This window comes from Gadus chalcogrammus, chromosome 6, assembly GCF_026213295.1.
Source record: "Gadus chalcogrammus isolate NIFS_2021 chromosome 6, NIFS_Gcha_1.0, whole genome shotgun sequence".
In the NCBI taxonomy this organism is placed as follows: domain Eukaryota; kingdom Metazoa; phylum Chordata; class Actinopteri; order Gadiformes; family Gadidae; genus Gadus; species Gadus chalcogrammus.
The window spans coordinates 3,264,103-3,381,142 of NC_079417.1; the positions used below are offsets into that span (position 1 = coordinate 3,264,103).

The window sequence follows — 117,040 nt, forward strand, 5'->3', positions numbered from 1 at the left end:
ATTTTCATGTCTCTGGTTCAGTCCCCTTAACGGTTTTACTTAAGTTTTTCTTCTTCTAAACCACTTTGTAACTTGGATTTGAAAAGTGGTTTATAAATAAATAAAGAAAACAACAAAGAAACTACTTAGTAGTCTCTTATTATTGAAGTCAAGGGACTTGAACCGTTGGCATCCCAAGGTGCCTTGCTGGAGGGCCACATGCCAAGTTCTGTCCCCCATATCCTCTGCTCTGAGAACCATCGGCCCCCAGTCGGCTGGGGGGGGGGGGGGGGGGGGGGGGGGGGGGGGGGGGCAGTTGCCTGGCCTTCCCTAAAATAGCTACCTATATTATGTATGCACACCTGCTCATAAATCCTGAAATATACATGTTGTAATTTATAATCTTTTGATATCAAACATGCCTCCAGGAGTACGATCCTCTATCATACGATAGAGGATCGTATCCACGGCAACCCCAGCCAAGTATCGCTCCATGGGCCAACTTTCTGAAAAATGTAAGATCGGGCATTATACAAGGTATGGATTAAAACGCTGTTTGCCCTTCAAACCCTTGTCATTCTTTTCAATACTCTGATGTTCTCCGTTGTCTCAAAGGTTGAAGACCACTGAATGAGAATAATATCATAGAAACCATGGATTGTTTTTTTATAAGAGGTTAGCTAGATATTAAAGAAACAAATAGCCATTACTGTACAGATACATTATTTTATTGCAATTCTTTGTTGTAAAAACAGTTAGACAAAGGTTTATGAATAAACTATCCTAGCCGTGTATATTATTTAGAAAACCTATTTCTGATGTTGGCAAAGTCTTGAGATGTTTCACAGCACACAATTCAGTAACATATGTAAAGTATAAGTTAATCTTCATATCATGTATATTATTGTTCTATGTTTGAAAGTGTCCTCATTTTAAAAACAACATATTCAGCTTTTCTACTTCCATTGAAACCAATTGAAACATTAAAAAAAAAATGAAAGACACTTGTTTTTGCGCAAGTCTTGCTGCCCTCTAAAGGCAACTCTGGGAACTGCATGGCAAGGCAAGGCACATTTCTAAGCCTTTGTCTTATAAGGCCACTTATCCCCATGGCCAAAACAACAATTAGGACAGAGCAACACATCCTGTTCATATATTCTATCCACCAACTGCCCCCCAAAGTTGAGACCAACTTTGTGAAGCAGGGGTCTCAACTTTGGGGGGGGGGGGGGGGGGGGAGACGGACTACAGGGACCAGGACAGACCGGTAGAACGCCGATTAGTCTTCACTGTAGAACGCCACGCCCCCAAAACACACGTCTGACTGGACTGGAGGCATTTGCCTTTTTTGGACATGGCTGGTTGCTGAACTAAACTGTCGGTCTGGTGGGCGTTGGGATAATCAACAAATAAACACTGCTCAGGCGTAGTGCAGCTGGACGGGGGGGGTTGTTGAGTCACCGATAGTGACTCTCTGAGGTAGAACAAGGTTTTTCCGAGTCACCGGAGTCCGGCTTTGGCGTCTTGGGTTTTCAGGTTCCTCTTCCAGACTGGAGGGATCTGAGAAGGAGGGCCTTGCATTAATGGAAACTCTGCAAATGCTATTTGTGTTAAGAACATAAATACAGAAAAAAGAACCAAGTACTTTTTTTTGGGACAGGAAGTAACTAAACTTATCGGAACTTATAGGAACATCAATGTTCTTTTTTGGTGTGTGTTTGCGTGTCCATGTATGTTTTTCTGTGCTTTTGTGTCTGTGCGTATGTGTATCTGTGCCAGGGCTCCGAACCGGTTCAAGGAACTAAAACTAATACCGAAAAACGAACAGAATTTTACGAGGAACCTAAACGGAAACGAAAACCAAATGGTCTTCAACTGTTCCGGAACAGAAACGTTATTCTGAAACCCCCAAAACCGGTTGATAACGTTTTTTTTCCGTTCTCTATATAGCCTATAGTATACAATTTCACAAAAGCATAGACTATTTCATGAAAAAAATAAAATAAAATCTGTTTCTTGTTGGTGGGCGTGCCCTTAACCTGCGTCCGCGTCCAAGTTTGATTGACATGATCAAACAGCCCGCCCGCTCCCTGATGACAGCCCTCACTGCTGTCTACACACAGCTATTTGATAAATGCCCGATTATAAAACACGCATTTCAAAAATCGAGTCCGACTGTCAATAACAATGCGGGACAACGTCTCAATTTGCGGGACGGGAAGTAATGGAAATGCGTGACTGTCCCGCACAAAGCAGGAAATCTGGTCACCCTATATCGACCACACCAATAGACTAGGCCCAATAACACTGCCGGAACGTTAAGAACAAACGTTATTTTACGTTTACAAGCCCTGATCTGTGTGTCCCTGTGTGCGTCTGTGTCCGTGTATCCGTGTGTGCGTGTGCGTGAGTGCGTGTGCGGTAGTCTGTGTGTCTGTGATTTCCTCCCTGCGTCCCCGTGTGAGTGTGTGCTACCGGTGGGGGTGACGTCGGTTCCAGGTGTCGTCCCAGGAAGGACAGCAGTCGTCTCCAGATGAGGCCGCTGCCCAGGAACATGAAGCCCGTGACCAGCCAGAACACTCGGGGGTCCTGAGACAGGTCAACAACACACGAAGAAGAGGCGTCATACTACGCGTTAAGGCTGGTTTATGCTCGGTTACGTAAGCGTAAGCGCAAGCGCAAGAGGCCCTTGCGCGCCCTTGCGCCCCCCTTGCGCGACTTCTCACGTCTTGCGTGCGTCGGGCGATTTTTCTAGACTTGCGTCATTTTTTACGTAAGCTTTTACGCGAGCCGCCCAGCCTGCAAGGCTGTGATTGGTTTGCTGGTCTGGTTACTACTTCCTGTCTGGAGTATCACCCGGCAGGCTCATATACAAAAGCATTAACCTGAAGTGAAGTTAACTTTGCTGCCAACACATTATGTCGTTTTAAAATGTAGAGAGATATGCACATTTATACAACCCCAATGATCAACAACTTCATCACCCCTGTTCCTCTGTCTGTTGCCATCATTCACTGTGTATGGGGAGAACACGATCTGGCACATAAACAAACCAACGACTCCCACAGACAAAGACGTCATTCTCGAAATTCGTCTTCAACGAAAAACTTTCCTCCACATATTACTCCACCTACTGTTCTGGCGGTAAATTGCTTGGCAACACGCGCAACCTAAAAGGGAGCATGAATTGCTTTGAGTAAATTTTGCGCAACAACGTAACACCAACGCTGAAGCATGCAGCCGCCTTTAGACCTTTAAGGGCTGATTATGGTTCCACGTCGACGCAAACGCAAGGGGGGTTTACGGACACATTATGTCCTTGCGGACCCTCCTTGCGTCCACCGCGAGGACCTGACGTGCGCCTCCCAAAAATTGTAACCTTGCGTGGAGGCGACGCAGCAGCGAGGGCTGGGATTGGTTTCGCTAACGTAAACTCGACGTAAAACCCGACGCAGGACTTAAGGCGGCTGCATGCTTCAGCGTTGGTGTTACGTTGTTGCGCAAAATTTACTCAAAGCAATTCATGCTCCCTTTTAGGTTGCGCGTGTTGCCAAGCAATTTACCGCCAGAACAGTAGGTGGAGTAATATGTGGAGGAAAGTTTTTCGTTGAAGACGACCTCGAGAATGACGTCTTTGTCTATGGGAGTCGTTGGTTTGTTTATGTGCCAGATCGTGTTCTCCCCATACACAGTGAATGATGGCAACAGACAGAGGAACAGGGGTGATGAAGTTGTTGATCATTGGGGTTGTATAAATGTGCATATCTCTCTACATTTTAAAACGACAATGTGTTGGCAGCAAAGTTAACTTCACTTCAGGTTAATGCTTTTGTATATGAGCCTGCCGGGTGATACTCCAGACAGGAAGTAGTAACCAGACCAGCAAACCAATCACAGCCTTGCAGGCTGGGCTGCTCGCGTAAAAGCTTACGTAAAAAATGACGCAAGTCTAGAAAAATCACCCGACGCACGCTCATATACAAAAGCATTAACCTGAAGTGAAGTTAACTTTGCTGCCAACACATTATGTCGTTTTAAAATGTAGAGAGATATGCACATTTATACAACCCCAATGATCAACAACTTCATCACCCCTGTTCCTCTGTCTGTTGCCATCATTCACTGTGTATGGGGAGAACACGATCTGGCACATAAACAAACCAACGACTCCCACAGACAAAGACGTCATTCTCGAGGTCGTCTTCAACGAAAAACTTTCCTCCACATATTACTCCACCTACTGTTCTGGCGGTAAATTGCTTGGCAACACGCGCAACATAAAAGGGAGCATGAATTGCTTTGAGTAAATTTTGCGCAACAACGTAACACCAACGCTGAAGCATGCAGCCGCCTTAAAGCTGGTTCACGGTTGTGTCGAAGCGTCGGCGTGGTCGTTGCGTCGACGTGGAACCATAACTGAGCCTTTAGAGTCTAATACCCATGACATGTGACCCATGACATGACTGTCCCCCCACTGGGTCATTGGTGGGTATTAGACCGCCCAGGGTACACCAATGACCCAGTGGGGGGGCAGCAGTGAACACGTGGGCTGCGGGATGCAGTCATCAATGTTCTATTAAATACAGATAAAGATACAGCTGAGTCAGTTGATCCCGGAGGAATGTGACCGGGACAGTTGCTCGGCTCAGGCCAGAATACTCATAGGGAGTAGAACAGAATAAACACAGCTAGTATTATAGACACACACACACATCAGTGTAAATAGAACATTCTAATTAGAAATAAAATTTGAATCTATCCAACAGCAGAAGGTAATATATATAGGTGTATATAAAATCAAAGTTGATATGTGTTGGAGGCCAAGTGAAGTGAAGTTAAGTGAAGTGAAGTAAAGAGCCTCAGGGTTACAGTAGGGATATTGCAAAGGTCATCCAGATATGATAAATAATAAAAGGGCTGTGTTCAAAGTGGCCGTGTTTAATCAACAGTGCAGGGCTCAGTGAGTCCCTCTCTTCGGAGAGCGAGTCAGAGTTAACAAATTAGATGTCCATTGCAACACGCCTTGATTCATTTTTAGCGTTATTATTCTTGAAAGGGGAACCATGCAATTGGGAGGTGGTCTCCCCCATGACATTCAATATGTTTCAAAGTTACACAATAACTGAAATTAGAGGAACCATTTTCTTCTTTTAGAGGGACTATTCCTATAAGACTTTTTCAGCAGAATTTCAGCAGGAGCTGTTTCCTTTATTAAGTTATGACTTCCTAATGTCTTATCTGGCAATTTCCTTCAAATTAAAGCAAGGAAACTTCCTCTACGTTCCACATTTTGCTATTCGGCTAATAATCGAGGCCACAATGACAGCACTAGGATTCAATTGAGTGTCTCAGTTTTCCAAAAGGCCCAATCTAGCGATAGTGTATCTAGTGCAATTATTTCAATAAATGGAGTGGTCAGATGGGAGCCACACAGAGACAAAAAAATCAACCTCTTTGACATGATATATATATTCGAAACATTTGAAAACCATATCAAAGGATATGTTGTGAACTTGCAGAGGAGAGAACAGCAAGAAATACACCTTTAATCGATTTCTAGTCGTAATAGCAGTTCTAGAAGTATTTGTAGCAAAAGTCGTAAAAGTATCAGTAGTCGAGGTAGAATTAGTAGTAGTAGCAGAAGTGGTAGCACGCATGTTCAAACGGCCACGCTAACTGATATGTGACCCCTATGGCTGCCTACAACCCACGCCAACTTTGTAGTCGTTTTCCTTTTTTGGACCAGTATCGTAATAAACCTGATGAGCTACGTCGTCTATGAAGTGTGTCACACACTGTCGTTCTAATCTCCAGGTGTCAGAGAAGCTATCCCTCCCTTGGAGAAGGCCTACGAGTATACTAACTAACTGCATCTAAAGAATACTCATTGTGTTGTTAATGTCCATCGTAAGTCTCGTCCAAACTGAACTCATTAGCAGACACAAAGTGAGACTTGGCAGAGCAGCACTGTGGCTGCTTCGGGCTCAGAGAGATGAGCAGGAAACAACGGGAACCAGAGAGCCTGTCCTAGCTCCTCCTCCGGACCTAGGATAGAACGGGAACAATCCCAACAGGGTTCTACTCGTGCACACAAGGTCGTAGTCGGCCACGCAAATCAAAAGCAAGACGTAAATAAAGAAACATCATCACTTAGAAAAAGATGGATGGAGGAAGCATCTTTCACAGCGGATCTCGACTGAGTTCCTCCGCTGGCCGGCGGCGCCGACAGGAAGTCCCAGCTGACCTGAGTGAGCTACAAAGTGCGGACATTATCCCCTTGACGCGGTCACAGTGAAACAGCTCACATTCAGACGTCACCCATGTCGACCCGCTTTGGTATTTTATGAGCGATTTGCTTGAAGTAACGCAACAAACCACAAAATAAGGAGTGCAGATGTCAATTAACAGTGATGTCATGATGATGAGGTCTGAGCTCACCTCTTCGAAGGAGGACATAAGGTTCATCCCGAAGGCCACGCCCATCAGACCGAACAGGGAGAGGGAGAAGGTCCCCATGGTCAACTGGAGATTCAGGCGCATCATCACATTACGATGACTAATGAGAGAGAGAGAAATAGAAGAATGATGCAGAACCGAACAACAAATCATCATCTTGTAATGGCGCCAGATGGTTTGCAACAAATACAGACATTTGATTCATATGATGTTTAGATTGATACGTTTAAGTATTGAGAGTTTAAGGTGTATAATAATGCCTTATAAAATATTCCCCAAAGTCAGATTTTAGTTTTTACAAAAAATATTTCACCAAAGATGCGTTTTAAGGGCGTTTACAAACAATGAACAATGTGTTTCAAGAATTCCTAACCAAAGTTTTTATATTCCGCGGAGCTCTTGCAAGACATCCATCGCGATTGTAGTAGAGAGAGTTCATGCGTTTAATATAACCCTCTATAACCCCTTGTTGTTGGTAGGGCTACCTGACCTGCTAGCTACTTCCTTTTCTAAGTCAACCCCGTGTGGCCACGACCCTTCTCCCACGCTCACACCAGACCAACGGATGGATGTACATCTGCCGCTGCAAGAATACATGCTGACAATGTCAATTAAATTTGTGTGCGTGACTGTGTGAGTGTGTGACTGTCTGTGACTTCGAGTGACTATGTTTGTGTGTGACTATGCGCGTGACTGTGTGAGCGCATATATCTGTTTGTGCGTGACTGTGTGTGTGTGTGACTCTGTGTGTGTGTGTGTGACTGTGTGTGTGTGTGTGACTGTGTGTGTGTGTGTGTGTGTGTGACTGTGTGACTGTGTGTGTGACTGTGTGACTGTGTGTGTCTCTGTGTGACTGTGTGTGACTGTGTGTGACTGTGTGTGACTGTGTGTGTGTCTGTGTGTGTCTCTCTGTGTGTGTGTGTGTGTGTGTGTGTGTGTGTGTGTGTGTGTGTGTGTGTGTGTGTGTGTGTGTGTGTGTGTGTGTGTGTGTGTGTGTGTGTGTGTGACTGTGTGTGTGTGTCTCTGTGTGTGTGTGTGTGTGTGTGTGTCTCTGTGTGTGTGTGTGTGTGTGTGTGTGTGTGTGTGTGTGTGTGTGTGTGTGTGTGTGTGTGTGTGTGACTGTGTGTGTGCGTGTGTCTCTGTGTGTGACTGTGTGTGTGCGTGTGTGTGTGTGTGTGTCTCTGTGCGTGTGTGTGTGTGTGTGTCTCTGTGCGTGTGTGTGTGTGTGTGTGTGTGTGTGTGTGTGTGTGTGTGTGTGTGTGTGTGTGTGTGTGTGTCTCTGTGCGTGTGTGTGTGTGTGTGTGACTGTGTGTGTGTCTCTGTGTGTGACTGTGTGTGACTGTGTGTGACTGTGTGTGACTGTGTGTGTGTACCTGTCCAGATTGATGAAGATGACGCTCTCTGAGTCGTCTATCAGTCCTTTGAGCTCTCTGGTATCGTTGCCTAGCTCTTCGGCCTGGCACAGAGCAAATGGCATCACCACAGATAACAGGAGGTCACGTGATAGCATCACTTAAGGGTCATTATGGAGGGAATCGTCTCCTGGGTTCACCAATACCTGCATGTAGTAGTTCTCCAACAGCAGCTCCATCTCCTCTGCATGGTCAATACCCAGACTGCTCTCCTCCCTGAGAGAGACAGACAGACAGACAGACAGACAGACAGACAGGCAGGCAGACAGACAGACAGACAGACAGACAGACAGACAGACAGAGAGAGAGACAGAGAGAGATAAAGAGACAGAAAGAGACAGAGACAGACAGACAGAGAGAGACAGACAGACAGACAGACAGAGACACAGACAGACAGACAGAGACAGAGACAGAAAGAGAGAGACAGACAGAGATAGACAGACAGAGAAACAGACAGAGAAACAGACAGAGAAACAGACAGACAGACAGACAGACAGACAGACAGACAGACAGACAGACAGACAGACAGACAGACAGACAGACAGACAGACAGACAGACAGACAGACAGACAGACAGACAGACAGACAGACAGACAGACAGACAGACAGACAGACAGACAGACAGAGAAACAGACAGACAGAGAAACAGACAGACAGACGCTTTATTAATCCCTTGGGAAGGTTCCCTCAGGAAATTGCACCTCCAGCAGCAGCAAACACCACAATCTTATTCTATTGTTACAACTAGAATAAGATTAAAAAACAACATGCAAAAATGGGCAAAATGCGTAAAAACTAAACGCAAAATGCAAATAATATTAAGGCAGATTCCCTTTATTATTGGTGTGCGTGTGCGTGTGTGTGTGTGTGTGTGCGCACGCACGCGCGTGCGTGCACGAGGGACAGAGTGACGCACAACACACGGGGGTCCGTCCACTTGGTGAGGCAGAGCTCCTCGATGATCTCGTCCTCGTCCAGGATCTTCAACATGGAGTCCTTGAACACCCGGATGTCCGTCTCCAGCTCCGACAGGCTGCCGGCCGGCACAGGAAGACAAGAGGGGGGGAAGGTCATTGAAAAGAATCATCATCACGATTATTTTTGGTCAATGTTGAAAGCACGATTATTCAAACGATGGTTTTTTGAGTTTGAGACCATGATTCATTTGTTCCGCATTTCTCTCCGAAAACACACTGTGTGAAAGAGAACACGCGGAGTTCCCCAGCCCTATGTGACCTTTAAGCATCATCACCGACGGGGTTTCTGCAGCCACAGCGCCAGAAGCTCAGCAGCAACGGGGGCGGAGGAGACAAAACGGAGGTCCTGACTCACTGAGGTCATAAAGGATCCCAGGGGCACTGATCGCAAAGAGGAGGGGGTTTCCCCGGCGTCCTGGCTAAAACTGCCCCACCAGGCTCATTCAATCGGGCCCCCAAAATCATCCTCCTGTATAATCGTCTGCCTCGTTAAATCCCTCACTCTCCACCTCAAGCTGGTGTGTGGTGAGCGTCCTGGCGCCGATTGGCTGCCGTGCATCACCCAAGTGGGTGCTACACACTGGTGGGGGTGAGTGAGGTCCCCCCCTTCACTGTAAAGCGTCTTTGAGTGTCCAGAAAAGCGCTATACTGTATAAATTCAATCCATTGTTATTATTATTATTACTACCTCTTGCTGTTCTGCAGCAGGACGTGCAGCTTGGTACGATCGGCCGACAGCAGCTTGGGGTCCACCAGGGACTCCAGCGTGTCCAGGATGACCGGTTGGACCTCGTTCAACCGGGCCTGCAGCGCCGAGACCTGCACGCCGACACGGACCATCGACACGGGTACGTTCAATACACCACCACCGCCGGTTGCTGCTTCTGCCCCCCGTTTCGTTATGTTGCCAAAACCCTCTTGTTTGAGATGATCACAGCGTGAGATAGAGAGGAAGGTCTGGGAGGTAGAGAGGAGGACATGCAGGAAAGGACCACAGGAATCGAACCCGGGGCCATGGGCTCAGGACTGAGCCTGTATGGTACGCGCTCTACCCGTTGAGCCACTGGGTAGAGCGCGTACCATACAGGCCCAGTCCTGAGCCTGTATGTACGCGCTCTACCCCATGTTGCCCAACTTTAACGCGGTGGATTGATTCTGTGTTGCTGAAAGTTTGCTTTTAGTACAAAACAAATCGAATGTAATGTGTTGTCGGGGCTTGAGTGCAGGGATAATCGTCCAAGCATTTTGATACACAACGTGTAATCTTGCTGATCTTTCTACTGGCAAGAAAGCACAAACAAGCTAGCCCTGTACACTACAGAGAAATCTAAATGGCAATTCTACAATGATATCACCCACAATCAAATTGTGGAAACTATGCTCTCATATAATTCCCTAAAAGTATTTACGGCATAGCTATGATCACTCACACACACACACACACACACACACACACACACACACACACACACACACACACACACACACACACACACACACACACACACACACACACACACACACACACACACACACACACACACACACAGTTACCCTGTGCTGCAGAATGGCCTCCAGAGCTCTGAACTCGAAGGGCAGTGGGTTGGTGTGCGAGGCCAGCTGATGAGCCAGCTCCAGCACCAGCCAGCGCTCCAGGCCCAGACCCCGGAAGTCCAGCACCAGGAGGCACTGGGGGGTCACCACCGCCCTCAGAGTCTGGGGACGCGTTCACAAGAGGGGGGGGGGGGGGGGGGGGGGGGGGGGTGGGGGGAGAGGCGGAGACAATAAAGTGATTTAAGTAGTAAGAAAACCCAGAGGAGCCGTTTTTTTTGGGGGGTCTCACAAAATGTTGGGGAAAACGTCTTTGTTATTATGGATTAAACGTATACAGTTGTTCAACAAGGTAAACGATCTGTAAAAATACATGAATCCCGCTAAAAACGCTTTTTCCAGACAGGTCGTTTTCCACCGGCTGCACTCTGTAGTTGGGACAACGTTTTGACAACGCCCCTCAAACCATCACTTTACTCAAACCCTTAAGACTTAAGACTTTACTTTGTAACTCGTAGGCCAAAGCTGCTGGCCTTCTCTTAAGGAGGGATAGCTTATTTGACCCATGGAGATTAGCGTCACGGTGTGCGACAAACTTCATAAACAACATAGCCCATTGGGTTTATTTACGATACTGGTTTAAAAGAAGGAAAAAACTATCACAAAGTTTACGATACTGGTTTAAAAGAAGGAAAAAACAATCACAAAGTTGGTTTGGGTTGTATTCATGGGGGTCACACACCCTCCCTTCATCCTAGACCTCTCAAGCCTGAAAGGAAATCTAAACCTTAAATCTCATAACGTGTACACAATGGGGTCTGAAACGGGGGGGGTTCACTTTAATTTCAAGCCCCAAACTGACGCTGCTGCGTGCTAATGCTATGGCAACATAACCATATCACAGTCCCAGACCTCGGTCTACCGAACATGTCTATTAAACAACAGGCTAAAATGTGCACAGTGGGTGCCAGTCCAGAGGTTGAGTCAGTAAGATAAGGTGAATGCTTGTGTAATCAATCAATAGAATTTTGTTTCACTCACAAAACCAAAAGCCTCACATTGAACCATGCTCCTATAAATATTGGAACTGAACCAGACGGTCAGCTGTTTCCAGTGTATTCGAGAAAGGACTTGTACAGACATCATGGAGCTCAGGTAATGCATTCTGCTTTTTTATAGGATCTATTTTTCACAGTTAGTTTTTCTTCAACTCACTCAAACCTTTGAGTGAGATTTGATGGACGTTGGCCACCTTTGTTTGGCACCGATTTGTGTTTGCCACAACGCCACCGCACGCCTCGGACATTTATTTATTCAATTGTGTACTTTAAGTTAAGAAACACGACTATTTACAGCTAGTTCGCCCGTTTCAAATCTTCAAATCTCACCGCAACACTCAAAAGACGAACATAGAAAAACACGGGTTTTTTTGCTGCCAGAGGGATCATTGGCCAAAAAGCGTAACCTCAGTATTTTGAACAACGTGAAGAGGGTGGAGTCCGGGGTGTGACCGAGAGAGTCAGCAACACATAGCTTGATTAAACCTACAGTTGACCAGAACATTGTTCTGGTTGAAGAAGGTTAACGTTAGGTAGCCTCAGGGAGCATAGCCTTCCATCAATGGATAACCACTGCAAGCGTTTGGGAGCTTATCTTCCACAGAGGAATCGGGCAGTTGAACGACCGTTACCTACTCAAAACAACATCGTACAGCATGTACTGTAGCAATACTAAAAGTGTTAGAGTTAATACTCGCCACTCCCCAGAGTAATTTTCAGATTTTAAGTCAAGCACTAGTGGGTCTGTTTGAATTGTTTTATAACAGGCAGCAATGTTCACTGGTGAGAAATAGCATCCGTGTAGTAAGAGCACGTGGAGTAGTGTCATTTTGGTGATGCTCACGCTCAATGTGTGAGAGATGGTAGCTTTGATTTACTATTGCACACAAGGGAAAGGAGCACCCTCATAGTTTGTGACATGAAAAGCGATGCAGTGTTTTACTACTTTTGGCACTGCTCCTTGCTCGTCAGCATTTTTAGCCCAGTTCTGGCAATGAGAGGACGCTAGCAGGCAAAGTTACATTGTGATTAGCCATTACAAGCCTTTTGAAAAACTGACATTACCTGTGTTTTAGAGACATCCCCAGTGTGAGTGTCCACCTAGATGTATGATAGATAAGCAACATGCTACAGTCCACCGAGTAGGCCGGAAGACTGATCCATCCATCGTACCATCTAGGTGGACACTTGTGAGATCAACCACAGGAAAAGGCTGATTTTCAAACAGCGTGTGATGGCTAACCCCACTCACACCAGGTGAGCATAATATCAGCCCTTTAAGTACACGCCCATGTCTGCAGGTTGTCTGTGCTGCTCTCTGCGTGTCTGCTGCTGGCTCTCGTCGGCCCCGCCGGGGCCCGCAAGGGGAGGTGCCCTCGCAAACAGAGCTGTGACCAGTGCATCCGGGCGGGGCCGGAGTGCGCGTGGTGCAACCACCCGGACATCACGGGTCCCCGCTGCAACACCGAGGAGAGGCTGGTGCAGGCGGGCTGCGTCAGGGACCTCTACAACCCCAGAGGAGGCCTGCTGTCCGTCACCAACGAGAGCAGGTGGGAGGCCAGGTGGGGAAACACCGGCCAGGCGGGCCTGAGGGCTAGCATACCGAAAGCCTGGTGGTACCGGAGCGAAATGCTAGCTCGCGCAACGGCGGTTCATGCTGCTTAGGCTAGGCGTGTTTCTACTGCATTTAAAATAGTTGTAGCTCTTTTGTTTCTTGTCCCCTGTCCGGTCCATCGGGATTTCGACACTGATTTGAAAAAAGAGTAGCGTTTACGCGGAAGCTCTTGAATCATAAATCTAATCCGTTCACTAATCTCTAAAGGTTTTTATGTTGAAATCCGGTCACAGCCTAAAACCAAATCTCTGTTTTTCTGAGGTTTGCGATCACGTGATGATGAACGGACTAAATAACAAACCAATCCAAGATGCGCCCCCTAACCCAACCCCCCCTGCAGAACGCGGGCGGACCAGGCGGTCCAGGCCACGGTAGTGCGTCTGACCCTGAGGCCGGGCGTGGTCCAGTCCGCCCTCCTGACCCTGCCCAGAGACCGGCAGACGACCAGAGAGGTGACCCTGGAGAGCAGTCCCACACCGCAACACCTCAACATCACCTTCAACCACACGGGGAACCCCTGGGTCATACAGGTGAGGCATATAAGGTCCCATTAAAAGTCTGATACATAGATATTATATATCTATGTGGAAGAAGTCAGTCATGCACTGATTTGAGCTAATCCCTTTTTGACAAGTGGATTGGGGTAATCGCAAACAACAATTGCAATAATCGGTTAGGGTTAGGGTTAGTAGGGGGTGCTGTCGTTCCTATCTGATTCTCCGTGTTTGGGGAAACGCTTCAGGTGAACGTTGAGGCCACACACTGTCCCCCGGAGAACGGATCCTGGGCCGTCACCATCACACCCAAAGGCTTTGCACAGCTACTGGAGCTTCAGATAACATCCGAGTGTGAGTAAGCTTCTGTCTGGGTCTCGCCGAGTAAAAAGGGGAAACTGTGTCTGTAGATGACAGAGGGGGGGTTATTTCCGGGCAGAGCGGTAGTCTGCTAATGGCTCTGCACCCTTGCTCGAGTTAGTGCAACGTTTGTAACCTGTCTACGTTTTCAACAGGATACATACAATTTTTCCGCTACCTTATATTTTATTTGAAATGTTTTAATCTCCTGGGTGTAGGGAAGGTCTCAGGCTAAAAAAGGAAAAGGAGGGCCATCTTCCACCTCTAAACCTTCCACCTCTCAACCTTCCCGTTCTCCTCCCCCCCATCCTCCCTGTTCTCCTCCCCGTCCCCCCTCCTTCTCCTGTTCTCAACCCCGTTCTCCTCCCCCCCCTCCTCCTCCCTGTTCTCTTCCCCGTCCCCCCTCCTCCTCCCTGTTCTCTTCCCCCCCTGTTTTCCTTCCCCGCCCCCTTCCCCATTCTCCCCCCCCCCTCCCCACCCCCCTTCCCCGTTCTCCCCCCCTCCTCCCCACCCCTCCTTCCCGTTCTCCCCCCCCCTCCTCCCTGTTCTCCCCCCCTCCCCACCCCTCCTCCCTGTTCTCCCCCCCTCCCCACCCCTCCTTCCCGTTCTCCCCCCCCTCCTCCCTGTTCTCCCCTCCTCCCCACCCCTCCTCCCTGTTCTCCCCCCCTCCCCACCACTCCTTCCCGTTCTCCACCCCCCCTCCTCCTCCCCGTTTCCCCCCCCTCCTTCCCGTTCTCTCTTCCCCTCCTCCCCCCCCCCCCCAGGTGCGTGCCAGTGCACTCAGCGTCCCCCGGCCCCCAGCCCGTCGTGCGGGGGGCGGGGCTCCCTGGAGTGCGGCCGCTGCGCGTGCGACGCTCCGTACGCCGGGGGCCGCTGCCAGAGGCGGCGCTGGGCCCCGGGGCCGACGACCCACCGGGGGGACGGGCGGTGCCGGCAGAGCCCCGACGCCCTGGAGGAGTGCTCGGGCCGGGGGACATGCGAGGAGGGGTTCTGTATCTGCCGGGAGCGGACGGACCCCTCCCAGAGGTACACGGGGCACTACTGCGAGTGCAGCAACTTCAACTGTCCGCACGCCGACGGCAGGTAAGGACCCCAGCGCTGGGAGGGGCGGGGGGGGGGGGGGGTTCATAGAGGGATTACGACTTCAAAAAGAGGTGGTTTCTGCTCCGCAAACTCCTCATCTGGCTCTGTTGTCATCTAGCAAGGAGTCACTTTAATATGTTTAATGTGGGATATTGCGATGCTAGATGATTGGGTTCGGGGTTGTCCGGGATAGCTCAGGAGGTAGAGCGGTTGTCTCGTGACCGAAAGGTTGCTAGTTCGATCCCCAGCTCCTCCTAGCTGAGACACTTCCCTGAGTGAGACACTTAAACATAACTGCTCCTGACGAGCTGGCTGTCGCCTTGCATGGTTGGCTCTGCACGCGGTGTGTCAATGTGTGTATTATTAACCGATGTGAGTCGCTGTGGATAAAAGCGTGTGCTTTGAGTGTAATTGTAATGAGCGTTACCAAAATAATGTGATTAAGCAAAGATGTCCCTTTCTGGTCACATGCTGCCCCTTTCCTAGATTTGCAATCACGCGTACGTGATAAAATCCTCTGATTGTAGTCTAGCCTCATCGCTAGAGTACCGCAAATAACGCAGGGCCTGTCCTGCCGTCGTTTACACGTGTTCTATTGTTGCTCCGCAAAGTATTACTACTTATTTGCACAGAACAGCTGATGCTAAAAGCGAAAAAATAAATAAAATAAAAAGAAGCACATTATAAAAGACGTGTTAGAGGGACACTTCCTCGCCTCACTGCCTGACCGTTGTCGCTCACATCTCACATCGGACAGGATGTGCGGAGGCCAGGGCCGCTGCGCCTGTGGCCGCTGTGTGTGTGACGAGGGCTGGACCCACGAGGCCTGCGACTGCTCCACGGACGCCGGGCCGTGCACGGGCCCCGACCGCAACATCTGTAGCAACCGAGGCACCTGCCGGTGTGGCAGGTGTGTCTGCGAGGAGCCCTTCCAAGGGGTCCGGTGTGAGAATAGCCCCTTCACCGGCTAACCCTTCGCCACCGGCAGAACATGTCCGAGTGGCCGACTCTGGAACTGACGTTCGGAGACGCGATGTAGGGGCAGGTGCACCGTTGGCATCAGGCCCGTGGCTTCCCCGTGCCCTGGGAGCTGTGGCTGGAAACCAGCATCACAGCACCTCCTTAGGCCCAATCCCATTTCTACCCCTTCCCCCTTCCCCTTACCCCTCCCCCTTGTTTTGGACGGGTAAGGGGAAGGGGTAAGGGGTAGAAATGGGATTGGGCCTTAGTCCTTACCCCTTACCCTCACCCCTCCCTCCCTCCTTGTTCTGAAGGGGGAAGGGGTAAGGGGAAGGGGTAAGGGTAAGGGGTAGAAATGTGATTGGGCCATAATAAAGATCGCAACTGTAGCTTATATATGTTGTTCAAAACACAAAGTTTTAGTCATGCGTGTATAAGTTGTGTGGTAAATACATACAGGCAAGGAAACAACCTCTGATAAACCTTAAGTCGCCTGAACAGCTTAAACTATTGTTCAAGATACTGATTGTATACCAGCCAGTATTTCGACCTAGCATGTGTTCTTAAGTGTTTGATGACTTATCATTGTCATTTTATGATTTAGAACAATACAAATGTTACATATTGTTCCTTTAACTAATTGCAGATGATTTCAATAAAAACATTATGGCACATTAAAGTAGAATGTGGAATGATGGATCATGGGTAATAAAATGATATTCATGCATGATGGAAGAGTTACCATTATTATTATTTGTAACAAATGCATCATTTAGCTTGTTAATGTTTGCTCGTTCATAAAGTAGTTGGATTTCTGGTGGCTTACGCCAACATTAAATACGGAAATATTCCATCAGTACCCAATAAGCTTTGAGGAACAAAGAAAAAAAATCATCCACTGTAAAGTGTGTTCGTTCTAACCAACAAGAGCATCCATCATTATCTAAAAAACTATAATCACAAAATAATCATTTTACTTAACTAATGATTGGTTATGTTAGAAGACTAGAGGCTTTTCAATGTGTGGCATCATAACTCGCTGTGAGTGGGCCCCTGGGATCAGAGAGCCGGTGCGTGGGGGGGGGGGGGTGCGGGCTACCTCCATGCGGATGATGATGCAGTTGTTCCGGGCTGTGAGGCTGGTGTGGTGCTGGAAGCGCAGGTCTCTGGTCTGCAGACTCAGCTCTTGGCACAGCTCCGTTTTCTTCTTCTCTACCAAGCCAAGCGACGACGACGACGACGACAACAATAAGAGACACATGAAGAGATAAGCAGGAGGAGAAAAGACTTCACCGTCGATCTATACCTGCCATTAAGTAACATGCTGTAAGGTTGTATCGTGTCCCAACTACGTGCACCACGGTGTGTTAAAGTAATATTGTACATTGCATTGTTCACCAATTCCTTACCAAAATACAGGATAAGTCCGATTACAAACAGTAACACAAAGTACAAGTTATACATTCGATTCCAGAATTCACAGAAAGGACAAAGACCAAGTCATACATACGATCCACATTTCTTTACAGTACATTGCAACACTTACCAAAGGATGTGACGTTTCCTTCTTTGTCAAATTTCATCTGTGAAATACAAACAAAAGATACCATTATGATAAGCCCTCATTACACCATACGTAAGCCTACAATCTAAACATCTGATTACATTATCATTTGATACAGTTATATAAAAGACGATGAGGCTAGATATCTATTTCTTGAGTAAGTGTATTTATTGAGGTTTGTTGTATATTTGCCCCTTTCCCTCCGACATTCGTGGGATGCATGCTTAGATACTCGTATCATCGCAGGTCCTGTCTTCTAACACACATACCACAACAAAGGTAGGAGCCACGATCGAGAGCGGTGGAGCGTCTGTGGCTCTGTGGCGAACAGAGGAGGCTGAAAAAACAAACAAGATTTATGAGCATCAGGAGAGACAGAAAGGGAAAATAGAAAATGGCATTTCAGTAACGTGGGCTTTACTCTTGTTAATGCGGCCGTGACATAAAAAAGAGAAAGCACTTTGTATTGCAATATTGCATGAAAGGCGCTATATAAATAAAGTTTAATCTGCCTTACCATTCCAAACTGGGTTTCCTCTGGGCGGCGTTTCTTTTCCGAAAGCGACTGGTCTGTGACTTGTAAGTTGATGACTTAACGCCGGCATTGCTGGCCTGCCTGGTACGTTTGGGGGCAATAACCATGTCCTGCCGCTTGCTGCTCTAACACAGTTGTGGATCTCTGACCTTCTGTTTCTCTGTTTTTGGTTACCTATTCTAGCAGTGCAACTCATGCTGGCAAAACATGCAGTTAAAGAGTTAATAACACCCCCAGCTCCTGGAAGATATGTTCTGTAGCAGTTTCTGGTGCTGGTGAGCATCTCTCGGTTCAGCCATAGCACGGCCTCTGCTCGCCTCCCCAGACCAGCACAATAAACGGCCCTTCCACATAGCGCCATGCCAGTTGCAGATGTAAGGTCAGCAGCACTCTGACATCAATGTCAGATCAGGATAAACGTATGGCAAGGAAATAGTGCAACGGATAAGGAAAGCCGATAATCGACACCCATCATATGTCTCGGTGAAACAGCTGATTTAAAGAGAATGCATGGACAAAAGACATGTATTATTATAAGATGAAAAGTCAACTCCAGAAAGGTTTACGTGCCGTTGTGTGTGCAGCCAACAGGTTAAAAAGAGCAGTCAAGCTCTACACCTACGTCAACAACAAGGTGCATAGGTCCGCGTGAGAGTAAATGCAACGGTAACCTCTCCTTATCGCATCCTAACCATGATGTGCACAACATACACAAGACCTTACCACCATGATAACATACATAACCCTGACTTCTGCAACATGTTTAGGAGCTAGCCCCCAAGCTAAACGCTGCCAGCCACAGTTTCCAGATAACTTTGCAAACAAACTTTTATTTGCAGAGTTACGGCTGATGTTGACGCACGCATGTTGACTCCGGCTGGGTAATCATTTAATCGGAAATAGTTTAAAGTTTCACGTGAAGTCCGACCATGGACCTGTTAGTCCGACGGGTGGGAATGTCGCGACAGCAGAGCACGAGACCCACAATGCATCGCGGTGCAACCCTGCGTTTGTTATTGTATGACGTAAACGTTCAAGTGGCAGTTCTGATATTAACCTAAAAATTGAACTAAATACATAAATAAAATAAATGAATGAATTTATTAATAAATACCATTGTTAAATGTATGGCTTGTTGAATGGATTTTTTCTGCCTTTCTGTATATTTAAATAGCTACCGTATGCTGTGTAGTTGAAGCCTATGGTTGGAGCACGCTGCTGATGCTGGTCCTGATGCAGGATTCCGGTTCGCGGTTTCCTGGTGATGCTACGTCGAGACGCCTGCGACCGGAAGGATGCTGGCAGTGCAGGAAGACTCACGGGGCTAAATGTTAACCTTTATGATGACTTTTATTTTTGAATCTGTACTTTTATAACGCGTTTTTTCTGGTGTTTTCTGTATTTACATTCCACTTTATTTGATCTATTTCGATTTGCTTATATTTTGCTGGTTTAAAATAATGTTTCCCTCGTGTTATTCCAAACCTGGAGACAGTGGGAGTAAAAGGATGTCTTTCACAAGGATCTTTCTTGGGGTGTTTGTGGTCTACATGTGTCACACCGCCTGGGTGCTGTACGGCTTCCTGAACACGAAACCTTGCGACAAGGGAAAGGGAGAACAGTGTATCACTTCCTACCTGGCAGATCGACCAAAACTACAGGTTCGTTGCAACGTGTTTGGTAGTTTACAATACAGACTCTCTCGCTCGTATTGATTAACTAATTTACTAAATAAGAAATCGAATCTATCTAAATCAATCTAAATAAAATCAATTGGGACAGCGTTTTTTGCTTTCTGTTTGAGAGAGACACATTCACAGAGAACACAAGAAAAAGCTTAGATCAGACTCTTATGGATGTCTTTTAACGAAAAACATTTCGGACAATAGGCTACAGAAAGTTATGCCTATCATATAGGCCTACCTAAAAAGTCATTTAAGTCTACGGTAATTTCTACATGTCATGTGTAACACTGAAATATATCAATATTCCTGACCTCCAGGCTACGTTCATTTTGCGAGCTAATTTCTTTATTATAAAACACAGTTCGTAAAATATCACCCATGAATCAAACCCAGGCCCCCATGGGTCTGCTCCAGAAACCTGGTTTCTGCAGACCGTTATTCATGCGCTGCTCGTCTTCACCAGCTGAGCGTGTTCACCTGCCTGGTCCCGGAGGAGAGTCCGCTAAACCTCATCCTCACAGTGGACCCCTTCGACCCGCACTCTGCGTTTGAAAAGTAGGTTAAGAGAGAAGTTTCTACATTTAATTACAAAAGGGTTGTTTAGAAAAAGACCCCGTTTCTTGTGCAAAGTTGTGCAAAAAATGTTTATTATTATAATTATTTTTATTTTGTATTTTTGGCATCAACTATTTTCTGCATATAACAGAAGTCTGAGAAATATTCACTTTTCCATTAAATAGGAGCAATCCCACGTATTTATTTAATTGTATTACTTCAATGTTACTATCACAATATCACCCAACACCCCCTGAGAGCACAGCCTTCTCACAGGCTGTTTCCCCCGCCCTCTCTGCAGGCAGGTGAACGTCTCTCTGCCGGAGGAGACCCGGGCCAACGGGAGTCTCCACGCGGTCGTGTACCTCCACAAGGCCGGCGTCTCCCCCTTGGAGGACCACAGGGGGGTGCACCACGCGGCCCCCCTGACCACCTACACCACGCCCAGACACACAGCTGCACCGAGGGGCGCCCTGCGCCAGGTAACACGGGATATGATGTGGTGTGGATTGATTGATTTTATTTTGATTTGATCGTTTTGATATAGAATATGAACAGCGCACTGTGTCGTACGCAGTGTGTAGTCGAGGGACGACACGATGACGCCCAAAGGCTTGTTTCCATAGTGGTCCCTGTGGGGGCAAGTCAAGAGGGCGGGTAGCAGCAAATCACACCTCAATTTACACAATGACATACAAGTCACACACATAACAAGGGTCATAATTAAGACATTCCGAAGATTGGTGTCTAAGTCCCAAACTGTTCACAATAGGTGTCAAATGTCAGATCTAGCAACTTTACGGTTTTGCATATCGAACCTTGCCGATTTACCCACGAGTCCTACAGTTTGTGTGTGTCCCTCTTTGTTTGTGTTTGTCTCCTTTAAGCAGGGGTCTTACAGATTAGAGGCTCTTGTTTCCCATTGGAAGCCACACCTTTCAATCACGGTGCTGTCCACGGACTTCCCCTTCAACAAGGCGGGGCTCCCAAGTGACCTGAGACGCCACATGCGCGTGTGAGTCTCCAAAAGCCGAGGACTCGTTAACACCGATCCTTGTTGAATGATGGACTGGCTTGATTACAATCATCCTATCACTCATACCGCCCCATCCGTCTGTTTATAAAAAGGCCCAGAATACACGCCATTCCTTTGTTATGAGTTGCAATGCACGGTTCTTATGTGTTCATTTTTACCACTGGCCGTACATCAGAATCATGAGACAGAATCAAATCATAATTCATTCAAAACTCATTGGGGCTCTCACAAATTGCTGAAAGAAAAAAAATTTAACCTTTTTTTTTTTACGGTTTTTGATGAGGGGGCATTGCCTTTAAATGGCAGATATGATGCAATGTTGGTTTGTCTCGCTCTGCAGCTTTCCGGACGGGAGGAAGACAACCTACCTCCCGTTGCTCCTGGTGGATCAGCTCAGCGTCGGCGCCAGAGACCTGCTGGTAGGCCGTAGTCTCTCTCTGATTAATGTGAGCGTTTCTCAACAGTGGGACGGAAAATCTTTGTAGATGTAGCTCACGCTCCAAACATCAAAACACACAGTATCCACTCTCTCCCATGAAAACACACGCAATATCTATTTACCGGTACATTAGACAGAAGATGGGCAAGTGCGACGTGTTTATGAGCGTCTTTACGGTACAGACAGCTATATATTGTTGTTTCTCTTTCTTCTGACAAATGTACTTCCTGACTGTAAGTAGCTTTGAATGAAACCGTCTGCTAAACGCCCTAAACGTAAATGTTGAAATGTTGTGATGTGTGTGCAGGAGGTCAGCAGCAGCGCGCGCCACCTCCCCCTGACCGTGTCCTACCGGGGGACGTCTCTCCAGAGCTTCAGGTTCTGGATCCACCTGCAGGACCTGGTCCACTCACTGCGGCAGTTTGGTCAGTCGGCCGTCCACAGTTCACCCTCTCGCTCACCTGATATCGGATCTGTCTTGATGTGTTGAGTGAGATGCTGGTTTGCTATTCATTTGTAAGATAGGCTATATTTTCTATGCCAATTTTTTTTATTTATAAACCGTTTTTTGATTGACATTTTCTTTAGATCACTTGTAACCAAGTGACATTTAAAAAGCTGCTATCAGCACAATTCCTTTTTTTCATTGGGTTAGGATTGAGTCTTATGGTTCATGGATTCGGCTCTATAGCAATAGCCGTTAGTCAAGCGAATGCTTGAGAACTAAGAGACTCAATCAAAACACAATCCAATCAAAACAAAGTGGGACGAGCCACAGCTTTGAGCTAATATTTAAATGTGGTCCAGCACCAGTCAGAATTAAGTGAGCATGATAACAAAAACACGTAGCCTATCGTATGGCTTTCAAACGAGCCACTACATACATTGCCTAGACACCCATGATTCATTTCACGACCTGATGAAGTGAGTCCGGTCAAGTGACGAAGCAGCTTCTATGTAGTGAAACACACCAGAGACTTGTGGGTCCACTGTGTTCTGTTATTTTATTTATTGTTAGCGCATTTAGCAGACGCTTTTATCCAAAGCGACTTACAACGGTTAATACACACATTGACGCACCAACGGCAGAGTCAACCATGCAAGGCGACAGCCAGCTTAGGGTTAAGTGTCTCGCTCGGGGACACATCAACACTCAGCTAGGAGGAGCTGGGGATCGAAGTAGCAACCTTTCGGTTACAAGACAACTGCTCTACCTCCTGAGCTAAACCGACCCACTGTTGCTGCTGCAGGTTTCACAGAGGAGAACATCGACGAGATCAAGGAGACACTGCGGGGCTCCAACCTCTACCTGCTGATCCTGACCGCCTTGGTCACAGCTCTGCATGTGAGACCACACGGCACCACACAACCCGTCTGTCTGTGTGCTGTGGATGGAAGGGTTTGGTGTGTTGTCATCGAAAACCATTACAAATAGAATACAAAACCATAATATTCGCTCAGATGGATAGATATAGTGCCAGGCAGTAAGAAACAGAATGTAAATAGGAAGATGGAGATAGATATGCTCATTTCGACTCTCATATCAGCTGATCAATACATTCTGCTGCATTTGACAGATAATCGGTATCAACGCTTTTTCTCCCACACGATGAAACAGAGAAAAAATATTCGAAAGAAAAAGGGAAATTGTGGCTGTCTGCCACTTTTGACAGCGTTGGTTTTCTAAATAATAATAATCGTATGTATATAAGATTGGCCTATTTTTGAACAGTGTACTTTACCATGCGTTCATAGATGTGTTGTATACGTTGCAGCTCATCTGTGAATTCCTGGCCCTTAAAAACGACATCACGTCGTGGAGGAAGAAGAAGAGCATGGCGGGCATGTCAAGGAGGACAGGTAAGGAGCACAACAGGATCTGTTCAAACAATGCTCACTAAAAGTTATGGTTCATGTGCCGAATATCTATAGAGAATGTCCTCTGTTGTGGCCATCACGAAAGCCCTCAAGATTTAAACACTGAACTCAAACTGCAAAGCCGTGAAAATACTTTCAAATGCTATAACAATTTTTTTAAATTGCCGGCGCTTTATATTAGTGTTGAACTTGTGGTTTGCTTTAAGAGTTTGGTTTCTTTACTTAAGAATGGATCTTCTTTGGCAGTTGGGCTACATAGCGGCCTCTCTAATGTAGCCCACATTCCAAAGAGCGGGAAAGGAGATATTTCGGGCGTCTTTGGTCGCTTCATGGCCTCATTTTGATTAAGTGGCGCCTTATTATAAAGTTGAATTAAAATTGTGATGCTAGAGTATAGGACATTCAATGCTCATATATATTTAAGTAAAGGGGTTGACATTGAAAAGTTAGTCCTCATCATCTCTCTAAAAACAGTTGGTCAACAATATGGTGGTTACCATAACAGCGTATCGAGTACATTTCCTTTGGCACACCGTTTAAAGATAGTCGAGTTTAAAGATAGTTTGTGTTAGTGTCGATTTCCACCCTTATCTTCCCACCTTGTCCTCTGTAGTCGTGTGGCGTTGCCTGGGCACTCTGCTGGTCTTCGTCCATCTGCTGGAGGATACCAGTCTGCTGGTGCTGCTTCCTGTGGGCCTGGGAGCCTGCGTGGAGGTAGCTCATACAGGAAGTCATCAGCTGCTTCACCTCCGTCTATCGCCAAATCTCCAGCTCTTCTCCTCGAGCTCCGTTGTACCCCCCTGTTTCAGTCGTCGGAGGCTGGACAAGCAGGGACGGGAGCTAAGCTACGGCCTAGCTAGCCTAGCAGCGTTACTCTGCAGGACATTGGAAAGCAAATGCTGACCCAGCGATCTCCCCTTCTGGACACGCAACGATAAATACATTTGAAGCATAGTCCAGTTTGATCAAGAAGTACAATCTGCCTACTTCCGTGGAAACGCCAAATCTATTCATTTTAAATGTTTACTGAGGTGGTTTTAGGGTGACGGAGGTATAACAGAAATTATAAAATGTTTATTATAAATGGCCGTACAGATCAAGCCATAAAACTAATGTTTATGATTATGCTTCTTTCATCATTGATCGTTCTTTTCCCTCCCAGGTATGGAAGGTCTTCAAAGTATTCAAGATCCATGTGCATCTGAAGAGCTACAGGCCCATCATGCATGTGAGTACATATCATAATATACATTAAACCATTTAATTGAACTATTATACTGAATAACCTGACATTATTGCGTTAATCAAACACATTTAGAATGTAACTTTTTTTGTCTGCGCCACCTTTCGGTCAGGGTGTGCATGTACAAGGCATTCCTCCAAACTTTCAATAATAACTATAAAGTATAAATATGTATATGTTTGTACGTGGAACAGAGGGGGGCGCTGTTTACTCCTTGTACCTGTTAGCTCCTCTGTCGTCGACTCTGCTCTGACCTCCCGCCACTTTTGGGCTGTAATGAAAGCCTCTCTTGTATTTACTCCGTATTATTCACCTGCTGAAATACATCCCATGTCGGTAACATTCTCCTGACACTGTGTGCAGGTTAGTAAACTGGATGAAGCAGAGAGGAAGACATCGGAGTATGATTCACAGGTACATGCCTCCGTAGAAAGACCGATTTTTCCTTACTTTATTGCATGATATCTCACTGTAACAGGACACAATTCAAATGTTGAGATCATACCAGGTAGACTGCATGCTAAGCACTTTGAGATTCTTAAATAAATAAAATGTATTATTATTATTATTATTATTATTATTATTATTACTGCGTGATGTACAAGAAGACACACACCCTACATTGTATGGTCGTCACCTCATGCCCTCAATGTTTATCTTCCACTTGGATCCTGGAATGCGTTCTGACATAACTCTGTTGTGTTTGTTCGTCTTCGTACACAGACACACGTCCACACACACGTGCACACATTCAGGCCAAAGGCACACACTCAAACACTCACAAACGCACGCACACACTCTCTCTCTCTCTCTCTCTCTCTCTCTCTCTCTCTCTGTCTGTCTGTCTGTCTGTCTGTCTGTCTGTCTGTCTGTCTGTCTGTCTGTCTGTCTGTCTGTCTGTCTGTCTGTCTGTCTGTCTGTCTGTCTGTCTGTCTGTCTGTCTGTCTGTCTGTCTGTCTGTCTGTCTGTCTGTCTGTCTGTGTCTCTCTCTCTCTCTCTCTCCGTCCCTCTCTCTCTCTCTCGTCTGCTTGACCGGCCGGTCAATGTTAAAGGCTTTCATGCCATCTTACTTTCCTTCTAGACCTTTCTTGAGTTTAACGTGTGTGTCTCCCCCCTAGGCCTCCAGATACCTGTCTTATTTGGTCTACCCCTTGTGTGTCGGCGGGGTCGTGTTCTCCCTAGTCTACCTGCGCTACAAGAGGTTAGACGCAAATCTCTCACACATCTCTCTACAGGTGTTCAGTAACGCTGGCCTACGAGTTGACTGACTTATGGCGCGTTTCCAATGCAGGGTGCGGCACGGTTCGGTTCGCAAAGGTGAGGTACGGATTGCGTTTCCACCGCCAAAAGTGGGCGTGACCCGGACTGAGCCGTACTCGTTATGCCCTCGTCTTCAGTACTCCTCCGTTGGGGTACTGAGAAGCCTGAAAGGGTGCCGGAGAATTCAAGCTACACACCCCCTCCGTTGACCTCCGTCAGAAACAAACAAACAGTAGCCTTGAGGTATTATTCTTTACAATGAACATGTCACGTAAAAGGCTTGCTTGGGCGAACAAGGAGGTGGAGACGTTCCTCTGCATTCTTGGGGAGGAAGACGTTGTTTACGATGTTTACATAGCTGCCGCGGCGATCGACATCCGGCCTACCATAAAGGGTACTGTCAGCGGTGGAAACGCGACCTCGGAACTGCGCTGGGCTATACCGCCCCCTCCCTACCGGACTGAGGCGAACCGAACTGTACCGCACCCTGCAGTGGAAACGCGGCATAACATAACTGAAGAGAACTGTCATTTCTCTGGGTGATATCACACCACAGCAACAGCGCCATCTCCAGGGGAACACAGGATTTAGAAAAATGGTCACAGGGAAATAAATAAATTGCTTTGTTTTTCTGCCTTTTTCACACTTCCAGCTGTTGGGTCAGCATTTTGTCTCATATTTCCCATGTATGTTTTCAGGTTCAAGCTACGTTAAAATGTTAACATTTTACTCATGTAATTTGTACAATTGAGCCCCTCTCAGTTAGGAGGTGGGAGACTTTCAGAATGCAACAAAAACTAAATACAGCTAAATGTTCGGCCACTCCAACTGTTTGAGCAACTGTGAGACGCCATCTATCGAGCGCAGTTGACAAGGTGGCTGAATGGGAGAGGTTTAGGGAGCGTCAACAGTAAGATTCTCGTTAACAAAGAGAGAGGCACGGCCGGCCAGCCGTTTAATTATAGTATCTATCCAAAGAAATAATTTATTTGAATAAATTCTGCCTTTTGTCAACAGCTGCTACTCCTGGTTAATCAACATTCTGTTGACTGGTAAGTAAAATTGAATCCTGGCAACATAAACTTGGCGAGTAGTCATCTAATGAAACCTAAATGAAGGATTGAGAAGCTATTAACTACTTGAACATATAATTTTTTGCTTAAGAAGCCTAAGGCCGATTAGCTTATTAGTTATAATAATCATTGGAATAAATCGGTCACACAAAACGCACGCACAGGTCATGTGTGTGTTTTGTGTGACTTATTTATAAAGGGTACGCAAAGGCTGTCATTTACTTACATTTACAGATCTAAACATATGGAAGACCTTTATCTCCCACTTTGTATGAAAGAAAGAATAGTTTAAATAGTTCACATCTGAAACTTCATGATGATATTGAACACAGTATCTTTACAAGTAGGCTTGGACATTATTAACCATCAGACACTGCAGAACAAATTTGGCAGGGACAAGGCCGTTTTTACAAGTTGTTCAGTCCAAATAGGGTTAAAGACTCCACTTAAGTCTAATAAATGCTATGTGCCCAACACACATTCATGCAACACATATTAGAAGTTGAAGTTATTCCGTCTAAATCTAAGCTGTCATTGTTTTAACAGGAGTTTATGCACTGGGCTTCCTGTCTATGGTCCCACAACTCTTCATCAACTACAAGGTATTCCCGGCCTCACCGGCACTGACAGTCAATGGAGACACACGATCCGTTCATCTATACCGTCTTATTCACGTTTGGGCCATTTTGGTTTATCTGTCTCACTCTCATTGTCTCTGTCTGTCTCTCTGTCACTGTCTCTTTGTCTCTGTCTCTCTCTTTCTCTCTCGCTCTCGCTCTCGCTCTCTCTGGCGCTCTGGCTCTGGCTCTGGCTCTCTCTCTCTCTCTCTTTCTCTTTCTCTTTCTCTTTCTCTTTCTCTCTCTCTCTCTCTCTCTCTCTCTCTCTCTCTCTCTCTCTCTCTCTCTCTCTCTCTCTCTCAGTTGAGGGCTGTGGACCACCTGCAGGGCACAGTGTTATTGTACAGAGTAAGTACTGAGTCGTCTCACTAACACACCACCAGCCTCTTCTAAGCCGCAGTTCAAAGCCCCGCCCCGCCTCTTCGGTCTGAACCAGCCTTTAGACTGCAGTGCTTCCCCTCCTCCCTCCTCCCTCCCTCCCTCCCCCCTCCCTCCCTCCCTCCCTCCCCCCCACCGGTCCTGACTGTCCCCCTCCCACCCACCAGGGGGTGAACACCTTGCTGTGGGACCTCTGCTCCTCCATCTCCTGCCTCTCCTCGTCGGACCGCGTGTCTCTGTCCCACCAGCTCTTCTGCTTCAGGGACGAGCTCTTCTTCTTCCTCTACCTCTATCAGCGCAGGTAGCACCCCTCCTCTTCCTCCGTTTGACAGTCGTGAAGAGAGTGTGGAAAAGGGCAGCAGAGATTTGGAAACATTAATAACCCTTTTTCCATAACAAGCCATAATGTTAATCAAATAATTATATGTTTCATTACATTGATGCTTTCTGTCGTTGTAAAGTGCAGCCTATTTATATGCTTAGTTGTTTTAACTTCATTATTATTCGTGTCAAGTATGAATGTTGACATTCCAACAAGAGCCAATGTATTTATTTGGTTGAGTAACTCTGTTATTGACACACTGTGTGTGTGTGTGTGTGTGTGTGTGTGTGTGTGTGTGTGTGTGTGTGTGTGTGTGTGTGTGTGTGTGTGTGTGTGTGTGTGTGTGTGTGTGTGTGTGTGTGTGTGTGTGTGTGCGCGTATCTTCCTCAGACACTATGCCCACAAGGCCAGACTTCGAGAGGCCGGGTCTAAAAGCAAGAAAGTGAAGACCCAGTGAGGAGGAGGCTTCGTGTAGAGCACAACATGGATCCATGATATCGGCACCTTAAGGCGTTCCCTCCTTGATAAACAAACAGAAAAAAGAGTGTATATACAGAGCATATCTCCCTGTAGATGCGCCAACATAAAGTGGCATTGTCACGCCAAGCTCATACAAGAGAGGAGCGACAGCTTCAAATGAGGAAAAAAAAACGTAGTCTGTCCCATCCACACAGTTTCTGTGAAAAGCTTGACCATTGCCATCATTCTTCAGAATCGGACCAATGTAGCGGAAATCACAACAATGAACAATGATGTCAATGGTCCTACTTTTCAGTGTTCAAAACACACGTATGAAGTGATGGCGGTTCCCCTTTAAAGGAGCAAAGTGGAGATAGGACAGGTTCCCCACTAATTCCAGGTGTCATGGTGTGTATTGGATGTCGCCGAGGTCATATATTCCTTCCTCGGTTAGACGAGTCCGTAGAAGTAGGAGAAAACATCCACCCACTCATGAGGTTTATTCGACCCACTAACTCTTTGAATTTAGTGATTTCATGCCACCAGGTGTGAGTGTGATTAGTCAGAATAAGCCGTTTGAAAATGTATCTTTTTTCCTGTGTTTTAGTAATTTGAACATTTGCCGAAGTCTGCTTGGTAGGCTGGTAGACTGATCTGTCCAGCGCACATCTAGGTGGACACGCCCACATCTAGGTGGATACGCCCACTTGTGATGACATGCCCACTTGTGATGACACTAAGGGTGCACTCGCACTAGGCAAGTTCAAGTGCCCCTGACTGCAGCCCGCAGATCGAGGAGGAGCTAAATGTGGGCGGGGTTAAACGTTTAACCCCGCCCACATTTAAGGACAATTCAGCGCAGTATCATACGTTCTCCCGCTTTTGAGCGGAGGAGCTAAATGTGGGCGGGTCTAAACGTTTAACCCATGTTTTTTTCCTCTCGGGCGCCATCTGGTGGCGGAGATCCGGCAGCACATTCTCAAACATCAATACAGCACAGCACAGCACAATGACTTACCGGTAATATGGAAAAGGGATCATGCATTTGATAGACTTAGACATTCCTACTTTTAACTTGTCATTTCAAATGTCTTTTTTAGTATAGACACATATTATTTCGTACACTCGTACACAATTATATTAGCTAAGTCAAATAAACCAAAGACAGAAGCGGGAGAACGTATTTCCGTCTGGTCCATGATACTGCGCGGAATTTTCATTAAATGTGGGCTGGCTTAAACGTTTAAGCCTGCCCACATTTAGCTCCTCCACTCGAAAGCGGGAGAACGTATGATGCTGGTCCTTATTATTAACAACTACAGACCAATATCAAATCTGCCCTTCATAAGTAAAATCATTGAGAAAGTTGTCCTCCAGCAACTTAATCACTTCCTGGCATCAACTGGTTGTTATGACACCTTCCAATCAGGATTTCGACCCCTGCACAGCACTGAGACCGCCCTCATTAAAGTTGTAAACGACATCCGTCTTAACACAGACTCTGGAAAAACCTCAATACTAATGCTACTAGACCTCAGTGCTGCATTCGACACTGTAGACCATACAATACTTTTGGACAGGTTAGAAAACTGGGTGGGGCTTTCAGGCACAGTCTTAAATTGGTTCAGATCCTACCTACAAAATAGGAACTACTTTGTTTCCATCGGCGACTTTGTATCAGAATCAACCAACGTGATGTGTGGAGTCCCACAAGGTTCGATCTTAGGACCCTCTTTATTCAACATCTACATGCTCCCACTAGGGCAAATCATGCATAATAACAATATTGACCATCATTGCTATGCTGATGACACGCAAATCTATGTATCGCTATCACCAAATGACTATCGGCCCATAGATCTGCTGTGCCAGTGCATTGAGCAAGTGAAAGACTGGATGTGCCGAAATTTCCTTCAGCTAAATGAGGATAAAACAGAGATAATTGTATTTGGTGCTAAAACGGAAAGGCTTAAAGTAACCCAACACCTTCACTCTCTGTCCCTGAAAACCTCAATCAAAGCCAGAAACCTAGGGGTTATCATGGATTCTGATTTACATTTCGAAAGTCACATCAAATCAGTTACAAAATCTGCATATTATCACCTTAAAAATGTAGCAAGACTTAGAGGGCTCATGTCCACAGAAGACTTACAAAAACTTGTACATGCCTTTATCACTAGTAAGCTTGATTACTGCAATGGTCTCCTTACAGGTCTCCCAAAACAAACTCTAAGGAAGCTTCAGCTTGTTCAGAATGCTGCTGCTAGAGTATTAACAAAGACCAAAAAATTTGAACATATTACACCAATTCTTAAATCGTTACATTGGCTTCCTGTAGGTCAGAGAATTGATTTTAAAATCATGTTGCTAACCTATAAATCCCTACATGGTTTAGGCCCAAAATATTTAACTGATATGCTTCCACTACATAAGCCTTCTAGAACACTAAGATCTTCTGAGACCAATCTGTTAATTATCCCCCGAGTAAACACGAAACATGGGAAAGCAGGATTTAGTTACTATGCAACAAATAGCTGGAATAAACTCCCTGAGGATTTAAGACTTGCCCCAACCCTGAGCACCTTCAAAACAAGATTGAAGACTTTTATGTTTGCTTTAGCTTTCTGCTAAATCTTAAATACTTTAGCTTTATTTTACTAAAATGCCTTTTTAACTCACTTTCAATTTTACTTACTAAAAAGCCTTTTTAACTTTCTATTTGACTAATTTCTTTGCATATGTTTTCTTTTCTTTTTTAATGTATAACAATGTTTATATGTGAAGCACTTTGAGTCTGCCTTGTGTATGAAAAGTGCTATATAAATAAAGTTGCCTTGCCTTGCCTTGCCTTGCCTTAAATGTGGGCGGGGTTAAACGTTTAACCCCGCCCACATTTAGCTCCTCCTCGATCTGCGGGCTGCAGTCAGGGGTTACTCGGCAAGTTTGCCTGTTCCGTGCTGCAGGAAGATTCAGCACAATTCCCTGCACGGGAATCACGATTAAGGCACGGGGAAGGGAAGGTTTTCAAACGGCTTGTAAGGGATGACTACACTCGCACCTGGTGGCGTGGATAGGATCACCCCTTTAACCATGGGTTCAGTACCCAACATGCTACGTCTCCTTAACCCACTTTCCTGTCTCTCTCATAAAGCATATGAAAAAAGATGTTCAATATTTATTCCTTTGATGCTCCACACTAGTCATGTTAGTTTATGATGGTCTTGACTCCCAGACAAATGACCGCTGTACCGCCAGGCTAAAAGTGTATCTTAATCATATGAACTTGCTTCCCTCCTGTGAAATATTGTTATCATAACTCATGTTCCAATATGCATGTTGATCTATTAGCGCAGAACGTGAACTTTCACATGGATCGCTGCACCTGAGTGAGAAGGCTGTCGACTACTGTGAGGACCACGGCTTGATAAGGAGCTAATGCTGTATCACGGTAGCATTCGTAGACCCCACAGATCAGAGCGTGTATCTTCCATCGGTCCGGTTTAGGAATAAGTAAATTCCTTTGAATATGTTAAACATTGTTACATTAGAAACATTGTATGGTGAAACCATTCTGTGACAAAATCCATATCCAAATAAAACATTTCTGTCAAAAAAGTGGGAGATAAAGGCCTTCCATTTGTTGCTAAATGTAAGTAAATTACAACCTTTGCGCACCCTTTATGAATTCACACATACAGTAGGTTGATCATTCCATCAACCGTAAAACATAGCTTCAGCTGGCATGAGCTTTTCCGGTGAGGCATATTTATGTTGCACCTTGGTCTGACTGGTTCTCAACAAGCCCATACACTTTGGGCTTGACAATGGACACTGTGGTATTCTGTAAACATACATGACACACCCAGCATACATACGCTCCGTCCCGGCACCAGTGTGACAGTACATACATGCTGTGGAACCACATGCTGTCTGTGCTTGCTTTAGATTGTAATGCTTCAACTCAACTCAGTTCAATTCAGTTTGTATAGCCCTTGATCACAGGTACAGTTTGAAAGGACTTAGCTGGACTGCTTCAATGAAATGCTTCAATGTCTTTGGATGATTTAGCATTAACTTTTGTTTATGTTGACCACACTTTCTCTGCCATGGCATGCGACAGCAATATACAAATTACAACTTTCTTTCGTGAGTTAATGGCAATAGCAATTGGCCATACAATTTCATGCTAATTTGTGCTTACTGAAATATAGTCAAAAATAAAATTAAATGAAACGACTTAACTAATCCGGTACGTTGCTTCTTCAACTATCAGCCATGTAAATAATTAGCCTTTTTCTACGTAACATTAATTCAGCAAAATGACTTTAAATAAGTACATCCAACCATGGAAACACAACCCAAAAAGTGCATGAATCATGCAACTACATAAAATAATCAAATGAGCCAACTGCCTCACGTGCTGCATCATGGAAACAATAGATGGGGAGATGGGGCAGCTCATGCCGCCGTTGTGGAGCCACGACTGCAAACAATCGAGATTTTGTTGAGCAGCAGCTTAGTCCCCCCTACTAGCGTGGGAGTAGCAGGCCGTTTGGCAGCCGCAGAGTGTAGTGGAAGGGCCGGGGTGTGTGTGCGCGGTGTGTTATGATGTACAGCAGGAATCTGCACTGGTGGTGGGTTGTCACCGCGATGGAGAGCCGGTCATGCGGTTTTTCAAATCCAGGTTAGACTCAGACACCACAGAGTGTATTCCTTCCCTGGAAGGAAGACAAGCTAAGTCTTTTGAGAGTAAGTCTTGTCCACATTTGAGAGTATGCAGACGATTTGCAGCTTAGCCTTTGCCAGACCAAAACTGTTTCAAACACCACAAGGAAACACAAACACTAATCTCAATTCTCCACAGCTGTGGGGAATATCTGCCTACTGAGAAGGTGGTTTCTGATTGGCTTGTTTTGATTGGAGCACAGTGATGTCCCTCACTCTAACAGAATGCTGAGTGACATATTTTGGCACAGAGTTGAGCTGAAACTGATACTGTCCACCTTGCATTGGATGTTGTCATGGAAGCATGAATGATACTGAGCATAACCACCTAAAAATAGTCCAACAAGGTCTCTAGTCTCTATTTCACAGGCGTAACCTATAAATACACTAGTGGTTGGGGGAACAATGCATTTCATTCATGATTACATAAATCTCAATGTGTAGGTAACAACGATCCTTTGCTTTACGAGCCTTCGCCATCGCGAAGGCGATGGCGAAGGCCAAAAGTCATCATCCTCCGCCATCTTCCAGTCTCTCCCGCTCTCTTAATGTGTTGCCTATTGTTGTTGTGTTGTTTATTTCCCCCCTTTTGTTTGAGTGTACTGTCTGTATGTATTACTTTCTTATTTGTAAAGCGTCTTTGAGTGTAAAAAACGGATAAATTATTATTATTATTATTTATAGGCTGACTGCATTTAAAGTTCAGCGTGTTTATCTATGTACACAATATATCGCCATGGCAACCGGACAACTTGAATACTGATGGAATAGCAGATTGGACGCAAGGCAAATCGTGGCATACAGATACCCAACAGAATCACTCTGCACGTGGTCGCTGGGTGCTGTCCAATCTACTACAAAGGATCAGTGAAACCATCACACACGCCGGGAATTTCCCCCCCCGCAGAGAAATCAAACAATGTAGCCCACAAGGCAGCATTCACAGAATGCCATCCTCCTGCATGACGCCACGGCATGTGATTGGTGGGAGGAGGCAGCCTCAGGTACCGAGAAACCTAAACGAAAAGGAGGACAGAGGCGCATGCATGCAGACATGCGCATGCACAGAAACACACACACCTTAACGTTATGCACACCTAAACTAGTTTGACGGGCAGGTGTAAGAGCAAACAGTCTTGTGTCAGTCGTTGCCTGGCGTTGGATGCGATGCCTTCCAGTATGAAGATCCTTCTGGGCTCCGGCCTGATCACCCTGCTGCTTCCGTCAGGTACGTCTTTTGGGCTGGGCGATATGAACAGAAACTAATATCTCGATATTTTTGTTCGAATGGCGATATACGATATTTTAACGATATTTTGAACAAAACGGGTAAAGTGTGTAGTTTTAACTCCACGCCACAAATATTCACCATCAACCATTTATTGATGGTGAATACCATCAATAACTAACTCTCCACCTCAAGCTGGTGTGTAGTGAGCGTTCTGGCACCGATTGGCTGTCGTGCATCACCCAAGTGGGTGCTACATATTGGTGGTGGTTAGTGAGGTCCCCCCTTCACTTTAGGCGTCTTTGAGTGTTATTAATTATTATTATTCTTCATGTTTAACCTCTGTTTTCCTTTTATTCCTAGTCTGTTTTACATAGTTTTGAATGATTACTATATGCTCTGTAAGGTGACCTTGGGTGTCTTGAAAGGCGCTGTCACGTTAAAATTGTACCGGGGGCGAAAATTGTACCGGCCTACGTCATCGTTTGTTTACATCCTGACAACCTGACAACCTGCCCGGAAACAGACGACGCGATGCAGAAAACATGTTTCCAAACGACGAAATAACATAATACAAAGAGCGGATCGCTATCTGTATTAAGATAGATAGCGATAACACTTGTTTTTACTTTATATTTGTATTGTATTTAATTGTTTAATCGAAACAATAAAAAAGTTTGCCCGCGAAACGGGCGATCGCGTCAAATGACGAGTCAAATCACGTAGGAAGGTTCTTGAACATTCTAGACTATGAAACCTGCTTAAAACACTCAGTTTACTATCTAAATTCGATTAAACAATTCAATACAATACAAATATAAAGTAAAAACAAGTGTTATCTAGCGATCCGTTATCTGTATTATGTTTCAAGAACCCTCCTACGTCATTTGACGCGATCGCCCGTTTCGCGGGCAAGTTTTTACTTTATACAAATATAAAGTAAAAACAAGTGTTGTCGCTATCTATCATAATACAGATAGCGATACGCTATCTGTATTATGTTATTTCGTCGTTTGGAAACATGTTTTCTGCATCTTGTCGTCTGTTGCCTGGCAGGTTGTCAGGATGTAAACAAATGATGACGTAGGCCGGTACAATTTTCGCCCCCGGTACAATTTTAACGTGACAGCGCCTCTAAATTAAATGTATTATTATTATTATTATTATTATTAATAAGCCCCGACAGGGCGAACAGGATACCGACTCGCAGCGGAGGTGTCTTGCTTTGCCCTGAAGGGGCTTATTTTCGATAATGACCGGCGACGTTCTATACATTATCCCGCGGCTACTTGCTTAAACGAAAAAATAACTTAATGGTGTGTCTTTTTACAGTGTATTCGTTAGCAGCATTCGTAGTGTTGATCAGCAGAGAGACATTCCACCAAAGACGTTGACGTCGCTTAACAACCGAAGACGCTGGGGTTGACAAGTGGTGTTACACTGATTTCTGCGACCCACAGAAAAGTGTGACCCCAGGGGGCGCTGTTGCACATTTGCTGCAACATGCACCAGCGGGTCTTTATTTTCTTGATACTAACATTAATTCTAAACAGTGTTTTACACAGTAGCCTATAATAGAAAATGCTCAAAGGTAAATCAGCGTAATTTAACACTTATTGCTTTCAACGGTTTCGAATTCTGCTGCGTTCATACCGCGTCCGCAAAGCAAAATTTCCGCGTCTGGTGTAGCCGCGGCCTTACTGTAGATTTTATGGGAAAAGAAGCAACGGTGAAGGACCGTAGGCCTACTAAACAAAACGTCCTATCATTGCATGGGTTTGTAAAATGCTAATCAAATAAAAACAAATGTATTTATCAAGCACCTTTAATAAAAAGGTAATTGGTTTGGGGGAGATCTTGTGCTTTATTTATGTTTTTGTCATGCCTGTCTAGGCTTCAAACTTCGGTGTAACACCGGACAATTTGCGGAGTGATACCAAAGTAAAAAAAAACGTTGTTTTCCTTGACAGCCTCTTCTTTAATTTGAATGATTTTAGCTTGTGTGTTTCAGTAAGTAAAGGGCTGCTCAATGTAGATGAGATGTCTGTCTGCCTATGTACATTCTAAGATGCATACAGGCCCAACAGGTTTAATATGGCTGCCGACTCCCTCTTTTCCATTTGTTTTACTACCTTTGACACTTAGATGGATTTTGCGAACTTGAAAGTATTGTGGGTTGTTAGTTCTGAATGCATATTCGCCTCTCTTGAGCTATCAGACATCTGGTCATTTTCAGACAGACACCTCCTATTATGGGAGAAATTTACCATTGTTTGGAAGGAGGTATAAGCATTATCTTGCTCATACAAATAAAGCATGTGTGGAGAAAACACAGAGTCAACGGAGGACTCCGTTCTCTGGGACATCCACACGAGGGAATCACTCACTCCTTCTGGGGCCACAGGGATGAACATTTTTAACTCGGCTGACTTTGGGGGAACCCCTCAAACTGTAAATATCTATATATCTGGTTCACCCCATCCTGACGAGAAAAGAGAGGGGAGGGAGATACATCTACTGCACATGTATGCCCATTCATTCTTGTTTGCTTAGCTGACTCCAAGTGGTGAACCTCTCTATATCTGGTTCACCTTTGTGACGTCAAGGCATCCCCTGCAATCTTTCTCTCACTTTACGTATACTGACTTATATGTGAAGGTTAAGTTAAAGTTACTGTCAAAGTCAAACATTGTCTGTTTTATGAATGTGTACCACAATCACAATCGGGTGGTAGTGTTGTCAATTGGTTGAAGGTATACTCAACTGACACACAACTGATTAGAAGTGAGTTACATTGTGCTCATCAAGTTCACATTATTATTGTGTAAACAACCTGTGTCAGCGACCATTAGCAGACAAATTAATCCCATCAATACATCATTAGGGTCATTATGTATGTTATTAGTATCAGTTTAATTAGTAAGGTTATTTAAGACACAGTATCTCAGCGCCTTACAACTGACATAACTTATTGTCATGCTTAAGATATACATTTGTAAAGTTGTGATCTGATGAGAATCCGGAGAAGGTGGATAAGTGTATATTTAGTTAATGAGGGGGAGGTAGGAATTTATTATTGTAGCAAAAGTCTTTAGCACCTGTAACTGCAGATTTTCTATGCGTACACTAAAGCCACAAATGTGTAAGAGTAAATTTGAAGTCCTAAATATTTATTTTGCATGTGTACTCTAAAGTCACAAATGTGTAACAGTACATCTGATGTTGTAAATATTTTTTTGACCATTGTAAACACTAAATAGGGTCTACGAGTTCACATCTGTGAACTCGTAGACCTCGTCGTCTGTGTTAAAGGTGCACAAATCCTATCCTGTGCATCACAACTTCAAAGAGTCATGCACTTGACACTTTTGCTACAATCATTGCAGCGCAGTTGGTGCAAAACACATTCACACTCCCGTGTTTCATAATCTAAGAACATGCACAAAAGTTGTGCATTTGTAAACCCAAATGTGAACTAATGCATCAGAAGTTGCACATCTGTGAAATATTTCCTCACAAATGAAATTATATAGATCACTATGTTCAATGAGCATTTTAATGAGCAAGCACAAGTCCATCGATACAACTGCTCGAATCTGCTGCTACGAGTCAGATACTACGTTGATAAGATTAAACTTTACTAATCCGGCAGTGGGGAAATTCACTTAAAATGTTAATAGTTTGATGTTGCCTCAATGTTTATTCCTTCATCCCATACATTTCTGGTTAAGTTTGGGTCTCAACCCTTTGAGACTTTATTTGTATCTTTAGTGTGTGTGTGTGTGTGTGTGTGTGTGTGTGTGTGTGTGTGTGTGGTTTTTGTCTCTGTGTGTGTGTGTGTGTGTGTGTGTGTGTGTGTGTGTGTGTGTGTGTGTGTGTGTGTGTGTGTGTGTGTGTGTGTGTGTGTGTGTGTGTGTGTGTGTGTGTGTGTGTGTGTGTGTGTGTGTGTGTGTTGACCGTGTAACTCAGTATTGCTTTGCTCTCATGTCTCCAGTGGTCTGTATAAGTTGCTTCGTGTGCAGCTCAGCTCGGACCAATGAGGAATGCAACCGGTCTAACCTGACTTGTCCGGCACTGCAGGACAGCTGTTTGACCATCGTAGACATTGCTGGTAATTATATCTATCTATATATATATATATCTGTGTATATATAATGTACATCATTTATCACATCATATCCATATATGTGCCACATATAGGCCATGACTCTTGCTTTGTCAATCATGCGTTTTAAGTCAGTAAATTCTATAATCGGCTTGCTGATTGGAAAAGTTAAATAACATATTTTTCCTTCATGGCATTATTAAAAGCATTTTAATCCTTCCCGAACATTTCCAATCGAATATTCAGGACAAAGTGAAAACATTTTCTTCTGGGTCGACAATTTGCCTCATCTTTTTTGTCTTTAATAAAAAGGGGGTGCTTAAATTCCCAAACAAATCACGTTCCGTAAATCTGCGGTTACTTCTCACACTCCTGAATCGAACCGATACGCCCTCAACTCTGCGCGGTGTTTTGTGGTTCCAGGCCCCACCAGGGTCATCTCCAAATCGTGTGCCACCATCGCCACCTGCACGGGAACCTTATCGACCGCGGGGCTGGTGAACGGAATCGGCAGCGAGGTGAACTGCTGCGACACCATCAACTTCTGTAACGTGAACGGGGCCGCGGCCACCGCCGTGCACAAGGCCCTGCCGGCGCTGTCCCTACTGGCGCTACTGGGACTGGTGGTGCAGTAAGACTCCCACAGGACATGTTCTGAGGTGACGCAACAGGTCCCCAATCACAAAGTATTTTTATGTGTCACCCCACCGCGTTGAAATGTAAACTTTATCGGGGGGCTGCTTTGATTCATCAGGAGTAAACTTGTTGACTTGCCGGTTTGTTTTATGTCATATTTTGAGGAAGCAAAGAGCGAGAAGTGTTGATGTCTCAAGGTTTTTGAAGCGAGGGCCTCAGTTCTGGTGTGACCGGAAGAAAACGTTGGCCTACAGGACATGGAGCAGAGAGAGGTTAAATTAATGACACCATTAAATGGAGGTCCCATTGATCACTACCTGCTGTTTCATCACAGGCCTGATGAGTTATTGCAGTACACACAATGATAAGCAAAGGGGGTTAATTATTTAAAATAAATGTTAACCTATTTACATTAACTATACACTTTATTTTCTTCATGTGCTTTCATTGAAATTGTTGTGTACTTGGAAAAATAAATGTGTGTTGTGAAACATAAGCAGTATTCCCTAATATGTTAATGGGCCCAGTATCCTAATATGTTGTATTAATAAAGATAACCTACTTTCACATAACAGATAATACGCGCAAGTGGTTACTGTTAAAAAACAACATTGATCATCATGCATAAGATCATTATGTAATTATAATAGCCTTTTTGAGTTACAATTCAAGCAGAAGTACTTTGGGGAAGATATGCAGTACCATATCCATGCTAGAGGGGGCGCATTCATGTACACTTCCACCAGCGGCCACTGGCGGGCTTATGAAAAGTAACCTCCTTCAGGTAAAAATTGTCACAAAATATAAAACCATATTTAAAGATATGTTCATATTGTATGACGTGAAAATATGACGTTTTATAATTTTAGGTTTATCATGTAGTAGCAACACTAACTGTGGCCCTCGGAGCTGTTAGGAGACATATCAGTGTACTATAAAGCTGTATAAACCGCCGGTCATATTTCCTTGCCATAACAATACATTGAATTATAATTTCACTTGAAAACTCTGCTCAGAAATCTTAAGATCTTAATCAGCGTCTTATAAAATATATGAAGACACAGACAAAGGAGACCTGCATGCTTATGATATTTGACAAATAAAAGCTTCAAATAGATGGCAATTCATTATTTTATTATCTTAACCCCGCTCCGCCCACAGTGTTTAGCCTACTTGTGGAAGGCGGGGCTGGGTTCAAGGGTGTCACGGGAGCCTGGAAATGCACGTAGAGGAGGCCGCAGAGGAAAAGAAACGCACAAAAAACTAAATAAAGACGGAGGGTAAAATCACTGGTTCCTTGCCCACCCGGGTCATATCGCCACGGAGCAGACGGCAGTCGGCCGGGCCGTCCGAGAGGCTCTGTGCCTGTAGTGGTCAGGCTGGAGGCTGGAGGACAGACGGACGGGAAGAGAGACTACCGAGGAGATGCTGTGATTGGTCGATACGGGATATTGCGCGATCAGGAGACAACCAAACCCGTCGATTATCGTTTGGTGCTCTCTTGGAATGTTTTTATTGTATAAATAATACACTGTACTAAATCAGGTTTAAGACAAACTCATTTAAACTGATTAATTTAGCAAATAAGTAAAAAAGGAGAGTCATGTCAGGTCAGAGTTCAACAGCTTCTGCGGTCCATCTCGATTCTTTAATGTGTCCATGATCTCGATCTGTTGTTGGATTGAAAAACAAATACTAATGGAGTAGCCTACTGATTGTGAAGTATATGTTAATGAAGTGGTTAATTCCTTTTTCAAGTCGGCGCCACCAGGCGGCGCTTTAGCAGTTCAGAGTTCCTGTGTGATGTCCGTTGTAGTTTAGCTTTCTTTTGAAAGGGAGGCAAAACAAGATTTATGTAGAAAAAAGCTGAGCACAACGGTTTGAGAATGGTAAGAAAAAATAGGCAGTTTAAACTGCCTATTTAAAGAAAATACATTTTTTAAAAGTATTTTTTATTTTTTATTTTTAAAGATGAGTTTTAGCTTTTGTGCATGTTCTCAGATTATGAAACACGGGAGTGTGAATGTGTTTTGCACCAACTGCGCTGCAATGATTGTAGCAAAAGTGTCAAGTGCATGACTCTTTGAAGTTGTGATGCACAGGATAGGATTTGTGCACCTTTAAAGCAGACTTGTGAACTCGTAGACCCTATTTAGTGTTAACAATGGTCGAAAAAATATTTACGACATCAGATGTACTGTTACACATTTGTGACTTTAGAGTACACATGCAAAATAAATATTTAGGACTTCAAATTTACTCTTACACATTTGTGGCTTTAGTGTACGCATAGAAAATCTGCAGTTACAGGTGCTAAAGACTAAGATGAGTAATTTAACATGCGCTTAAACCATTTGAATGACGTCAGCTGGGCAAGATACAGATCAAAGGCGTGTTCACGGTCCTGGTGATAACGAGACGGCTCGCCAGCTACGCTCACCCTTATTACGCGTGTTCCCGACAGCGACCGTCCATCTGCACTGCGTTGGGATTCTAAAAGTTCTTCACAGCAGGGGTTTTAAATCCGATAAAAAACAGTCAGAACTAAACAGAACTTAGTTGGATCGGTTTCAAGTTTGCATGCCTTTATTTCCTTGGAGCCTATCACCTGCTATCCTTTTGCTTTTATTGATGAAAAGCACAACAGTATTGCCACTGTATGGAAGGCAACACTTGCCCTTATCTAGAGCTGGTTTACCAATACACAACGTTTAAAACTGAGCAAAGTCGATGCCAACAGACCGTTACAACGTCAATCAATAGTAAAGTATGTGATATGATGGTTGATTATTTTATATTGAGTAAAACGTTCATGTTCTGCCATGTTCATGCGCGTCACTAGTAAACCATACGTCACCAACTGGGCAACTCTTGATAACAGAATGCCCGAGTTGCCGAACGGAAGTAGAATCATAACAGCGTCATGTGGTGTCGTTCACGCAAACTTTCCGACGTCACGAAAAAGTTTTCCCCATAATTTCCAGCGATGTGAACGCACCATAATGTCTCTCATGTGCCAGAAGGACTATTTTTCAAATATAGGCCTATATTTTCGGCAATATTTCAAAATTAAGATAAATAAATAAACTTATTATGCTCCTTGGCAACTTGAGGTCAAAAGGTCAACGAGCATAATAAGTTCATTTATTTATTTTCATTGTAGGTGTGTGTGTGTGTGTGTGTGTGTGTGTGTGTGTGTGTGTGTGTGTGTGTGTGTGTGTGTGTGTGTGTGTGTGTGTGTGTGTGTGTGTGTGTGTGTGTGTGTGTGTGTGTGTGTGTGTGTTTGAGTGTGTGTGTATGTGTGTATTGCACCTCTCTCAATGCAAGAACTACATCCTGAGTCACAACAAACACAGAACATTTACCACAAAATCATCCGCACGTATTCGTCTGGGTTACTTTAGGGACACATGTTGGTTACGATTACAAAGATGATTATTGCGTTTCAATACGTTTTCTCAGAAAAAGCCATGTTTCAAATTAATTTACTGAAAGCCAGCTGAGATGCCATGGCACCTCAGTAACAAAGATCCTACCCTAATTGTCTGATTCTAAATGAAGTTTAGTGTGGTGAATTGAGTATGGCTGGAATTTATGACACTTGGTTGACATTTAAACGTCAGTTGATTAATACGTTGAAATCAGGTAGAGAGCCACCCTAAAGAATGCATTATCCACTTTGAATGTTTAGTCTTTATCTTTTTACATTGTCGATTTTTATTAGTCATTCTATTTATCATCGTCTGAGTCTGTATGTGTACGGCTTTGAGCTTATATGTGCTGTTTGTGCTGATATGTATTTATGCTCCCAAGTGCAAGACATATTCACCTTGTGGCAATGAAGGTTTATCTATCTATCTAAAGCGTGACGTACCCAAGAAAATCAGCTTGCACGGGATGTGCTGGCGAATCCGATACAAAGGATAAGTGAAACCAAAACACACTCAAACAATGAGAAGGTATTCACAGAATGCCTTTTTCTTGGATTAGTCGATGATCTGTCATCGCGGGGTGTGCCGTCCAAGAATTAAAAAACAAAAGGAGGACAGACGCACGCACGTAAACATGCACGTGCATCCACACAAACATCTAGACAGCTACTAGTGTGACAGGCAGGTGTAAGAGACAGCAGTCGGTGCCAGTCGTTGCAGGATGTCGGATGCGATGCCTTCCAGTATGAAGATCCTTCTAGGCTTGGGACTGCTCACCCTATTGCTGCCGTCAGGTACATATGACAGGACGCTCTGAGGATTCAGGGGATGATCCGTGTATTGTTGCTATTAGATGTGTTATGTATATCTATATCATTTTATTTCATTCAACTTTATTTTGTTTTCATTCATCAGTCTGAATCCTTTGCTTTTTGGCTCTTGAGGGAATTTTCCCAAGGAGGGATCAATACAGTTTATCTTATTTCTTATCTTAAATATAAATATGTCTCGTACGACAGTGAAGGTTTCTCTCTAGCCTATATCCTAATTTGTGAAGTAGTTTGATGTTTTCTAGAGAATAGTGATCGTAGGAATCGTGTGTTTTATTAAGTGAAGTGCTGCTTCTGTCATGCGTTCCAAGATGCATGCGTCTGACAATCCAATACAAAGAAGGTATGAAATGAACAAAGGTGGAGCAGGCTATTTATATTGAAGCTGTTCTTCTTGATTACAGGCCGAACAGGTTTAGTATGGCGCACTTGGGGGCACTTTCTCTTCCTCCATTGGTTTTGCTACCTTTGACACTTTGATTGGTTTTCTGATTGAGAAGTTAAAAGTATTGTGTGTTGTATAGTTCTCGCGTAAAAAATCAGGCGAGGTTAAGGGTTAGAACATTAAATAATGAATCCTTACAGCATCAATGATCTTGATCATTATATCACTGACTGAGTTAGAAATCCAGAGAAGCTGATCCATAGCATAGCATAGCATCGAATATGTTCCCTGTTTTCAGTGTTAAAGGGGACACAGACAAAGGCCAGGTAGGCATCTGCTATTATGGGAGAGATTTATCATAGGTTTGAAGGAAGTTTAAGCATTATCTGACATAGAAATCTGCCATCACCGATCAAGGTTGATAAGATTCAACTTTACTAATCCGGCTCTGGGGAAATTCCGTTGTAAAGTTCATGTTCGATGTTGCTTCAGTGGTTATTCCTTCACCCCGTACCTTTCTGATCACTACTAGGTTAAGTTTGGTTCGCAACCCTTTGAGACTATATTTGTATCTTCACTATGTGTGTGTGTGTGTGTGTGTGTGTGTGTGTGTGTGTGTGTGTGTGTGTGTGTGTGTGTGTGTGTGTGTGTGTGTGCGTGTGTGTGGACATTGTAACTTAGTATTGCTTTACTCTCATGTCTCCAGCACTGCCTTTGAGTTGCTACGTGTGCAGCACTGCTCCGACCAATGAGCAATGCAACCGGAATAACCAAACCTGCCCGGCATTAGAGAACCGCTGTTTGACCATCATAGACATTCGGGGTAATTATATCTATATAACTACGTGTATTGAACATATATCACGCCTCCATAGTTCATGTGCAACATATGTAGACCATGACTCATGCTTTGTCAATCAAGCGTTAAAGGTAATTTGAGATACAGGTACAATAGAGAAAATCTCTATTACTGGCCTAATTGAAAAGGTTGAATAACATATTTGCCTTCATGGCATTATTAAAAGCATTAAATATATATAATATAATATACATTATATATTATTTCTACATTTTCAATTGAATATTCAAGAAAACATGAAAACATTTTTTCTGGGATGGCATTTTTCCTCATGATTTAGTCTAATAAAAAGAGGGTACTTTAAGTCCCAACACATCACGTTCCATACATTTGTGGTTGCTTTGTACACCGAGTCGAGGCCATATAGGCGTACTAAAGCCCTGTGCTGTCCCAGGCTCCTCCAGGACCATCTCCAAACAGTGTGCCACCGCGTCCACCTGCACGGGCGTTTCTACCACATCGGGGCTGGACGCGAACGGCGACGGCGTCCTGGCAGAATGCTGCAGAAACAGTAACCTCTGTAATGTCAACGGGGCCGGTAGCATCTCCGCACGCAAGGCCCTCCCGGCGCTGTCCCTGCTGGTGCTGCTGGGACTGGTGGCGCAGTAAGACGTTCACAGATGCGCACTTATGCAATACGTCACGTATCGCAAAATGATTTTATCATGGGTGTTACCCACTGTCTTATAATTATATACTTTATCGAATGCTGCTTTGATTCATCATGAGGAAACCAGTTGGACTTGCTAGAAGTTCAACTGGTTTGTTTGGTTTAATCTTTTGATAATGGGAGAACGCAGGTTTTTGAAGCGAGGGACTAGGGTGACCGGAGGAAATGTTGGCCTACAGGACATGGAGCAGAGAGAGGTTAAATAAATAAACACAATTAAATGGAAAAAATAGTGACCAGGTCCCATTGATCACTAGCTGCTGTTTCATTACAGCCCTGATTACTTATTACACACATCAGTTAGTATCGGTGGCTACGTTTTTTTAATTGACTGTTAACCTTTTTACATCATTATTATTTACTTTAAATGTACTTCAATTGAAATGGATGCGTCCTTGGAAAAAATAAATGTGTTGTGAACATCAGCAATATTTGATCATAATTTCACTTGAATACCCTGCTCAGAAATAGGACTTTCAATAAGAATCTTATAAAATATATGTATAAAGATGCAGACACTAAGGAGACCTGCATGTTGGCTGATACTTAATAAAAGCTTCAAACAGACAGAACAGTGGACACTTCATTCTTTTATTATCTTACCCCCCTCCCTCTCTCCAATATAGAGGCCGGGGACGCAAAACAAAATAAAATACAAAACAATAAACAGTGTTTACTAGTATAAGTACTGTACAGGATACCAGTGAATCACAACGGTGGTGCAACGAGAACCGGGGGCGGAGTTACAGCACCAGCGCGTCTCCTCCTCGGGTACAGCAGTGCTGGCAGAGCTCCCCCTGGTGGCCGTTAAGGGTATATATCAACATAGAGAAGAACCAATGGAGGGAGAGGGGGGTTGTTTTGTGCTGCACAGCTTCACCATGACTTCAGTATGATGCCGTCTCTCAACCAGAGCCACGCTGCTTCCAGTTGTGGGGAGGCCTGGTGTGTGTGTGGGATTAGGGGGGGGGGGGGGGGGGGGAGGTTCCCGCCGTGATATCCTGCATGTGTGTGCATGTGCGTGTGTTTGTGTGTGTGTCTGTGGGGGGGGGGGGGGGGGGGGGGGGGATACGACATCATGTAAAAATGGAGGAAAGAAAAAAATAAAGCGCACCGCTATTCCAGTTGGTGTAGTTCCTCCGATTGTAGTCGGGTGCATTGTCTTTGCGCTTGGGGGGGGGGGGGGGGGGGGGTAGCTGTTTGTTTGGGGGGGGGGTTAGGGGGAGGAGGTGCTGGGTTAAAGTGTGTCGCGGCGGTCTGGAAGTCTGTGTAGAGGAGGAGGCGCTCGCTATCGGTCGGAGGACGCAGAGGAAAAGAAACACAAAAGACCCTGACCCTTTGACGGGAGGGTATGATCACCGGTTCCGGGCCCATCCGGGTCATCTCGTCATGGAGCAGACTCCTCCCCCCCCCCCCCCACCACCACCCATCCTCTCATTGGTCCATCTGACCCGGGCGTGGGACGTCCCGCGGTTGTAAAGAGAAGCCGTAGCGATACGGCAGATAGTCATAGCATCAGTGCTCCTGGGTGGATTAATAAACTTATTCTTTATTTTTTTTTTTAATGTTCATCTTCTTCCTCCGAGTCCCGAAAACTGAAAACAAAGCAAAGTGGAAAATCCCTCCTGGAAGATCACAGTGGATCGGCTTCAGCTCGGTGAGCGTGGTGGGAACAGGCTCTGGGCTGGGTTCTGGGGGACAGCGGGTTCCGGTTCTGGCGGGTTCCGGTTCTCCTGAGGTGGAAAGGTCTCAGAGTCTCCCCGGGCGAGGAGAAACCAGAACCAACCAGAACCAACCAGAACCACGGCGCCGTAGTTCTGAGCAAGGGCCAGGCTAGGAGACTAGGAGGAGTGGAGGAGGGGAGGGGAGGAGACGGGGAGGAGAGGAGAGGAGACAGGGAGGAGACAGGGAGGAGACAGGGAGGAGACGAGGTGACGGGGAGGAGAGGAGGGGAGGAGACGGGGAGGAGGGGAGGAGACGAGGAGTCGACGGGGAGACGGGGGCTCGGAGCCTCCGGTCTGCCCGGACTGGGAGGAGTCCTGCCCCCCCAGAGAAGATCGATCACGACCTGAGCGACACGGTGAGGGGAGGGGGGGGGGGGGGGCACGTTCAGATGAAGGCAATAAATAAAGTGATGGGGGGGGAGGGTTGGAAGACAGGAGGGGGGGGGGGGGGGGGGTTGATTGTAGGCTTTAGGTGGAGGCGGTGGGGGTGGGGGTGGGGGTGGAGGTGGTGGGGGTGGGGGTGGAGGTGGAGGTGGTGGGGGTGGAGGTGGTGGGGGTGGGGGTGGAGGTGGTGGGGGTGGGGGTGGGGGTGGAGGTGGAGGTGGTGGGGGTGGGGGTGGAGGTGGTGGGGGTGGGGGTGGAGGTGGTGGGGGTGGGGGTGGAGGTGGGGGTGGGGGTGGGGGTGGGGGTGGGGGATGGTGTGGGGCGAACGTTCAGCCTTTCTGTACGAACCACATTGTCACGTCCCCGTCACCGACGAAGACAACAACAACAACAACGACAACAACGACAACTCAGCCCCCACTTTGTCGTCCAGACATGCCGTTGGGAGCAGGATGAGGGAGGGGTGAGGTATGTCCAACGCAAGGGGAGGACGTCCGATCCAAAGGGGAGGGGTTAAGTTAGCGCTGTATAGCATGGGGCTCATGGTTACGCTTCAGGGTGAATCGTGCACTGGGCCGCGGTCGGGTACAGCCGACAACCGGTTCATAACCGGTTCAAAAACCTCAAGCCATCGGTTGTTGCCGTCGTCACGACAACCAAGTGCCCACAGCTTCTTCTTTTTTTTTTCCCCCCCGACCCCAAGAAGCTGAGAACTCTGGGTATTGCAGTCCCAGTATTATTATGGAACACAATAACTGGATTCCAAAGTGAGGTTGTCCCCGACGATAAAATGTTTTATTCCCAAGTGTTTTCCCTGGTTTGCCGAGTGACCGTGGAGCGTGTGGATCTTGTGTATTTTGGCTCAGTACCACATTGACTCGACAGCCACCCGTCTCCATGGCGACCCTGTTCATTCGCTGGCCCCTTCTCCTTCATTCATCGGTTGAGAATTCCGAGGGCGAGAGAGGTGGTCGGCGTTCCCTGATGTGGGAGCGTCGCGCCGGCGGCTTCGGAGGTCTTCTGGCTCCGCCCCCGACCGCCAGAGTTCGCGGCGGGCGGGCGGGCGGGCGGACGAAGACGACGTTCAATCTTTTAAGGTTCCCCCTCTCGCCGGCCGCGAACCTCCGAGACCACAGAAGAAGAGCCCGCTTTACATATTACAGACGACTCAGCCGGGTGTCCTTAGAGCATCAGGTAGTCTTTTGTTTATAGTCCTTTAGGAACGCGCGCGTGGAGCGTCGGTACGTTCCTGGCCCCCCCGGGGGAGGGGGGGGGTGGGGGGGGGGGGGGGGGCTGAAGAGGGCGGGGGCTAGTGCGGACGGGCCAGCGACATCATCTTGAGCCGCGATTGGTCGATCACGTCCAGCAGGTTCTTGGCGTCGACGGCGAGGGCGTGTGCGGCCGTCAGCATCTGCCTCTTGTAGTCCTGCTGCAGGCTGGGGGGCAGAGGGGCGGGACCAGAGGGTTTAGAGAGCGTGTGATTGGTCGATAAAGGATGAGGCGTGAGGAAGAGACCACCGAACTTGATGATGATCGCTTGGGGCGCAATCCTTTGGATATATTAATTAACAATACGTTTCTCTAAGCATTTTACGACTATTTTAAGCCGATTAATTTGGTATACAAGTAAAAAATAAATGGAGACAAATCTGTGATTGTTTAAATCCAGTAGATGAGCATCAGATATTAGCACACATTTTATTTCACAGCATACATTTGTGTAAGTGAGTATTTTTCAATATAATGTTTTCTACACACTAATGCGTGGAAGCAACACATTAGTACTTCTCTACTGGTTAAGATCCTGGAGTCTCTGTACCCACCTGGTCATCACATACTGCTGGGCTAGCTTCATCTTGCTAATGAGTTCTGCCAGGTCAGAGTTCAACAGCTTCTGGGCCATCTCGATCTGCATTGGATTGAAAACCACAGACTTAATGGAGTATTGATGTGGAGTCTATTGAGGAGGTGGTTGAGAATGTCACATTGCTGCCACCAGGGGGAGATGTAGCAATTCAGAGTCTTTGTGTGTCTTTGTGTGTGAGTGTGCGTGTGCGTGTGCGGTACCTCTCTGTGTGTGCAGGCAGGGAGTTGAGGGTAAGTCTCCTCCACTGTCGCCAGCAGTGTCCTCAACGCGAGGCCTACGTCCTGAGGAACAACAAACACAGAACCTTTACCACAGATTCAGCCACAGGTTTTCATCTGGGTAACTTTAGGGACCCGTGTTTGTTAAAGGTGACATATTAAACCACCGGGTGTGAGCGTGAGTCCAGCACTTGTGATGTCAGTAAAGGCAATTTTCAGAACGGCTTGGAACGGCTAATCACTCCTAATGGTGTAATACGTCACCTTTAAGATAACAAAAACTGTGATTGCGCTACAATACGTTTCGTCCGAAAAAGCCACGTTCCGAGGCCTTTAATGTGCTCCAGCTTCGACGATATCGTCAGAACTCAACATATGACACAGTGGAGAAAAAGCATATCAACGTTTAGAGACGTTCAACGCCAGGCGGACATTTGAACAGCAGCGTAGAGGGTGAGGAGGGTGAGGAGGGTGAGGAGGGTGAGGAGGGGGGGGGACGGAGCGCGTCTCACCTTCACCATGGGGACGTACTCCTCCGGGGGCGCCGGCTGGATCTTACTGGACATCTCGATCACGGCCTTGACCAGGCCCGTCACGTTCTCGTACACCTTGTCGTTGGAGCGGTCCAGGTTGGCGGTGGGGGGGGGGCTGATCTCCTGGGGCTGCAGCTGGAGCACAACACGGTGTGGGGGGGGGGTGGGGGCAACACCACAAAGCAAGGGCAACACCACAAATTAGAAAAGGTCCCAGGCTAGACGTGGAGAGACGGTGTTCAGAATTTGCGGCGATCTAAAGGTTGTTGATTTTCAAAGTGCTTCGCCGATCGTCGGGTAGAATAATTAACATCACTTTGAGGACATCATACAGGGCCAAGATCATGAGGCACTGGGATAATTAATGAACATTCATTATTAATTATTAATACATTGATTAAAAAGGTATGGCTGCGATGAAAGGGTTTGGGTTTTCAAGCACTACGTGATCCGACGACGGGATTACACACTCACAGCAGAAGAGGCTGGGTCCGTTTGAACCTTTAGATGGCAGCAAACTCATCGAGGACTAGTGTGCAAATTAGACTACAGAAAAATTGACAAGCAATGAAATTACCAAAATGTAGATGAGTGATGGACGGAGTTTCACTCTGCATAATCATTGCTAAACTCGAGAATAGGGATAATTGTAGCAATGTTTGCAGACAGGAAGCCTTCAACCGGAATGAATGACGGTTTAGATCTACATGATGTGATCCGAGAGCTGCCACTAAGCCAGGCTTAGATATACAGACAGTTAGCCCTCTACTGTCTTCATAGTTCACATGCACAGATCCAGAAGGCGGAGAATCAATTATTGTCGCACAGAACACAAACAAAAGATTAACAAAATTGCATCGCCTCCTGCTTCATTTCCCCCCACCCTTCCTGCACGCACACACACACACACACACACACACACACACACACACACACACACACACACACACACACACACACACACACACACACACACACACACACACACACACACACACACCAAATGCCCGGTGTACAAAGTCTACAGCCGCACTTTTCATTCATAAATTGAATATGACGGAAGAGCACTCCAATCGAAAGAGTGAATGAATCAACGCTTGACGAAGACGCCTTAAACCAGAGTAGGGCTGTCTTCAGGAGGAGAGGGGACACAGCGAAGGAGGCGTGAGGATCCGTGAGTGCTAGTCGGCTGGTCTGATTAGGATGCTTCATTGGCAGCTAGTTGACCCACACAGCAGGCATCATGAATGGGTGAGGAGGGTTAGGCCATTGATGGTTGGATGATCGGGGTTAAGTGATCGAATAAGAGGAGGAGGAGAAGCTACGACTAAATTAACTAGGACCCTAGTGGAACACGCGCGCGCACACACACACACACACACACACACACACACACACACACACACACACACACACACACACACACAAGGCCGCTTACCCGCCAGGGCTGGGGTGAACAGAAAATCAGAAGGGGGGGGGGGGGGGGGGGGTGCAGGGAGCAAGCCAAAGGAAAAGAAGATAAAAGGAAAATATTAACGTTATTTATGAAATTGTGCGTTTAGAAGAGCAAAACAAGTTGAACTCGGAGAAGGCAGCATTGGCTGTTTCAACTTTAACACACACGCACACACGTGTGTGTGTGTGTGTGTGTGTGCGTGCGCGTGCATGCGTGCGTGTGTGTACCTTGAGCCCGTCGTTGTAGCTATCCCCAGAGCTCAGACATGCCAGGCTCCCAAGGTGTCCGGGAGCTCCAGGTCGGGGAGGCTTCTTGGGGGGGGCTGCATGCTCTTCAACAACAACAACAACAACAACAACAACATCATCATCATCCACAACAGTCGTAGAGTTATGAGCACCCCAGTAATGAAGATGCATGAGTAAGAACCCGACAGTAATATAGCGTCTAGTGTCGCCATCTGGAACACTGCGGGTTTGCATCTCCTTTTAATTAGCAAGTCGACTAAGAACAGACACAAATATTTATGTTCCTTTGGGGCCCTGATCGCGTTCGCCTGGTCCACGATGAGACAATCCCGTCTTTTAGAGTCAGAAAGTGTTTAAGTTGATTATTATCACACGAGTAAACAGTATTCTGGAAGCATGAATCTGACAGTGGATTGAGGACCAGAGGCGTCGTCAGCCCCTTTTTACTGGGGCACGTGCCCCAGTAAAAGTCTCCAGTGCCCCAGTAAAATTCCATTGATCATTATTAAATTCATCTGCAGAAGCGCCGCTCTCGCTATGGAATCGGCAGGATTCATCAAGTGCATCTCCTGCTGCCTCGGGAGTCTTCAGTCGAGCCTGCCTCTTACCAGCCAATCAAAAAACGAAAGGGGCTACATAAAAGCCAATCAGAAAATAGCCCTATTGTATCTGGGTAAGATTTAACGCAACAACCAATGAAAAAAAAGTTATTTACGGATTCGTCCACGTGACTCTTCTGAAAGTGTGTAAAGTATGACCAAGTGTTTCTTTCTGTTCAATAGTCTAGATAGAACTTTATCAATCCCCTGTAGGAGAAATTTGTTAATAAAACAATAATGGTAAAAAAAATAAGGAATCTCCCACTTCCGGCTTCCATGAAAGAGAACCATACTAATTCACACAATAGCGTTGATGCAAATCTAGCATTAAAGGTTAATTTAAGGAAGTTCTCTCCAGTCACGCTGAAACTAGTTTGCTAGTAGTAGCGCTTTAATTTGCAGTGTAAGAGAATTCTGGGAAATCTGAATGCTGACAAAATTCTCAGAATTCTGACACTGCAATTTATTTGCACGCTACGACTAGTGAACTACTTTAAAAAAAAACTCGACACTGCGACCAGGCGACAAATTACTGGTGAGAACCTTCTTAAATGAACCTTTAATGCTGGATTTAATTATCAGAATTCGGATTTTATCCAAGTATTCTGACTTTATTATCAGAATGCTGAATTTTATCTCACAATTCAGAGTTTATTAGCCTATTAGATTTCTGAATTAAAATTCTTGTGATGAATAATCTACATTTGTACAGTTGATGTGCAGCACTTTAATTCCCGTCAACTATGTTTTCTAACACCAGCATTTCCACAACTATGCTCATGTTCGTGACTGCTATACAAAACCATTTATAGTGCATCTATTTTTCTGCTGGGTAGTGATAGTCGCCCTAAATGCAGCTTTAATTTGGGCTCTGATTCTGAATAAATGCCGCTGCTGAACTGTGTGAATAAATAAAGGGAACTGAAATCTAAAGAAGACACGTGGTTTTGATGTACCGTGAATTCCAGCTGAAAGTGGAACATTGCTGCCTTCAGGGGAAATTAATGTAACCTAGGCATATTGTAAGTAGCTTTCAATTCCTTGTTTTTTTGTTGATCATGTTTCGTTGGAAACCACGGGAGCTGGAAAAAGCCCAGAGTAAGTCATCTCCTTTTTTAACGTTACAACAAATTCACAACTTGTTTGACACAAACAATGACAACTTGATTGCTGTTAAAGAATGTTGCCCACATAATTAGCACCAGTTTTTCAATACTGAGCGTCTGTAGCCTGTAGTTTTATAGCACACGCACGCACACACACACACACACACACACACACACACACACACACACACACACACACACACACACACACACACACACACACACACACACACACACACACACACACACACACACACACACACACACACACACCATGCGTGCACGCACACACGCGGAAAATGAATAATGAATGAAAAATTGTCTGTCTTCAAAACTTGAGGAAGTTTTAGACAAAAACTTCCTTAACACAAAAAAGGAAATTATGGATATACAGGGTGTTTTTAACATACTGGATCCAACAATGATCCCAACATTGACACAGATAATTCAGATCATTGCACTCACAATTCCTGTAAACAGTTGTAGTTGTGAGCGATCTTTCAGTGTGTCGAGAAGGCTCCACAACTGGCTTAGGTCAACCATGGGGCAAGGAAGGCTTCACCAACTTTCTCTTTTGTCCATTGAAAAGGAGCAACTATTCAAAGTGAGTCAAAGCCACGTTATTGACCGCTTTGCCACCATGAAGGCGCGGCGATACAGCTTAATAGTGAAAAAATAATCATTTAAAAAGGCTCTATGCAGTAGTGTATGGCCTTATTTAGTTTAATTTAAGAGCTTTGATGGTTCTATAACATTTTCCAGGTTGATTGGTGGCAATGAGCCACCTCACCTTAAGTCAGAAATTCTATTAGTTTTAAACCTTGTTTCTTGCCTTTTTAGTACATGTCGTTCTGGCAAAATTATGCTGTTTCCACACAGCTTCTAAATAAATATAGATGTGTAGACTTCTCCTGATAAAGAGGTGAAGGTCATAAAGAGACTTTTTGTTTATTTGTCAGTTACCTTATTTGTAAATCTTTGAGATGTGTATGTGTTTAAATAAATATAATTGTACGGTACTCATGAATCCATCTTTGCGTCTTTACCTTTACCAGTGCTATAAAATATCCTACAGTATGACAGTGACAACAATTTTGAAGCTCGTACATACCCTTCTGTATCCATATATTTCATATTGTGCACACGTAAAAAAAAATGTTGGCAGTTGGGGGCCTGTGCCCCAGTAAAACTCTAGGTCTAGCAACGCCCCTGTTGAGGACTATACTAGTTATACTATACTGAGTTATCTGTTTGTTTACGAATATCCAAATACAATTAAACCAATTTGAATACGAGTACTTGTGTGTCGGTAGTTGTGAGTTCAGGGACTTGTAAAGTAATATTACCTTGCTTTCCAACCGGCTGGTAGATGTGCTGATTCCCCGTCTGCACAAAGAAATGAAACAAAGCAAAAGACAGAACAATAAAAGTTAGCAAACGTCCCTGAAGCAGCGACCCAACAGCATCTACGGTGAACTTACACAAAACATTGTTGTTTTACGTTCTTATACTTTGCATACGTTTGAAATGCACTAAATTATTTCAACAGTGGATGACCCAGAAAAACTCATTTTTGAATACAACTTCGTACCACAACGTACACGGCACATGGTACAGAATCAGTTTGGTCCGTTTGAAAACCAACTGAACAGTTCAGCCCGTCTTTCAGTTTGAGCGCCCTGTGCTCCTGAGGCCGACCGCGGCGCTATAAGAGGGTTGTGGGGGCCCGCCCGGCCCCTATGGGTGCAGGCCCCTATGGGTGCAGGCCCCTATGGGTGCAGGCCCCTATGGGTGCAGGCCCCTATGGGTGCAGGCCCGGCAGTCCTCCACACAGCGCCCCAGAACCCCGAGGACAGTTCTTGGTGGCGTCGTGGTGTTGTGGTCTGAGAGCCAACAACACCACCCAAAATACTGCACAGCAGCTGTACACACACACACACGGACACAAGTGTACACAAACACACACACACACACACACAAACACGGACACAAGTGTACACACACACACACACACACACACACACACACACACACACACACACACACACACACACACACACACACACACACACACACACACACACACACACACACAAACACACACACACACGTGTACACACACACACACACACACACACACACACACGGACACTAGTGTACACACACACACACACACACACACACACACACGCACACACACACACAAGTGTACATACACACACACACACATGGACACAAGTGTACACATACACACACACACAAATGGACACAAGTGTACACACACACACACACGGACACAAGTGTAAACACACACACACACATGGACACAAGTGTACACACACACGGACACACACACACACACACACACACACACACACACACACACACACACACACACACACACACACACACACACACACACACACACACACACACACACACACACACACACACACTCACACGCACACACACACACACACACACACTCCTAAAGAGCAATATTCAGATGAACACACACACAGATTGCAATAAACGTCAACCCACTTCCAAACCGACTCTCAAATCACACGCACGGAGACACACACAGAAAGGACATATTTTCACCCCCACCACAAACCACAGTCATCCAATGGGAGGCGGACAAGTAGTGAAATGAATTGCAGAGCCAGAAATATCTCGCCCAGGAAACATCAGGCTCCCACCGAGAAGCAAGCATGCTGAAGGCAGAGGCTGCTACTGCTGCCTTGCTCAAGGCCTATGCGCCACAACCACGGTCCTCCGCCAAGAGAGCATCACGTCACATTCATAAAGCAGACCCTACTTACAAAGCGACTCACATTCAACAACGAAGACACAACCCAAAAAAGGGCAAGAATCATGAGAGTTCAAACAATTGGCGTCCACCAGTAGAAACAATCAAAACAATAACGAGGTATGATATCGAGGCTCGTCGACCTACACTCAAGTTCAACATAAGATTTACATGGATTTTTTTTTGTATGTGACCTGTTTGTCGAACCGTTGGCTTAACCATGTTTATGACAGCAGTTGATGTAAATAAATGATTACATTGATATAAATCATGAAATTAATAAAGGCTTGGCTTCAAATCACACAGCAGACTGAAGCGTTGGCAGCTTTTGATTCGAGCTAGCACAACGGTTTCCCTGTGGCTAACACTTCGAGGAGGGGAGGGCGAGACAGCTCCTCCGTTTTGCAAAAGCACTCTAATAATAACTGCAAATGCTGTGGGAATCTAATGACCCCCATATTTCTGACCCTGACCATCACCTCTAAAGGGGGGGGGGGGGCACTTCCTGTGTATAAATCCCCCGTCCTTATCAAAGTCAACACAGCTGAGCGATAGACGCACCAATCAGGAAACATACATGCATTTCAGAGTTTATCTGCATCAGGGAACACAAACATGTCCAAAGAAAAATGAAATATCTTTGCTACATTTATGGAGGGGAAATGCGTGGCAAAACATGTTTTTCTAAACATATTAAAAGCCTTCCGTCCGGTAATTTTTCTTAAGTTTAGTCTTAGGTTTTTATCCCCAGACAATACAAACACGAGATTGGTTGATAGAATAGCACAGACAGCAGCCGATAAACACAGCCTTGCTTGGTTGACAATATTAAGCAACCACTATGCATGTTTAAAGATGACCACCTGTTAAGATGGAGCTCAGAGCTGATATTAATTGATACTTCTCAAAGGGAACAATTTGACAAATCAAATTCCCCCTTCCACAAAAAAAGTTAATCAACCGTGTGATTGATCCTTGAAAGAGTTGATGCTAGAACAATGATTTTTATTCAGTCTTAAAGTGCATCCTCTTGGTTCACGAACACACTTCAGTTCTGCTTTAATAGGATGTTCAGCACCTACCACACAGACAGACACTATCTCATCAATGGGTAGCACTAGTGTTAGGAGAGAGAGAGAGAGAGAGAGAGAGAGAGAGAGAGAGAGAGAGAGAGAGAGAGAGAGAGAGAGAGAGAGAGAGAGAGAGAGAGAGAGACAGAGAGAGACAGAGACAGAGAGAGAGAGAGGGAGAGGGAGAGGGAGAGGGAGAGGGAGAGGGAGCAGAGAACGGAATAGAGAGAACGAGAGAGAGAGAGAGAACAGGAACGAGAGAGAGAGAGAAGAGGAAAGAGAGAGAACAAGAGAGTGCGACCGAGAGATCGACAATGAGCGAGAGAAAAAGAGAAGGTGAATGAGCGCGAGAACGAGAAAGAGACAGAATGAGATTGAGAGAGAGGAAGAGCAGGAGAGAGAGGGGGAGAGAGCGAGAGGGGGAGTGACCTACCGGTGGTTGCAGTCCGGAGTCCTCTCGGTCCAGACTTCCACGAGAGCTTCTGGTGTCTGGCTTCTAGACACAAACACACCCAGTTAGAGTTGGCAGATATCAGACACGTCTTTGTCATGTTATACAAACTAAAACAATTACTAAAAAAACAATAACTATGCACTATTTCATTTAAACCATTATATTCTAAACCGTGCCTTATTATTAAAATCTGGACTTTATTATTTGTAAAAATGTGGACCACAGAAAAGCAATATAATTTGATAACATTGTATCAAACGAAAATTTGTTTTAGTATTCCATAAAATAAAATTAGGATAAGAATGAGACAATCGCTGCTCTTCGGTCTCAATGATCGACAGAACAACCACATCAAAACGTTTCTGCGTGGAGCACAGCAGGTTAATGAATGAGCAAACGAACCAGGGAGACGCATGAAAACAACATGATGCCATTCGTTTGGGTCCGAAACCAAACAAATACAAGGACGTACATGCATCGACAAACACGCCGTTTCACTGGGCACAACCCGACAATGAAACCCGAACACATGTTGTACACATAGACAAACACACACACTCTTCTCCTACCAGCCTTCCTAGACAGGACTTGAAAACCAGCATGTTAAAAGATCTTGTTACGTCCCAAATTGCTTCCCTCCGGAGAATCTTTTCTTCTCTGCTGTAGTTCTGCTCTCTGAGCCGACCGCAGGACTACAGGGAGAACACTTTTAAGACGTCGCTGCAACTTTCCTGTGCTTATATTGGATACTGGCTCACAAAAACTAAGAGAGAGGGAGGGGGAGGGAGAGGGAGTGAGAGGGAGAGGCAGCGAGAGAGGCATGAGGGAGTGAGAGAGAGAGAAAGGCAAGGCGAGAGAGAGGAAGGGAGTACGAGAGAGAGAGGCAGGACGGGGGTGAGAGAGGGAGGGGGAGAGAGAGTGAGTGAGAGGGAGAGGCAGCGAGAGAGGCAGGAAGAGGGTGAGAGAGGGAGAGATGCAGGGAGAGGGAGAGAGAGGCATGGCGAGAGAGACCCAGGGGGCGAGGCGAGCGAGGGAGAAACGGGGGAGCCAGTAACCCGGACCCTCGAGCCTGTGGGCATAACTACCCTGATTTCCCAAGTCGATCCTTTTCAACCCGCCCCCCCCCCCCCCCCCCAGCCCCCCCATGGATGCTCAGGTAATGACGGAGCCCTTCCCCTAACTAACTAGCTTGGCTGTTCTCTCTCTAATTTAAAACACTAACTACATCTCTCTCTCTCTCTCTCTCTCTCTCTCTCTCTCTCTCTCTCTCTCTCTCTCTCTCTCTCTCTCTCTCTCTCTCTCTCTCTCTCTCTCTCTCTCTCTCTCTCTCTCTCTCTCTCTCTCTCTCTCTCTCTCTCTCTCTCTCACACACTTGTGCTACAGCATATTGCCAAAATAACAAATAATATTTCTCATGTGTTTGACGTATTTAATCGCTATTTAATTGTTTAACGAGGCGATGGGGTTCAATCAAAAGTTGATGGAATCTCGCATTCCTCCAAAACGCGCTCCACCACAGTATTACTCCTCCTGCCGTAAAGAGAAGCGTCCCTTACTGTGCGTCCAGACTGATTCACCACCTCTATATAAGCGACACGCCAAAACCCAGGACGTAGCAAACTCCCAGCGACTCGCCTGCTCAGAAATACCTCCACCAAAAAACAACTCTGTGGTCATCTCCACTCTTGGCAGAGAAGTGGTGCTGAGGAACCGAACCAGCAACCCATCCTCTGACCACAGGCTGCGCGAAACACAGCAGCTCCGCTCGAAGCCTGACAGAAACACGGGGCGCTCTGTGACGACCTCGTCAGGCCAGCCCCTGATTGGCCGGTGTGCCGGAGTGTTAAGTTAAGTTATCCTTTATTGTCCCTCTTTTTGGGGAGCAGGTTGGGGGTTTCAGATGCCTTGCTCAAGGGCACCTCATCCCTGGATGAGGACGTAGGAGAGTACTACCCCCCCCGTCCACATCTGAGTTTTGACTACCGGTCGGGATTCGAACCGGCCACCCTCCGGTCACCGGTCCAAGTCCTTAACCAGTAGGCCGTGGACGTGCAGTCGTGTGGGGTCGTGTAAGGCCGTGTGTTACCAGCAGCCTCTCCTCCTGCTCCAGCCACCTGCGGTCGTCCTCCATCTGCTGCTGCTGAATCAACAGCTGGTCCTCCCGTAGGAGGCACGGCTGGCCCACACAGGGCAGCATGTCTAACGCAGGGTCCTACACGCACACACACACACACACACACAGGCACACAGACACAGACACACACACACGCAGGCACAGACACAGACACACACACACAGACACGCAGGCACACACACAGACACACACACACGCAGGCAGACACACACACACACACAGACACGCACACACACAGACACACACACACGCACACGCAGACAAAGGCAAGCGGAGACACACGCACAAAACGTCACTCGTACAAACACACATACGATCGTTCCCATGCAAACGGATGACCAACCACACACACACACACACACACACACACACACAGGCACACACACACACACACACACACACACACACACCAAAGGGGATATGGAGACAGACAGACGGTGATGAAAGTAAGAGGGCAAAGAAGCGCTGCAGGACTGATGAACATGATGGGTGTGAACGGACCGTTGATCCCTCTTTACACAGAACTCCACAGAGACAAAGCAGGGAGCTCGGTGTGTGTTATGTACCGCAGATGAAAATCAAACCCCTTTCATTTTTATGCACGGCACATAACACACACAGACACACACACACACACACACACACACACACACACAGCTCGTTTGATGTAGAAGGTGCCAGACATTGAGTTTGGTTTTTGGGGTTCTTTGAAGCCAAGTTTAGATCAGGGAAGTATTTATCTACGTTCAGTAAGCTAACAGGAGACTACCCGTTGAATATGAATACAGGCACTACTGATTACTGATGATGCTGACTTACATTCAGTAACTTTATTTTTTTATAGATCAGTCCGGCCAGAAAAACGCCTGTTGCCATGGGGACGTTATGAATCGACGTATTTACGCGACTTGAACGTCATCGAAAAGATGCATTTTTATGCAAGTTCCCGCATATTGTGCAAGTTCCCACAATTTCATCACATAAAATTGCATAAATATGCCGCATATTCATCGCATTTTTTAAGAAAACGTGCCGCATAATCAAGGATTTTTGGCCGCGACAATCACAAAAAAACGCTGCATATATCTGGAGGGACTGACAGTTAATTATTTTGCCGAATCAATTCTCGAGTTAATTGAGTTAACTCTCTGCGGTGTCGGCCATCTTTGGTCAGAACTAGGAGCTGGTTGTGGCCCCGTGCGTTGTGGCCCTGTGCGTTGTGGCCCCGTGCGTTGTGGCCCCGTGCGTCGTCTACCTCCAGGCCGGAGCCCCAGAGGGCCATGTCCGCCCCGTGGGCCGGGCCCAGGTGGGGGCCCAGGTGCGGGCCGTGGGAGTGGACGTGGTGCCGGGGGTGGGTGTGGGCGTGGTGCGTGTCCAGAAGGGCGGCGGGCGGCGGGTACAGGGCACTGGGCACCGAGGGGAGCGTGTGGGGGCCCGGGTACCCCGACATCTGGGGGAGAGGAGACCGGGGGGAGAGAGAGGGAGAGAGAGAGAGAGAGAGACAGAGAAAGACAGAGAGAGAGAGAGAGAGAGAGACAGAGAAAGACAGAGAGAGAGACAGAGACAGAGACAGAGACAGAGACGGAGACGGAGAGGGAGAGGGAGAGAGAGAGAGAGAGAGAGAGATGTATTAAGGAGCCTAATTAAGCAGCAACTACCCATTGGACTACTATGTCAGGGTCGCTGCCCCCTGAAGGTTTAGAAGTACACAATAACCCTATCCCCGTGAAGAAATGACATCACAAATCCATTCCCATACATTTACACATCAAGAACTAAACCCAAAAGGAAATCGAGGCGCTCACGGAATACCATACGTCATTCAACATACTTTATGTCTGTTCTTATTTTTAATAACCCTCTTCAATATACGCTGCGTGTACACAGCGTAAAGTTCACCCCCAGCCTCAGAACAGACGGACGTCGGCGCCAGATGTCTCACGACGTAAATCGACTGAACGGTCTCAGGCGCTGTTGAGGGCACCCGTAACTCCTGAGGAGACAGAAGGGGCCCCGCATACCTGGTAGTGGCCCTGGTGCTGGGGGCCCGGGTAGAACCCCTCACTGGAGCGTGGGCTGGGGTAACCGGGCCGGCTCGGCTGGGGGAGAGAGGGGAGGAGAGGGAGGAGGGGGAGAGAGAGGGAGGGAGACGGGGGGAGAGAGAGAGGGAGACGGGGGGAGAGAGAGAGGGAGACGGGGGGGGGAGAGAGAGAGGGAGACGGGGGGGAGAGAGAGAGGGAGACGGGGGGAGAGAGAGAGGGAGACGGGGGGGAGAGAGAGAGGGAGACGGGGGGAGAGAGAGAGGGAGACGGGGGGGGAGAGAGAGAGGGAGACGGGGGGAGAGAGAGAGGAAGGGAGAGAGGAGAGGATGAACAAACAAAGAAATGTGCATTTTTCTAATAAATAGTTGGCCACACGCGAAGAACAAATCCAGTTCAATAAGTGTGACACTGTAGTCGAAACGTAAAAGGGGCCTTTCCTTTCTCCGACCGCCTCTGGATGAGAGCTATGTTGAGTGGACGGGTCAGATGTTGATCTGAACACGGTGTTTCACGGACGGGCAATCGGTCATTGCAACCCTTTCAAACGCAGAAACGCTCGCTTGAAACGCAAGCATATAAACATGGAAGGAACAATGGTATAAATGGCACGGCATGCTTTGTTTGCGGATCTCTGGGTTCTACTTGTTGGGTTTGCCTGCTGGGTCTTTTGGGGAGGGGGGGGGGGTTTGATGTGGATGGAACATGTGGGCAACAAACACTACGACGAACGTCCACCAAAAATCGTTGTGCTGGCAACATGATCGTAAAAAAGAACACCCTGTGGATGAACGAGTAAGAAGGCAAACATGTTTCGTGATCCAACAGTCAACAGAGGACTTTGGTGGAGTCGCAACCCTTTTTACAACCATCAAGTCCTCGATACGTAAAACACACGCACAGAAAACATTATTCTAACAGCACTGGTCTCTGTTGGTTTATGGTTGGTTGGCTGATGTGTTAAGATGATGTTTGTGCAAAAGGGGTTGAAAAGAGAGTTTCCCTTGGTGGAAGTGTATTTGAGGGAGGCTCAACATTAACGTTAGGTGAATTCCTCAGGTGGTACAAATGGGCTTCTACCTTCACTGGACCACACCGCGAGAGGAATAGAGGAGCACACAGAGAGGGGACAGAGAGACAGAGAGGGGACAGAGAGACACACAGGGGACAGAGAGACAGAGAGGGGACAGAGAGACACACAGGGGACAGAGAGACAGAGAGGGGACAGAGAGACAGAGAGGGGACAGAGAGACAGAGAGGGGACAGAGAGACAGAGAGGGGACAGAGAGACACACAGGGGACAGAGAGACACACAGGGGACAGAGAGACAGAGAGGGGACAGAGAGACACGCAGGGGACAGAGAGACAGAGAGGGGACAGAGAGACACACAGGGAGGAGAAACGTTAGGGAGGAGGAGGAGGAGGAGGGAGACAAAACGAGGGACAGAAAGAGTACATCGGGTGCACGCAGACAGACAGACAGACAGACAGACAGACAGACAGACAGACAGACAGACAGACAGACAGACAGACAGACAGACAGACAGACAGACAGACAGACAGACAGACAGACAGGCAGGCAGGCAGACAGACAGACAGACAGGCAGGAAGAGGCAGAGGGTCGAAAAATGAATAGAAGAAAAATCTGAAAATATGAGGACTTTTCCAAAAGGTTAGGATTTTCCCATCCTACTAACTAACTAACTTTGATTGTTTTGCTCGTTGTGCTACCAATGTGTCTGTTCCATCCGCCTATTGCACTCCTAGCCATCTCTGGAAGGAGGGATCCCTCTGGCGCTGTTCCTTCTCGTGGTTTCATCCCTGATCATTTCCTGCCCTATAGAGAGATCAGGATTCGGGGTGGTTGTATAGCATAGCGTGGGAAGCACCTGAACCGAACTGTGAATAATGGCTATGCAAGTAAAGTTGACTTATGTGGAACCTACAAAGGCCTTGTATGGTATGGGTCTGAGCCAGCTGTTTCTGTCTCTGGACAAGGAAGAGGAGCTTTAAAGGGGACCTATTATGCTTTTTCGACTTTTATGACCTATAAACGTTGTTATAATGATTGATAGTCATGTTTAACCATACTAAAGTGTCAAATAATGACGTACATTTCGACGTATTCCCTGCTGACAGTCTGGGGTGGCTGTGCAGAGCGCTAAACACTTGGGACAACGTTTGCGATTCACTTGTTCACATTTCCGGGAAATCATCTCCGTAGAGGCACTCCTGCCACGCCCCCATATGCCTGGTCAAATCTGCCCGCACGCGCGCTCCAAGGAAGGTAACCAATCACAACGGAGTTGGGTTGGCAGGAGGGGGGCAAGGGGGCGGAGGAGGACGAAACCGAGCGCTGACAGAGAATGCTGAAAGCGCCCAGATGAGAGGAAGAGTTTCCCGAAAATCTACATCGATTTTTGTGTATGGTTAAACATGACTATCAATCATTATAACAACGTTTATAGGTCATAAAAGTCGAAAAAAAGCATAATAGGTCCCCTTTAAAAGAACCCTTTGAACCCACACTGCCATCTGCTGGACATCAACATGGAACTAAATATCTTCAACAACTTGAACATGTCAGATGAATACCCTTTCACCAAGTCTCAGATCCCTGTGAGGTTCTATTTGTTTACAGTGACACAGTGCACAAGCCCAACTAGTGATTCCAGAATCCTGAAGCTGAAGTACATTCCAAGTCATTTGATTTCATTACTTAACTTAATGCAGACAACAAGAAAATAAACCACTGACAGATTCAAATATCCACTTACAGATTCATACTACAGTAAGTGCTCAGGCCCTTTGGATTCAATAGGGATGGTGTAATTGTTGACAAAGAAATTAGGACAAACATTGTAGAGCAAAGTCTAACAGTGCCAGACAATGACTGCTGAAATGAGATTGTTTGCTCTATGCATGAGCTGCTGTTTATAGACCCAGGCACATCAACACTGAAGCAGAGAGAGAGAGAGAGAGAGAGAGAGAGAGAGACAGAGAGGAGAGAGAGAGAGAGAGAGAGAGGGGAGAGAGAGAGAGAGAGAGAGAGAGGGGAGAGAGAGAAAGAGAAAGAGAAAGAGAAAGAAAGAGAAAGAGAGAGAGAGAGAGAGAGAGAGAGAGAGAGAGAGAGAGAGAGAGAGAGAGAGAGAGAGAGAGAGAGAGAGAGCCGGCGACAGAGACAGAGACATAGAAAGAGAAGACAGAGACAGAGTTACAGAGAGAGACAGAGAAAGAGAAGACAGAGACAGAGTTACAGACAGAGACAGAGAAAGAGAAGACAGAGACAGAGTTACAGACAGAGACGGAGAAAGAGAAGACAGAGACAGAAGGACGACAGAGACACAGAGATAGAGACAGTGACAGAGAGAGAGACAGAGAGATGGAGAGACAGAAGGACGACAGAGACAACGAAGGAGACACAGAAATAGAGACAGTGACACAGAGCGCGAGTGAGAGAGAGAGCGAGAGAGCTTTCGGATGTTATCGTGAGGAGACGGACATAAACGAACAAGCGTAGATAGCACAAATGCACACACACACACACACACGCACGCACACAGCACACCCCGGTATAGCCCCAGCGTCTTACCTTGGGCGGGGCTTCCTCTGCGCCTCCTGAGTCCCATGACATGGTGACCTGCCGCCTCATCTCCATCCGGTTCCTCTCCTTCTGCTGGGCCTTCTCCTCCTCTAGGATGGTGCTGGAATGGAAACATTGACATAGGACAGCAATACAACTTAACGACATTATCTGATCTCAAAAACGATTTTCTTTCCTATTTGATGGCCGCCGTGTGCCTTTTATGTCACTCGTCGTCATTAGATTTTTCCACGTGACGGTGTGTGTGTGTGCGTTCTGTATTTCCAGTGCACATAATAAAACACATACATATACACGTGCAAACACATGCACAGTGTACCATTTTAAGATGCTAGAATTAGGGTAAGGCGCATTCAAACAATATTATCCAGGCTGTGTACAAGAACATGAATCACCTATGAATCTGTAAAAAAGGATGGAAGTCAGTCAGACAGAGAGCACACTGTTTCTTTGTAGATAAACGTAAACGAGCTAACCTCCGCCATGGGAAAATAGTCAATACAAAATTAAAGACAGTGAGAGAACAAAGGGCGTTTGGTGATCCTTGTGTCACCAAACTCCATGGGAGATGAATCCAGACGGTTCACACAAACACACGCCCACATTCCACAGACAATCTCTCTCTCTCTCTCTCTCTGCCTCTCGCTCTCTCTAGGGGAAGCCCTATTCCTGGCAGAGGCACAACCTCCTGTCCTATCCTGCTCTCTCTGTGTGTGTGTGTGTGTGTGTGTGTGTGTGTGTGTGTGTGTGTGTGTGTGTGTGTGTGTGTGTGTGTGTGTGTGTGTGTGTGTGTGTGTGTGTGTGTGTGTGTGTGTGTGTGTGCGTGTGTGCGTGTTGTGTCATTCTCTTGACGGTCTGTCTTTTAAATCAACATCTGAGGCAGAAAAAAAACAAACACCAACAGCTGTGCTACTGACAATTAAAATAGACAAATATCTAAATCCACTGTGGTCTCTTGTTAAATTTGCTCGATTGAAAACTACCCTAGAATAACCTGATGTGGTACTCTGAAGTTTCCAGATTCTTAACATTAATTAAAAAATGCTTAAGTATGCGAGTTCTTATATATATATATATTTGTGTATATATATATATATATATATATATATATATATATATATATATATATTTGTGTATAGTGGATGCATTCATATATGCATACGTAGTTTAATGTGTATGCACATTAAACTCTCCCCCCCCCCCCCCCCCCTCAGACTATCCGCAGCTGGAATAACAAGAGGCTACTTAGCTTTACTTATATAGGGCAAGTTGGCATGGAAACCGTGCTCTCTCCCGTGTAACACCTACTCTGAGTTATAAGGTAACACCGTCAGACATTCCTCCACCGGTTTGAATTGCTTGGTTTTGGGCCAATGGGCAGCATGCCCTGGTGTGTTCTGGTCTGGGCAATTCTGGTTTAGAGATGGTTTAGAGGTGTGTTCCACAGTTACTATAGCCGACCGCGTCTGGGTATTGCCCTGCTGGTTTATCTTTCTGAATGAGCATTGTGGTGCAGTGAACTGTACTGCAAGCAGACTTATCGGCCAAAGTAACCTTTAGTCTCTGTCGCTAAGGTACTGGCTTATACACACCTTTTGACCTGTAAAACAGACATTAGAACGGGCTATATCTACTGACTACGGTGGAACACAAGTCTTACAATACTTCTGGACAGATGGCAAAATTATGCTCAGGAAATGCATTCATGAGGCCGCAGGTCTTCTGTTTGTAGTGCCTTACACAAACGGGATGATAGTGTTGAAAACGTGGGGCATTTTATGGTGAATATTTACTGCAGCGATGGGACTTTCAAACACTTGATCCCTGCCTTAGGGACGACTACCCTCTGTGGTGAGAGTGAAACACTATCGTAGCTCTTCTTAATTGGCCGAAACATTTCCTGTGAAGTCACTTGCTATTAATAATAATGTTCACATGACATCAGATGGCATGGATTTGGTTTGGCGTGGTGTGGCCTGCCGTCCCCAATAGTGTTTGGTTACACTTCAGATAAACAGAAATGGCAAGTTTTCTTGTTTCACCCATCAGTGAAACAGGTTAATAAATAATGAGAAATATCAATGATATTGAAACCCCTATTCCTTGCGTTATATTGTACGTTATATTACACAGGCCACGGCAGTGAAGGACCTCTTGTGGCCGTGCTGAGCTGACTAAAGATGTGCCCTTGAAAAAAATAAGGGCCTGGAGTAATGTGAAAGGCAGTGATGAATACAATCACATAAATGTCAAACATTTTGCAGCACATTAAAGGGCTTTGCGCACCAGATGTGGCCCGGATTCAGTGGGGTGACACGTCGGCTTTGAGGAAATTTGAAAAGTTGGGCCAAGATTGCACACTTCATTTTCTAATGCTTCAACACCTCATGAATTGAACAGCGATTCGTGTGAGCCGAGTTAGACTCTGGTCTACAATGACAAAATCCTTTCGGTAATAGTTGTCGAACTACAAGTCGCAGCATATGCCAAGGGCGCTAATGGAAAGGCATAGTCAAGCTCAGCAGGGCATTTAAACGAATGAATCTCAAAAAAAGAAAAAGGTTCCAACATCATGTACTCACCAACGACGGGAGAGAGCAAAGCGCCCCCCCTCAACCCAAAAAAAATGATTAATCAAAATAAGACAAAATCACAGGGTTTAAGAGGTAATCCGACCGGGATCAGGCCCAAATGACTTCAATTTAGATTGTGGTTTGATCAGTGGGAAGAAAACCGGTGGAAGCTCCTGTCAACTACTACCGATTTGACCATGGGAGCGCAGCCTTTAAGCTGGCCTGCCGTCCTCCTCTTTCCATCTCTCCTTCCAATCCCTTTCTTTCCTTCTCCCTCTCCCCTCCCCTCCCTCCTAAGCTACGGCCTTTGAAAGACTGTAGCTCCTGGCAGCTGCCCACTGTGTACACACACACACACACACCCACACCCACACCCACACACACACACTCTCTCTCTGCCCTTAAGGAAAAATGTAGCAGAAGCTTAGGGTTTGCATAGTTGGCAGTAGTGTTCTATAATTGGTATTATGATATAAAATACTGGACCCACCAAACGTTAACCGATTCATATGCATCCCTTTATTAACCGTACAGGATTCTTTTAATAGGCACGACAACCCGTACACACTGCCTCGGTCTCTAAGACACAGCACTCAGCTATGGCCGTACGACAAGACGATTTGACGCAAATACAAACGGTTGCAAGGCGACAGATTACAAGGCAAGGTTGATCCACTTAATGCACTTTCCGATATAGTATTCCGATACCGCAAATTTCAAAGACGTACTCATTTGAAACGACTCAAATGTGATTTCCTCTTCTGCGATGGACGGTGATCTCAGAGCGCACGTGCAGGGGTATTGAACACGAACGCCCCTGAAAGCCACCGCTCCAACCGAGGCTGTTGGCTGTGTACGGCCCCCCCCTGAGTGGCAGCAGCACAGAGACGGGGACGAGGATGAGGATGAAGGGGAGGGAGGGGGGAAGGGGTGAGGGGGTTGGAGGAGGTGGGGAAGGGGGAGACAGGGCCAGGGTAGCTGAGGTCATAAAAAGGAGAAAAAAAAAAAAAGGAAGCAAGAAAGAATGAAAAACAGGGGGTGGCGTTCAGAGGTGTGACTCACGCTGCTTCTAGGCTCGTAACCACCTCCGTGTGTGTGCGTGTGCGTGTGTGTGTGTGTGTGCGCGCGCGCGTGCGTGCGTGCGTGCGTGCGTGCGTGCGTGCGTGCGTGCGTGCGTGTGTCTGACTGTGTGTGTGACTGTGTGTGTGTGTGTGACTGTGTGTGTGACTGTGTGTGACTGTGTGTGTGTGTGTATGTGTGTGTTCCCAAGGAAAATAAATGATGTGATTCTTGATGATGATGCGGATATTGAAATTAAATAGCGTTTACTGTGTTTAGAGTGCTGATTTATGGACTTTCCCGCAATGTTCATTGGGTATGTGAAACGGCCAATCCTTAAAGAGAACCTATTATACTACTTTTCTGGTCTTCATTTCTTATTAATGACTCCTATAGCGCAACCTGACACGAATCACAAAAAAAAAAAAAAAAGATGTAGATTTTCGGGAAACTCTTCCTCTCATCTGGCCGCTTTCAGCATTCTCTGTCAACGCTCGGTTTCGTCCTTCTCCGCCCCCTCGCCCCCCTCCTGCCAACCCAACTCCGTTGTGATTGGTTACCTACTTCCTTGAAGCGCGCGTGCGGGCAGATTTGACCAGGCATAAGGGGGCGTGGCAGGAGTGCCTCTGCGTAGATGATTTCCCGGAAATGGGAACAAGTGAAGCGCAAACGTTGTCCCGAGTGTTTAGCGCTCTGCACAGCCACCCCAGACTGTCAGCAGGGAATACGTCGAAATGCATTTACGTCATTATTTGACACTTAGTATGGTTAAACATGACTATCAATCATTATAAAAACGTTTATAGGTCATAAAAGTCGAAAAAGCATAATAGGTCCCCTTTAAGCAAGATGCTTGATATCCTCAAACCAAGCTGTGCTGAGGCACACTATACCATGCTGGAAAAAAGATTCGGGGTGGTGTAAAGAAAGAGGGTTCCCCCTGATATCTTTTCTTTAGACTGTGGAGGTTCAAATTTGGCTTGATTCCCCAGCCCAGTTTGGTCAAGAGGATTTTTCGCAGCTGCGGTATTCATAATAAAACTATTGTGAATAAGCATGCTTTGCATTGCTGTGTTAGGCCCCACAAGCAGTTTTGGCAGGAAAGCATTGTTCTATCCATACAAGCGTGTCGGTGACATCAGAATTAGTGATGTCTTGTTTTTATACACAGAAATTGTGTCCAAAAACATATATGTATTTATAATATTTAAATATATAGCTATTTATATATAAATACATATCTATCATATTGTAAACCCACTGAAGCCCTTTGCCCACATTTCTAACACCCCGCTCCAGTGACTAGCCACTGAATCCCTCTTCAGAAGTGAGGAGAGCTCGTCTCCATTGTCTTCACGTTTCCTGTGAAACCCGTGTCGGTTTCTCTGTGTCTGGATCACGTCTGGGTGGCGATACAATCCATCACGCTCCACAGGGAGCGATGCAGTGATTCATTGGCTAGTTCCTCCCCAGACACCAAGAGGTGTTCTGTCCGACTAATTGTGAAATAAGTGCCCCCATTTACAGGTATCCCTGAATAAATATTGTTGCTTCAACGGAAGGAGTGGCAAGCCTCATCTCGCCCTGAAGCGCGATTCTTTAGATATATTCTAACCCGTATGAATATCCGTGACACACACTGAGGAGAAACTGGGAATGCTGGGAATAATCCCTGTCTGCGTTATGTTTACTAAGGTGTGAAGCGAACCCCACGCACTATAACATAACAGGGTATTTTATCAATCCCAGACGGTATATTCAGGACCGCTAGTCGAATCGCTGCGTCATAAAGATTTGTCAGGACACGAGGCAGCCGAAAACTAAACCCTACGTTTTACAGACAGCCGTTTAAGCCAGGGAGATAAATCTGTGGACCCTGAGGATGATATATGGAGGTGGGGTGGGTGCCCTAGCGTTGCAATGCACCATGAAGGGCACGACACACTGGAACCAGACGAGCCGAAAGGTTCATGTTAACACCAAAACAATTGCACAATTGCAACCAAAGACTATATAGATGTAGTAGTCTTCGGACAAGAGTGAAATACAGCAGGCGTCCTTATTATACTACAAACCGACAGAGTAACAAAATTGTAAGATGAAATATTATGAAGAAACTCGACATGTGCATTTTCTGAATATATTGCATGTGGGCAAAGGTCATGAGCGCAATATTCCTTGAGTATGCTGAAATGCTAATGGTAGCAAGGCTAATGACCCTGGGCTGCTTCGAAACAGACTTGTGATTGGTCTAATATCAGGGCTGGTCGTTCTTGTTTGATTATGAGTTATGGTGCAGCCTGTCGCCGAAGCGTTCCTTTACTTTCTGGAGGCCTGCTTACGGGGGGTTTCTATACAGGCAACTTTGATAACTCTATCAGTCCCTCCAGAAAAACGCAATTATGCGATCGCATAATTCAACGCATATTCAGCCAAAGTCTGCAAATTCATGCAGGGGCCGCATTTTTTCAAATATGCCGCACATGCATGATTTCAAGTGCTTGCATGATTTCATAATCCCCGCATTTTCGTTGCAAAAAAGTCACATATATCTAAGCAGAAAGTTGAAGAATTTTGCGTTTACTTTACACAAGAGCAGCCATTTCCCCCTGTTATTACGCGACGTGAACGCCATCTAAAAGCTGCATTTTTCACAATTTTTGTTCCCGCAATTTCATCGCATAAAATGGCATAAATATGCCGCATATTTCATCGCATTTTTTAAGAAAACGTGCCGCATAATCAAGGGTTTTTGGCCGCAACAAACACAAAAAAACGCCGCGTTTTTCTAGAGGGACTGATCTATATATATCGATTCTCCATCTGCCTTTATTTGTTCAGGGAGGCTCATCCAGGTAAGGCACCTCTTTTGCGAGAGAGACCCGATAGGGGCGGCCCCATCACCCAGCGATCTGCTCGCAGTCTGGGGAGCCACAGCCGGGCGAGGACACACGGCACCCGTTTGTATCGAGTTCCCAGTCATTCAGGGTTTTTTGGTTTAGGACATCTTTTGGATAATAAACATGCACCGGGTCAAATTGACCCGGGAACACCATCACTGTCCCTGACAAACAAACATAACAGGAGGGTTAAAACAAGCCTTAAAACCTACATTTTTAAAAAAAGCACTTTGCTAAAATTTTCTTTTGTAGGTTGACTTTTTTAAACCATTTATTGGTCATTTTGAATTGTTGTAATTGATTTTATTCTCATAGATTTTATTTGCACTTCTCTTTAGCACTTTGAGATTCTAGTAATATGAAGTGCCGTACAAATGCAAGTGTAAATGGACTGCATTAATACATCGCTTTTCTACCCAGTGGCTGCCCAAAGCGCCTTACAATACTGCCTCACATACACCCATTCAGACACACATTCACACACACATTCACACACCGACGCCGGCGGAGTCAGCCACGCAAGGCGACAGCCAGCTCGTCGAGAGCAGTTGGGGTTCAGGTGCCTTGCTCAAGGGCATCTCGACACTCAAGCTAGGAGGAGCCGGGGATCGAACCTGCAACCTTCAGGTCACCAGCTTCTCCTGAGCTTCTGCCGCCCAAAATAGAATCGCATTTCCGGTTGTCCTACCTGAGCTGGGCCTTGAGCTCGGTGAAGCGGGGCCTCTTGCCGGGGTCGTACGACCAGCACTTGGTCATCAGACTGTACAGCGTGGGCGGGCACTGGGGGGGCATGGCCAGACGCTCGCCGTTCTCTATCCGGCCAATCACGTCGTTGTTCTTCACGCCCTGGAAGGGCTTGATGCCGTACATGAGGATCTCCCACATGCACACGCCTGAGGAGGGGAGGGGGTGGGGGGGGGGGAGGGGGTGGGGGGGAGATGGGGGCATTACAGGTTCAGAAGGGTTCAAAGCTAAAGACATATCGATTCGTTCACCAGCACCAACACAAAGTAAGACTAATGCAACACACGCTATTGGTGGAGATCTTAAACACGAGATCTATCCATTGTTATCTTTAAAGGAGTATTTACTGCATGTGAACCGCAGGAAGTGGGAGCTGCAGCTTACCGAACATCCAGACATCACTGGCCGACGTGAACCTCCTGAAGTTAATGGACTCTGGTGCCATCCATTTAATAGGCAGTTTACCTTTGGAAGCTGGGAGACGGGAGAATAGCACAATAGCTCATCTCTTAAGACTGTGATTGAGTGCGTGTGTGTGCAGTGTGTTTGCATTGTGCGCGTGCGTGTGTGTTTGCATTGTGTGCGTGTGTGTGTGCATTGTGCGTGCGTTTGTGGGTTGTGCGTGTGTTTGTGTTGTGCGCGTGTGTTTGTGTTGTGCGCGTGTGTTTGTGTTGTGCGCGTGTGTTTGTGTTGTGCGTGTGTTTGTGGCGTGCGGTGTGTGCATTTTTGCGTGTGAGTATGTGTGTGTGTGTGTGTGTGCTGAATCGTCACCTTTGTAGTAAGAGCTGTCCTCCATGTATCTGGACAAACCAAAGTCTCCAAGCTTCACGCAGTCTATAGTGGATACCAGAACGTTCCGCGCTGCAATGTCCCTGCAGCATAGGAAGGAAGGAAGGACGCAAGGAAAGCAGGAACAAGGAGAGAAACAAGGGAATAGAGGAATAGATAGGAACAACACTGTTTCAGTATGAGGAAACAAATCATCATCTTTCTTTCAGTCTAACAAACTGCTTTAAGTGGTAGAATCCCCGAATGGCGTCAAAACACAGTAGGTTTCTGCCATCTGCAATAATCACACATATTCAAACTGTAATGTTTATCTGTTTGAATTTTATCTCACTTGTTGGACACCACAGCGCTAATATAAAAGCAATAACTGACAACTATGTAATTTAAGCTCTCCATTCAACCAAGGCAAGGTTTGGACCAGGATCAACCCGAATCACTACTCTGTATCCTAATCTAAATCAAGTTGTTTTAGGGTTTGGCTCTCCTTTAACAAGGCGATTGTTAAAAGGTGTGTGTGTGTGTGTGTGTGTGTGTGTGTGTGTGTGTGTGTGTGTGTGTGTGTGTGTGTGTGTGTGTGTGTGTGTGTGTGTGTGTGTGTGTGTGTGTGTGTGTGTTTACCTGTGTACAAAACGCTTGCTCTCCAGATAGGCCAGGGCTAAGCTGAGCTGGTAGGAGTACAGGATGAGAGTGGCCAGGTCCAGACTGTACTTCCTCACCTGCAGGAAGGACCGCAGCTGGAGGGAGGGAGGGAGAGGGGGAGAGAGAGGGAGAGAGGGGGAGAGAGAGGGAGAGAGAGAGAGAGCGAGAGTGATAGAGAGCGAGAGAGAGAGAAAGAGAGAGAAAGAAAAAGAGCCAGAGCCAGAGCGAGAGGGAGAAAGAGACCGAGAAAGAGGATAGGGAATAGGTTCAAAACATCCCTTATGCAGACAACACTGAGACACAAAGGCCTCCCCCGGAGCCCGGCCCGGACGGGAGAAGGGGGGCTCCTCACCTCCCCCAGGGTGCAGAGCTCCATGATGATCCACACGGGGTTGTCCGTGATCACGCCCATCAGCTTGACGATGTGGGGGTGGTCGAACTGCCGCATGGTTACTGGGGAGGACCGAGGTGGGGGAGGAAGAAAGAGACAGGGAGATCAAGACGTCGCTGTTACACCGAGCCCAAGAGCAACGGCATGTTTCCCTTTGTGTTGTACGGCAGGGACTCTTAATCTAACTGAGGGTAGGTAGAGGTAGCTCCCCCTAGTGGTGGTAAGGTTTGGTGCATCTGTATTCATAATTTGATCGTTTTTTTGAGCATTGCCTTAAAGATGTACGTTGACAATTCAATGTATTCAATGGAGGAATATATGCAAGGGGGAAAGGAACGCCCTTACAGACAAACTGAATGATTTGTGTTACGCGTGTTACCGATACACACTATCAATCAAACCAACAGCGCGACAGCAGGGGAGTAGGTCTTGATTATCGATTTTTTATCTTTTTTTTTTTTTTCATAAATTAAAAATATTAATATTTTTTAAGTTTGGATTTTATTTGAAGAATAGCAATGATTAAAAAAAGCTAAATAAATAACACACATCTCCCACTTTGCTGCGTGCCTCAGTTTAAGATGTTGGAATAAATGTGTTGTGCTGCTGCTTTTGGTTGCAACAGACTTGAAGCGATCTCTACACACTCACTTTTTTCAGCGCATGCTGCCATGTTGATATTCTACTTATTTTCTTCCAACCCCAAAAAATAAAGTTCATATCTCTAATTTTTTTGTAAAGAGATTTTCTTATTTTTATTTTTTTTAAATCGTCCTAAAGCATAAATTCGAATTACGGTTAAAAATCGATTCATCACCCAGCTCTACAGGGAACTCACAAGCTTCCTGGAGGAACTTCTCCCGGACGCTGTCCGACGTGGAGTTCTTACACGTCTTCACGGCCACCGACAGAGCTGGGTTGTCCTGGAAAAACCCAAACATACGATAAGAGACACCTCCAGAAACTCTCAAAACTGCCACCTTGGTCGCATGCATCATCTCTATGACAACGCTCCAACGGCAAATCGTCTTGCTAACGGAACGGGAAAATATGATGGCAGACGATTTGGTCTTTTGGTCATCTGAATGTAGGCAAGGCAAGGCAACTTTATTTATAAAGCACTTTTCCTACACAAGGCAGACTCAAAGTGCTTCACGTATAAACATTCTCATACAATAAAATTAAATAATAGTTAAGTAAAAGAAAACATATGCAAAGAAATTAGTCAAATAGAAAGTGCAATGTATTTAAGATCAGATCAACAGTCTCTTTGGTACCCACGTCGGGACTCCAACCCGACCTAAAGGAACTTGGTACTTTCTCTGGGACTCCAACCCGGATTCTAGTCAATGCAGAATAAAACCATCTGCCTACCGGGCTGACGTAGACGCCCTGGTGCACGTCCCCAAACTGTCCCTCTCCTATGCAGCGCCCCAGCTCGATGCAGTCCCGGAGGATCTCGTAGTCCCGCGCTGGGGGAGGAAAACCACACACAGGTGCACGCACACAGAACGTTTAATTACAAGAACCCGCCACTAGAGGTCACTCACACACGCACACACACACACACACACACACACACACACACACACACACACACACACACACACACACACACACACACACACACACACACACACACACACACACACACACACACACACACACACACACACACACACACTTAAACCAAGCTTCACAGCAGGGGAATGGAACATACGGTATTTGTGTGCAGGTGGATTTTGTGGGCCTGATCTAAGAGAATGAGTTCGGGGCACTCCTGCTCTGGAAAGCTTGGTTGATCAGCCAGGGCTAGACCTGACGGCATGCGACACTAACACAAAGCAAACGGCAGCCAGTCATGCCGCGTGGACCGAGGACGCACAACAGCCTCGAAAGCACACAATGGACATGGTTCACAAGGAAGTTGCACTTTTATCGCTTTATCTGTTTCTCTACATGTTCTTTCACCCTTTCGAAGGCCACAGATGAACCAATTGGATCTAGCTTTGGTACTTAAACCAAGGCCGACCATGGCCATCTTGGCTCAGAAATTACAAACAACATATTGCCGATTCAATATGTTGTTTCGGGTGATTACAGAAGGCGGCCGCCCTAATGGTCGTACAGTACCTATGTTTTTGAAGGTGCGTGGCTATTTAATCCTGTACTCGCACACAACAGAGGTCGGTCCCTCTTGGAGGGTACAGAACAGGTGGCACTACCAATACCCTTGTTTTGGAACAACCACAGTATTCACCAAATGACCGACAACACATCGACAAAAAAGGGGGGAAAAAATATGGAGGGGAACGTAGAAGATAGGAGAGAGTTGTAATTCACAGGAACAGGCAAAACGGAAAAAAAAAGGAAATAAAAAACAATAGTCACAACCACCAAATCAAACTGGCATCACAATGTAACCAGAAGTTCCACGTACTCTGATCGTTACCTTGTTCTAGTCCATAGTATTCTGGCAGAGAAGGGTCAACAGCATAAAACACAAACAACTAACAGTCAGTTCATAGATCAACGGAACAGAATTGAAGATGGCCTCCATTCGGCCACTATCAGCACTTTCATTCTAAATCCCATAATAAACAGCCGGGAGTTCTGTCTTCTACCACTGAATATCCAAAACGGTTAAAACAGGCCATGTACATTTTTCAGCAATGTTGATCAGTGTATTTCATCAATATGGATGGATATTGATTGTAAACGACCTCACTACACACTGAATTCAAATAAGGCATCCATGCCCATGTTTGGTCTGGAGGAAGGACACTAAGGTTGTTTTGGGTGATATTTCCCATCGACACAGCGTTGGAGGGGTCTCCAGGGGCGATTCAAACACGCCACTGGTCATGTGACTTGCGGAGGCAGCGGACGCACCCGTGAACTATCTGAGTGGAATGTGTGGCTGAATGTAGCTCCATCCCTAGATTCCTCTGCTGCTGCTGTCTCTACCATCGCATAGTGGTTCATGAATAGTGAAATGGTTCAATTGTCTCTTGAGACCCCCCCCCCCGTGCGCTCGCTTTCCTCTTTCTCATGAGCGTTGCGATTTACATATGAGGCATGAGCAGCCATGAACGTTTATGAGGAAACAGACTTCAGTCACATCGCCAAGGCAACAGCTATCTGTCAGCAACATGACGCCATGGTAGATATGATAACACGGGTGTGTGTGTGTGTGTGTGTGTGTGTGTGTGTGTGTGTGTGTGTGTGTGTGTGTGTGTGTGTGTGTGTGTGTGTGTGTGTGTGTGTGTGTGTGTGTGTGTGTTCGTGTTCGTGTTCGTGTTCGTGGACTCACTGGACGGCATGGTGTAGGTGTCCTCTTCATCGATGATCTCAGCATAGTCGTCTGTTTCTAAAGGCAGGGAGAGAGCAAAAAAGATCGGATCAGACAGAATTCCACGTTTCACAGTTTCCACTGAGCCGCGAAGCAGGTGGGGGCCAGGCCAAGCATCTTAAAAAAAAAAACGATATCAACCACGCACACCTAGTTCCCTTTTGAACATTCTCATGCCCCTGATTTGCCGTAGATCTTTGTATTTCTTAATCCGCTCGCAAATCAACTCATCCTCCTATCTGGTGCGACACCACTGTCCTGTGAACCCCTTCTCTGGCGGAGAGGGCGTTCAACTGTCCCGAGGCATGGAACCAAAAGACGGCCGGGTGTAAAAGGACACAGAGTGAGCGACACACTTGTGTGTACCTTCCGAAGAAGCCTGTGGCCGTGATCAGACTCTAAAACATGCACGCATGCATAAGCCCGCATCGTGAGCAAGCGGAATGCAACAGCGACACAGGGTCAGTGCTTGGTCAGAGAGAGACGTCACAGGAAGGATGGACGGATGAGAGAGTGACAGAGAGAGGGGTAGAGAGGAAGGGAGGAGGAAGTGACAGAGAAAGGGGGAGGGATGGAAGGTCAGCATCATGGGTAAAAGGGGAAGTGAGATGACAAGCAGGAAGGAGGGACAAAGCAATACGGTCTTTGCAGGAATTAAGAAACAAGCTAGAGGAAGTGTGCCAGGGAAACATGTGTCATCGGGACCAGCCAAATAAGCCGAGAGGGACAGACACAGACAGGAGGTCTGTCTGTGTCTCTACATACTACACAGCCTTTGTGAGCTTGCGTCCATCTGGTTGGGATCAACCACTAGGCAGAAAAGTTCATACTCATATTTTGGATTAATTTGTAATTCCCTGAGTTGTAGACATCGGTATTTTTATTGATCCACAGCATAATCATGGACATTAATAAACCGGTTCCTAGTAATGATTGATCACTCTAAGACACTAAAACGGATTAAGGGTTTGGCTTGCACTCTAGTCGTGTGATAACAGGAACGCCCGCCTGCATAATGCAATAGTCTCCTTAAGGATTATTACCACAGGTGGAAAACATACTCAGAATTCCATCTGACTAAAAGTGTTTGCCATTCAGGCACCCATTGCAGTCCTAACCATTCCTGGAAAAAAGGATCCCCCACTCTGTGTTGCAAATCGAGATTTCTTCCTCGTTTATTAAGGGAGGTTTCCTTTTCTCTTCCTCCCTCGTTTCAATATATATAGCATGTAAAGCCCTTTGAGGGCCAACCAAATTAAATTGCGTGGCCCTGACTTGGTAGTTTCCTCTCTGCTTCAAGCTTCTAAGGGAGCAGGGAAGCACACTTGATTACTTGGAACAAGCCGGAACAAGCAGCTTCTTTAAAAAGGAAGACCGTGCGTAAAGCCGGTCTGAATCAATCAAAGACCGAACAAAACCAAAATTAATTGGTTTTCTTCGAGTGCAATTGTGTCCGTCGCTGATGAGTGGAATCCCATTATGCTGTTTACATTGCCACTAAGATAATCACACTGTTGCCTGGAGCGGGCTATAAAGGGATTACTCATGGCTATTAATACACTTATCTTTCTCAGAAGAAACTCAACACTTTCTCAGATCCCCCCCCCTCGCAAGTCGCCAACATGAGGAAGGTTCCTGACCTTTAGATGGCAGCAAACATACAAAAGTAGTCTAGTGTGTAGTGAGCTTTTCAACAGCCACACACACACGCACACACACACACACACACACACACACACACACACACACACACACACACACACACACACACACACACACACACACACACACACACACACACACACACACACACGCAAGTGTGTGAAGTTAACAGAGGGCACCAAATCAGACAGGAAGAGGGATCACAAGCTGTGCCATTTAAGTGTCACTGTTGACAAGCAAATGCGTCTCCTGGAATTACCGTCGCCACTAGTATGTCCTGCAGAGGCTGAAGCAGCATGCACCAACGAATGACAGACAGAAGGGAGAGGGTTGAGAAGTGATGCGTGAGAGAAAAAGAGAGATTATTGGTAGTTAGAATATTATGGTGGATGGACTGGAATGTGTTCAGTACAATAAGAACTGAAATATGTCTAGAAGAGGATGGCCTTTACATATCCTTGACTGAAAGTATTTCATAATGCTTTAAGTACCCCCTCCCTAACAGACAAATGATGTTGCATGGATCTATTCCATTGTCAGGATTGGAATGTGTACGTGAGGCCGTTATTTATTTATAACTTTCACCTTCCATGCAGAAAAATAGGATAAACGGAAGACAATGAGGTTATAAAAAGCTCTGCCAGTCTGGCATATAAATTACCCAGTAGTTTTCAACAAAGAACCACTTTGAGCCTATTCTGTGTCCAGACTGTCACACTCAGTTGACAGTGAGTCAGTCCCTCCACTAAGACATCTGGCCAGAGAAGAGCTCTTCACTACTGGAACAGACACAGCTTTATTTGGAAATAGCCCTACGCACCACACACACACACACACGCACACGCGCACACACACACACCATATGAGCCCTTTAATTGATTCTTAAACATCAGTGTCACAAACACATACCATCTTTCGACCGTGGTATTTCGAGTGACACGTACCGGAATGAAGAAGACTACGGAAGAGTGAAGAGCATGAAATCCACTACGATCATGGTGCACGCACAAACAAACAACGCCTTCAGAGAGCAGTAAATAACCCAGAGTTCATCTCTGAAGACTTTATAGCCGTCCAGCTCCACATAGTTTCCGGTTATCGCGTGTGATTATATTGGCCCTTATAAACAGATGTGCAACAAAAGGGGCAACTCAGGGTGTACATCGTCATAAGTTAATTACGGGTCAGTGCCCCACAATTAAGATCATAAGTGAAACAATATCATGAAGGTCTGCTTGTTTTGTGCTCGCTAACTAACAGCAGCTCGTTCTGACGGCTGGCTTTTAAAATGGCCGACTGCTGATTTAGGGAACAGTTGACTGCCTGAGAATTGATCTTTGACTCGACTTCCTCCATTAACCGGCTACGGTCCTCTGGGGGCTAATGCGCTGGGGGCGTGTAGTGAGAGTGGACGCCTGCCCTTGGAGATCACCAGCGGGGCTGGCTGGATGGCTGGCTGGATGGATGGATGGATGGAGCGAGCGGCACGGGGGTGTGCTCTGTATTTACCCGAGACGCACACCGCTCTGGTCCTTACTCCGTCCATCCGCTTCTCCATGCGTTTCTCATGGTTGGACACTCTGCCGGAGGAAACCAGTGACCAGTTAATGCACATTCATATTTCCGGTTGTCCATGTTGACAGCTCGAAAAATAAAGAACATTTGTTGGCTCGTGCAAATTTGCCAAAAACATATATATTTATTTTTTACATAATTGATTATTTTTAATAATAATTTGAGGTCCATTTATTTTAAACATGTCTTTAATTACTTACTTGGGGTTGGGGATTGAAGGTAGCGCTCTGTCCCCCTCTGAAACAGGGATCAACACAGAAATCAGAAGGGGGACAGACGAAGTTCCCAGCAGTTTTACTACAGTGTAGCTCCACTCAGCAGCACAGCACCAAGAAACCTTTACGCAAACGTCTTGAAAGACCTTATCTCCGATAGTCCCCACATGTCTCGCGTGCTGACTCTTCAGGGTGCAGCGGTGTGTGTGTGTGTGTGTGTGTGTGTGTGTGTGTGTGTGTGTGTGTGTGTGTGTGTGTGTGTGTGTGTGTGTGTGTGTGTGTGTGTGTGTGTGTGTGTGTGTGTGTGTGTGTGTGTCTCTCCTACCTTTTTGGACCCTGACGATGAAGGAGTGAGACAGAGAGGAGACCAGGCGACAATAGCCGTCAATGAGGTCCGCCATGTTTTCTGCTGTGGTCAGCGACGTGGTGGTGACTATGAGAGGCTGACACACACACACACACACACACACACACACACACACACACACACACACACACACACACACACACACACACACACACACACACACACACACACACACACACACACACACACACACACAGAAAAGAAGAACTGAGGTGAAAAGAGATCCTCTCCTTAAATAGCAACAATGCGTCGTCAAGTTAGTAACACATTTGTGTATGTGTGTGCGTGTGGTGTGTGTGTGTGTGTGTTTACTTCCGGTGCCCCCGCTACGATTAGCTGCAGCATGCCCTTGCGGTCCTTCTCCTCCATGGCCGAGTACTGTATGGACTGTACCTGGGTGAAGTTAGCGAGGTGGGTAGGCTAAAGGGGGAGAGAGACACAGAGAGGTCATACGGAGAGAGAGAGAGAGAGAGAGAGAGAGAGAGAGAGAGAGAGAGAGAGAGAGAGAGAGAGAGAGAGAGACAGAGAGAGACAGAGAGAGACAGAGAGAGAGAGAGAGAGAGAGAGACAGAGAGAGACAGAGAGAGACAGAGAGAGAGAGAGAGAGAGAGAGAGAGAGAGAGAGAGAGAGAGAGAGAGAGAGAGAGAGAGAGAGAGAGAGAGAGAGAGAGAGGAAAACCGGATATCCACAAAGCAAAACTGCTTTACCATTTCGGTATTTTTTTTTTTTTTTTAAATACTACCAAAGTGGTAACTTAATCACAATGAAAACCTTCAAAGGATTTCAGCTAGGGTATACTCTGGAAGATCAGAATAGTTCATTTAATAAGGAAATATCTAAATTAATAACTGAAGTTAGAGATGGGTGTGTTCAGACATACAGTTAGAAACGATAAGGTTGTTGGTTCGTTTGATGTGGATGTTGAGTTAAAGTACCAGGTTACCCCTGGCTAGGTTTTGACCGGTCCAGGTCAGGACACAGACGGAGAAATGTCGGCATTACATAAGGACAACACGGCTAGAAACGAGCCATAGAGGCAAGCTCATTGGCACCAGTAGAGGGCAGCAGCATCACCACCGAATCCTACGCTATGCTCGCGACGTCATACATCAGAACAGAATGATTTCCAGCTGAATGCGGACGCTGACATCAGAGAGCCCTGGAGCGATGCAGCCGCATGCGTGCCGCAGAGACGAACGCAGAGAGCGAGTGACCGCCAAGAGCCCTGAACCAGCCTCAAGGCTGGCCTCCCAACCGGGCTCGGAAGCCAGCTCTGGTATTGCATCAGGTCTGTTTTATCCCCATAGAGACTCACCAAACACACACACACACACACACACACACACACACACACACACACACACACACACACACACACACACACACACACACACACACACACACACACACACACACACACACACCGCTTTCAGACAATTTAGCTTGAGTTTAAAACCAGGATGTTGTGACACTCTTAATATTGAGGCTTCGGTTTCGGTTTGCCTCAGAGATTTCAGTTGGGAACGCCCGGGAAGCATCCCTACACTGCTTTCTGTACTAGAGCACAAGTTTCCCCGTCGACTCTCACGCTCGGATAACTCCTAGCTCTACCAAACCAACGAAGAGTGCGTGCACACACTCACACACGCCCCCGTTATAACCATCGCTGGATGGTATAGCTCTGCTGTTCCTTTAAGCAACCAGCGAGTCAAGGACACATACACACACACAGCTGCGGCTTCCCCGACACATTAGTTTGTCGGCTCAGCATAGGGCGCACAAGGACGGACACTCACCATTGAACCCTTATCTGTGAGGTAGCTGATTCCTTCTTCTGGGCCGATGGCCAACTCTACTGATATGACCCAGCTAGACTGAAAGGAGGGAAAATAAAGTGATTAGGAATAAACTAGGGGAAATAAGAAGCATCATATACTTAAGTGGCATCATTTTTTCCTTTTCAAAGTATGTCATTGCGGCCCCTATAGCCTCCTTGCGACAATGGCAGCGGGCCAATAACCAAGGATGGAAAAGGAGGAATTGTGTTCCCTTACCCCCAAAGCACATTTGAAGCACTCTTTGTCGAAGCGGTAGATGGGAGAGAGAATCTCGAAGAACATGTGGATGCTCTGCTCGTCGTTGAGGTTGGCAAACTGCTTGAAGGTCTGCTGGATTTGTTTCCTCAGCGTTTTGGCCTGGGAACGATGCAGAAGAAGGTGAGGTCGTTATGACTCGAGGACTCGGTCCGTTGGTGGGAATTAGGAATCCGGGGAAAAGGGGGCAAGCAGTGAAAATGACACTGAAAGGTCAAACCGAAATGGTCAAATACATTACAGCCAATCTATTATTCACACCAGTGCACACAAGCAGAGGAGAGTGGAACCTTGAAAATCCTTCTTCTTCATCCCTGAACACTCAGAGAACATTAGTGGGGAAAGACTTTGGTTGTATTTCATTGTTTATGGTTTATTTCTCTCATCGTTTCAAGTTCTTTCCCCCCCCCCCCCCCTCTACTTTTTTGGACACAACCAGTTCTGAAGAGCATTAAACATAGCATCCTTGGAATATAAGCTGAAGGCTTATTGAAAGTCGACAAGGGAATCTATGGCCTAATTGAGACGCATTGATTTGCAGCCAACCAAAGCCTTGTCTCGCTTCAGATCCTACCTTGAGAGATTCCAAGACGCTCTTGGGGAAAAACCTCCTTAAACCCACGTCCTTTCTGCAGGAAGGAATAAGCAAGAATAATCCTTTTACAAAGATACATAAAATGGTCCACTATGGTTTTCCCTTTCACTGCAATATGCAATATGACAAAAAGCAGATGTTACATTTTGCTGTAGGTGACATAAACAGTTTAATAGTAATCCGAACTTACTCAAGAAGTTCGTAGTTTGACTTTTTATCGAGGGCGTTTCCGGGCATCTCTCTGAAGAACCTCCTGGTTAAACATAGAAGTGGCACAAGGTTAACCACAGAGGAACCAAGACATCTACTTTGACCGGCTGTGCGGGCGAACACAAACTAACACAGACGTGGACGTGTGCTTGAGTCATTCATAAGACGGCAAACCTGATCTCTAAGCAGCCGAGTTTTAAAGCAACATCTTGATCCACGTGGTCGGCCAGCTGGAGCATGAAGTCGCTTTTCACCTGCGGGGTAGAGGGAGAAAAGGCTCAGGTTTCCTCCAATCAGCATGACTTCCCCTCTACGCCTTGATTGGTGGCTCATAACAACTGGAACACCAGGGCAGCCAATAGTAAGCAGTCTGGAGAGTTGATAGCCTCTGTAAAGTTCAATTTAAATTTATTCCATGACATTTATTCTAAAAAAAAGCATATTCCTATTGAATAATGCAATCACTTGATCTCTGGTATTCTCTTGGAAATTTGGCATCACAAAATCTAATTTTATAATATGATACATTCACTTAACCTTTGCTATGACGTGCATTGAAATAATAATAACACACCCACCAATATAACGCTGGGATTGTTAGGATCCCAAGTCTGCGGCTCTATATATTTTAAATGTTTCCCCATCTCCACAATTTAAGTTATTTTACTAAGAGTAAACACAACAGCAGTATGAAACAATGGAGAATAATAACTTTGTACGATTTACAATATGAGTAAAAAATGGTCAAGTCAGTTTTTGTTTTTTTACGTGATTTGTTTTTGAAAAATCTTGACATTTTCATCTGTCATCGTTTTCACCTCTGATTCATTATCACACGCAGGTTCCATCACCAACAACTCTTTTAAAATATATTTCCAATGAACAGGACTAAAGGTTTTTTGTGTCAGCTGCTGTACTTATTGTAAGTCACTTTGGATACAGATAAAAGTGTCCACTTTTTGTACTAACGCCCTGAGAGTAAATGTAAATGCAAGCATGACACAGCCCACTAATCCTCTAACGCAGACAGCACTTCTATCGGCGCAGTCGGGGTATCTAGTTAGTGACAGCCAGGACTGGAAGCTCACCTGGTGGTAGAGGTAGTTAAGAGATGGTTTGTCTTCCGAGAAATGGCTGAGATAGCCTTTGGGGAGATACCTCATTCGCAACTCGTACCTGAAAACCACATATTGCAGTCACACATCGTACAAAAAAATGCAGAATAAACACACACAAATGTACACACGCATTAATCAGACTTGAAAAGGCAATTCCCCAATGCTACCTAGCTTACTGCGGGTCTTAACACAGCCGACACCAAGCAACAGCTAGCGAGCTACGCCGCTCGTTAGCATACCAAGTAGCAGCGAAGACGTGATGCACCCCAGGAGAACATGTGGATTTATTCTAAGGTGTGTGTAGTCAGGTAGCTAGAATACTGACTTCCAATCTATTTATTTTGTATGCATCTCATACAATGTGCCTAACTACATATAGGATACATACACAATGTGCATATTTTCGAATACATGAATATACAAATGTCAGAGCTGGCCAAAGAGGCCCATTGCCGTCTGTATTCCCCTGGAAGGCAGCTTGTTTATGTGCAATATACAAAACATGTCGACCATGTTTTGGACAACATCACCGTATGAACGTATACAGCATCACGACGACGAGTGTGTATTGTTAGGTAATGTATTGTCACGGCTGTATCTAAACGACCAGAATCCTGCCACTACAAAGCCCTAGCCTCCAAGTCACTGCTTTATCCGAGGCCGGTTAGATAGCACAGCACAGGGAATTAGGGCTCAGTCAGAGAGCGCATGAATTAAACATTCTGTGTTCCCTCCAAGCGCACAAGAAAGAGAGAGAAGGAGAGAGAGAGAGAGAGAGAGATAAGAGAGAGAGAGAGAGATGAGAGAGAGAGAGAGAGAGAGAGAGAGAGAGAGAGAGAGAGAGAGAGAGAGAGAGAGAGAGAGAGAGAGAGAGAGAGAGAGAGAGAGGGAAAGAGACAGAAAACGAGAAAACGCGCGCGCGAGAGAGAGAGCGAGAGAGCGAGAGATAAATAGAGGAGAGAGAGAGTGAGAAAACTGAACGGGAGGGAGGGGAATACATCAAAAATGATGTGTGTGAGAAGATCAAAAGGAAAGCGTGTGAGGGGGAGTGTGTGATGAAAAATGTATGCAGATGGTGACACAATTTGAAAGAGTTTATCCACGCATCGGAGTAAAGGAAAGAGACAGAAACAGGAAGAAGTAGGGAGAGAGAGGGACAGAGAATGAGAGAGAGAAACCAAAATAGAGAAAGACAGAGACAAAGAGAGAGAGAGCAAGAGACGGAGAGAGAGTAAGACAGAGAGACAGAGAATGAGAGAGAGAAACCAAAATAGAGAAAGACAGAGACAAAGAGAGAGAGAGCAAGAGACGGAGAGAGAGTAAGACAGAGAGACAGAGAATGAGAGAGAGAAACCAAAAGAGAGAAAGACAGAGAGAGAGGCCGAGAGAGAAAGACAGAGAGAGAGACAGGGACAGAGAATGAGAGAGAGAAACCAAAGGGAGAAAGACAGAGACAGAGAGAGAGAGACAGAGATTGACAGAGAGAGTAAGACAGAGACAGAGACAGAGAGAGAGAGAAACTAAATGAGAGAAAGACAAGAGAGAGAGAAATACAGAGACAGAAACAGAGAGAGAAAGAGAGAGAGCAAGAGACAAACCGAGGTAGAGACAGAGACATCCATCCACCCATCCATCCGTCCGTCCTCTCCCCTCAGGGCTACAGCACCATTGTTCTAGCAACTCCTGTAGCGGTGTGTACGTGTCTCCTCCCCGTCAGCGTACACACAGCGACTCCCAGAGACCACAGCAGGCTGACTGGCAGATGGCCCTCATTTGGACAGCTCCAAACCCAAGACGAAGCCTTTTTAACAACCGGGGATTGCTCTGACAGAGCCATTTAGCCTCGTCACTGTCACGGATGTGACAGACGCGCACGGTTCAGCTAGGGGACAGTGGATCTTCACAGCAGCAAATATGTGATGTGTATGAGGGCGGAATTTTAATGCAGGAATTAGCATAAGCCGTCTTTGATACTGGGGGCATTTATTCATTAATATGGATGATAAATGCGCAAAATGAGGGAAAGATTCATGTCGCATTAATTCTTTCCAAGAAAACTATTTACCATACTTTCCGAACCTGGGCTCAAAATACTGCCCCCCCCCACACACACACACACACACTAGGTTTTAACAAGCAAATACTAGAATGTTGCAGATGCACGTGCCATTACTTCGTAATTCTACTCTACATTTTTCAGTAAAGTCCCGCATAAGGGGACCGTAGTGGATTTCGTGGATATAATTGTCAGTAGCACAGCCGTTGTTGTCTTTTATTCTACTTCATTGACGTCCGTTGATGTAAAAGACAGACCGCCAAGAGAATGACACAACATCGACAAACTCTCTCCCACCACACCCACAACAAACACACAGGGGCTGACTCCGTACCTCCACTCCTCTTGGGGGTGCTGTTTCTCGTACTTCTCCCTGACGTGAGACACGCCCAGGTCGGGGTGCAGCCAGTGCATGGCGTCGGAGCGTAGGTGCGCGAGGCGGAGACCCAGCGAGGACACACAGCGCAGCTTGTGGATCTCAGCTATCTTCTGGATCACGCCCTGCGGACACGCCAGGGGGGAAATCATTAGGGATGCACCGAAATGAAACCGAAACCAAATATACTGAAACAGTTGGCCGAAAGCCATTTGTCTTTGTCTTGCTTTTCAATAAAAAAAATCTATTACAAATTTGATACAAAATATTTATTTAATACTGAACGTTTTCTAACATTCCAGCAGACCTTATAGCAAGAATTTAAGAACAATGCACCTGTACATAAATGAGTTATGTACAGGTGCAATTATTATTATTTTTTTAATAAGAAATAAAAATGTTCGGTGTATTTCTTTCGGCCTTTTTACTCCTTCGGCCAAAACAGAAAATTCTGTTTTGGGCCATTTTCGGCCGAACATTTTCGGTGGCATGAAGCCGGCCCTGTGAGCTGTTCCAACATGGCGGGCATCGACGCTGCCCTGGCCTATGTGGATGTTATTTGCACATCATCAGCATGCATTAGCAGCAGCAGATGTCTACTGCCACACTGCTGGTCACTGCAAAGAGCTGCCAGTTCGGCTGCGAGCGCGGCTGACACTTAGTGAATGTGATCGCCTCACATTGTCGTTCCGTGTTTTTCGAGTGAATTATGTATCTGTTATTTCACGTGGGCCGGGTATTGCACTCCTGACAATGTGGCACACAGCACTTTTAATATCAATATTCAGATTCAGCAAGGCAGCAGTCCATATGCTTAGCGGTGGCTTTCGTTCATCTGTTTCTAAACGCATGGGAGAGTCTTTTTGCAGCTTGAGACTGAATTGCAGTTTTGGATATGTGTGGTTACATTTTTATGGACTCCTATTACAACAAGCGAAAAACCCAGCTGATAAATCATCGCTTAAAAAGATCTTGGAAAAGCGAGCAGCCACAGAGATACGGATAGATTTCACAGAGATTTGCTCACTGGTAGATAAAATATCCACTGCCGTCTCTTTTTGTTAATCAACCCACCCCAGCCACCCAGAAACATGTCTTATTTCTTACCACTAGGTTTTATCTAGCATGCAAGAGTGCTTATTTTAAATGGGATATGTAGTAAACTTGACGCTAATGTGTATTTATGCATGTGGGAGTTCATAATTATAAGCGGGCCTCAGTCACACACCACTTTCGCTTTGTGCTTTTATTATTGATAGTAGAGTGAGTGAGTGAGTGAGTGAGCGAGTGAGTGAGTGAGTGAGTGAGTGAGTGAGTGAGTGCATGCTTACGTGCGTGCTTATGTGCGTACGTGTGTGCTTATGTGCGTGCGTGCGTGAGGTGCGTGCGTGCGTGCGTGAGGTGCGTGCGTGCATTGCGTGCGTGCGTGCGTGCATTGCGTGCGTGCGTGCGTGCGTGCGTGCGTGCGTGCATTGCGTGCGTGCATTGCGTGCGTGCGTGCGTGCATTGCGTGCGTGCATTGCGTGCGTGCATTGCGTGCGTGCGTGCGTGCGTGCATTGGTGCGTGCGTGCATTGGTGCGTGCGTGCGTGCATTGGTGCGTGCGTGCGTGCGTGCATTGGTGCGTGTATGCGTGCGTGCGTGCGTGCGTGCGCGCCTCACCCTGACGTCCGTGGCGTCCCCGTGCCTGATGTTGCTGGCCCAGGTGGAGGGCTCGCTGTTGGTCTCAAAGTAGTGGTAGATCTTCAGCACGCGGTCCATGGAGCCAACGGGCCGCTCCAGCGCCCCCGCCGGGCCGCCGCCGCCCCCCCCAGCGCCCACGCCGGCGGCGCCCGACCGGGACTTGACCCCGCAACCAGCGGCCGCTGAGTGGCTGCGGCCGGTCTCCAGGTAGGAGGACGACGCCATGTCAGACTTTGGGGTCTCCTTTGGGGCTAACTGGCCGTCATATTCTGGAGGAAGGGAGGGAGGGAGGGAGAGAGGGAAAGAGGGAGGGGGGGAGGGAGGGAGAGAGGGGGGGAGGGAGGGGGGGAGGGAAGGAGGGAGGGAGAGAGGGAGGGGGGAGGGAGGGGGGAGGGAGGGGGGAGGGAGGGGGGAGGGAGGGAGGGAGAGAGGGAGAGAGGGAGAGAGAGAGGGAGGGAGGGAGAGAGTTTGAGCAGGGCGGGGCGATATGGCCTAAAAATAAAATCTCTGATTTTTTTCAAACCAAACCTTATTATCGATTTTAAAATATTTTCTTTAAAAATAAATCGCCCTTACGCAAAAAAAACAATTAATCAGTCTCCTAACTTTAGGTTTGAGCAGTTGAAGTGCAAGGCGATCATGGTTATCTTTTCTTCCCCTGATGTCAGATGAAGTGAGATGTTCAATATTACATTGGAGCTTGGGGGGTTTCAGTAAATATAAATTAAATATATATCATAACATAGCGATAAAGAATCGTGGCATTTCAACATTTGCACTATTTCCTCTCCAAAGAGTGAATCAGGGCACCTGGGATATGGTCCACCAGTGTTAAGCAAAAGTGCCAACTCCGTCACCGCCCCTTGGCACAAAGGTACACTTTCCATTCTGCTGAATCATCGGGGGGGAGCACGTATTAATGTTCTCCAAAACGGTCATTGAGCAATATTTATTTATATTCAAGCATTTGGTCATTTCTTGACTGGTGTGTGTGACCCACTTTTGGGGAAGGAATCACTCTTTCCCTTTCGCAAGCGTCACCATGATTACACACAATTTCTTCAGCGTTTCTTTCGTAGAGCTCAGAGTTAAGATGACGTGTCCTAATTTTAGAGATGAATGTAAATACTTCAAAATAAATACATCATAAATGTTGGTTTACAACACAGTACTATTAGCAACCTGATAGTACTGTGTCCACCGAAAAACACTGCTGCTTTGTGCATTCCCACATGTCTCCCATTGTAATGTTTTCCAATGATGTTTTGTGTTAACTTGTGTTTACTAAATAAAACACACAGGGGCCAATGAGCAGCATCCTCGCCTTGTTCCGTCCACTGTTTCCCACTGGCCATGGCCTCCTTGCAGTAATAATTGTGTATAAACGAGGCGCGCTGGCACTACTTACTCAACCACTGCATGGGTATTTATGCATTTATTTCCAGTTTGCATACGAGAGTGTCGAAAGGGGTTGATGACATTGAAGTGGCACGCCTCAAGTCAAAAGGATGGGACTGTTCTAAGCGACCTAAAGTAAGCATCTACCATTAAGCATCTACCATTCCATGATGGGAAAACACTCCCAAGACCAAACGCTTATTTCCCCATATGCTTTAAATATTGGCATCCCGTGCATACTAACTATTATAGAACGCTAGGTTATGAAGCATCTACTACCCCATGAGTACTGGAGGGTAACAAGGGTTGCACCTGGTGGTAAATATTGATCTGAATCTAATTCTGGTCAATCAGTTTGATCAACATAGCAATAGCTGTGATGCCCGCTTGGCAGACTGAGAGGAAGACGGTACAGAATACCAAGACCATCGCGTGGGGGGGGGGGGGGGGGGGGGGGGGGGTCTGAGTCAGCGCTTTACCCGTGTGACCTACGGACAGGCCTTCAAAGGCAAAGCGACATGCACACGGGATCGCACACCGCAGCTGGGAGAGGAAACAGGGGTGCTACATATCCAGAAACCCAGCTCAGCATCGGCCCTCGAGGGGAACTCACTGTAACAATAGTAGAGTGTCTGTGTGTTCGTGTGTTTCTGTGTGTGTGTGTGTGTGTGTGTGTGTGTGTGTGTGTGTGTGTGTGTGTGTGTGTGTGTGTGTGTGTGTGTGTGTGTGTGTGTGTGTGTGTGTGTGTGTGTTCCTAGTTATTAATTGACTCTTAGGTCCACTAGTGTGGTTTCACCTCTGTGTAAAGTTCATGTGAAAGTCTACCCGTTCTGCCCTCATAGCCTTCATCATCCTAACCTATGGAATATCATTAACTGTACCAAGCTTAATGTACTGTCAGTGATCATACCGGCTACATTAGCAGTAATATTGATAACACACATTCATACAAATATTAAATAATATCAAATAATATGGAGATAGTTTAAACCAATTTTACTCCCATATTCTGTTACAATTGTGATTCTACGATAAGTTGAATATCGAACATACCAGTTAAACCAACAAACTCATTCTCATATGTAAAAGTACCCATTTACTGTTGTGTTAAAAGGAAATAGGTTATTTTACACCAAGCTTATTGACTAATTCATAGGCAACTGTAAATGTAACAATCTTATTTTACGTGATGCTATTATGGATTGGGGCATTATATAGTACAAGGCACAAGTAAATCACATGACAGCAAGGCAGGTGCTGTAATGTACCGCATACCAACATTCCAAGGTACTGTGGTCGAGAAGTACTTGGTGTTAAAACATGCATGCACGCTTCCTAAATATAAGTATTCTCAAATCCAAAGCCAGTCACTGTAGGAAAAGGAAGTTTCATTGATTTAAGATTTGTGACTATCAAAACTGCATCTTGTGGATTGGTTATCACAAACGCTTTGTCTCGAACAAAAACTTTAAGGCATTTCCTGTCTTAGAAGTGCATTTAGGACATGGATGCTTGCTTTGTTCTGTTATTTCAGCCTAATTCCCTGTGTAGATACAAATTGATCTATTAGCATCTAATGTACTTACGCTGTTAGGCTGTTAACTAGAATAAAATAATTGCCTGTGCTTTGAAGTTGGATCCCATCTATTTACTCCAACACCATTACATAAACAAAAAGACGCATCGAGAAGAGCTGTAATCTGTAAGCTTACTATAAGCCTATTAAATGCATACAGTGCTTAAGCATAAAGAACTGAGCAGCCTAGAATGTGAACCATTAATCCAGAAGTAGTACTACTTTAGAGACACACTACTTTAGAGCTACACAGTTGTCATAACACTATCCCAATCCAAGTCTAGTTTTGTTGTAGACTGCATTGTTAAAAGCAAAGATGAAAGAGGCGCACAAAATATGGAACAGATTAAAGTGTAATCAAAAAAAGCGAAATCATACAACGTGGTCTGAACCTTTACTTGTGGAAAAAGTGATTATTACAATTGTAGTTACTTATTGGTGCCAAGAACCTGGAACTAATTTTAGCCAATCAAGCCTGCGGTTCCACTTTAGTGGCTGTTATTCCTTCAACTGGCCAGGAATTCAGGGGAATACCGGTCCGAATACTGCATTGTTATGACATCCATAAACCTCTTGGAGACACCACCCTAGCCGTTAAAAAACAAATCTTAGTCTGCATCGTATTGTTGTGAAGCTTCCAAGTATCAAATCAGATCCACAAGCAAATGTCAAACAGGGGGGAAGTTAAGGGGGTCAGTCCAATGTCCCTCCCGACTACCCTTCTCTCCGTAGGGCTCCTCCGGCTGACACTGAGCATGTTCAACTGCTGAAGACAGGCTCTGCCCTGGCGTCACGCCTGTGGAGATGCAGTATCTAGCTGGTATCTAGGTTACTGAGGGGTTAGCGCAACCCCACGGGGGAAAGCCTCAACATCTCGCTCCCTCTCTCTGTTCCCTCCAGCCCTTCCCTGATTTGCCTCTCCCACATTGCACCGCTTCCTTCCTTTCCTCCTTGCTATGCGTGCTCCATCACTCGGCTCGAAGTGGGCATCTGAAGAGGCTAGAAGCTTCCCGGCGTGGGGTTTGAACGCGGTAAATGTTGTCTTTTGTTTTGTCACGTTTGTTTGCTATTTTGACGTTTATTTGCTATTTTGACACATCGAAGATGTCAAGGCTGTTCCAGAAAGCCAGAGAGAAAGAAACTAAATCAGCAGATGTCATAGGTCACCATGGGTAAGGTTGGCAACCAACAGCTAAAACATCCACTAATTACTACAGTACTGTACATAGATGATACTATTTCAACATATCATTCTGACTATTCTCTCATGGAATGTTGTTTGTATTACACCGTATGTGACAAAAATACATTGTGGCATTTATGCAATACACTAGTATTGCATAAACGCAACGCACTGTCGAGACATCCTCCCTGAAGGCATACATAAATGGATTAAGGGTTCACTCATGAACCAAGTTGAACAAATTGGTTTGAAGAGATCCCGATTAAAAGCACGGCAAAAAAACAATTGAGGAAACTGTTTAAAATAAAAGTCCCAAAGTAAACGCTAGTATTGTTTTTTTCATGCTAAAAACAACCAAGTATTTGATATTCTTATCGTAGTACGTCGTAAAAGTGGGATGAATACGTACTTGCCAGGGGGTGCTGGTCATAGATGCATGCCCCTTTGCTCCAACAGAGCGGGATACAGCCCCTGCCCTCCATGGGTTCTGCAGGACAAGCTGTCCCGTGGCTAGCCACGAGGCCCAGACACTACAGCCCCACTCAAACAGCCGCATAAGCCAAGGATTTGGTGATTGCTGACCAGGCCAGCCAAAAAAAACGTTGGCCCACCACACATAATGCAGTGGTAGGAGTCCAGATAGTCACACCGAGCGATGAAGTTCAGTTGTTTAGTCCGCAAAGCCCCCCTAAATGCTCTTAGACAAAGTTGTCTTAGAAAAATCCAAAAGTTGATAGCCTATGTTTCAGAAAGTTGTTTGAAATTGGCTGCAGAATAATGTCCAGAATATGTCCCATATCCCAGGGAAGAATTATGCCAGTGGCGCATCCTGGGCAGAGAGTTAGAAGACTATCGTCTGTAAAATAACTTTGGTTGTGAAGGAAATACGCCATCCAATAGACAAGGATGTAGGTTTTACACTAACGGTTTTACCAACCCAAGTTATTTCCGTTCAGAAAACGAAAGCAGGTCAGTAATCAGTGTTAAACTGATAAACCCATGTCAACAAACTTCGATATCAGGACTCTCAAGGAGCCAAGGTCTATTTAAACGCCTGCACATCTTCCAAGCAAGCACGAGTAATCAATCATCAATCCATTATTTCCAAAAATCTGAATTTGAATAACAAGGCATTGAGTAAAGCACAGTTCCCCTAAGCCTCAGTAGAGCAATGACCGTACACCTTGTTATCAAGCGGGACCTTACAAACTGTGGACAACAGTACAGCCACTTCCCGAGGAGTAGTCGGGTTCAACAGATATATTGCAAAAACTCATGCTGTTGAAAAACCGAAGGTAGGACACACGAGAAGAAACACGCTCACTGATACAAATCAGTAGTCTGGATTCCAGTCATTTTTCCGCAAGAAAAAGTATGCCAACCGCTTTTTATGGCAAAGTCCAGGGTCTTTTCCCTCTTGGTCAGACCACCGTTTGAGCACCGTAACAGTCCAGGGGATATGGTAATTCCATTCTGTAATAGCAGAAAGTTGCCCTGCGGAGGCAGTTAAAGCAATGAATGTAAGGCAAAGAAAAGAGGATTAGGGTAGAGAGGCATGGAAATGTAGGACAAGACGGGGTGTGTGAAAGTAGAGCACGGCCATGCAGGAATACATGGAAGGAAAGGGGTAACAGAGAGGCAGATGACAAAAGGAAGACTTCTAAAAATAGGCAGGAAAGGTCACTCGCAAAAAGAGACGAATCGACGGAAAGCGAGGACACAAAAACATTTCGAGCGAAGCCAAAGAGATCGCCGGCGATGAAAAGATGACAGCGAAACCGAGCGACGACAGAATCAGGGACCCCATGGAGAGGGGCACTGCGCAGCAACACCTCTGGAGCTTTTCCCACAATGCTCTCTGCCTACAGACGCAAACCAGGTCACGACAGGTATCTGATGTCAGAAGGGTGGTCGAGAAAGAGATCTCTCCAGGAGAGACGACCGAGGAAAAGGAAGAAAGACGAAAGCGAGAGACACAAAGCGAGGCGCTACAAGGGGACTGATGACTCCAGAAATAATACATAGGACGGCACAAACACTGCAGTAATTCCATCCCCACAGAGTCGATCGGTGGCTGGCGTGACTGCCTGGCCGTCCTTTGCAGCAGCGCGTCACGTCTCAAAACACAACATCCGTGACCAGTGCACGACAGCCACGGATGTGCACATTTCCTCTGTGTCTTAACAATGAGCACAGGAGCGCCAGGGAGACAGATTGTGTGCGTGTTATGTGTAGGAGCGAGTTGATTATTTATTTATTATCGTGCCAGCAGTAGTAAGGAACCTGGTTGTGATTTTGTACTAAATGTAAAAAATGTAGAGCAACTGGGCCATTCAAGGAAAATCAGCAGCCTTTAGTCCTCTAGCAATAGGATAATCGTGAGATAGGGGCAGCGACTAAGAAAGGAGATCGATGGGTGGCCTTCAACTTGTCATATAGTAGCGATCAGATAGTTAGTGTCTTTATGTTATCATCATCATGTAACTTTTTCTGTATAAACGATCCAAATTAAATCCATAACAGTTCTATTGGAGTAGCCTTGGGCACTATTTGTAGCACTCCTGGGTTCTAAGAAGACAAAACCCAAACACCTCTCTCTCTCTCTCTCTCTCTCTCTCTCTCTCTCTCTCTCTCTCTCTCTCTCTCTCTCTCTCTCTCTCTCTCTCTCTCTCTCTCTCTCTCTCTCTCTCTCTCTCTCTCTCTCTCTCTCTCTCTCTCTCTCTCTCTCTCTCTCTCTCTCTCTCTCTCTCTCTCAAGGCTAGCGCAGGTCAGACCCTCGCTAAGGCCAGGTGATATGGAACAATCTAACCATAGCCATGGAAAAGGTTTTAAATGACGTCACCAATTCAGTTACCAGATAACAACAGTCATCCATTGATAGGTTTACTACAAGAGTTACCAGTCAAGACTCATCGCAAGCTACCCAGTTACATACATTCTCTATCGTATTGGTAACGTGGAAGGAACTATGTGCATGATGTGACTCCGTTCACAAAATTGGAAAAATGACATGCATTGCGACGTTGAATTAATCATATATGCTTAATGTATTCATAGAAACATTTGAGAAAACGTTCAAGAAAAGAACTCACCACCAGCATACGATATCCTGGAAAGATCTAGAGAGAGAAGAAACATGTGATTAAAATTACAGAAAAGCCACACATCTCAAAAGACTCAATAAGCCTAAATGAATCGGGAACTGGGTCGACTGCCCTGACCATAAGCCATAGAAGAGCAATGATCCTGAACACTTGTTCTCCATACCAAACATAATGCATTATTTTAAATAACATTGTTCTGATGTTATGTTCCACTTCATACTCATCTTAGACTCTCCTTGTTTTCCACTCTCTGGCACTTAATTAAGTTTTAATTAAGTATGAGAAATAATATAATAATTAATAAAAACAACCGTGGGCATCCCCGTCACTGCAAGGTTTGGCTTTAAATGAATCTGTCAAACACTTTGCATGTGTTAAGTGTGTAAACGGCAAAATCTAACACGTAAATGCTTCAGCCAGCAGCCGTGTACTTAGTCACTTAAATCATTCACCTCATCATTGCAATGTTAAAAAGCAACGCGGTAACAGCGTCTATAAAACAGTTAAACAGACTCGGACTTGTCTGGCTTCAGCTCCATTTGGTACATTTCTCCTCTGGTGTAAACCAGTGCTTTAAGGTTATTTCTCCAGGACTCGCCAATCCCTCGCTCTCTTTCTTTCTCCACTTCGCCTACACTCTCGGGTGTGTCGTTCTCCTTCCTACTCACAGCGGAAAACTATTGCCTCTGGCTGGATATACTACAGAAGCAGGCCATCAACGACATTAGGCTAATAGTGTTGCACAACTCTACACTGAAAGGCAACAGCCAAGCCACCAACAGCTCTCCTGATCTAACCTGATCTACAACATAGCAAAGGAAAACACAGACGTGGTATCAGGTATGATAGAAAAGCACTACTGGTATGAAGCACGACGTCTGGGGTTATTCTGAATCCAATGGAGATACGTGGTTCTAAAATATCAATTATTCTTTCTTCCATACAACAACAACCCGTATAGGTCACCTATACCCGATACCTTTAAAACATACAGGGAACACAACTCGCCTTCCTACGTCTATTGGTAACATGATCATGGCTGTATCTGTTGTAGTAGGTGGATTCAAACACAAATCTAAAATTGAAATTTGCTTCCAAGTCCATTTATTAAAGCTTCAGGTACGTTTATTCCTAATGAGTAGAGCCGATCCAATACAAGAATGCATCCCCTGGGGCACAGGATGAGCGAACGGATGTGTCACAAGTCTGGTGTCTGACACTGTACAATTAAACAACCACAGCCGCACAGTAAACAACGTCACGCTTACCGATAACCTGAAACACAAAACACACAAATCCCTCACTTGATCACGATTAAGAGGTTACTGTGGTGTAATGCCATAGAGTTAAGATGTAACACTATGTACGGAGTATGGATAAAGAAAAAGCATGTCAAGGCACAACTACTGGCACCTAAGCTAAATTCTGAGCATCACACCCCCAGTTAAGCATCATGTAGCATACAAGCGTCAACTTTTGGTTCGTTATTGGAAAAGGTCTTCAATGTTTAGTCACTTTAGTGCCAATGTTGTGCATTGTAAACAACCAGCATTGGAAGTTAAAGCTGGCCATTATTACCGAGTAGCAGCCTTTTAAAGAAACAATGGTATCACCTTTTTTATTGTGATTCTCACAACAGTGTGAGCTCAGCTCTAAGGTTGCAGTTTAGTCGAAAAACACTGTTACGAAAAAAACAAGCGACTGCCTTTTGGCAATCCTGCATTCTGTGCATGCCCTGGGCACAAAGTATTGACGACAGTACAAAGTCAACTCTAATCATTACGTTTTTTTGGTTGTAGGTCTTTCACACATTCTGCACTTCCCACTGATGTGGGAAGTGCAGAATGTGTGAAAGACCTACAACCAAAAAACGGTGGTCTTGGGTCTTTCTATGCACGTTCTCCTCTGCACATGGGTTTCTCAGAGTCTGCTCGGATTCCGTTATACTACCAAAAACACGCTAGTTATGCAGCACTGATCAGGGTTAAACATTAGAACTAGTTATTATGCCCGCCGACAGCAAAGCAGATTACATGCACTCACTATTCACTTACAATAAATAGTCAACTTCGTTATTGGTAAGAACACGTCGAATACCAAGAAGACAACGCATTTAGTAACCGAAAAGGTACTGATTGTCACCAACTGTCAGATTATACTTCTTCATCCCTGTAGTGGATGTATGTTGTGAACTGAAATCACTGCAGTGATCAATAAAGCAGCATGGCAAGTGTGCTACAGGGCTGCAGCGCCACAATCGTCCTTCTGTCATTCTGTCATCCTGTCAGTCAGATCATTGTCCATGCGTTTTAAGGAATGGTGCTTGTTTGTTATTACTGAATCCGAGTGGATTCCACTCACGATTCCTGCAGTTCCAGTTCCAGTTGTTGTTCAAAAAGCTTTCTAAATTGAATTAATTAATACTGGTGGAGGAGGAGATGCAATGAAAGACAAATGCTCTGCTAGAATGCGTGTTGTTCATGTACTGCCCACACATCCAGTGGAAAAGGCGCCAACGCAAAATCTCCAGATGACCTCCAAATACTTGAGTGAATTTATCTAAGGTGTGTTCAACCCTTCCACAATATCTTATTTTTGACAAGGCTGTTTTGAAAAGGTTATTTACGATGCCTACTAGGAGTTTAACTTGAGGCTTGGCAAGCCACAACAAGGCATATCAACGTGAAATATCATATCCAATGTGGCTGGCCAAAGCAATCTTTTAGTAGTACCAGTAGGAGAAATAGTAATAACAATACAGATTATTAGGATTTTGATAATGAACTAAATGTGGTATTTTTACAGTCATTTAGGACAAAGAGACCAAGTGAATAAAGGCAACACCACTTTGATAAAGCTGTTGACATTTATGGTTCTTCTCTAGTGTACAGGAAACTTAACACCAGTCAAGAGTTGTAGCACCATGTCACGTCTCTGGTTTAAAAAACAAACAAAAGAAATCAAACGACACCAAGACAACATCTGAGACCTTCTGTTGTTGGTCGTCTACCACTGCGTGAAGTTTCCACATGCAAGTGCTTGCACAGCGGCGAGCAGAGCAAATTCCTTTCAAGCGCCTCAGCCCATACCTGACACACCGTCTCTATCTCTCCAACAACACCTCAGCCGATATCCCTACCTCACCACTACTACTCTCTCTCTCTCTCTCTCTCTCTCTCTCTCTCACAACACCTGGGCTGAGAGCCTGAGACCCAAAGCCAACCGACAAGAGAACAAAAGCCAGCATGGCAACGCCATACCTTCACTGGTGCAACCCAGGAAATCCCAAAACTGCATGAGGACAGCTTTTTCAGAGCGCCGAGGCTCTGGCTGGGTGCACGCCTGGATGTGTTCTCCCTCACCTGTCCTTCTACTTCCTGGTTCCTCGCTGTCATATAGCCGGGGCACGCAGAGGAAACACACGCCCACTCTCTGACACACCTGTTGGCACGGCCCCATTGAAGGAAAGCCAGCTGTCTTTCCTCTGCATCTGGGAGGGCCAACAGGTGAAACCTCTTTCTCCCCTGGTCTAAACATGGGCACATAGATGGAGGAAGGATCTCCCAAATCTAGATTATTACAGGGGCCACCTGTCTGACACAGAATTAAATGATTGTGAGCAGCACACATCATGTGGATCCTGTACTTTTCAAATCCGAGGGGTGCCACTGTCGTGCGTGACTTCGGGTCTGACGTAGCCTATCTTTGTTGAAGCAACTGCCATATGAACACTTGCAGCAAAGGATTAGACTGACGGAAAGCTGAAGCTTAGCATTCATTTACTGTATTGTGCAGCTCTGTAGTAAGTATTATATGCTGAATAAAATGTCATGGACCAGGTAAAGACAACATTAAAATGGGGGCTCCTGAAAAAGACTACCAGAATGCTCACTCGTTTTGCATGGTGGATTCATATGTTGCAGAGTATAACTATGAAAAATGTATTTAACAAAATCAAATTTTAATAATAAAACATAAACAACCTGCTTGCCTATGACTAAGCCTATGATACCTGATGATCATCAAGACTGTGCTGTAGGCGTTAAATTGGTCACAGAGACCCCATGACTGTAGCCTTGATCAGTATGACCAGTACTCCCTGTAAATATTTCATCGTAAACTGTGGGCCAAGCGATATTCATTCAATATTAATGGCAGATGTTCAGGCCCATATTGACGCCCACAAGTTCATGATAACATGATTACTCAGAAATGGTTTTTCGATTTCACAACACGACCAAGTGAAAAGAGGAGGAATACCTAATTCTGAATGATGGCAGCCACACAAATCGCTCACATTGTGAAATAAAAAAGCACATCCACAGCGGCGTCTCTGGACACAGTGGTGTTGTGGACAACAACTGCAATAGACTTGTCAGGTATAGCCTTGTATTCATCTCATAATGATTACGATGCACAGCTAGTTCCCTACAGTAAAGTAGCCTTACAACAGAGAAATAGTATTTACCCCAAAACAAGGCCTCGTTTAATTACAATGACAATAATTCAGCAACATTGCGAAATGTAGTTCAGGTGGTCGCGGAGGACCGAGGGGTTTGGCATGCCCATGACCACCGTAGAGGGAATTATTGACTTATAACACCTTCCCATTTTGCCTTAAATTAACCAAAAATACCCCACCCATCCAGATGTTGTGCTAAGAGCTTAACTCACATGCTTTCGTTGGATTATTTGGTAGAAGGGAGATAATCTCTAGTCTGGACCTTTGCACCCAAACGCTGGAGAGAGGGGTGGTTTCGATCGATGCAGCACTACTGTCTGCGAGGAATACAAATGACTCCGGGTTATAAAATGACTCATATTTATGATATGGTCTTGCTGCAGTGTGCTTTCCCGGCAAACCCCATCTGAAAACACACCCTTGTCTGCAACGGTGTTCACCCCCTTTACCCCCCATGTTACCCCGAATGCTAAGCTAGCTCAGCTAACGGTGGGGCTTTTTTTTTTCTCCACTCATTTTACCCTAAAGTGGGACCAGTTCACACTCACCCTGTAGCCCCGGACAACCGGCCGCGCCTACCCCCGAGACGCCGACTCCCCGCTTAATCCAGTGCGTTTGAATAATCCCTTCAACCTTAGAAATCACTGAGTCGCTATATTTGTCCGTTGTGGGGTTCCCTCTCTCCCTCTGTGTTTTTTTTTCCTCGCAGCACAGTGCTGTCCCCGGTCGAGTGCTGCCTGTGCCTGTGACGCTGGCGGTAACGTCAAGGCTCCTGCTGGATCCCGAGGTTTTCCAACATGGCTGAAGGAAGGTAGTGGCCAGCCAGGCGTGCGTCCAGCCACGGGGGCAGCAGCAGCAGCAGCAGCAGGGTCAGTAATAAAAGCTCGCTACGTGTCTCACTGCGAGCCAACTGGAATGAAAGGGGGATAGAAAGAAAGTAAGTAAGCATCTACATGGAAATGAAGACGGGAAGGAAAGAGAGAGAGACATCACTTCTCACAAGTGTCAATATATTGACAGAGTAAAGGAATAACGTTATATTCATCAGATTTGACCAACTAAATAGTTAGTCACTAAATGCTCCATAGCCTAAAATAAAGGCAGATTTAAAATAAAGTGCGGCTGTGATAACGTTCTACATTAAAAGTCAGACTCTTCTTTTAGGTAACCTTTTTATATTTGCGCAAACGAGTAGGCTACATTCTTACAGACAGAATCCATCCTACATCTCTTTAAGTTGTTCTACAGCCCTTAGACATGAATTGTTGTCCCAATACAAACAATCAAAGTGCATTCACACACAATGACAGGGTATCACCTGTGGCATTGTAGGTCATGGCTCTGTGATAAAGACCCATCCATAAATAAACACAGATCATGCTACAATACACAGCATGGGTTTTCCAATGGTTTCCATACAACACACACACACACACACACACACACACACACACACACACACACACACACACACACACACACACACACACACACACACACACACACACACACATATACGCACACACCTCTCTACACACATGCATGTAATGTATACACACACACACTCATACGAATTAATTCTACTTAAAACTATACTTAGTAGGAATTGTATACGGTAACGATCCTCCTAACACCCATCTTAACTTACTTTTCGGATTCCTTAATTTCATGAAATTTAATTTAGAGTCCCGAGTAGACTTCTTGCCTGTCTGAATGATGGGCCGTTTAATGTCAGACACAGGTTGTTTAGTGAAGAATACTGCCAACCCAGTAGATTGACATTTGGGATTGAAACAATACCTTTTAGCACAAATTCTGTAGTTGTATGCATGTTATTATCCAAGCTTATTTCGGGTTTCAGAGCAAACCCATTGTCAGACTATAATGACACATTTCCTTCAATTTTATTTGTTTATTTGTTTTGTGTGCATATTTTTGTTTACAAAACATGAGTATCCATACATTTTAACGTGAAAAGAAGAGGTTAGCACTGTAATCACTCTTTCATGTTTAAGTAGAGATTAACTATTGTAGTTAACAGTTAATCGTTAATGTTGTGTTGCAAGTAATATATGGGCACTTCTCACATCCTATTCTCAACACTATTATAATAAGTAATAATTTGAAATTGAGACATTTGAACTCAAATGTTTAATTTCATCTAATAAAAACCACACAATCAAAATACAACCCACAGAGATTGGGCCAAGAATTTATATAATATGTAACACTTTGCTAATATTTTACAGAATTTTACAACAGGGTCAGCCGTTTAGAAAGAATATCAATGTTTCAAAATAAAATATTAAAACGGATACTATGATACATATCTGATGTATGGACGATAATAACACATTCGAAATGATGTGAATAATGTTCACAGTATTGTATACTGTTGATTAGGCCTATGTTTAAACTAGATAATACATTTCATATTTCTGATGTAAGCTTTGTGTGTGTGTGTGTGTGTGTGTGTGTGTGTGTGTGTGTGTGTGTGTGTGTGTGTGTGTGTGTGTGTGTGTGTGTGTGTGTGTGTGTGTGTGTGTGTGTGTGTGTGTGTGTGTGTGCACGCGCGCGCGAGTCCGCGCCAATGTCCAATTCGTTGGCTGATCTTTAGTAATCAGTAGGCCTTTTTACATTCACCAGCAAATCCCCATTTAACCAAAAATGCACTTTAATGCAGCTCAACACTTAATCAATGGGTGAAACGAAAATGTAACTCAACAACAACAAACAAACAAAATGGCAGAAATACAAGAACAGATAAACAAGTGTCTTAGCATAGCACTGATTTGGATTTGGATTTGGATTCCGTGTGGCTGGTGGAGACTCCGTCCATGGAGAGGTCGGTGTTTGAGCGTCCGCGCTGCTCTTTGGGCTTGCTCCACAGTCCGCGCTGAGCTTCGTCGGTGTGCGCGCGGCCCCGGCCGCTGTCGGTAGACATCACGCTCGAGGTGGAAGTGGTGCGGGAGCGTGACAACCTGGTCATGCAGGCGCTCGGCACTGCACACAAGGGATAGGATGGTTGGAGAAAAAGATGGAGGGGGGAGTGGAAGGAGCGAAGGTTGAGAACGACAGAGGTTTATGCGCACACGTTACGAAGAGTTGCATTCATTCAGTGTTTACATTTTCTCAAGCTAGAAATACAAAGGGCGGTATTTGGATGTTGTGCTTCTTATGACAATTTAAAGTTAAGTTAAAAAGATCGTACTACTTGCAGTACGATCGCTTATTTGTAACATGCCAGTCCATAATCTGACTTAGGGTTCCATCTAGTGGTGAATGACCGCAAGCACATTTTGTATTATGTTTACCTATTGTATGCAACAGTTCATGCCCACTCAACCACATCCCTTAACCTATTTGTATGCATGAACATTTTTGGCTAGCCCGCTGCTTAATTGAATGTGCATAGTTACACATGCAATGTTTCAAGTACATGCATGGTCAAGTTTTAATATCAAGCAGAGCTACATACTGTATCCCAATCCCTGGACGAAGTATTTGAGGGCTTCTGTCAGTTTAGCTGGCTGTCGAGAGAAAGAAGACACAACAGAGGGTTGGACAAAGAGAGGTTAGCTAGAACCCCGATCGCTGGTGAATATGAGGAGCTATTTAGATAGCTAGTGTATTACTAGGTTACCTGATTCAGCTGGGGAAGTCCTCCACAGTCTGCCATCTAGGTAGAAGAAGAGAGAGGTTGATGAGGGACAAGATTAGGGCAGGCACGGCTCTGACTGTACACTATGAAGCCGTGTTATTTTGACTTTGGTCCCATACAGCACAAAAAGAAGCTTGCTGAAGACTGACCAAGTAAATTATTGTCACTCAATTGCAGAATAGGACTTCATCAAAGAGGTAGTAGAAGTTATTATAATATTAGGCGCTTAAACAGGTGTAGCTCATTAGGTTAATTATGGGACTAATTTTATACCTATTGGCCTATTGTAAAACTAGTGAACAATTCTTGAACAATAGCCATGTTTAAGATTAAAGACTAGCCTACGTCCAAAGACCAGAAAACCAAGGAAACTCACACTTTGTGTTTGGAGCTTACCAATATGAACAACATGTTGATCTGTCATAAAGCACAGGGTTCGGAGGTAGGTTACCTTGAGCAGGGTGGTCTTTGTGGGGTCCAGCTTGGAGTTGCATTCGACCACTACCTCCAGTGAGGGAGAATCATCTCCAGCAATCAACAGAGACGAGCACCTACCGAAATAAACAACCCCCAGAAAGGCAGGTCAGGTCAACGTTGTTGTTCTTTTTTGTTGCACAAACTAAACACAGTTCAAAAAATAAAACTGTTTGTTTAAAAAAATAATAATTTGAGTCCAACAAGTTTGACCGCGTGTCGAGCGTCAATCGCGGGACATATGAATAAACTGAGATTGGGTTGGAGAGGAGATCCCAGAGCCACTCACTTGAGAGTTCTGCCGTTGAGGTTCACACCGGGGATGGGTCTCTTCAGCTCAAGAGCCGTCCGGCTGTTGTAGCAGCGCAGGAACTGAGCCACGTTCGACTCGTTCATGTACGTCATGATGTCGTGGCGGAACGTGCAGATCAAGTCGTGGTTGGTCTCAATTTCTTTCTGAAAAAGGTCAAGGAGGCTGAGAGTGAGACGCCGTGGGGACGGGTCCGTCGGCGCAGAGTGACCGCACACTGGAGAGACTAAGGACACAGCGTGGGGGGGCCTTTATCACATACACGATCGACAAAGCGCTACCTTTCCAAACAGGTGTGAGATGACTGTGTCGGTCACAGTGTGGGTCCATCCAGTGATCTGAAACACACACACACACACACACAGTTCAATTAAATCTACAATCCTTCATTTGAATCTGAGCTGACCTAATTTATTTTTGTCTCTTTGATTTTCTTTTTTTTTACATGAATAGGAACATATTTTGTTTCCACTGTCATACAGTGAATGACAGTCAGTCCATGACTGATGGTTCCAATCTGTTCGATTGAAGGGTGATTATTTACCTTGCTTGTGACGGAGTCCACTATCCCTTCTGCATTGGGGTTGATATTGATCAGAACCAAGCCTTCGACAAGGTCAGGATAGTTCAGCTGTAACAAACACACACGTATAATAATTGTTTTTGTTTGTGACCTCTATTTAAAATGTTTGTGTGTGTGTGGCGTGTGTTTCCATGACATCAAACTCACAGCAAATCTCATCAGGATGTTGGCACCTGCTCCAACTCCCAACCCGATCACACTGTTGAACCTGTGGCGCACACACACACACACACACACACACACACACACACGGTCAGATCTTGGTGGGATCAGAGAGCTCTTATCCTGATCCCTGATCATTTCATTCTGCTGTTAAGACTTAGTTGCTATAAGATCTCACCCCAAATGGTTGAGGACGATAGGAAGTGTCTCAGACAGCTGGTCCATGGTAGGATAGGTGTACCTTGTGGTTTAAGAGAGAGGTTGCGGTTGAAAACGACAGAAAACCAATCATTTCCTCTTGTCAGACGGCAGGCAAGGAGGAGAGGGAGAAGGGGGAACATGGTACTGAAAATAAGATGAACTATTACTCACTCTGTGGACAAGGTCACGGCGCCCTCGTGCTGTCCAGGGGCGTTCACGTGAAGGATGGGGAAATGCCTCGCAATCTCGTGCATGTCCTCGTGGCTAAAGAAGCTCTCGAAACACATCTTGTCTGTGTAGAAAGCAATGACAAGAAGACAGGCGAGTTATGATGGGAGTCGATGTGCTATACGATTGGCTGAGAGGTGGAACGGACCGGGCCTTACGGTTCATTCCGATGTCGGGATAGGTCAGGATGACGGGACGGTTGGGTTTTGAAACCCCTGTAATGGTACAGTAGACTTTTCCATACACGGTGTCTACTTGCTCCTCCTGAGACGCACACACACACACACACACACACACACACACACACACACACACACACACACACACACACACACACACACACACCAGTATTAGAACATATCCTATTTGACACATATACTTGGTTTGTGCACTCAGAGATTTCTGATGTGCCAGACCTTTATATTTTATAATCAATGACCCAATCATCCAATGTAACATACGCAGCAACGTTCCTCGAGAATTTGTTTCATGCCACCGACGATTTATTGAAAATAAATCGTCATTCATTCACCAAGCAATATAGTTCCTCAAGACCGCATTATGGTCAACAAACAACACACTTTGAGATCGGCAGCCCATTAATAAAAAAGAGTTTTAAGCCAATCAGAATCAAGGACCTGAACAATCTGTTTGAAAAAGATTAAATTGATAACTTGTGTTAATAGAAACAAAACAATGCTACAAATCTTCACTAGAACGGCACCGAATGCTTATTAAATAGGATTCATATCTAGAAGGCGGTACTCACTGTAGTTTGTGGCTCAAAAACAGAGCTGTACTCAATTTCGTCCAGGACCATGGCTTCTGCTGTTGGTTACTGAATCCAATAAAGGAAAAAGACCCCTTGTACTGCAGTAAGTACTTGTCAAATTATTGTAGTAGATATCCTTCTGATGATATGATGGTTGTAGCCACTTGATAATGGAATTCCAGTATCAGAGCAAAGTTCCCAGGAGGTGAAGATCCTTGAGGAATACAGTGAGGAGTATGCACGCAGTGTCAACGGAGGTGCTTGTTGATCTGGTTTATATATGATAAGGAGCTTTGCCTAAGCCTAGCCTTGTTAATACACCACAAAGCCAACTGCTTCTGACCTTTCTTAAATAGGACCTGACCTCAAACAGCGTAGGACCAAACGTACAAAGGATTAGAAGGATCCTTCCATATCGCAAACAACAACAACCAACGTTACATAAGTAGTAAGTGTCATTTCGTTTGTTCGTGTAAATGTGCATCTTTAATGTCAAGGTTTCTTTGCTGTCGCTTATTTTTTTAAATCCCTGATAAGGACGAGCTTAAAAACAAACAACAAAATAAACCAACACAGAGACCATTTTATGCCAAAAACATGTGATGGAACCAGTTTATTGCAGAGATTATTGATGACTGAATGCACCACAGGTGTACAAATGTCAGCCCAATCAACCTGACTCGGGCCAGGTCAGGCTGCTTCAACCCGCCTTGAACCCCACTGCCTCCACACATACCATCTGGATATGCAAAACAACCTCAAATTGACAGTGGCTATTTTGACCAAACAGCGTAGTAATCCCAACACTTGAAACGATTATTTCAAATATGCATGTGCTAAGTGGCAGTGGCAGACTGTCTGACGGAGCAGGGGTGATCCTGTTAGAGGCTGGGGAGCACTGGCCAAACAGATGGTGTCGCTGATCTCCACGTCACCCGAGGTCCTGCCCTGACCCACTGACCTACTTTCACTAACCACTCTGTGTAGCATACCTTTGCTGTGCTGTTGTTGTTGTTGTTGACTTTGTTGTCATTGCACATGTTACAGAGCAACGAAATGACCAGTTACATTCCGTCCAAGAACATTAAAGACAGTGTGGGGAGACACGACGGAGAGACTGTCAGGCGCTCGTTTGATAAGAAACATGCGGCCCTCTTTAGAAGATAAAAATAAAAAGCTAAACAAGAGGGTAACGAGGGAAAAAAAAGTGAATACCTAAACTATGCTCCTCTAAGGAGGGCACAGTGTAGGGATTAGCAAAAAACACCTCAGCACATAAGCAACATATCAAAAACATCACAAACACATGTGGGAGGCGGTTGTTTTCGTCGTCGCTGAAGGGAGGACTTAAGGACACCTGATCCCCCCCACTAAACTGTTGTTGCAGGCTACTCTGGTGGTTTTGTACAAGGAGACAAGAGAACATTCAAATGAATGAATGAATGTCAATCTTTGAATACCAATCTTTTCCCCTGAGGTAGGGCTGGGGCTCAGATTTGTTCATTATTTCGTTGTATATATTTTTTTCTATAAATGACAAATATATATATATTTTTAGGTTTGGAATTTATTTGAAGGGTAGCAATGATTAACAAAAGCCAAATAGATAACACATATCTCCCACTCAGCTGTGTGCCTCAGTTTAAGATGTTTAAGATAAATGCGTTGTGCTGCTGCTTTTGGTTGTCTTATTAAAAAAAAAAAAAAAAACAGGGTTAGTTGTTCATTCATTCATTGACATGAATGAATACAATCAAAAACTCACGAAAACATTATGATTGCCGTGGGACTGTAGTGGGGCATACAAATACCTACCATGTCACCATCAAGCTGTGGTTTTTTGGGCTTATGTCTAAGGAAGTAGTCGTAGAAAGAACCGCTAAACCACTTCCTGCTGGGATACGCTGATGTATGCTCTGGCCTCAAGGCGATACGAACAGTGGGTAGAAATACTGCGATCGAGGAAGATAGCTTTAGATTCAATCAATGCAAGGCAACTTTATTTATATAGAACTTTTCATATACAAGGCAGGCTCAAAGTCGCATAGAAACATTGTCACACAATAAAAATAAATTTAAAGTTAAAAAAGCATTTCAGAAATGCAAAGTACTTAAGATCAGATCAACAGTCTCTCTGGTAGGCTACCCATTTCGAGACACCAACCCGACCTAAAGGAACTTGGTCCTTCTCTGGGACTCCAACCCAGATTCTAGGACTCTAACCCAGACAGAACTCGGGTCTCAAACCCTTATCCTTCCAACAGTCTCTCTGGTATCAGATCATCATTAAAAAAGCATTTTAGTAATAAAATTGCAAATAAAGGCAAAGGTTAATTTTTTTTTAGAAAGTGCAATGTATTTAAGATTTGGCAGAAAGCTAAAGCTAAAGCACTACATGTGGAACATGCTTTCTGCATTATTTCACAAATGAACGTCCGCCAAATAATGGTAAAGTACAACTGATGTAATTGGCCATTTATATTGTATTAAATTATTGAATATTGTATCATCATTCGATGTGGTCAACCATGGACATCGTCGGTCGGTGAATTTTAACTTTAGCAAAGATATTGTCGACCTGTTGTTGCTGTTGAAATTAATGAGTCTAAGAAAAAAAGAGTATGAATTGAATGACAAATGCATCCCACACTTGGCTATCACATAAAATATCACACAGGTGGGATTCGAACCCGCTGCGGCTACATGCTGCGCTAGCTTTCGGGTGACAGCGGTGGGGCCAAGATCGCAGAATCAAGCACAACACGCAAAAAGATCGGATAGGTTGATATGAAAAAAAAGAGGGCAGGGAACAGTGTAACAGGCTTCAGTCAGTGTGGAGAATAAGACGGCAGAGTGCAGCATGCCCAATGTCCATGTGCCCCACGTATTCCTTCCATCTGGCACTTTAACGACACCTACACACATACACAAACACACACAGACCCATAGAAACACACACACACACACTAACATATGTAAACAGACATAAACACAAATAATCATTGTTCATGAATCTATGAACACATACACACACACGTACAAACACATACACACAGACATAAACACACCCAAACCCACAAACGAATATGTACATAAACACACACACACAGCCAAACAAACACATACACACACACACATCGTTCATGAATCCAAACACACAGCAGGTCCGTGCCCAGGTGAGAAGCAGCAGGTAACATCAGTGTCTCTCTGTGGTTCTAATCTGACGCTTCAGTGGGATTGCAACACTTTGAGATTGATTTAAAAGCTCCACTGTACTCCAAATTATTCATTTTATTGGGCTTCTGGAAGGTTCAGCATAAACCATGAAAGGACTTTTGAGATCTTCCTTTGGGTTAAGCAGGTTGTACAAATATTTACTCTCTAATGTAAAATGTGTTTTCAATGTTGATCGATGGTACATTGTTTTACTACAATATTTTATATATTTTCAACATCGTTATAAAGGAATTTGATATCATTTTTTATTTTGCCATGCCTGACATGGAACGTGATTTAAAGCAGATTTAATAACATAATCATAAATTATGTGTTCTATGGGAAAGGGTAAAGATGTTGTGAATGACTTCAAACTGAAGATCTTTGTGTTCTGTTGGAACAACAAGTCAACATGTTCAGTTTTTGAAGTACCTGTTTATGATTTGTAATTGCTCAGTGGATCAACTGAACGTTCTCGTGTGTTCAGAGGATTCTTCCCATTCCCACTTCCACATTTTTTTTATAAATATGATAAAAAATAATAAAATACTTGTTCACAAAACAAATTGTTATTAAACATGTGACAATTTCCATTAAATACCGTTTTTTGTTCACTAAACCGGTAAGAGCGTTATTATTATTATGACAGGTGCGCGTTAATTGCGACCCGGCCGGCGGCCGCCGTCGTGTGCAAAATGCGCGCACCCATGTACATAGTATATCTATGGCGCGCACGGCAGCGACATCGAATTTCTTCGGCCGCAACAATTAAGCGTTCAGCAATGGATATCCGAAAATGGGAGAGAAAGAACACCGCAGAAGAATCAACTACAGGTATTAACCAGGAGGAGGATGGATCCTGTGCCCCCTGGTGGATCAAGTGTGTCACTGTCTTGGAACCTCCTACAGTCTCCACTCTCCAGCTTGTTGTTCGTTCATGAAAACTGGAAAACATGAGACAGTTTGAGAAAATGGCTGCTGACAGCTGTTGTCTGCACGAGTTACAATTTGAATGACATTGTAAAATCATTTGTTCTCACAAAGCTATGTCAACAACAGCTTATTTTATTAATGTATTAAATGTATCATCCAGGAGAACGGAATTGGTCTTCCTTTCCTTATCTTCCTCTTGATTATGATTAATAGGCTTATGATTGATATGTTTATCATTGTTCAAACAACACAAAATGGTCTGCCTAAGATACACACCACATCGCTATGTTTTGTTTGTGCCGACTGATCAACCAAATGAAGTGAGCCCTTTGTGTGTGGTGTGTGTGTGTGTGGGTGTGTGTGTGTGTGTGTGTGTGTGTGTGTGTGTGTGTGTGTGTGTGTGTGTGTGTGTGTGTGTGTGTGTGTGTGTGTGTGTGTGTGTGTGTGTGTGTGTGTGGGTGTGTGTGTGTGTGTGTGTGTGTGTGCGTGCGTGCGTGCGTGCGTGCGTGCGTGCGTGCGTGCGTGCGTGCGTGCGTGCGTGCGTGCGTGCGTGCGTGCGTGCGTGCGTGTGTGTGCTTGTGTGTATAATGTGAGGCCGTGGCTTCTGATTATGTCGCAACCCGTGACCCCTAGTAAAATGTATATACGTTTACAACCTCTATAAACATGTGTTGTTTAGTTTTTGTGGAGTTATGGTCAAAGTACGTCAGTAGGGTCACACAGTGGTAAGACACTGGGCTTGTTTCGGTTATCATTTCTTTGTATTGTGCACATGGCTCCACCCCACTCAGTATCCCCAGCTTGCTCTTTGCCCTGATGTCATAAATCCCACAGGTTTCCATCCCTTGTCTGTCTTCTTCTGGTTATGTATGGATCGATAGAAGATAGGAAGGTGATTCTGCATAAACGTTTGTTTAGCACATACTGATAAGCCCCTACTCATATGGCGAAGTGTTTCTATTGGGCCTATTGAGAGCTCCAAATACAGGGCTATGGGTGTGAGTACAACACATCACTTCTAATGTCAATTTTATCCCTCTTACTAATCTTTACTCCTACTTCTGGCAGCGTGGGCAGACGCCTGTGCCAAAGAGCATTGAAGAAGGACTTCAAAAGGTTTGTATGCTGAGTGCTTTCCTCGCCCCCACCACACTCTACCTACATGTATGGATCCAATCATAACCAAACATCTTGCTAAAAGATTTTGCTTTAAAATAAAACGAATACTGTATATATACTGCAAATAGATTTTGCATAAATATACAGATTACCTGTCGTTGATGGCTTCACGTGCCACACTAAGATTTGAACGGCTCAATTCTATGGTCTGACAAGAGGTTCATAATATTTGTATCTATTTTATATCGTAACTAAGGCACTGAAATATGAAACGGATGTATAAATGATTAGTTAGTGATAAATTAAACTGCTGGTGGAGACGTCACCTTTCGCTACATATTTGTGATCGCTTATTGAAAGCTGAGGATTATCCGATTCTGTTGCCCAACTCGTCATAGTCGGGCCGGTCTAACACAGAGCTGTGGGCTGGGAAAACAGGGAGGCCGTACAACAAAATAACCACTTTTAAGGATTATAGGGCTTAAAAGCTAATAATTAGCATGTGTATATATATATGTAAAATATACATACACTTATTTCATATGAATTCTAACGCCATGACTGACAACAAACCATCCCAATGATGCCACGCAAAATAACGGCATGCTGTCTTACTTCTCATTGTATGCTAGTGCCAATGACAACCCTTGTTTACATGCCAATACTATTCAAACTAGCTGGTTAATTGTTCAAGATGTTTGTGATGGAAATCATAATTCCATAAATGTTTACTGCATGACAAAAACTTGAGGATTGAGGTCAGACCGTAAGAAACACAAAGCTTAAAATGCCATTTCAGATTAGCCCATGGGAGAAGGCTTGCAGGCAGAGAGGTTGAGTGCAAACACACACACACACACACACACACACACACACACACACACACACACACACACACACACACACACACACACACACACACACACACACACACACACACCATGTTCCATCTTTGTTTGTCATATCTGGTACTATATAATGAAGTTTACTTAATCCCTCATTTTTATTTATCAACCTCATTCCATGAAAGAATCTATATTTTCAGGTTTAAAAGCCCTTGAAAAAAGTGTAAAGTGAAATTTACATTTTTATATATTTAACCAATCACCTGGTAAAATTGACCTAGGAACACTTTTTTTGCACACGACAAACAAACTTTACAGGAGGGTTAATAAGTGAACAGGCAGACGGCGCAGCGGTAGCCAGGTAGGTAGTGCAGGGGTCACAAACCTTTTTGAACCCGCTTCTTCAGTTGTACTGAGTCTTACAAAGGGCTACTTGACTCGCAGGCCTTCTCTGCCCCTAGGGCACTGCCAGGTGTGTAGTTATCCTGGCAGCTATTGAGACAGGTAATGAAATGTCGCACCACATTGTGCCGCTGGGCCGTCGCATCAGTCGCCCCCGCAAACAAGACGTACACACTTCTACTAAGTCGTAAAAAATAACTCTTCCTCCAAATCATTGTGAAAACTATGGAAAAAAGTTTTCTTTCTCTTTTCCGCCATGATTTTCTTCATTTTGTGGGTAAACCCTGCAGCTATCTCCAGATTTACGTTGTGCTCACTAGCTTGTCGCAGCAAAGAGGGCGCACCATATTGAACTTTCCAGAGAAGGTTAGAGTTCGTAAAACATTTGTTTCTTAATGTTATATTAAATATTGTCATTGCCATAAAATCGACATCAATGCAAGTGTTATTGATTTAAAAAGAACAACACAAATATTTAAAAGAACATGCCCTGCATGGTCCTTGCGCTAGTAGAGTGACAGGCCACCCGTCCAATCATATCATTCAGGCCGAAATAAATGCTCGGACGGGATTGGATTAATAGACCTGCGACAGCCAATGATACAAGATATGTTTTTATGTAGGAGCATTGATTTATTGAACGCTGTCACGATGTAGAGGGAATTTGAACAAATAGGACAAAAATAAACGACCTACCCTCCCTTCATAGGATAATGACTTAATATGTTAATATTAGCACTTAAAATTAGACAATAACGTTTCAAGGGTGTGAAGTCAATAACGTTTCAAGGGTGTGAATTATTAACAAGAGTACTCAGACTTTAAACAGTTACAAATCAATGCGCTACAATTCCGACATTAAACAAAAAATATATATATGCACCGTGGAAGAATGTTTTAATTTCAGCAGATTAAAGTCAGTAAAAAACAACAGCGGTATGAATGAAAGTAACTATTATCTAATCATTGTTCATAAGCGGAATAGTGTACAAATGCAACCCATATAATCATCGAAAAATACCAAAAGTACACCTCTACTATGAAGACGTACAGTAAAACTATTACATGGGGAATATGTACAGTTGAGGAGGAAATAAAGTGACTTCAATGGTCATGGAACATTTTGCCTCTGGAGTGTGTATATATATATATAGTTACATAGACGTATATATGAGACTCTCCGTTAAGGTACATTCAACACCAGGATGGGATCAGACCTCAGATGCTCTTTAACATAAAGAGACCTGAAATGCTGAAATGCCCAAACCTAAAAATTCACACAAACCTTCTTTGGCACCTACTGATCCGATACAAATATATATATACACATAGATATAGGTATAGATATAGAAAAAAAGATACATAGGGCGAGATAGGGGGTGAGAGGGGAGCAAGAGAGAGACAGAGAGACAGGGAGAGAGTGAGAGAGAGAGACAGATACAACGATAGAGAGAGATTGAGATTGAGGCGAGAAAAGAGAAAGCAAGAGAGATGGAGCGCAAGAGAGAAATATAGTATGGGAGAGAGAGGAGATACAGAGAGAGGGAGAGAGAGAGTTTGGAAAGGCAATATCTCTCCACTTGGCTGGTGCACAGCAGACCTCCCGGCCGGGTGGGGGGCGAGGGACGAGGTTATTCTTGGGAACAGTGTTCTGACGGTGGAACCACCCACGCATCAGGCTCCCTCAGAGCGATCTGGGACGGCTCCGGTGTCGCGGGTCGGGCCCTGCGCCTGCAGTATGTGTAGAGTGCACTCAGTGGGATGCAACTTATGGTGGAGACCAGGAGCAGACCAATGAAGACCTGGCCATAGACAGGATACTCCATCACCACTGAACGCCCCTGCAGGAAGAACATACATGGTTATGTCTGGCTCTGCTGCCATCAGTGAAAGGACTAAGGCCAATCC

The 117,040-nt window shown here is 45.3% G+C and overlaps 8 protein-coding genes across 9 annotated transcripts in view; 4 read left to right on the forward strand and 4 right to left on the reverse strand.

The window, feature by feature from the left end:
* Positions 1–642: 642 nt before the first annotated feature.
* Positions 643–19,066, reverse strand: mrs2 (magnesium transporter MRS2). Its single transcript, XM_056592032.1, has 12 exons — positions 18,027–19,066; positions 17,779–17,846; positions 17,492–17,528; positions 17,045–17,157; positions 10,379–10,540; positions 9,513–9,643; positions 8,764–8,880; positions 7,994–8,063; positions 7,809–7,891; positions 6,418–6,535; positions 2,455–2,568; positions 643–1,539 (listed from the first exon to the last, which is right to left on the reverse strand). The coding sequence occupies exons 1-12, from the start codon at positions 18,403–18,405 to the stop codon at positions 1,480–1,482; spliced, it is 1,452 nt and encodes a 483-aa protein (XP_056448007.1). The 5' UTR covers positions 18,406–19,066; the 3' UTR covers positions 643–1,479.
* Positions 11,396–16,698, forward strand: LOC130384046 (integrin beta-1-like). 2 transcript variants are annotated; one of them, XM_056592033.1, is made up of 6 exons: positions 11,396–11,530; positions 12,735–12,995; positions 13,389–13,578; positions 13,791–13,896; positions 14,667–14,985; positions 15,743–16,698. In XM_056592033.1, exons 1-6 carry the CDS (start codon positions 11,520–11,522, stop codon positions 15,954–15,956), a joined length of 1,101 nt encoding a protein of 366 aa, XP_056448008.1. In that variant the 5' UTR covers positions 11,396–11,519; the 3' UTR covers positions 15,957–16,698. The 2 variants fall into 2 exon arrangements, with proteins under 2 accessions (XP_056448008.1, XP_056448009.1); XM_056592034.1 differs by having other exon boundaries at positions 11,398–11,530; positions 12,735–12,983.
* A 162-nt stretch (positions 19,067–19,228) lies between the features above and the next one.
* On the forward strand, positions 19,229–29,767 carry LOC130384044 (lipid scramblase CLPTM1L-like). The gene is made up of 17 exons (XM_056592031.1): positions 19,229–19,705; positions 20,193–20,284; positions 20,586–20,766; positions 21,175–21,299; positions 21,661–21,739; positions 22,067–22,184; positions 23,010–23,104; positions 23,535–23,619; positions 24,251–24,351; positions 24,800–24,865; positions 25,244–25,294; positions 25,999–26,081; positions 27,158–27,192; positions 27,760–27,815; positions 28,134–28,178; positions 28,376–28,509; positions 28,921–29,767. Exons 1-17 carry the CDS (start codon positions 19,505–19,507, stop codon positions 28,985–28,987), a joined length of 1,614 nt encoding a protein of 537 aa, XP_056448006.1. The 5' UTR covers positions 19,229–19,504; the 3' UTR covers positions 28,988–29,767.
* A 4,862-nt stretch (positions 29,768–34,629) lies between these two features.
* On the forward strand, positions 34,630–40,961 carry LOC130384942 (prostate stem cell antigen-like). Its single transcript, XM_056593348.1, has 3 exons — positions 34,630–34,942; positions 38,937–39,053; positions 39,471–40,961. The coding sequence occupies exons 1-3, from the start codon at positions 34,882–34,884 to the stop codon at positions 39,680–39,682; spliced, it is 390 nt and encodes a 129-aa protein (XP_056449323.1). The 5' UTR covers positions 34,630–34,881; the 3' UTR covers positions 39,683–40,961.
* A 2,816-nt stretch (positions 40,962–43,777) lies between these two features.
* LOC130384504 (ly6/PLAUR domain-containing protein 6-like) lies at positions 43,778–46,444 on the forward strand. Its single transcript, XM_056592724.1, has 3 exons — positions 43,778–43,908; positions 45,036–45,152; positions 45,583–46,444. The coding sequence occupies exons 1-3, from the start codon at positions 43,836–43,838 to the stop codon at positions 45,795–45,797; spliced, it is 405 nt and encodes a 134-aa protein (XP_056448699.1). The 5' UTR covers positions 43,778–43,835; the 3' UTR covers positions 45,798–46,444.
* Positions 46,445–49,262: 2,818 nt separating this feature from the next.
* Positions 49,263–96,758, reverse strand: LOC130383751 (focal adhesion kinase 1-like). Its single transcript, XM_056591525.1, has 33 exons — positions 95,070–96,758; positions 90,483–90,772; positions 88,780–88,946; positions 86,360–86,447; positions 85,446–85,525; positions 85,252–85,314; positions 85,041–85,095; positions 84,428–84,568; positions 84,170–84,247; positions 82,685–82,792; positions 82,331–82,448; positions 81,991–82,027; positions 81,725–81,795; positions 78,515–78,571; positions 77,654–77,674; positions 76,576–76,673; positions 76,040–76,124; positions 75,163–75,263; positions 74,790–74,905; positions 74,154–74,254; positions 73,767–73,856; positions 73,327–73,531; positions 66,095–66,206; positions 62,485–62,562; positions 61,719–61,913; positions 60,416–60,541; positions 58,309–58,371; positions 55,340–55,379; positions 52,268–52,371; positions 50,564–50,719; positions 50,034–50,114; positions 49,790–49,875; positions 49,263–49,402 (listed from the first exon to the last, which is right to left on the reverse strand). Exons 1-33 carry the CDS (start codon positions 95,140–95,142, stop codon positions 49,276–49,278), a joined length of 3,411 nt encoding a protein of 1,136 aa, XP_056447500.1. The 5' UTR covers positions 95,143–96,758; the 3' UTR covers positions 49,263–49,275.
* A 7,883-nt stretch (positions 96,759–104,641) lies between these two features.
* Positions 104,642–108,665, reverse strand: LOC130384405 (protein NDRG1-like). The gene is made up of 12 exons (XM_056592562.1): positions 108,615–108,665; positions 108,004–108,109; positions 107,789–107,909; positions 107,595–107,657; positions 107,402–107,462; positions 107,216–107,302; positions 106,953–107,009; positions 106,651–106,817; positions 106,339–106,438; positions 105,870–105,905; positions 105,705–105,756; positions 104,642–105,229 (listed from the first exon to the last, which is right to left on the reverse strand). Exons 1-12 carry the CDS (start codon positions 108,663–108,665, stop codon positions 105,003–105,005), a joined length of 1,128 nt encoding a protein of 375 aa, XP_056448537.1. The 3' UTR covers positions 104,642–105,002.
* A 5,587-nt stretch (positions 108,666–114,252) lies between these two features.
* The window catches only part of LOC130384242 (sodium- and chloride-dependent transporter XTRP3-like), a 23,123-nt gene continuing 20,335 nt past the window's right edge, over positions 114,253–117,040 (reverse strand). The window contains exons 11-13 of the mRNA XM_056592351.1: positions 116,804–116,973; positions 115,164–115,222; positions 114,253–114,311 (exon numbers count right to left, since the gene is read on the reverse strand). Coding sequence (XP_056448326.1) covers positions 114,253–114,311; positions 115,164–115,222; positions 116,804–116,973 — 288 coding nt within the window. The remainder of the gene's footprint in view (positions 114,312–115,163; positions 115,223–116,803; positions 116,974–117,040) is intronic.

What these genes read in the sequence shown, in the direction of transcription:
- LOC130384046 (XM_056592033.1), top strand. An exon ending in GGAACCCCTGGGTCATACAG is followed by an intron (nt 13,579 to 13,790) that starts GTGAGGCATATA and finishes GAAACGCTTCAG; the next exon opens with GTGAACGTTGAGGCCACACA. An exon ending in TGTCCGCACGCCGACGGCAG is followed by an intron (nt 14,986 to 15,742) that starts GTAAGGACCCCA and finishes CACATCGGACAG; the next exon opens with GATGTGCGGAGGCCAGGGCC.
- mrs2 (XM_056592032.1), bottom strand. Translation starts at nt 18,405, where the DNA reads ATGGCGCTATGTGGAAGGGCCGTTTATTGTGCTGGTCTGGGGAGGCGA. An exon ending in GCATCATCATCCGCATGGAG is followed by an intron (nt 10,541 to 17,044) that starts GTAGCCCGCACC and finishes ACGCGTCCCCAG; the next exon opens with ACTCTGAGGGCGGTGGTGAC. An exon ending in AACCGACGTCACCCCCACCG is followed by an intron (nt 1,540 to 2,454) that starts GTAGCACACACT and finishes CCTCCTTCTCAG; the next exon opens with ATCCCTCCAGTCTGGAAGAG.
- LOC130384044 (XM_056592031.1), top strand. Translation starts at nt 19,505, where the DNA reads ATGTTTCCCTCGTGTTATTCCAAACCTGGAGACAGTGGGAGTAAAAGG. An exon ending in CCTTGGTCACAGCTCTGCAT is followed by an intron (nt 23,105 to 23,534) that starts GTGAGACCACAC and finishes TATACGTTGCAG; the next exon opens with CTCATCTGTGAATTCCTGGC. An exon ending in GCACAGTGTTATTGTACAGA is followed by an intron (nt 28,179 to 28,375) that starts GTAAGTACTGAG and finishes CCCACCCACCAG; the next exon opens with GGGGTGAACACCTTGCTGTG.
- LOC130384942 (XM_056593348.1), top strand. Translation starts at nt 34,882, where the DNA reads ATGCCTTCCAGTATGAAGATCCTTCTGGGCTCCGGCCTGATCACCCTG. An exon ending in CACCCTGCTGCTTCCGTCAG is followed by an intron (nt 34,943 to 38,936) that starts GTACGTCTTTTG and finishes TCATGTCTCCAG; the next exon opens with TGGTCTGTATAAGTTGCTTC. An exon ending in GACCATCGTAGACATTGCTG is followed by an intron (nt 39,054 to 39,470) that starts GTAATTATATCT and finishes TTGTGGTTCCAG; the next exon opens with GCCCCACCAGGGTCATCTCC.
- LOC130384504 (XM_056592724.1), top strand. Translation starts at nt 43,836, where the DNA reads ATGTCGGATGCGATGCCTTCCAGTATGAAGATCCTTCTAGGCTTGGGA. An exon ending in CACCCTATTGCTGCCGTCAG is followed by an intron (nt 43,909 to 45,035) that starts GTACATATGACA and finishes TCATGTCTCCAG; the next exon opens with CACTGCCTTTGAGTTGCTAC. An exon ending in GACCATCATAGACATTCGGG is followed by an intron (nt 45,153 to 45,582) that starts GTAATTATATCT and finishes GTGCTGTCCCAG; the next exon opens with GCTCCTCCAGGACCATCTCC.
- LOC130383751 (XM_056591525.1), bottom strand. Translation starts at nt 95,142, where the DNA reads ATGGAGGGCAGGGGCTGTATCCCGCTCTGTTGGAGCAAAGGGGCATGC. An exon ending in AGCTCTGCACCCTGGGGGAG is followed by an intron (nt 74,906 to 75,162) that starts GTGAGGAGCCCC and finishes CCCTCCCTCCAG; the next exon opens with CTGCGGTCCTTCCTGCAGGT. An exon ending in CTGCCTGCACACACAGAGAG is followed by an intron (nt 49,876 to 50,033) that starts GTACCGCACACG and finishes AATCCAATGCAG; the next exon opens with ATCGAGATGGCCCAGAAGCT.
- LOC130384405 (XM_056592562.1), bottom strand. Translation starts at nt 108,665, where the DNA reads ATGGTCCTGGACGAAATTGAGTACAGCTCTGTTTTTGAGCCACAAACT. An exon ending in ATCGTCCTCAACCATTTGGG is followed by an intron (nt 107,463 to 107,594) that starts GTGAGATCTTAT and finishes TGTGCGCCACAG; the next exon opens with GTTCAACAGTGTGATCGGGT. An exon ending in CAAAGACCACCCTGCTCAAG is followed by an intron (nt 105,906 to 106,338) that starts GTAACCTACCTC and finishes TCTTCTACCTAG; the next exon opens with ATGGCAGACTGTGGAGGACT.